The sequence below is a fragment of the Perognathus longimembris genome, chromosome 14, assembly GCF_023159225.1.
Source record: "Perognathus longimembris pacificus isolate PPM17 chromosome 14, ASM2315922v1, whole genome shotgun sequence".
Lineage (NCBI taxonomy): Eukaryota > Metazoa > Chordata > Mammalia > Rodentia > Heteromyidae > Perognathus > Perognathus longimembris.
Genome location: NC_063174.1, coordinates 33,989,999 through 34,134,177, shown reverse-complemented (window position 1 = coordinate 34,134,177; position 144,179 = coordinate 33,989,999). Strand labels below are relative to the sequence as shown.

The 144,179-nt window shown below is 42.8% G+C and overlaps 1 long non-coding RNA gene across 1 annotated transcript; it reads right to left on the bottom strand.

The window, feature by feature from the left end:
- Window positions 1–36,869: 36,869 nt before the first annotated feature.
- LOC125363320 lies at window positions 36,870–74,741 on the bottom strand. Its single transcript, XR_007213213.1, has 6 exons — window positions 74,703–74,741; window positions 68,408–68,573; window positions 67,261–67,467; window positions 64,731–64,733; window positions 51,353–51,565; window positions 36,870–36,936 (listed from the first exon to the last, which is right to left on the bottom strand). It is a non-coding gene; the product is annotated as an uncharacterized LOC125363320 (long non-coding RNA).
- Window positions 74,742–144,179: the final 69,438 nt, after the last annotated feature.

Below are 144,179 nucleotides of genomic sequence, written 5' to 3'. Positions count from 1 at the left end.
ACATCACTGGCCATAAAAGAAATGCAAATCAAAACAACATTGAGATTCCATCTCACCCCAGTAAGAATGTCCTATATCAAGAAAACCAACAATAACAAATGTTGGAGGGGATGTGACCAAAAGGGAACCCTACTTCATTGTTGGTGGGAATGTAAACTGGTTCAGCCACTCTGGAAAGCGGTATGGAGATTCCTCAGAAGGCTAAACATAGAGCTACCCTATGACCCAGCAGCCCCACTTTTGGGCATCTACCCAAAAGACCACCAATAAGAACACACTAAAGCCACCAGTATAACAATGTTCATCGCCTCACAATTTGTCATAGCTAGAATATGGAACCAACCCAGATGCCCCTCAGTAGACGAATGGATCAGGAAAATGTGGTATATATACACAATAGAATTTTATGCCTCTATCAGAAAGAATGACATTGCCCTATTCGTAAGGAAATGGAAGGTCTTGAAAAAAATTATACTAAGTGAAGTGAGCCAGACCCAAAGAAACATGGACTCTATGGTCTCCCTCATAGGGAATAATAGCACAGGTTTAGGCTAGTCACAGCAGAGGATCACAACAGCCCAATAGTCCTTATGAACACATAAGATGATGCTAAATGAAATGAACTCCATGTTATGGAAACCACTGTCATATCACTGTTGCAATTACTTTCCACATGCCCTGTGAAACCGTAGCTTCTATTATTGATGATCCTCTTGTATCCCCTTCCTATGGTTGTACCTGTACTGTCTGTGTATCTTATCTGAGTACATTGGAAACCGTGTATACTTATATTAGAACTAGGAAATAGAAAGGGAATACCAAAATCAAGAGACACAGGGTAAAATAAGACAAACTATTACAAAAGCAATACTTGCAAAACTGTTTGGTATAAATGAACTGAACAACTCATGGTGGGGAAAGGGAAAGGGGGAGGGGGAGGGGGGAATGAGGGAGGAGGTAACAAACAGTACAAGAAATGTATCCAATGCCTAATGTATGAAAGTGTAACCTCTCTGTACCTCAGTTTGACAATAAAATTTAACAACAACAGAAAAAAAGGCCATTTGACTTGGTAACTAAAATGTGGCTCAAAAAAAGCCCAAGTAGAGACAGTATTGGCAAATGACCACACCAGAACTGCATGCTGTTGAGTCTCAGCTGTTCCCACATGGTGGAGATTTTCTCCTCCCCATTCCCCACCTCCTCATACTGGCAAAGGGAATGACTGCTGCCACCTGTTAAGCAACCTCCTTCCTGTGAGCATTGTAGTGAATCTTGGCACCTTTCAGGCCAACACAGGACTAAAATGTGTTAGGGAAGAAAAACAAAGTTGCTAATATCCTGTATGTGACCTTCTTTCTTATTTATTGTGTCAGTCCTGGGCACAAAACTCAGAGACCAACTCAGGGCCTGGGCACTGTTCCTGAGCTTTTTTGCTCAAAGATAGTGCTCTACCACTTGAGCCATAGTCCCACTTCTGAATTTCTGGTGATTAACCAGACTTTCATGCCTGGACTAACTTCAAACCTCAGTCCTCAGATCTCAGCCTTCTGAATAGCTATGATTATAAGTCTGAGCCCCTGGCGCCAGGCCTAGATGGGACTATTTAAGGATGGAATCATTGCAAAGACTAGCCAGCCAAAGAACCAGAGTTCTCAGGCCCCAGTCTTCATATGAAGGTCTTAGACTTCCCTCTTTTCCTCTTGGTCTGCATTATCTTAGAGTAGGACAAGTCCCAACCTCCACTGATTTAACTGCTAGGTCAGTCTAGTCCAGGCCCAAGCCAGCTTCCCATCTTCTCTTGTCTCTAAAGGTACATAGTAGATACATGTGCTTTTGGGTGGGGTCAGAGAGAATGATCTCTTACAACCTTTCTCCCTGTCTCAGCAATTCAAGAGCACCAACCAATGAGTAATATTAACTTTACTTGAGTAAGTTGATTGATGGCTTCCTGTTAATTCAGCTGATGACAGGAGAACCCAGGCTTTGAAGCCAGCCTTGAATTTGAGGTTCAGGCTGCTTCTACCTGGGTTTAATGGCTAGCAAAAGAGTTGGTGCACTACTTCTTCACTGTGACAGTTGCTCAAAGACAGCCACATAAGAGAGAATTTCAGAGGTTTGAGGTGAGGGCCTCACGATAGGCCAGCTACTCTAATGAGCTTCTCCCCCTTTGCACCTCACCCCACTTTTCCTCCACAGCTTCCAAACTGCATGATCTCCTGGCTGGTGGCCCCCACTATACCCTCTGCAAAGGGACTTCACCGTCATGTCACTACAAAGTTCATAGACAGAGACGATTTTCAAGAGTGTCTCCCTGCCTCTCATACAATGGCTTCCGGACTCCCCACCACAATGTCTATGAAGAAATAAACTTCTCTTTTGAAGAATGGTGGAACTCTGGCTTCCTCCCTTTTAAATTTAAATACATGCAGGCCCTGGGGGTTAGAGTACTATTCTGAATTCTCCTAGACTTCCTTCCTCCTCAAGTTTGGTTTGCTTTTTTGTTTGTTGTTTGTTGAAGCTTTTGTTGTTATTGTTATTTGCAATACTGAGGATTTGAACCCAGAGCCTGTGCATGCTAGGCAAGCTCTCTACTACTCCAGATACTCCTCTAACCCTTTTGTTTTAGAGATGGAGTTCTCCCTAACTTTTCCAGGCTAACCTCAAAGTCATTATCCTCCCGCTCCATTTTTCAAGTAGCTGAGATTACAGGCATGCATCCCCCACATCCCATAGAATTTTTTTCTGGACACATAGAAATTATCCATATTTATGGTGTACTTTATGGGTTTATGTATATGTTGCATAATATTCAAATCAAAGTAAAATTCTCTTATTTCCTTAAGCATTTCCTTGTGGTTAAAAGCATACAAAGTGTTTTCTTCTACTCTTTTGAAATATACAGAATATTATCATTATCTACAGTTACCCACTGTGCAATAGAACACCAGAACCTATGTCTCCTACCTGATTGTAACCAAGCTTTCCTCCTCCTCCCAGCCCCAGGTAATCACTGTTCTACTCTCAATTTCTTTCAGATCTTGTACATGAATGAGATCAAGTAGTATTTGGCTTTTCAGTGCCTGACTTCTTTCATTGAACATAATGTCCTAGATTTTCACCCTACAGGCCAAGTTTGCTCTTCTCCTCTGCAGAACTAGAAGTTTACTAACCATCATCATGCTTTCATATCTTTCACTCCATCTGCATAAATTGCCTTGTGGCAGAAAGCATTATCTCTAATCCACTAGAGACACACAGATGATCTGAATTGTTCTGGGATTGGCCCAAGGTTGCTGAATATATAAGTCCACCAGTTGAGGATTGGACTTGTGCCCTCTGACTCTAAAGTCTGTGGATAACAAATCTAAGTCTGGGGGCTGACTGGGGTGGCTTGACTCCCTGTCTCACCCTCTTTAGGGAGCGCCAGATATCAATAGAAAAAGAGGGAAGAAAATATACTGGCACTTTAGCACAATGCCTTTAAACTTCTTTTTTTTTTTTGACCGTGTTCCATAGTATAAAAAAAAATCACATTTTATATTTTGACCCAGTTTGTACATCATAGAAATATGTATGTGTAACTGGACCAAGAGCTTTACTAGGAGTGAAGTACTCTGATATATTTTGTTCTACTCCATTGCACCTTATTTCTTCCTTTTTACTGATGGTTTTGACCCACAAAATTGGTTTTATTACCCACAATTGAAAAATGCTGGCTTAAAGCATAAACTCCACATTGAGAGACAGCTTTCATACCTCTTGCCTATAAAGTGACAACTGGTACAGTGCCGAACACATAGTATATGTTCCGCAAATACTTGCTGAGCTTCTGAACTTTTAAGAACCAATAACCCACTAGTTAAACAATTTATTTTGGAAACTCTTCAGTTTGCTTTATGTGGAAAAGACCATTCTTATTCCAAATCCCAGCAAACAAATCAGTCACATACACTGAACTAGCTGAATTCTGGTTTCAATTTAGATTTGAAATTTAAAACAAAATAAATGCAAATACATCTCATTTAATAAGCATGGATTGGATGTTTGTTCTGTATCATTCATTGTCCTAGGAGCGAAACACAGAACAAATGAGACCGAGTCCTTGCTGCCAAGCAGCTGAAATATGGTGGGCATCTAAGAAGTGGAGCCAGAGGGCTTCAGGAAACAAAGATGGCTTCCTTGGAGCCACTTCAAGCCAGTACTCAAAGAATAGTAGACAGATGGGAAAAGTAAATGGAGAAAGGTATTTCAGACAAAGGAACTAGTATATGACAGGTTGACAAGTTATAGCAGTCACAACTGAATGTCTACCCTACAACTAATCCTCATGTTTTTGGCTGGCAGTGCTTCAAGTATAAATGTCTAATTCAAAAAACACAAAATGGTAAGGAATTATTCCTATTATTGTTACTATTATTGTATTTGATGGTGACTATGTTGCCAGGCTGGCAATCCTCCTTCAAACAATCCTCAAATGATCCTCCTTCATCAATCTACCAAGTAGCTGAGATTACAGGTGTATGCCAGCGTGTCTGATTTAAGGAATATTTTTCTCTTTATAAATTTTATGTAAGAAATACAGAAGTAATGTTGTTCCAGGGTTGGTGAATTCAGTGGCCCAGGATATCATTAAGGGACCATGCCTTGCCTTTTTTTCATTCCCGTACTAGGACTTGAACTCAGGGACTCATACTCTTGCTTGGCTTTTTTTTTTTTTTTTTTTTTTGGCCAGTCCTGGGCCTTGGACTCAGGGCCTGAGCACTGTCCCTGGCTTCTTCCCGCTCAAGGCTAGCACTCTGCCACTTGAGCCACAGCGCCACTTCTGGCCGTTTTCTGTATACGTGGTGCTGGGGAATCGAACCTAGGGCCTCGTGTATCCGAGGCAGGCACTCTTGCTGCTAGGCTATATCCCCAGCCCCTTGCTTGGCTTTTTTGTTCAAGGCTAGCTCCACCAGTTGAGCCACACTTCCACTTCCATGAACCATGTGTATTCTACCTTTCCCCTTGCCCACCACTGCAACTCGATCAGTTTTCCTTAGTCTCCTCTTTATGCTTGCACGATGGAGATGGAAACTCAGGCTATGTCCTTAGCTGGGAATTGTGGTATATATCTATAATCCTAGCACAAGGTGGCTGTGGCAGAAGGATCATGAGTTCAAGATCAGTGTGGAATACCCACTAAGTTTATGTCTCAAAAAAGAAAAAAAAACAACTATGTTCTTATAGCACAACATCTCAAGTCCAGAGAATTTTGTCTCCCTTTAAAGACTTAGAGAATTCCTGTCTTCAAAGTTCCTATTTATATTACATTGTTCAAACTTAATACATGACCCATTTCCAGAACAATGACTGTCCAGAGCCCAGAATTTCCGTGATTGGCCAAATTAATCAAGATCCCTTGGGCTGATCCCTCTGTTCTAGGCCACCTAGAGTAAAGAATGATAAAACGTAGTAAAAACTTAAGATGGGTCTGGAGGGTAGGATAGGGTCAGAAAAGACAAAAAATGGTCTCTGAATAAGTCAGGAGTTTGGTTGCTGCTGCTTTTGTTTTGTTTCGGTGGTCCTGGAATTTGAATTCAGGATCTTGTACTTGGTAGGCAAGCACTTCATCACTTGAGCCATCCTGCCAGCTGTTTTTGCTTTTCAGTTATTTATCAGATAAAGCCTTTGTTTTCTTGCTGGTACTAGCCCATGATCCTCCTTTTTACACCTCCAGCAAAGCTGAGACTACAAGCATGCACCACCTTGCCACATGGTTGAGATGGGCTCTAGCTAATTTTTGCTTGGGCTGGCCTCAAATTGCAACCCTCTCAAACTCTACCTGCAGAGTAACTGGGATTACAGAAATGAGCCACTGCACTTGACACTGTGTTTTTCTATTGGCACTCACTAAGATATGAACTCAGGGCCACCTACTTGCTAGGCAAACACTTTACCACTTAAACTATGCTCCTAGCCCTGCATCACTGAGTGCTTACACACAATACAAAATCCTATTTGTTGTCAAACAAATTTCAGCTCTCTCCTTAATCCTTCTCCAGTTATTCTAGCCAGAAGTAACCACTCCCTCCTATAAATTAAAAATCTTGAATCAGGCCAAATCTTTAGTCACTCCTAATTTCCTTCTTTAAGCTAACTCTTCACCCTGTATCTTATCTGTCCAATCTGTGGAATACAACTTCTTCCTACCACCCTCAATCCTATCACTCAGGACCAAGCCAGCTTCACCCTGAATTCTTGTAAGAACCTCTTTCCCCTTGCTCTCAGGCATCTCTTACCTTTTAGAGTCTGTTCTCACAAAGTGATCCTTCTAAGATCTTTCTAGTCAGGTGACTGCACTGTTCCCAAATAAAATCACAAAGTCCTGACCAAGGCCTGCAGGTCCCTCTGTGGTCTCCCTTGCCACCACTCTGACTTCATCTCATACTCACCACCCCCCAGTCATACTGGCCTTCTTTAGGACCTCCCCCCCCACATCAAGCTCACTTCCTTCATTGACTCTCGTGCTAGGGAAATTCTTCTAGATACCCAGATGACTTGCTTCTTCTTTAGACCTTGACATAAAGGCCACCTTGCCAGAGAGGTCCTCTCTGATAGTCCATCAAATAAATAGACAGACAGGCAGACAGAGATAGATAGATAGATAGATAGATAGATAGATAGATAGATAGATACCCTCCTTCAACCTTGTCACTCTAGCCTACTTAATCTGCTTCACTTCCCTTCAAAGCACTCGTTACAAGTTGATGTGTTATATATTTAGTTCTTTAAACTCTTGTCTTGTTTCATTAGGACCTAAGCGTCATGAAGCCTCAGTACTTATACCAAACAAAATTGCAGCCTGTCGTGGGTGCTCAGTATATATTTGTTCATCGGACTGCCTCCTCCTTTAACTTTTGTCATCTGCCTGGTTCATCTGGTGAGGGCTCATGAGGTTATCTCTGCATGCGCACACATCCTGTCTCTACAAGGGAACATAAGCTTCTTAAAGGCCACGGTGAGTCTTACTGCACAGAATAAAGACAGCACAGAAGCTTTTGTTGTTGACATTTAGAGAGAAGAGACACTGGGGCAGCAACAGCTGCAGTCAGCTTACCTAACCTGTGTTTGGCAAGACCCTGAGAAATTCAAGTGCAGGGCAGGAGTTGGAGAGAGTGTGTGGTTTAGACCAGAGGCAGTGTTTGAGCTAGAGGAGGGCTGCAACCCCCAGACATTAAAGGAGATTACAGGGCACCTTTGCTGTCCCCTTCCCCCCAGTTTTCCCTAGAACTGGCATTTCCAACTTTGTTTACTACCCTGTAGTTCTTTGCCACTAAATAAGGCCTTGCTCACATGAATTGGTGGCAAAGGTCACTCCTTCACTACACAGAAGCACAGCAAAGACAGGGTGGCTAAGGTCCTGTGGAGTTGCTGTTCAAATTTTGGAAGGAAACTCTGAAATACTCCTAGACCTGCCTCTCCCAGAGGAAACTCAAAAGCACACTCTGGGGGACCCTGGAGGCCATGAGTCCCAAGGAGACCGCTCCTCTGGGTCCTGCTCTCACCACGCCATTCCCACTCACGCTAGCAGCATGGCCACTTCCGATGACAATAACCTTACACTTGCCAGCGGAGAGACAAATGAGGAGACATCGAAGACAGTGCTTTAAACAGAAGAAGAAAAAAAGACATTATTGAACGTGTGTGAAGCCACAAAGGGCAATGCCAAGAATAACTGTGATGCCTAAAAGAGCCCCAGGTAGAAGAGGAGGCCGTTGCTGGGGTGGTGTGAGGACAGAGCATGCACCCCACAAAGGGAGGCCACAGGACAGGAGTTATTTTAAGTAACTTTAGAAAGACTTGTTTTAGCATTCCACAGGAAATGAAAAGCAGATGGGTTGGTTTGGAACTTGTTGACACAGTGTTATCACCCCCCCCCCCCGCCCCACCCGAGGCTTCCTGCACAGTTATAGGCTGGGGAGAAGAGGTGTTTTAGATAAATACTGTCATAGTATCCACTCAGAAAGTGCAAGACCCGAGTCAGACATATTTAAGTTCATGAGCTCTCATTTTCCCTGCATAGTACATGGCTGGCTAGAATGATCAGCTACTTGGAGGGGTGTGTGTGTGTGTGTGTGTGTGTGTGTGTGTGTGTGTGTGTGTGTGTGTGTGTACAGATGTGCTGATACTGTTTTTATTGTTTCTCTATCCCCTTTCTTCCTTTTCCCCCCCTCCCCTCCCTCCCTTCCCTTCTTACCTAGGATCTAGGCCCCACTCACAAGGATTCTAATATTAATTAATCTAATGTAAGACTGAGGCATTGTTTAAAGATTTCCAGTGCTGACAGCATAGCCCAGTGGTAGAACACTTGCATATATAGGTTCTGGGGTTGATTTGAAGCACCACAAGAGAGGAGGAAGAGAAGGAGAGGGAAGAGGAGAGGGACAGGCATGGACAGGGATAGGGAAGGCAAGAACTATTGATGTCTTTTTCTCTTACCTGTTGTCATCATTTTAATTTGCCTTAATAATTTTAATTTGCCTTAATATCCTTGAGGTAGTTTAGGACCACCGAAGATCATAAAAACCTGCATTTAGAGAAAAGGGCTAAAATATTGCTTGAGAGAAACTATTAAAAAGAATCTATTCAAATTCAGGCAATTACCCTTTTTTGGAAATGTATTCAGAAAATAGTGGTTAGAAAAGACCTTTGATAAGTTGCTGCTACAAGGCTACAAAAGTAATGGGTTTGGGGACTGGGAATATGGCCTCGTCATAGAGTACTAGGTTTGATTCCTCAGCACCACATAAACAGAAGAAGCCACAAGTGGTTGAGTGCTAGCCTTGAGCAAAAAGAAGCCCGGGACAGTGCTCAGGGCCTGAGTTCAACCCCCACGACTGGCAAAAGAAAAGGAATGGGTTTGTTGTTGTTGTTTGGGGTGCTGGCAGCAGAAACCAGAGCCTTGTGCATGCTTAGCACTGAGCTATATCGTCACCCCTAAAAGTGAAAATATTTAACAGTTATGAAGGCATTATCACCTGCCAAATACTCTTTCAAGTATTTTCATTTTAAATTCATTGAATTCCCATGCCAGCACCTTCATATCTGGGGATATTACCACCCCTCATTTAACAAATAAGGAAAGAGAGGTCTTAGGAGAAATTTGTCCAAAATCACAGAATAAGTGGGAGAGCTGGCCTTTCAGACTTCGGTGTGTATCTGGATTACCTGTCAACTATTCAAAATGTAAGTGAGCAGTATCCACCCAGAGCAATTGTATTTGGATTTCCTGGGGTGGGTCTTTAGCCAAATTATTTTTAACATATTCTACAAGGAATCAAGTGTTAGCCAAGATATAACACTATTGTGGGGATCTAAAATGAGAGGTCTGGAATTAGATTGTCCTAGATTCAAAATCTTCCCTTCACTTACAAATGGAATCTTTGAACAAGAAATCCCTCCTTGGTGCTCAGGCCCTGAGTCCAAGGCCCAGGACTGGCCAAAAAAAAAGAAATCCCTCCTCCCAATCTTTCATTTCCTCATCTGTAAATGATCTATACTATTCTTCATCTGTAAACAATCTATACGAAAGATTATTCTGAGGGCTACAGGGGTCAAGACGTTCAGCACAAAGGCAAGAACACTGCAAATACAAAAGGACACTTCACTAGGTCTTTCCTTCAGCAATCAACACCACACTCATCACTGCAGCCTACAGTCTAGACATAGCCTGGCCTGCCCAGGGCAGATGGGTTTGTCACAGCTAGAAGGCCAAGAAGAAGGCAAGTGCTTAGCTTCCAAGCTTCAACATGAGATCAATGAACGAGTGCTAGCTAGATGGACATTTGGGTGCAAAGAAACTCTTTCAGCCTAACCAATTGGGACAAATAAAACTGGCCTGCAAGAACTCCTCCCCTTGGGTGCATGCATATTACCAGCCTCCCATACTGTAGTAGAGCTATCTGGACCAGAGGGATGTGTGGTCTCCAAGAAAAGTCTCAACCCCTTGTCATATTCTCAGGGTGAATTCCTTCAGCAAAGAGGAATTCTAGTTGGAAAGAAGAATCCCAGATAGGTGTGAGAGTCTACCTGAAGGATGTGGTGTCTTCCTCTAGTCCTGGAAGGACAGCTGAACCTCACAGATGTGCTCCTGCCACAGTGACTTGGGATCAACAGAGCGGAGATAGGTGATTAAGGAAGAGCAGTCAGTGACAGACTCGTTCCCTGCGGCCTCGGAGACACCAGAACAGCAGATGAACCATATTCATACCCTAAGAAAGGCTCAGAAGTTGGCTCGAAGGAGAGCTGACTGCTCAAAGGAACCAAGCCATGGAAGAATGAGAGTGATGGCAGAACCAGGAAGAAGACACTTTCTCTCCCCTCCCGAGGCCACTTGAAATAAATGGTAAGTGGACATATTAAAGGAGAAAAAAAAGCACAAATATTAATATGCCCTGGGAAATTGGGAGAATGATTTGCAATCACCTCTTAAGGTTCAGATGTTTATATACCCCTTCCCATAAGGGACTGGGAAATGGGGAGAATATTGGCAATTCTGTAGGTCAGTAAATGATTTTAAGGGGAATTCAGTGATCCGGAGGAACCAAAAATAGCTTGTGACAAAATATGTCTAGGTAGGTGTGGCAACATTCCTCAGTTTTCCTTCCTGTTTTATGATTTTAGGATTCCCTGGTCAGTGAGATTTCAAGGAGGAGGCCCAAAGCAATTGTATTTCTTTTGGAGGAGTTTCCTTCAGTCAGATAAATAAGTGAACTTCAAACAATGTCTCTTTCTGTGCTTGGGGAGAAACAAAGTGGGGTTGGAGAGACTTAGACATTGTTTCATGTCAAAGAGCCGCATTCTGGGTTAGCATTCTGGGTTACCAGTTTCCTCAGCCCCATCAGCAGCACAGGCTAGGCAGCTACTTTGGAGAGGGACATGCGACCGACCGACCATGCTGGATTCTTGGATGCCAGTGATGAGGGACACTGTGATCAAAGACAAGGGGGAGTTGTTGCTTGTCTCAGGAGTTGCCAATACAGAGCCCATCGGCCCCACTTCTTTCTCTCCTCCCACACAAGTTCCATCTAAAGACCGCTAGGAAGAAAGTCAGCATGAGTTCATATCTTTAAAGGTACTATTTGTTCTGCATTACACAGAATGGGAGTTTGAGATTAAGTGTGTGTGTGTGTGTGTGTGTGTGTGTGTGTGTGTGTCCTGTTTTAGAAAAATTAAAGATGTATTTCTACATAACTGAAACTTTCTTGTAAAATTATTCCAAATTATTAAAAATCTCATTTTCCTAAACTTTAACAATATGTCCAATGTGGATCTGTAAAAGTAGCAAATCAATATAACATTGACGTTATCAGCAGATACCTTAGAAATGGCATCATGTTTACATGGGGAGCTTTGTTTGAGTGACATGTCAGCATTTTTTTAAATATATGCTAACAATAGGAAGGGAGCCCAGTGCCATTGCAGCTCTGTCACAGAGAGAGGCTCCATGTCTGTTGGAAGGGGCTGGTTTCCAGGTCTGAGTAGTGTCCTTGCAGCCAAATACTGAGCTCTTAGTTCTGTGAGGCCTGGATGGATGCTCCTAAGATGCTAAGCCCATTTTCCTGGCATTCCATATTCACCAAGTAATGCCCAAGTGGGTTTTCTAAACACCTAAAACAGTGTGCTATAGACAGTAGCCACAAGGACTCTGGCGCTCGTGTGTCCAGCCCTCAAATCCACACAGTGGCATTCAAATTCATTACTAAATTTATGGAGAGTGATCAATGGAAGCTTCTTATGTATGGTGCCAGGATTAGCAAATAAAGAAAAAAAATCTTGCATGGGACGTACTTATACTAAAAGAAGAATTCATGTTTATGTAAACTATTGGATAAATACTTTCAACTAGCTACTCCATTTGTTTCTGGTACTGGGATTGAGCCCAGAGCCTCATATATGCTGGGCAAGCATCCTTCTAATGAGCTGTATCTCCTGCTTGGTGGTATGGGTGGGGAGTTGGTTTTTTGTTATTGTTATTGTTTGTTTTTTGTTTCACTTTGTGCTGGTCAACTGTATTACAGCCTTCTTTCTGTCAGGTGGAGTAACAAGTGGAGAGCTTGCATGTGAATGCAAGTTCTGATTCCAAGACCACTGTTATTACTTTCCATCTTTACCAACATAAAGCTAACAGTGAAGATTCGTATAAGTAAGTAGCCCAAGATTAGGTTAAGCTGTCTTCCCTCCTTTTCCTCTTCTCTCTGGCCCTCCAATCTTCTTCTCCCTCCTCTCTCCTTGTTCCTAATAGTTTTGATTCATTCAAGCCCTTGTCATTACACACAAAGTAAATAAACTCCTTTATTAAGTTGTCCATGATTTTAGCACCCGTTAATTCTAAGACCAAATTTACAGTTTGTACAATAAGTGCATAAAGTCAAAAGCTACTTTTCCTGAGAGGTTGGGCACTGGGATTTGAACTCTGGGCCTCACTCTTCTCACTCTTCTTGCTGGGCAAGCACACTATTGCTGAGTCATCCCTCTAGCCTTTAAATGCCGCTTCTTGATGCTGTACAGACAGTAATCAGCATTATCAGCATCATCTACTGAACTGTATGATTCATTGCTTCCCTGAATTTGCTAATTAAATAGGAATTCTTACTACATTGATACAAAAAGAGTTCCTCTATTCCTTGCCTTGACTCTTACCTTGTACTCATTTTTGACTCAGTGGCAGCTCTGGGCTTTACCTTCCATTGCACCTGGGATTCGCAGATCAACTTCAGATCATCTTAGAGAAAACTCAGTTACTAGATCTCTGGAGTGACACTTCTTTTGTGCCTGGGGGAAATGAAAGCTGGAGGATCACCACAGACTAACTAGAGACACAGGTTTGCCCTATGATCCACTTGTAAGAGGCAACTACAGGATGCTTTGTTGGGCCCTGTGAATTAACTGAAAATCTCCCAACTTTGTAGCTGTACCCTTTGATTTGCATTATTCTCTGTTGCCATACCTTGGGTTCCGGGAAAGAAAAAATTGACTTCCCTTTGTGGAAGGCAAATTGCCCCTCAAACAGGCAACACCTTCTCCTTATCATCTTAAAAAGAACAGCTAAGGGCTGGGGATATGGCCTAGTGGCAAGAGTGCTTGCCTCCTACACATGAGGCCCTGGGTTCAATTCCCCAGCACCACATATACAGAAAACGGCCAGAAGCGGCGCTGTGGCTCAAGTGGCAGAGTGCTAGCCTTGAGTAAAAAGAAGCCAGGGACAGTGCTCAGGTCCTGAGTCCAAGCCCCAGGACTGGCCAAAAAAAAAAAAAAAAAAAAAAGAAAAGAAAAAAAAAGAACAGCTAAAAACTCAGGAGACCACCTTGTTCTTGTTTTGTACTCCTTATAAACTCCTTAGAAACTTTTCCAAGGATAAAGACTGAGCTACTGGTCAACCATGACATATTTGTGACCTGAGACTATTTTAACCATGCTTACGTTTCTCGCCCCCTGTCCCCACCCCAATTCTCCCTACTTAACCTGAATCCAATGTCTATACCCTGGAAAAAAGCTGAAGTACTGAAGTGCTGTCTTTCCACAGCTGCCATGTAATAAATCTCTTTTCTCGGCCCTTCACCATGTCTCTTTATTTGGCATATAGGGGTGTATGGCTGGACTTAACCTGAGATTACCAGACTTTGGGCCTGGGATTTAAAAATCTGTTTTCACAATGACTATGCTCTTTTTTCCAAGCGAGCTCTTTTTTAGTAGTAACATATCATAGCTTGTCTGTATCTTATACTTGACTGTAGCTTCCCTTTGTCTTCTTCTGAAAAGGTTTCTGCACACAAAGAAATAATATTGATTCTTTATTCCCTGTCAAGTTCATGCTACTTGACTCCAGCCATCATCAAGTACCTTCATTCTAGACATAAAATGTAATATTTTGCTAAGAAACTAAAAAGGCGCTGTGGTAAAGTATGATTTAAGTCATTCTCCCAGAATTCTGGGTTTAATTCACTGCTGGCATTTCTGAAGTAGTTTAAGGCGAACATCTAAGACAAATGAGTCATCTCACTCTTTCTATTTCCCATTATTTTCAAACTTAAACATTTCAAAAGTAAGGATTAATATATCCTGCTGGTGCTTGCATCAGGCAAGTCATTCTGTAAAATGTATTGGGAAATTAATGGACTTCCATTTGGAGAGAAGTAAACTACAATAGATAATATATATATATATGGTTGTTTATATATAGACACACAGTATTGGAAGCTGAAGAATAGTTGAATAGTTCTAAGTCAGGCTTATTATTAGGTGAAAAAAAAAAAACAACAACAACCAACTAGCCAAGCATCATTTGCTTTTTCTCAAGCTGTCAGCTGGAAGCAGAGAAAAGTAAATGCTAATTGAGGGGTATTTTAAGGAACTAAAAAGATGCTACACTTGTTACCAAATCTAATCTCCTTCCATGGTAGTGAGACCTGCATTCAGAATCTAGACTCCCAGGGGATGGTGAGAGGAGTCTGGCTACCACTGTGGTTAGGGTCCTGTGGTTTGGTGAGAGAGAAGCATGTAAGAAACCTCCTCATATTAATCATCATGTAAGTTGGGGGACAGAGACTGATATAAGTAGCAAGGGGAACTTCTAGCAGAGTCAGGGCCATTAGAGCTCTAGAAAGGGAAGGCTCCTTCTATAGTGGGCACTTGACAGCAGATGTACAATTCAGTTATCAGCCTAAGTGTTCAACTTCCCCCTGTCCAAAACACAGACATAACCTCTTAGATATGGCACAAAACCACATGAGAAACATCCAAGGATGGGGATGTAATTCGGCATAGCATTTGATTAACATGTGCTAAGATGCTAGGACCAATCTCTAGCACTGCTAAAAGCAAAAAGGGGAGAGGGCTGGGGGAAGGAGGAAGAAGAGGAGAAAGAAGAGGAAAGAGGGAGGAGGGGGAGAAAGGAAGAAGAGGAGATGACAACTTCAGAGGGCAACGTATGGAGAAATAAATCCTACCTTTCATGAGAACAGCAATGGAACAGCCAACCTACTTCACCTACTTCTGTATCAGTGTGCTCTTTATCCTCATACCATATATGATACTTTGATAGCTAACACTAGCAAAACACCTAATAGTTTGTAAAGTACTCTTAGATACATGTTATTACTAGGCCCACTGCATATAAATTTTATCAAGATGTGCACTGGGGGCTGGGCACCAGTGGCTTCTCAGGAAGCTGAGTCTGGAGTATGCTGGTTCAAGACCAGCCCAAGTAGAAAAATCCATGAGGCTGTCTTCAAAATAACCAGCAAAAAGCAGGACTGGAGGTGTGACTCTTGTGGTAGAGCATCAGCTGTGAGCAAGCAAAAACTGAGCAAGCTTGAGGCCTTGGCCAAAAATTAAAAATTAAAAAAAAAGAAGAAAGGAAGGAAAGGAAAGGGGGAAGAGGGAAAGAGGAAAGGGGAAGGAAAGGAGAAAAATTCAGGACAATTTGTATTATGCGAATGTGTACAAGAAAAGTATATGCATAGCCACATACCTTTGTAGCCAGGTGTGTATTTGTTTATATGTATTTAGTATTTATTTGTGCTGCCAGGGCTGGAACCCAGGGCCTTATACATGCTAGGCAAGTGCCCTACCACTCTGATGGTTTTATCTATATACAAGTACATATACAAATATGTATGTATATGCATTCAAATGTTTGTGTACAATGTATACATACAATTTCAGAAGAATATTATATTTTCTTTTTTGATACTGAGGAGTGAACTTAGCTAAGCATGCATTCTATCACTGAGTTATATCCCAATCCCCAGTCACTATTCTTTCTTTAATTTTTGCATATTTATATTTCTATACACAGTATGCATATAAATAGTCTAGACTAGCCTCAACCTTGCATTTCAGATCCTTAGTCTCACAAATGCTGGGATACAAGAATTTGCCACATGTCTGGCAATTGTATAAAATGTGTTGTAACTAAGTTTTAGTTACAATTGTTTTAGTTACATTTAGTTACATTTCTTTTTCACACTCCCACTTAAAGGAAGAGAGGTATTTATTATGTAACACTTGTAACCCAAGCACTCAAGAGGGCTGATCTGAACAGAGAAACTATATCTCAAAGGTGCAAACCAAAGTAGAAACAAAATTATCCAAGTCTTAAGCCAGCTAAAGTTAGGGAGGTAGTTGGGTAGTGTAGTGGGAAAAGGAAGAAATTTCAATCAACTATTTCTGAGTTCTGAATCTCAGCACTGCTTACTTACTCCCCTTTCACATCCATTCTCCTCCCCTTTCTTCTTCTTTCCCTCTCCTTTCCACCTCTCCTTCTCCCTCTCCCTCCATGTGTAGAGGTCTGTCTCTGTGGCTGCCCCTCCCCCTATAGACAGGTTCTCATCACTTACTGCTTCCAGGGTGTTTCTGGGCTTCCGTTTCCTTCTCTGATAAATGTAATCAATAGTACTCACGCCATATGATTATTGTTATATACATCTCAAGTGACAATCTATAGAACCCTCATCTCTATGGTTCCAAAACCTGTGATTCTCACAAAGGCTTAAAGCTATGTACACATGATGTATCATATAAAATGATGTTTATCAAAATGAACTACAAGAAATGAAAACAAGAGGTTTTTGTTATCTTGATTTTTTTTCTCTCTTCTGTTGCTGTTTTTTTTTTTTTTTCTGTGCCCTTTATCTTGTATGTAAGTTTATCTGTTTGGGGGAGGGCAAGTGGGGGATACAGAAGTGGAGGGACAAGGATGAACAAATACATCAGTGGTACTCACTATAAGCTATGTTGAAAATGAACTATACAACTTGTGGGGGAGGAACGTCAGGAGAGGGAAATGGGTAAACTGAGGGAAGAGGTGACATTGTTCAAAAGGAAATGTACTCATTACCTGACTTGTATAACAGTAGCCCCTCTATACATCACCTTCATAATAACAACAACAAAAGCAACCTGTGATTCTCTCCCTGAGTTATGCAGTATCTCAGTATGAAGGTCTCCTCTCCCTTCTTCCCCTTCCCCCTTCCCCTCCTTCTCCATATTTCTTCCTCTCCTTCCCTCTCCCCCTCTCTCTTTCTCCTCCCCTTCCTTCTCCCTCTCACTTCCCTTCTCCCTCTCCATTCTCCTCCACTTTCTTCTTTCCCTCTCCCTTTACCCCTCTCTTTCCCTCTCTTTCTCTCTCTTCCTTCATGTGAAGGGGTCTGTCTCTGGGCCTGCCCACCCCCATAGGTAGGTTCTCATCACTTTTCCTGAAGTCCATACCTTAAGTCCTCTTCTACTAAAGTGTGTTCCTCCAGTGAGACCTCCTAACTGCATTGTCACAGCTAGCCTGGATTCCCCGCCACCCCCCCCCCCCCAACTTGGTCCTAGGACTTGAACCTGCTCAGGGCCAGGGTGCTGTCCTTGAGCCTCTTTGTGCTCAAAGCTAGACTCTACCACAGTGCTATTTTCTGCCTTTTCTGAGTAGTTTATTGGAGATAAGAGTGTCAAGGACTTTCCTGCCTGGGTTGGCTTTGAACCATAATCCTCAGATCACAGCCTTCTGAGTAGCTGGGATTACAGGCATGAGCCACCCATGCCCAGGTGGATTTCTTTTTTTCTTTCACATAGTCTAGTATGCTCTCTAACTTCCAAACCCGATAGGTACTTGAAAAAAATCTATGGTCAAGTGCTGTTAGAAACCTTAAGGTGAGGTGAAAGGCAAATTAGGAGCAAGAATGACAAGGTGGTAAAAAAAAAAAAAAAAACAAACAGGAACCACATCTGATTGTTGGCAGGGCCCTTGGGGACAGAATAAACCAAGGTCAGCCGAACCTGGGTGCAGAAAAGACCTCTGGCCTTTTTACTCAGCAATATGCCAAGGGAACAATCTAGAACATGATGATTGTGGCAGAGGAAGCTGCTATAGTCCCCCCAGAGCTCTCAATCACCCTCCTCCTTCCTCTCTTCTCCAGCCTCCCCATCAAAAGCAGTTATTAAACAGCCTAATTATTAAACAAGACAGGTGGAAGAGAAAGGTGGGAAATTGGAGGGTGGAATTGAGCTTTTTAGAAAGCCAGAAAAATGATTCTGCGTGTAACACCTCATTTGGAGAACAAAGTGAATGTTCCTGATCCAGCCAGGTGCATTGTTAAACCTGTAGGGGAGAGATAGGAAAACAGGCCATTATTTTTCTCTCACTCACAAATACTGGGAGCTCAAAGCTCAACTGCCAAGTCTCTAGAATAAATCCTATGGATTTATTCTCACAACAAGGCCAGGGAACTGACAGAATCACAAGCAAAAATAATATCTGCTCAATGTTTGGAATATTCTGAGCATGAAGACATTTTATTAGCAAATCGACTAGAATATAAGACACTTGAGTAAGAAAGAAATTGTACTCTCCTTGTTTTTGAATCCTAGGATGGAATCCCCAATCTAGCAGAGAGATTCTCAATAATGTTTATGAGACCAAAATTAAAGGCTGGAGCTGAGTCTTATATACCTTTGTATTCCCCTCCATGCTCAGCACTAAGTGAATGAATGACTGTGGACATCAGTGAATGAGAGATGCAGTATTACACGTGCCTTCCAAGGGAAGCATATGCCTTACTTTGCAGTATGGTGTGGTTTCCCCAATTATTCAAGAAATCTGTGTTCTCTTCTTCATTTCCTCTTGATTTTGTCTTCCTAAAAGACAGAGCTATAGCTAAACTAATCTGTCTGATTAAAAGAGGCAGTTCTGCTGGCTTAAAAGAGCCAAATGGTCCCAGAATTCTAGCAATGTCTTGACATTTCCTTTTTCCTACATGAGCACAGGTAGACTTCTGAAATTGTAGCAGGAGCTGGACTAATTTACTTACACTTTTCTTGACCTACTGCCTTCCCTCCTTCTCATTCTGCTTGGGCTCTCTGCTTTGTCTTGCCCCCAGGTAAGTTTGACTCCTTTGTTCAGGAGCTCCCAGCTTCTGCCAGTCCAGGAAAGCTATCTTTCAATTTAGAACATTTGCATAGAAAGTACATCTGGAAGACTGAGAGTGGAAGGCTGAGGGTGTAGCTGGCAACCTAGTTAGTTTGTGAGAAACTCTAGATTTTTATCCCCAGCACTGAAAACAAACAAACAAAAGTCATTCACAATATATGAAGTGCAGAGTGTGTATGCATGGGAACTAAGGTAGAAGCAGAGAGAGGCAAGAAGCACCTCATACAAGTCCTAAGTGTAGGGATGCTGGGAGCCAGTATTGACCGGCCTTCCTTCGTTCCTTCGTTCCTTCCTTTGTTCCTTCCTTCCTTCCTTCCTTCCTCCCTCCCTCCCTTCCTTCCCTCCTCCTCCTCCTCCTCCTCCTCCTCCTCCTCCTCCTCCTCCTCCTCCTCCTCCTCCTCCTCCTCCTCCTCCTCCTCCTCCTCCTCCTCCTCCTTTTGCAAGTTCTGGGGCTTGAACTCAGGGCCTGAGCACTGTCCCTGGCTTCTTTTTGCTCAAGGCTAGCACTCTACCACTTGAGCCACAGTGCCACTTCCAGCCTTTTCTGTTTATGTGGTGCTGAGGAATTGAACCCAGGGCTTCATACATGCTAGGCAAGCACTCTACCACTAAGCCACATCTACCCAGCTTCTGAGATTTCTTTCACACTCAAAAATAGAGACATGTTGGACATGGATGGCTCATGCCTATAATACTAGCTACTCAGGAGACAGAAATCGTGGTTTGAAATGGCAAAGAAACCCAATAGATTCTTGTCTATAATTAACCAGTAAGATAGTAGAAGTGGAGAGTGGCTTAAATGATATATCACCAGTCTTGGGCAGAAAAAGCTACGGGAGAGTTTGAGGCTCCTTAGTTCAAGCCTCAGTACTGGCATCAAAAAAGGAACAAGGGGAAAGGGAAAAGAGGAAGGGGGAAGGGAGGAGAAGAGGGGAGGGGAGGGAAGGGAAGGGAAGAGAGCAGGTCACTGAAGGGGCTTTGTTGGGGAGCCTGGTGTGCTCTCTTCATAAGTACATAAAAGCTGCCTACTCAGAGCTGAGAAATGGAACCCTAGAGAGGTTAGAAGACTTCCAGATCATCCCCCCAGGCTGAGCTGGGTGCTTTTCTCATGGGACCTCTCACAATGTGATGCAATAATTAGCTTTTCCAGTGTAATTTTCTGTATGCTCACCAACAGCTGAAACTGTTTTTCATCTTTGTGATTCTCAAAGATAAAGCCTTCCAAAAATGCCTGCTGAATGAATGACTTGCCCAAGATCACCCAACTAATAATCTGTGGCAGTCCTGGGACCGAGTCAATACCTTTGTCTCTCAGGGCCCATATTCCTGCTATTCTACCTGGATATTTCAGGGCAAAAGTGAGCTCATCAAACATCTGACAGGCTGCTGAACAATACAAGTCTGAAAAACAAAACAAAAATATGTAGCCCTATGTGGAGGCTCAAGCTTCTAATGCTAGAAGGCAGAGATGAGGGAATCTCCATTTAAGCCCAACACATGCAAAAGGAAATTTGGAAGACTTCCTTAACCAAGGGCTGAACACAATGGTGGGTCTTGTAATCCCAGTGACATGGTGAAGTAGGAGGACTGAAGGCCAGGCCAGCCTCTCACATGGAAAATAACCAATAGTAAAGGGGCTGGAGGCATAGCTCAAGTGGGTAGAGCTCCTGCCTGATAGGAAGCCCTGAGTTCAGGCTGGGGATATAATTCATTGGAAGAGTTTGGGAGAAAGGTGCTTAGAAATGTGTGAAGTTCTGGGTATGATTCCCAGCAAATGGGGGTGGTGAGGGATGGGAGGTGGGGGGAAAGGGGACCAAAAACCTTTGGTCTCTTCTTTTGCTGTTGTTAGGAATTCTAGGCAGTCAGTCAGAACCGAGCAAGGGTTACAGCTGCATTCCCTGGTGAACTGAGGAGGATGGATCACATTTCCAGGGAGGAAGGCTTTGCTTGTGATTATGAAGGTTTCAAATCTCCAAGATGGCCTGCCAGGTGTGAACAGCAGTTTGAGGTAATCTGATGGATAAAAAAACTGCCTACTTCTGTCCAGGACACATAAATTTGTTGTGCATACTGTGATTTAAGTGTCTTTATATATGTATGTGTGTGTTGCTGTGAATGGTGTGACAAACTGCAGGCCTTCAACATGCTAAAAACATGCTCACTGAACTATATCCTTCATCCTGTGTTTTTAACTTTGTGTGTGTGTGTGTGTGTGTGTGTGTGTGTGTGTGTGTGTGTGTGTGTGTGTTGGTACTGAGGAGTAAACACAGGGCCTTGTGCCCTTGCTTAGCTTTTTCCACTCAAGGCTGGCATCCTATCACTTGAGCCATTCCTCCTTCCATCTTTTTGCTGGCTAATTAGGGATTAGAGTCTCTCAGATTTGACTCCCTGGGCTGGCTTCAAACCACTATTTTTAGATCTCAGCCCCATTAGTAGTTAGGATTACAGGCCTAAACCACCAGTGTTCAGCTTTAAAAGTACTCTCTAAGCTTGCTGTCAAAAAAAAAGAAAAAAACCCCAAAACACAACATAGAACTATATAAAATACAACACCTTCTCTATCCTGCTCTCTTCAGAGAAAACCACTGTAGACAATTTGATGCATAGTTTTAATACAAAAGTCAAGGCATTGGTAAACATTCATTTGTTCCTTGTTTCATCTTGAATCATAGATGCCTCTTTGTATTTGTTAGCATGTGTAGCAGACATTATCATGCCCTGCTCCTATCCCCTTGTGAACCTTATTTCCATACATAGCAGCCTGACTTTCAGTGCCACCACCTCTACCATGCTAGATGCCTCCCTCCTGCTACTGAAACCAATTTGCCTAGGAATGGTTGTGGAAACATTTGGATATTAATGTGCCTTTAGCCAATGACTCGAGGCATAGGAATATAACTACCGGAGCAATCTGATTCTTGGCTAAGATGATCCTGAGACACATACTTTGTGCTGCTTTCAGCTTCCCTTAAAGTTTAAACACTTAGTTATCTCTACTTTATGGTTTAATCACAAACAATTTCTTGGCTGTCTACTCTTCCAGGTATAATTTCCCTGCTCACCAACATATATTTCCCAAATGTGCTTCCTGAATTTGAACTTGGTCACAGGGTCTGCTACCAAGGAGAACATAAAGTAAGATGGCAATGGATAGGCTCTGGTTTCATCATTTTCTGTTAATGGCCATGTAGGTTGTTTGTGGAGGGTTTTATTGGATTCTTTTGTTTTTTTTTTGTTTTTTTTTTTTGTTTGTTTCATGTTTGGGTGCTAGCAACTGAACCTAGGTCCTCACACATACTAATAAGCACATGATTTATCCCAGAGCTATATCTCCAAACCCCATGTTTTTCAATAGAAATAAGAGTGCAAAACATCTTTATACATGTTGCTTAAATGCCTGCATGTATTACTCAGTTATCAATGCTAAGTCAAAGGGAAGTCATGTATATTTAGTACATATGCCAAACAGATGTATTAATAATATCCTTATCAACAATTTAATGGAATGTACTTTAACCCATCCCTTATTTTTTGTCAACACAGATACATGTAAAATTTTTGTGATCAGTTAGAAAAAACATAGATACTCTATAGAGTTGTACAATCACATTTTAAGTTTTAGCTCTTTGATGAATTAAGATAAACATTGTAGCATTTCAGGTAGTTATCAGTTGATAGGGAGAGAACTCATATAAAACACACCCAGTGTAGAAATTAGGTCTAGATTTAATTAGTTGACATTATAAAATTTTATCAGCACTGGATGACTACACAGAACAAAGGTAGATGTGGCTCAGAAGATCAGGCCTCAGGAAGGAACACACCAGGCTCACTTAGGGGCCCAGCCAAATGTGGAAAAGCTGGTCTTGCTAAGCTTAACTGCCCTGCATTCAGGAGTTTTGTGACCTTTCAATAAACCTGCTAGACACAAAAGCCATATTTCTAAGGGGTTGTCACCCACTTAGTGTTCTCTAGGTTCTAGAAACAAATAAAACAAGGCCAAGTATCACTCAATAGGACTTTTGCTTATATGTTTGCATTTCCTACTAGGCACCAGTGGCTTTTATCTGTAAACCTAGCTATTTAGGAGGCATAAGATCTGAGGATCTCAGTTCAAAGCCAGCCTGGCCAGGACTATCCATGAGACTCTTACCTCCAATTAACCAGCAAAAAGCCAGAAGGGAAGCTGTGGCTCAAGTAGTAGACAAAGCTAAGGATCAGTGCACAGGCCTTTTAATGCTTTTTTAAAGCTTTTAGATCTTCTTTCTTATTCTTCATTTGTTTATTTATTTAGAAACAGGGCAGGTCTGCTAAAACTCATGGATTCAAGTGATCTGCCTGCTTCAGCCTCCTAAATAGCTGAGCCTGTAGTCATATACCGCTATGACTGGCTCTAAATTTTAGATCTTTAAACCACTGAATTTTTGTGTGTGTGGATTATGGGAAAAAAAGAGATATTTCTAGAGAATTTTATCATTTTTGCTGCTACTGTAAAAGAAATATGTTTCCCCTTGCATTGAGTAGTTATAGATACATACTTACACTGAAGTGACAATTTCTTCAATTTATTTATCTCCCACTATCTCATCTCAACAGGGACCATACCTTTATGTTGAAGGAAGCTGCTCACACTGTAGTCATTAAACATTATCTCTTTTGGCCTTTGTTTCTTCATATGTTAAATGGGGAATTTGGATTAAACATATTCTGTCTTCCTGCATTAATAATGGGAAAGGTTAAAATAACTTCCTTTCTGGCCAAAAGGGAGTTCAGTTTCTAAAGGAAGAAAACTGAATCTTGTATCTCTAGTTGCTAAAGGACATTGAGCTTCTTTACATTTGAAAATGATACTAAGGGTGGAGAACATTGGCATCCCTTGCTCTTGATTTCAATAGCTTGGCTATATTTAGCTAGGTCTAGCATCCTTGGGAACAGGACACTTGCAGTACACAGATAAAAGCTGGTAACTAGCCATTCAGCACTTACTGACTTAGTGTGAAATCATGCACTTCTTTTCAAGGGTAACCGAACCTGTCTCAAAAAGCAAACAACAGGGCTAGGGATATGGCCTAGCGGCAAGAGTGCTTGCCTTGTATACATGAGGCCCTGGGCTCAATTCCCCAGCACCACATATACAGAAAACGGCCAGAAGTGGCACTGTGGCTCAAGTGGCAGAGTGCTAGCCTTGAGAAAAAAAAAAAAGAAGCCAGGGACAGTGCTCAGGCCCTGAGTCCAAGCCCCAGGACTGGCCAAAAAAAAAAAAGCAAACAACAATAACAACAAAACTCCAGCATTTTATTATGTTATACCCATATACCTTACAGGCTGTTAATTAACACTTAATGTCTCTAAAGGATCTATACTCTTCAGAACTGAATAGAACCTCAAAGATGCGAAGCCAAACTCTAGGCCACAAAAATCTAAACCTAAGACTGTTGCCACTGTAACATCAACTTCACTTCACATGAACACCAGAGGGCTGCTTAATTAGCAAATAGTAAAATGACTTGTGTTGGAGATGAATGCATTGGCTGGGAATGTTTATAGGAATTCTCATCTGTGCCCAAACAGTCCAGCAGCTCATACCCTTCAGGGTAGCCTGAGTCACAGATTCAGTCTAGTCCATGTAGCCATCTACAAATAATCTTATCCCCTCTTTTCAATTAGATCAGAATCTGGTTTAATCCTGTCAGGCTCTTGTAGTGGGACTAACAGTACTACAATCTGGAAGTGGTGATGAGGGTAAACAGTGTTTCAAAATGTCATCAAGAGAAGCTGGGCAGTAGTGGCTCATACTTGTTATCCTGGCCACTCAGGAGGCTGATCTGAGGGTCCTGATTGAAGCCAGCCAAGGCAGAAAAGTCCATGAGACTCCTACTTCCAATTAACCAGCAAAAAGCCAGAAGTAGAGGTATGCCTTAGGTGATAGTGTCAACCTTGAGCAAAAAGCTAAACAAGAGTGCCAGACCCTGAGTTGAAGCCCCAGTACTTGCACAAAATAATAATAACAACAGTAATAACATCAACAGTAAAAATGGTCAGAAATATCCTTGATTTCTATTGACAACCAATTCACAAGTTTTGCTACAACTGCTGTAGTAGATTGCCCATATCAAGGAATACTGAATGTCATTCAGAGCTTTGTACAAATATTTTTTTCCTTAAAGAACAGAGTCTCTAAATTTTTTTCATTAACCTAATGGTAAAGAACACCTAAGCCTAGCCTACTGAATGTGTGACACTAAAGAAGCCATTTCAAAGGGCCTTACTGGCTGACATTCCTCAGCACTAGAGTGCTGGCCTGGCATGTGCAAGGCCTTGGGTTCAGTTCTCAGTAGCACAGGACATTATAGTTAATGGTGCTCATCACTGAAATATGAATGTCCTGGCCCAAGGAGCCTCATCTGAGAATGCCAGAGCAGAGTATCGAGCACAGTATTTCCCCAACTCTGTTGCTTGTGCCCAGGGTCCCCACAAAGCCTTTGCAAAGTAAGCCCATGTTCTCTTCAAGCATACAGGCAGGTCTGAGGGGAGGGGGCTGGGCAGGCATCCTTTCTCAGTAAATCCAATATTTCCCAAGGAAACAAAACAGACTGTATCAGATGCCACTCACTCTACCACTTTCCCTTCCAGCTACTGTACCCCTACTGTTCCAGCTACATTTACATAATTAAATGAGCCATTACATTAGGGTTTTTTTCCCCCAGAGCTATATAACCAGCTGTCCTAAAGCAAAGCTCAAGTCAGACTCACTTTTAGACTCTTAAATCTGGGTTTATTGCTGATTTTTTTTTTCTGTATGTGTCTTCTGTTCTGTTTAAAAAGATTTCAAAGGTATTTTGGAGCAAAACTCCGACTCCGTCCAAGCTTCCTGTGATTCCCTCTCCAAGCAGTTCCTCCAGCACAGAGCCCAGCCCCGCCATGCTTGCTGTGCTGAGAGACCCCTTCTCTTCTAGTAGCAACCACCCCTCACTGCCGCAGCCTTCACTAGAGTCAGTAGGAAGCTGCTAGGTAGGAGCCCTACCTAGCGGGTAGTTAGCAGAGACTAGGACCAGAGAACAGGAAAACCAGAAGAATGGCTGTTCTCTGCTTCCAGATCTCTTTGTCCTTTCTGTTGCCAAGCCAGGAAGGGATTTAGTACTGTGTGAGGAGCCTGTCTGGGACACCTTAGCCAGAAGGTGAGAAGGTACACATGCTTATGTTTGCCTAGTCTGCATCACTGTGCAGGAAGCAGGGGAAGGTGTGAGGAGCTGGGAGACAGGAAGTGGTATAGAGGCAGCTGCTGGGAAATGGAGCGAGGAGCTGGGTTAGGGCCCATCCTCCACCATCACCAGGCATTCGCTTCACCATGTTGAGGGTGGCAGTGACAGATCAGGAAAAGGCAGCCAAGCGGGCCTGCCCTTCCGCCCTCCCCACTGCCCCTCTCCTCCCCATGGACAACAAACACCCCATGGACTCTGCTACAGGTTGCTTGTTGCTTGATCCATTCCTACTTGGGCTGACGGATGGGATTCATGACCTAAATGCAGCATCGAAAGTAATAAGGAGTGGGAACTCACTGCAGAAAATGCCGCCCCCCCCCATCTTCTAGATCAACCAACTTAATACCCTTTATAGTGCCTGACTCAATTCCTTGACCATCCTTGATTATTAGTTCAGGAGAGACTACTAATAGACATTCTCCCTGAATCTCAACATGGTCATTCTTCCACAGGCCGCTAGCCCCAAGCATTAAGGTGTTAGCTGCCTGTCCTAGGTGTTGTAGGGAGCAGAGCTGATTCCATCTTGATTAGGGAAACATGGTAGGAAATGTTGGGGGAAGTAGATTAGGTCAACCTGACCCCAAAATTCTGTTTCTGTAAATGGGTTGCTTAACTTGTTTGTTGCATGCTCTACCCCCTGCATCAAGCCCCTATATCTGTGCTACGCTTTTACCTTTATAAACCCCAATTTGAGGACAACTCGAGGTCATGGTGGCAGCTTCGGAGTCTGCCCTGTGTCCCTGGCCAGTCAGACCGCTTTTCACTGTCGCAGCTCAGCTCCCGAGTCTGTGCTGCGTCCCTGGCCGGGCAGTTCACTTTATGCTTCCCCAATAAATTCATCTTTTTGCTTGAGACAGTCTCTGAGTGATGGACTCTTGGGGGGACGTGGAGCGCTCCCCCCATCCTGTAACATTTCAGAACCATGGGTTCAAAACACAGCAGCATGATGAATTGGAACAATTTAAATTCAGCAGTGGATTCGTTTTTCATGGCTTCTACTGTTGCAGCTAACATATAGGCACCAAAGCAGACCAGGAAGAGTCTGGGCCTTGTGTGATTGGTATGTGGTCATATCCTAGAGATCCTTCTAGAATTAGCTAGGTGTTACTCATGGGCTCATGGTAGAAAAAGCTGTGAGGGTCTTGGCATTGCCTCAGGTTCTAGCCTACCCATAAGAGGACAGGAAGGAGGGATTTATAAAGAACTTGTTATAATAGAGGAGTCAGCTACCAGGGTGAGTTTTGGCAGCCCCCAAGGGGAGGGGCCAGGAACTGGGAAAGCTTTATGGTGAATTTTAAAAGGAGAAGCTGCAAGCATGCTCAACTTGGAGGCTCTTTGGCATGAGAAAGCTGAAGGTGGGTTAACTAGGAGCAGGGTACCCCACATGATTGGTTTGGGAGCACATTTGGCTTTCTCTAGTTGGAAGAAAGGACAAATTTTAGGGAAGCTGGCAGTTACTGACCAATTTCTGATAGCTTATGGAGGAAGTTGTGGTCAGAGTTCAGTTTTCATACATGGTCTGGCCATTCTCTAGATAACTAGTTTCTTTAGAGAGGCAACATTTGGCCATCCTGGTCAGTCTAAAAATAACCTGCTGAGGCTGGGAATGTATCTTAGTGGTAGACTGTTTGCCTAGCATGCATAAAGCCCTGGGTTTGATTCCTCAGAACCACATAAAGAGAAAAGGCTGGAAGTGGCACTGTGGCTCAAGTAGTAGAGTGCTAGCCTTGAGCAAAAGAAGCTCAGGGACAGTGCGCATGCACTGAGTTCAAACCCCAAGACTGGAAGGGAAAAAGAAATTTAAGGAACAAGAAAGCATGATGGTATTTGAAAATTTTCTAAGTGTGATACAATATGACATCCTTGATTCAAGTCATGCATACAGTATGATTGCCTGCATAGCAGAGGTCTGTGAGGGTCTTCCTGACATTTAACTTTCAGGTAAGAAGCTCCTATGCTCATTGCATCCACAGACAGCCCGACAGTCTCTTTGGAAATTTTGAAAAATTTTGAGAGATGTGGGGAATCACTCTGGCAATGAGCTCCTGTTTCCCAGGATTGTCCAAATTCTAGAATATAGGTTCATCCTCTCTCCTGTGTTGCCTCCAACTTGTACCAGGAAGATCCAGTTGCAGAGTTCAACCCTTCATTTTGACAATAACTCACTCACCCAACCTTTTGTGTGGAGTACCAGCCAAACATATATGAAAATGAATATGATCTCTTTCATTGTCTCTTTCTTTTGGTTCCCCTTTCCCCGCCCCCAGTTCCCATCTCTTACCATGCTCTCAGCCTTCAAATGCCTTTCTTCCCTTTCCATTCTCAGTCTTCACCTCTAGAGGGAAAATAATTCCTCCCAGAAGATAATATTGGCACAAAATAATGCAAGTGGTTAATGTGTTTTCAGTGCCTTCTACAAACTCTCTTCTAAACTTGTTGAAGGACTCCGATAACACTTTAAAATTACTCATTATTGGGCTGGAAGAGTAGATCAGTGGTAGTACACTTAGTTGGCATATATGAGAGGCCCCAGCCTTGCAACAACAAATAACTCATTATATTATATTTTGCAAAGTTACACTTTGAGATGGCAGCCTCTTTTCCTCCCAGGCTGTGTTGGGTGAATGAGGGAGGGACTAGGCCAGCAGGCTTTTCTCCTTAGTAACATGGGTTGTTTGAATATTAGAGATAGGGTGCATACAACTCTCAGCACAGCCCCAGCATTGTGGTAACACTTTGTCGTTCTATCACCAGGTCTCAAAAGGGCCTCCCCCAAGTCTTCTGAGTTTCCAAGCTTTATTCATATTTGCATATCAGATGCCAGCTCTGCAGATAACGCCTTCATTACTAGTTTCTGTGCTACTTTTCTCCCATCTGTTCTAAAAGGCTAGAACTTTCCACATTTGCTTTTTACTAAATTGTCTCCATCAGTGTTCGTTCCTAGTGTTTATCAGAGAAGACCTTCATTTTGTCATCTCCATATTAAGTTTCTGTTGATCTTCTCTGAAAGATTCACAACAATTAATCCTTTGAATTTTTATAGCCTAATTTTCCTCTTTTAAAAGTGTCACGGGTTTGAGCTGGAGTCAAGCCATCTTTGGCTGGCAGTCAGGTAGGTCTGGTATGTTCTGCAGGGGGCTGGTGGAGGGGTCTGCCAGGGACTACTCACACGAAGGAATGAGGAGCCACCCGGAAGGACTTTTCCTAAGAGAAAAGGAAACTGGCAGGCACAATCATTGCTGATAAAAAAAAATGTCCTTGACTTCTGTGAGGAGGAGTGGCTTTGAATAACAGCTGCGATATGCCTCTGTTCCCTATGCAGCACCCTGTGAATGTGATTAACTATGAATCACATGGGATAAGACAGGTGGCTTAAACGATGGAGAGCTGAAGTAAGCACAGCCAGGCCAGGCAAACATTCTATGGGGCACTGCGAGTGTGCAAGCAGTACCTGGAGACAGGCAGAAACAAGAGCATCAGAATGCCCCTCAATTTACAGAGCCTTCCTGATTCAGCAGGCAATCTCTTCCTAGGAGGCTCAGTGAGGTGGCCGAGTGGACAGTCCCAGATGATGTCAGTGGGCTGTGGTGGATGTCTCTAATGCCTAAAGCTTCAGGAAGTAGCCCTCAAGGCTGTTGACTCAGTGTTGACAAAACTAGCTTCAAAGCAGTAAACAATTATTTCTATTAGCTTGAGACATAAACACCTACAATGGTGGGCCCTGAAAAAATGTACTCAAAAGCTTAGTAGCAGACAATACTACAAGAAATGAGAACAGAGGCCAGATTGGTAGAAAAGCTGAAAGAAATATAGGCATTGGTAGTGAAGAAGACGTACTCTTCCTAACAAATGAACACACCTAAGGCTGACCTGAAGACTTGCAAAATTTTCTTGAGTGGAGCTCAGATGAATGATCAAGTTTCTAAGGTACTGCTGCTGCTGCTGCTTACTCCTCCTCCTCCTCCTCCTCCTCCTCCTCCTCCTCCTCCTCCTCCTCCTCCTCCTCCTCCTCCACCTTCTCTTTTTTCTTCTTCTGGCTTGAACTCAGGGTCTTGAGCTCTTGTTTGGATTTTTTTCCTTAAGGCTACCACACTATCACTTAAGCCAGAGTGCCACTTTGGGCTTTTTGCTGGTTAATTGGAGAGAAGAATCTCACTGATTGGTCTACTTGGGCTGTCTTTGAACTTTGATTCTCAGATCTCAGCCTCCTGAGTAGTTGGAATTACAGGCATAAACCATGAGCACCTGATTCTAGGGATTTTTTTTAATAGAGGCTAATGTCATAAGTAGTTGCAATGTAGTGAGTGGTTGATATCAATTATGATATTTAATTATCATAACCCAAGAGGTAAGTAATAATAGCTTCATTTTAGCATTTTAGCAATGAAGAAGTAGTCAAAAGAGCAAGTAATTACAAATGGTCACATGGCTTGCAAAGTTCTAACTTGGGTCTTTTTTTATTCTAAAGTTGGTACTCCACCACTACACAGTAGTATCTCCAAAGAGCACCAGGATTTAGTCAGCAAATTCATGTAATAAACATATATGCCATGCTTACTACATCCCAAGCATTACTCTAGATACTCTGTATAGCAGTGAAAAAAATAAACAAAAGCTCTGCTCATATTACGTTTCAAGACAGGATGTTATGGAAATTACAGTCCTGCTGTGGTTTCTAGGCTAGGCTGACCTTGGACACATGGATTACATAAAGAAACTTGCATAATTCTGACGCTTGAGATAACTTGGACTCCTACTCAGCCATGCTTGGGGCCAGCTGCCAATGTCTCCCCCACCACTTGTCTATACATAATCTACTCCATTACATTGATTTGGGAGAAAAATGCAATTTCACTTAACTTCTGTTCCTGAAGAACTGCTGGAGAGCAGTTAAGGACAGATGAACCAAGATGTCTCACCCAAGAACAGAAATAGAGGACACAATACTTCTGAAGATTGCTGATGCCTGTGCAATATGTGTTGCATTTAGAAACAACATCTACCCATAAAGCGTATACACAATCAAGCTCTCCTCCACATTCCTTTGAACAGATGGGATACCAAGATAGGCAGGTTCATAGCATTGTGAATGTATTTATACAATTGACACCATGGGAATGCATATTGGCAAGGTGGGCAGGAAAAAGTCAAACTACCACTGTTGGAGTGTTCTAATCTTCATAAAGGAGGTACAGGGTACATGGGATCATGACTTGACTCCGATTTTATCTATGTCTATGACATAGTGCTTAAGAGTAGAAATTTAATTACTTGAGTCCTTGTTGTGCCTCTCATTAGCTGTGGGACCTTGAATAAGTGATTTCATTTCTTTTTGCCTCACTTTCCTTACCTATAAATCATGGGTCATGATCCAAAGAATAATGTTATCTGTTTACCAAATCCCATTGCCTGTCTCCTCTTTCAGGAAAGAAAGGAAGAGAATATATCCCATAATATCTTTCACTATGGCCAGCTTTTAGCAAATTGGGGCTTGGTAGAAGTGATAAAAAACCACACACATTCTTGGTTCTCATAAATATCCTATCGTTTTCTTTCCAGCCTATAGCCAATATGAAAGCCACGTGATGAGAAAGTAACAATCCAAGATGGTGACATCTCCATCAGCCTGCATCCCTAAGAGACTATAAGGAGCTGAATACCTACCCTCACTCCATTTCCCAAGGACATATGGATTGAGAGAAATAAATGCTTATTGGATCAAGCCACTGAGGTTTAGAAACTCACCATTACCACAGCTTAACCTCACCTCTCCAGGGGATTCAGTCATATCAACCACCAGCACAACGGGCCTCCGTATTGAGTCTCAAATGCCTTGAATTTGTGATTTTTGCTCACATCCTAGAGTATAGAGACTTCTTCCACCTTCTTTTTTTAAATAGCACCAGAACTTGAACTCAGAGCTTCACACATGCTTGGCTTACTTTCTGGTGGCTGTTGTTCTACCTCTTAAACCATGCCTCCACCCAGCACTTTGCTGAATTGGAGATGAAATAGCTCAGACTTTTCTGCCCCAGCTGGCTTCAAACTTCAATCCTCTAGATCTCAGCTTCCTGGATAGCTAGACTGCAGGAATGAGCCACTAGCACTCAGCAAGCCTTTAAACATCTTAAGAACCACGGTTTGTTTATTGATTTATTGACTGATTGCTGGTCTCAGGCCTTGGGCACTGTCCCTCAACTTCTTTTGCTCAAGGCCAGCACTCTACCACTTGAACTGTAGCTCTACTTCCAGCTTTTTTGGTAGTTTATTAGAGATAATGGACTTTCATGCCTGGGCTGGCTTTAAACTGGGATCCTCAGATCTCAGCCTTCTGAGTAACTAGGATTACAAGTGTGAGCTACTGGCACCCAGCTCATGTATAATAGTGTGTGTGTGTGTGTGTGTGTGTGTGTGTGTGTGTGTGTGTGTGTGTGCTGGTCCTGGGGCTTGAATTCAGGGCTTTGGCACTGTCCCTGAGCTTCTGTGGCTCAAAGCTAGCATTCTACCACTTGAACCACAGCCCTTATTTTTAAAGGAAAGATGAAGCATTTCTCCTTCCTTAAGTGGAATCTCAGCAGAAAGTCTCACTATTGTTTTTCCAAATGCCATACTCATTAATTCTACAATACCCTGAAACATCAAGTTTCCTTATGTCTTGTTAGTCTGTATAGTTACGGCTTCAGCCTTCATGAAGTTTAAAGCCTACTTAAAATACTAGCATTCCCTCTTTTCAGAATCTTGTACTTAGTAATATGAGACCTCATTATGGGGACCAAAGTTGTTGTTTTTTAAATCACTCCAGTAAGATTAGTGGCAAAGTCTCTTATTTATTTGCTTGTTTCTATGATTGTCCTAAGGCTTGAACTTGTGGCCATTTTCAGATCTCAGCCTCCCGAGTAGCTAGAATTACAGGCATGAGGCACCAGCTCCTGGCTTAGATTGTTCTTTAAGTCCTCATAGGGCCTAATGCTAGGTTAGATCTCAAATAAATGGCCTAATCAAACTTACTGAATTAAATTTCTAGGCAACATATTAAAGCCCAGGTTTGCCACATTCTTGACTCCTTCCTCTCTCAGAAGGTCTGTGGGTAAAGCAAGGGCACAAGAAATATTTGCCAACTCCCCTACCCTGGATGAATAAGGGCAGTTTTCAAATATTCACTGGGAAGCCATGTGTGCTGTGGGTTAGGTTGTTAGGAATGGGTATAAGAATTGAGGAGCTGGCACAACATCTAGTTCTACTTCTTAACACATCACTTAGTAAATATAGTTAACTTTTTATCATTGGCATGATGTATGTCTTACTTTCACAAAAAAGCCATAAAGTTCTCTGAAGACAGCAACTCTGTTTTCTACAGATCAAATATTGAGTTTCTTTATTTAAACAAGATCCAGTGATAAGATCTTGTGTTTATATATTTAAAATTTAGAGTGTTTTCCTCATTTATTATCTGCCTTGTTCTTTATAATCATCAAAGTTCCAAACACCTGGCTCAGGACTCATTCCATCATCAAGTTGAAAAGTTGAAGAAGCTCTTTTGGGGAATTTTCTTTTGGTTTCCTGCAAACCCAGCTACAGCCTCCCTCACTTGAATTCTAGTTCTGAACACAGCTCAGCACCCATTGGTAAGAGCTGGCAACTTCCAAGAGTGCTAGTCATCTTGGCTAGTGGTGTTTACGAGGGGAGAGGCAGCTTCCTGTGTCCTTAGCTACAGTGGCAGCAGATTTGTTTACACAATCAAGCTCCACCTTGGGACCAGCAGGAAATGGTCCCTGACTGAGAACTCTTTTATTCAGAGTATCATCTAAGTCCCAAGTCTCCAGAATTTAAGGATTTCTTCTACTTTCTCCAGTTGGCCTGGACTGAGGCCCAAGTCCTGGAACCAAACCAGTTACCAGGCTTAACAGGAAGCTATCAAGTATTGCTGGGAGGTATGGGGTTGTGGGGCAGGGATTTGGACGTGACTCAGACTTTCTGGGCGCTGAAGGTCAGAACCAGACTGTTCTCAGGGCAAGAGAAGGAAAGAGACACGTCCTTCTGTGGGGGAAACCCCAAGCTGTTTATATTTACATTCTCCAACCAGGCCTCCCTCTCCTTTCACCAGCTCAGTTTGCCTGGGACCCTGTGGGGTTGGAAGATAGGAAACTTGTTTGCAAGTCAGGAAAGTCCTGGGCCAAAGGTCTTCTCTAAGGCTCTGTCCCCAGCCCTTCCCCAAAGTCTCCATATGATATCACCAACTCTACAACATCCGCCAGCCTTTGGTACAGAGTTTCACAATAGATTCTCCTGAGCACCAGACCAGCACTGGAACCATCAGGCAGTATTGCCAAATGCACACACAGCCTTAAACCCCACAGCCTCTAAACCACTGACTCCCCATCTCACTCCTCCTGCCCTCGTCTTTCTGCTCTCCAGCATTTCTGTGCCTGTCAGTGTCTCATCATTGGCCCAATTGTTCAAGAATTACCTCTTCATATTCACTCATTGCCTACATAGTGCCAGTTCTGTCTGAGATGCTGAGGACCCAGCGGTGAAAAAAGGTCAATGTTTTCATGAAGGTTTCATTCAAGAGATGGAAAATAAATAGTTGATTGGGTGTGAAGTACTACAGAGAAAAGCCAAGCAGAGTGCTAGGGGTAGGAGTTGCAGTAAGTGGTAAGGAGTCCAGGGAAATCTTTCTGATGCAATACACAGGTTTGAGGAAGTCAGTGATGCACCAAGGTCCATTGGAGTTTAGTTTCTGGAGGAGAAGACACAGCAAATACAAGAAGCAGAGCAGGCTGATGAAATCTAGGACAAAATGGAGTATAGGGTGGGAGAGCCCCTGAAGAGTCCTGTAGACGGTAGCTTTTTTGTGTGTCAGTATTGGGGCTTGAACTTAATGCTAGGGTGTTGTCTCTTAGCTTTTTCACTTAAGGCTGGCCTTTACCACTTGAGCCTCACCTCTACTTCCTGCTCTTTGCTGGTTACTTAGAGATAAGAGTTTCTTGGTTTTGAAGGCCTGGGCTATCTTAGAACTATAACCTTCAGATGTCAGTCTCCTGAGTAGCTAGAATTACAGGCATGGGCCACCTGATGCCTGGCTTGAAAGCACTTTGTTCCAATTCCTTTATCTTCTATTCTTTTGCCCTGTAGGGTCTCTGCTTTCCATTTCTGTGGGCTCTACCTTTGAAGATGCTTATTGCAACTCATTTGAGCTATTATCCTGGCCTCCTGAGTGGTCTCTTCGCCTCTTGTTTCTCCATACTCTAATCTTGCTCTAATCTCCTTGAAGTGCAGCTCTGAGCATCATCTTCATCAGATCATTAGCATACATTTGTGTAGCTGGGAATGGACTTGCGTGTAGAAAGGAGGAAGACCTGCTCCAAGAATGGGTTCCCACAGCTTCCCAGCATGTCCTTATCAGAAATAGATAGAGCTGTCAAAAATATGTTGTCAAACATGTCAAGAGTTCTGTTTTTGTGCCACAATGTAAAAATTGCAAGGGTTTTATTTTTGTCAAAATAAAAATAAATAGATGCATTAGTCACAACCCCTTCAGTTGCCATTAACAGAAACAGAAACCTAAGTCAAGCTGTCTTCAAAAAGGTAACATGGGGGTTCAAGGAGAGGGGTAGATGAATGAAGAGAGGAAGAGGAGGGGGAACACAGTCATAATATTCACTGCATATCCTACAAAATTAAGAAAGTTGAGGGGAAGAGTTGGGAGGGATAGGGAATAACGATGAAAGTGGTGACATCAATCAAGATGAATTCAACTCCTGTGTACAACTACTGAAAGGTAATTAAACAATTATATATCTCTCTGTAAAAGGTAATGTGTTCACTCAGGTAAATACAAATTCTACCTCTTCAGAAATGACTGGTAGACTGCAACCCCAAATTGGTTTGACTCACTAGCAGACTCTGTCCATGAAGTGGCCAAGATGGCCAGCAGGATTTGATCCTGACCCTCTACCCTGATGAAATTATCTAATTCTAGTAACCTCCTAAAAGACCCTCTAAACACAACAATCACACCGTGTGTGTGTGTGTGTGTGTGTGTGTGTGTGTGTGTGTGTGTATACCAGTCCAGTCCAGGGGCTTGAACTCAGGGCCTACGCACTGTCCCTGAGCTTTTGTACTCAAGGCTAATGTTCTGCCACTTGAGCCACAGCTCCACTTTCAGCATTTTGGTGTATCTTGGAGATAAGTGTCACACAAACTTTCCTGCCTGGTCTGGCTTCAAACTGCAATCCTCAGATCTCAGCCTCCTGAGTAGTTACTGGTACCCAGCCTTACTGTTCTTTTGAGACAGTGTTTCATGAAGTTCCCCAGGCTGGCCTCAAACTACCAAGCTTTCTTGCTTCACCCTCTTGCATTTGAGATTATAGATGTACACCTCCATGCCTAGCTTTTCACCTTCTTCATACCTCACAATGGGGACTAAACACCAAGGCATAAATCCTTGAGGGACATACTAAAAACCACACCCAAACAAAAGCATTCCCAAAGGATCACTGTCAATGAGGATGGCGAAAGGAGGGTGAGCAGGTCGAAACAATGACTAGTTGCTTGGGACATAGTTTGGTGAGCTGTACTAGTACTCATGCTATACCTAGAATCAATGATTTCAATGACAATTTTGCTCTGACATTTTAAATGGTCTCTATTGCTACTACCATCTTGTCAGTCAGTTCTTCTTTTCTCTGAGTCTACTGCAGTTTCTTGACATAGCACCTGGAGATGAAAAGGGCATTTGTCACCAAAAGCTGGCTTTCAGAAAGTTTCTGTGACATATTTATGGTTATGGACACAATGGTATGACCTTCAAAAACTATAAATAGTTACCTATGGAGACGTCATATCCATCCACACTTAGGACTAGTCCCATTTTCCATATGGGGAAAATGAGGCCAAGATATGATGACTCTTGACTACTGTTTCAGGTAAGAAATGCATAGAGGATGTGGGACTGGAATTGGATCTTTCTGACTCCTAAAGCCTGTTTTAAAAAATGTGTAGTGTTCTCTTCCATCAAAGGGAGTAGAAAATCTACTCATATAAATCTACCCATAGCTCTCCAATCACTTGAAAATCACCAGCCTCCAGGACTGCCCTCTGGATAAGTAGCTCACTAGATTTCACCTTGTATGTGTTCTTTTAAGGGGCAGAGAACAGGATAAGAGTCATCAGCCTGTAATGGAACACTCGTACAGGAAGAGGAAGTGGTAGAGCTCAGGCCTCCTTCCAGCAGACAGACACTGCCTACCTTCAGAAACAAGTTGTTGTGGTTGGAACAGCATCCAAGTAAAAATAAGCAGGCCATCTCAGTTACTTAGAGGCAGGCCTGATTTCCCAGGGATCCAAGGGATTTCTCACCAGGTCAGGTTTACTGGAAAAATCCTAGCCATGTCAGACTCCCTCTGTAGTCCCTGAACCAAGCCTAGAGGGCTCAGACCTAGTTCTGGGGCCTGATGGAGCACTGCCTCCACTGTGCCCCTCTCCGGGCAGGTCATCACCCTCAGAAGACATTCCCAATCCCCATTTCATTCCAGTGCAGGGGCTTCTACTTGTACTTACACCTTGACCCTGATAGGTCTGAATAAGGATACAGTTCTCATGATGGTGAGCCTGGCCAAACTTCTTAAAGCCAAGTCTAAGGAAACACAGATGGCCAGAAAGTCCTTCTTCTAGGAGATGCCCAGGGGGCCGTGAGTCCTGTGTGGACTGGAGTATCCTGAGGGTGCCAGGTGCTAAAGCTCCTGGAGACCATGAGAAGGAAGCAAATGAGCTGACTCAAAGGAATGGGCCAGCCAGGTGGCTGCAGGCGGCTCAGAGCTCAGAGCTCACCTCGGCTGAGCTAGACCATATCACTAGAGGAGGAAGCAGCTTATGACAAAGTTGGGAGGCAAACCTCAAAAAGAATAGTTACCAAGGAACTGTTACCAAGGTCCAAGGGGAGCTCTTGTCTAAAGGTACCCAGGGTAGAGCATTAGTAAGAAGGAGGGAGAGCTTGCCTTACTCAGGCAGACTTTATCCTTTGGTGCTGGGGATGGAAGCTGGAGCCTCAACTTATGCCAGGCAAGAGTTCTATCCCTCGAGCCATGCCCCTAGCCCTCAGCTACCTGTCTTCAAAGACCAAATAGTAACAATGACAAAACCTTCCTTTTTTTCCCAAGAAGTAAGCTCTGTGACAAACCTATGAAGATTTTAGGATCCCAGGATCCTTCTAGCTTTTGTAACCTCCCATCTTTCAATGTGCTCTTCTTCCTCATGGTCTAAAATGCCTAATGAATAAACAGATCTCCTATCTGTATTCCAAATGACTTGATGGAAAAGTGAAGAAGGGCATCTCTGTGTGCATTAGCTTATGTTGGCTGCTTTAACAAAGCACCACAGAGCAGCTCACCAGAAATGTATCATCTTGCAGTTCTTGCAATTGCAGAGGCTAGAAATCTGGTAGAGTCGGTGCCTTCTGATAGCTGTGATGATATACCTGTGTACCCTGGCTCCCCTCTTGCTTCCTATAGTCTTAGAGATTCCTTACTTTGTAAAAGCACAACCCCAATCTCTGCTTTCATTTCAAATGGTGACTTCCTTCTCTATGTGCGTGTCCACATTTCCCCTCTTTATAAGGATATTATTGATATCTAATCAGGGCCCAGCCTAATCACCCCAGATCAGCTATTTATATCGGCAAAGACTTACTTCCAATAAGCCCCCATTCTGAAGTTCTAGGATTCCTGTATGACTTTGAAGGAGACACAATTTTGTCTATCACACCCTCTCATAAACAGACATAGGAGTCTCTTACTCTTGTTTATTTCTATTTCTTTGGCCAAATCCTAGTCTTGTGGTCACACCTAGCTGCAAGAGATGATAAGGAAGGTAGACTTCAGCCAAGCATATGGGCACCCCTACAAACCCTTCTCTATTTTTCTTTTGTAGTACTAGGAACTGAACTCAGTCACTCTACTGTGGGACACACCCGGAAGTCAACCAGCTGGCCCCGCCTCCTGGGGCCACATGTGGCTAAGATGGTGCCTAATAATGAACCCAGAGGCAGTTCTGTGGGCTGTGACACCCCGGCTCTTCCACCCTTACACCCCTCCCCTTCCTGCCGATCTTTGACCTGATTGGCTCCTGTGCCCTACTTAGCTGTGTGTACTTCCTCAATAAATGAGATCTTGCACCGACTTGACTCCCAGATGAGTCTGATTGTCCTTTGGTTAGGGAGGACTGGGTGCAGGTGGTCTGTCAGCCCTTTCCTTTCTTGGCCTGTCCAGTCCGGGTGTGCCTTTCCCATCTCTCCTGAGGTCGGGGGAGTATGGGAGGCTAAAAACCCCGACACTTTACCACTTACACCATGCCTCCATTGTTGCATTGATTCTTTTCAAGGTAGGGTCTCTCTTTATTTTCCAGACCAGCCTGGGCTGCCCATTGTACTTCCCTGTAACAGGTATGTACACTATGTCCTGCCATTGGCAGAGATAGAGTCTTAAACTTCTTTTCCCTCAGATGGTCTCAGATACTGATCCTTTAGTGTCTGCCTCCCAAGTAGCTAGGATTACAGGCAAGAGCCACCATTCCTGGCACAAAAATCCCTTTATTGGATACTAAAAAGGGCTGGTGGCTCACACCGTCATCCTAGATACTCAGGTTAAGATCTGAGGATTGTGGTTCAAAGCCAGTCTGGCCAGAAAAATTTATGAGACTCTTGCCTCCAGTTAACTAGCAGAAAACCAGAAGTGGGGTTGTGCCCACGTGGTAGAGTGTCAAACTTGAGAGAAAAAGCCCAATCCCGGAGTTCAAGGTCCTGCACATACACACAAAAAGGAGGAGAAAATGGACATCTTGTCAATAATGGCAATCTGCCATGGAATGCAGCCTTCAGGACATTTGTCTGTGGTGAATATATGTCTATGAACTTCAGTAGACACTTGAGTGTTGTATTCTTCAGGTCAGATAGCTGCATCTCATAGAATAAGATCTGGTTACCGCCCCCCTGGGACTTCATGATTTTATCACTTAATGGTCAGAAAAGGTCTTAGCTTAAGACTTAGGGCTCCTTACTTACTCAGAACTCCTCTAAGATCACGTCACTAATTATGGATTTAAAACTTGTATTCACTCTTTTTGAATATAAGTTTCAATTGTCAGATCTGCTCCTGCCTGCAAGGCACGCATTATTAGCTTTATTTTTTATAGATGAAGAACTTGAAGTATAGAGTGTGCAGGTAGTTTGTTTAGCTCTAAAATTCAAATCATTTCTCTTGTGCTTTGTCTCTTGGTGATAGCAAAAATACCTTGGGATGCTTTCTCCATGATAGGTACTCAACCATAGTCCTATCTAAGTGTTGGAAGTCCTTGAGAGTTGTGGATTGGACTGGGTGAGGCTTTTGCTCAGGCAAATCCTACACAGAGAGAGAGAGAGAGAAAGAGAAAGACAAAGAGAGAGAGAGAGAGAGAGAGAGAGAGAAGAGCAAGCATCTCCTATGGAAGATGGACCCCAGTCAGGTTCATCCTCACAAGACACTGTAATAGTTTCCTAGAGTTTCTGTAACAAATTACCACAAATGTGATGATAGTCTTAATCTCCTATGAGTTTGCTATACTAAAATACTACAGGCTAGGTACTTTGTAAATAAAAGAGGTTTATTTAGCTCACTTTCCTGGAAGTCCCAGTATATGGCACTAGCATCAATTTATGGTGAGAGTCTCATGATAGAGAGCATCATATGGCAATGACACCTGTTAGAAAGTGAAACTACATGATAGAAGAGGCAGTCAGGAAGCAATCATGAAAAACAGATTCACTTATTCATAACACACTATGGTATGGTATAGTATGGTATGGTATGGTATGATAACCAATTCAGCCTTTCCAAGAGTAGTATCCAGGAACTCATCACCTCTCTTAAAGACCACATTACCTTAACACCAGCACATTGAAGACCAAGTCTACAACACACAAGTATTTGGGGGAACAAACTATATCTAAACCGTGACCCTAACAGTTGTAGAAACCAAAAGTCCCAAACTAAGGTGTCAGCAAGGCCACATTCCCTCTAAAGACACTGGTGACAACCTTTCCTTGCCTTCCTCAGCTATTGGTAGCCAGAATATTATCATTGCCCTAGTCTCTGCCTCCATCTTTACATGGACTTCTCTATGCCTGAGTCTTTTCCTATTCTGTCTCATAAGGACTCTTATCATTGTGTTTAGGACTCATCCAGAGAATCCAGAACTTTTCCCCCATGATCCTCAAATTAATTATACACCTTTTCCCAAGTAGGTCATATTCACAGGTTCCCAGATGTGATCATATGTAGCATCCCCAGCCCGGCTGTGCTAGGGCATTGGGGTAGGTTGCCAAGAGACAGAAATGAATACTTGGAGGCAGTGAACAAGATTTAAAGGGAAGATTACATGGGAAAGAATGGAGCAATGCCACCTTCTGCAGTACTGTTAGGGTCTAGTGGCAATGAGTTGGACTGGTGGCACCTTTACCCTTCATGTCCCTTGCCAAAGAGTTACTCTTGAAGTCCAATGACAGCAGTCTAGACCTAGAGCACCTTTCTTCTCCTCAGAGCTCCTTATCACTCTGGATTTCTTCAAGGAGAGGAGTTTATAGGTTAGATTATAGATAAGCCATGACATTGTTAGTTTATCTTGTTTTGTCCGGTATGGCCAACATTCCATGGGCTAGCTGACTTAGCTGTGTGCAGAAGGCAGGTTCTCCTCTAGATAATACCAGTTTTCCCAAGTTCAGTGCGCATTACTTGAAGTCAGCATCCCTCCCATCTTCCCTTGACTTGGGAAGAGTCTTGAGAACAGAAAGAAAATTTTAAGGATTTTCTGTTGATACTATTTTTCTAAGAGGTCATATATAGTATCTTTTATGGACCATAGTTCAACCCATTATACTTTCTGTATTAATCAGATTTTCTCATTGCTATAATCAAACACCTGAGAGGTCAAGTTAAGTGAGGATTTCTTTTGTCTCCCAATTTCAGAGGGTTCAGCCCATGGTTTGGTGGTCCTATGTGCCTGGGCAGGACATCACGGCCTCAGGAATACATGGAGGAAGAGCCTGTTCACCTCATGGAGGAGAAGTTGAGGGGTAGAGAAACAAAGGGACCAGGGACAAGACATGTCCTCAGTGACCTACTTCCTCTGAGTAGGCCTTACCTCCTAAAGTTTCTGGAAGTTCTCAAAATAGTGCCACCAGCTGAGGGCCATGAGTTCAACACATGAACCTCTCAGAGACATTTCATACTTAAACTGTAATACCCTCCATTCCACGGCAGCAAAAATTTCCAGGAGAAAAAAACATGGTCATCCTATCCAATTTTGATTAGCATGGCATCACCCGAGGCCACAGTTAAAACTGCCAAAACAGAATGGAAATGGGATAGAACCAGAATGGAAACACAATGGAACCAGTTGTTTATGGCTTGTTCAATTCTACAGAACCTCTGAAGGCTTCTGCTAGGCATGAGTATCATGGCTCAAGTTGGGTATGTGTTATGTCATTTGGTGGTGGTAGAGGTGGTAATGATGGTAGTGGTGGTGGTTTTTAGTGCAACAATAAACTATGCTGCCATGTTACATGTTTTCTGTGCACTTTAGAGAAGTTCCCTGGGAAATAAATTTTAAATTTAGAAGCAAAGTCAGGAGAGGCCCAGGCAAATGGAGAGATAAGAGACAGGTTTCCAAAATGATAAAGCCATGAGTTCCATGGTCTTGCCTCTTTTTAAAAATAATTAAAATGACTTTAAGTCGTTACATATAAAGGGACAACCTTGTTTCATAAAGTGCAAGGTCCTAGCCCAGAGGAGCGGTAGAAAGCTCCTGATGCCAAACTTCAGAAATTGGAGGGATAAAAACTGTTTCAGTTCTATAACTATTGCCATTTTCTTCAACTATTTTAAATCCAGTTTCAGTGTTTACTAAGATGAGAACATACTGGGCACCATCTGACAACCATGTAGGTGCTATTATTTTTTTCACTTTCCAGATGAGATGCTAACATTCTAAAGGTTAAGGGACTTGCCCAAGATCACAGAGCCCTAAATGTCTAACCCATACTCTGCATCATGGCTTAAGAGAGAAGTATCTATTTCTCCTTGCAGTCTGAGGGGCAGAGAAGGAAGCTGGCCCCACCTCTTCTGCCCATTTGAAAGCTGATGGCTGGTGGAGACCAGTGCTCAGCACTCCTGTCAGTGTGCAGTATAAGAGGAAGAAAGGACCTAATTCAAGTCTGCAGCATGCCCAAAGCCTCCATAGCCATCACTGCTGTTTCCCCGAGTGCCCCCAGGATCCAAAAGATATATTTTCCTCACATTTATGAGGCACAATACCCTACACCCATGAGCATGGAGTCAATTTCTCCATACACACAGCTCAAGCAACTGGAAGGCATCCCTGATCTAATTTATGAGAGACCAGCATGTGCAATCAATAGGTGCTCACAGGTCATTAAAGAAGAGAAACATGGCCCAGGTGGCCCTGTTTACTAACAGGGAAATCAGCAGCTTCTAGCACGTGGCATAGGCTTTACATTCTCTTTCTTTTTAGCCCTGAGCCTGAAGACAAGGCTCCTTGTATAGTTATCATGGAGGGTGGGGGATGGGGGTCTGAAGCCTTTGTAGACTGAGGCCCCAGAAACAAGAGTTTCCAGATGGGTGTTGGGACTTGGTGAGTGGGGTGGGTAATAGGAGGTTAAACCAAATGAATCATAAAGAAACTGGCAACTGCTACTGGGCCCCCTGTGGAGGAGCGGGCTTAGGTTAGCCTGGCAGTCTCTGGAGATGTTGTTACATTCACTTCTCCAGAAACCTATTTCCAGAAGTAGCCACTGACACCTCTGCCTCCTCCTCCTCCTCTTTTACCCCCTCCCCCTCCTCCTTCTCCTCCTTCTTTCTTCTATGTGTGTTCTGGTACTGGCACTTGAATTTACACTCTTAACTTGTCTTTATCCACTTTTGGCTGGCACTCTATCATTTGAGTCACACCTCTAGTCTAGCATTTTGCTGGCTAGAGATAGTCTTGAGGACTTTTCTGCCAAGGTGACCCTCCATTCGTCAGATCTCAGCCTGAGTAGCTAGTATTACAAGCTTGAGCCATGAGTGCCTGACTAGTTTTTAGTTTTAGTGGGGTTTTTTTCTTCTTAACAGGTGGGGGCAGAGGACATTTGGATATAAAAATAAAACAATAACAGCAGTGCGTTATTTGGGCAACTTGGAAAGAGGTACTTCCCTCCCCTGTACCTTCTGGAGAGCAGAGGATATTGCAGTGGGTTTCAAACTCTTTAGTTCCAGGATCCCTTTTACTTTTGAAATATACAAAGGCTCTATCTTCTAGTGGAAATTTTAAGATAGCTATTAATTGTATAACAACAATAATGAACCCATTACATGCTAACATAAGTAATATATTCCTATTTGAAAAACATTAAATTGCATCTTTGCAATTAAATAAAATATGTATATTAATAGAAGAATTAGGCTTTCATATTTGCTTCTGCATCCAGCATATTGTAATATGTTGTTTTAGTTAAAATATGTGAATGTGGCTCTACAAAGATACATAGCCAGGAAAAGGAATAGTGTACAATAGTCTCTTTAAAATTATTGGGGATATTCTTTTTAAATAACATAGCATAACTTAGCAGGTGCTTTAAATGTTAGTTGCAATGTGGAACTCAAAGCCTGATTCACAAACATCTTACACTCTGTCCATTGGTCTCTAGAATGCCTTTTGGGTGGGCACTGGGATTGATCCCAAGGCTTCTAGGCAAACCCCATCACTGAACTACAGTAGCCCCAGCTTCATCATTCACTGAGAATGGACCTTTTATCCATATGCTGTTTTGTAAAAACAATGTGCTGGTCATTATAAAATCTTTGTTTATTGAGATATATAAGAATTCCAAATGTTGACACATTTTATATACCAGGTTTGGAAAAAGCTATGCTGCATTCATTCTTACCATCCAAAGTTGGTTATTTTTGAAGAAAAAAAGAGCCTGTATTCATAATTTATAAGGTCTGAAGTTTTAATTTTCAGACTTTGGAAGCTCAAACTTTATCATTGGCAACAAATAGTATCATTGGTTCTCCTTGAAGTGACAGGCTCCCTTTGTTCATTTTTGAGAAAAGATCTGCCAAATACCCAGTCTAAAAAAACAGTCTTTGTTATTCATCTTCCGAGCCAAAAAAAAAAAAAAAAAGTTCAAGATAGAAAGTGGCTCACTCAATTGGCAACTCAAATAACCACCAGAGCATTTTTCTGTGCTTTTCTATGATAACCATCATCTTTCGCAATACAGTAAGAGACTTTATGCAAACTTCCCCTTTTATTACCGACTATTTTGAGAAGTCTCAATATTTGATATAACTAATCATTTTTCCTGCTTCGGCAAGGGCATTCTTGGGAGGAAGTGTTTCTCCTGTAAGGATGTGGGATACTGATAGTTCAACTGACTCCAGCCTTGATACATGCCAAGGTGCCAGGAGTTTCCCATCATTGCTTTTGTTGCATCAGGGTGACTAACACAGTGGGAAAACACCCTGGCAGGAACTCTCCCTGCCTGTGTACTACCCTTTGTAAATAATTGGTGGTGGGATGGGAGCAAATAACTAAATGCAGAGATGCCTTATCCCAGTTTTGCCCAGATGACTATGATCTTCTTCACGTCATTTCATATCTTGACTTCCTTACATGTAACATAATCTGGGTAGATTATATGCTCTCTGACATCTCTTGTTACCAGAGGAGCACTATAGGACATAGGACAGTCTTTATCATCAACTTACTCTTATTGTCCCATTTGCTTCTAATGCTTTGCCTTTTCTGGTGTGGTGTTGAGAAGGTATGTGAACACATGTTCTCTCCCTGTCCTTGTTTGTAGTGGTATAGGGATTTGGCATCAAGGCCTCTCACTTGCCAAGATGGTACCATACAACTTGAGCCATAACTACAATCCTTATGGGTAGTTATTTTTCTGAGTCTTGTGTTTTTCCCTGGGAAGAGGCAGCATCAAGCCAAGGCTCCTCTGTACTTAAAATTACAAATGTGAACCACTAGACTTGGCTTGTTCGGTGGGATGGGGAGGCTGGGAGAGGGAGTCTCATAAACATTTTTCCCAAGCTGACCTCAAACCACAATCCTGATCACTGAGTAGCTGGGATGGTAGATGTGAGTCACTATGCCAAACCCACAAGTTTCTTCTTATCCCTTTACAAAAGGAAGGGCATCTAGCTCTCTTATAGATTCCATTGAGTTATCTAGGTAAAGTGGAAAGAGGCACCTCCTTCCAGTCTCTTTTTAGAAGGCTGTATTGTGGAGGAATACTCCATCTCTGCTGTCCAGGGAGGAAGCCTGGACAAGGTAAGTTATTTGAACACTTGTCCCAAGTGGTTCAGGCTGGGGCACTGTCAGCTAGTGGGGAAGGAGAGGCTCTAAGTTGTAAAATTCAAGACAGGAAAATAAGGGGGCTGGGAATATGGCCTAGTGGCAAGAGTGCTTGCCTTGTATACATGAAGCCCAGGGTTCAATTCCCCAGCACCACACATACAGAAAACAGCCAGAAGTGGCGCTGTGGCTCAAGTGGTAGCCTTGAGTAAAAAGAAGCCAGGGACAGTGCCAGGCCCTGAGTCCAAGGCCCAGGACTGGCAAAAAAAAAAAAAAAAGGAAAATAAGGACTTATTTTATAGAAATAATATATATTTATTTTTTATTTTATAATGTATTTTTTTCATGAAAAATAACAAAGATCAGGCTGGATCATTTGCTGAGGGAACCACATTTCTGTGGTAAAGATTTCCATTTGTCTACTGATGGAAAGAAGCCGGGGTTGTGCTTCACCTCCTTGACCACCATGGGTAGACCAGAATTGACCTCTTGCTCCTGCAGCGGCTAAGAGTAAATGTCACACTAATTGCTTGTAGCTTTTGAGAGGTTCAAAAAGGGCTGGACAGGGATTATGATCCTAAAGAAGTAGTAATCTGCCTGAGGAAAGGACTGAGGCCTCTGACTAGGGAAATATGACTACAGACAAAAGGACATTTACATAACATATCACATACAAGACAAACACAGAGGCAGATTTCTCCCTTCATGACTTATATAAAAAAGAGACAAAACTTAAGGCACAACTTCTTTCCCCCACTTCTGTAACGCTTTAGAGTAAATAATTGAATTCTTTAATGTAAGAGCTGGATCAGACATCCTGGCGTATCCCCATAATCCTGAAAACTTAGGAGGTAGGGGAATAGGAGGATCTCATTTAGAGGCTAGCCCAGGAAAAGTTAACTGGACCCTGTATCACAAACAAGCTGGGTGGGGTGGTACATACCTGAAATCCCAGCTACTGGGTAGATGGAAGTCAGAGGATCATAGTCTGAGGCTGGCCCAAGCCAAGTTAGCTTAAGACTATCTGAAAATAACAAACTGAAAGGCAAAAGGCACAGATCAAGTGGAAAAGCATTTGCCGAGCTGCATGAGGCTGTGAGTTTAGTCTCCAGTATTCAAAAGAAAATGGGGATGGGGTCGTAAACTGCCACCAAACCTTCTTATGCATTTGGTCTATAGAAAATGGATTGTCAGAGGTGCTTAAGCCTAACAGTTAACCAAACAATCCGCTGAGAAGATGCTGTACTGACTCTGTGAAAGGCACTAACACACCTGATATGCCAGATACTCCACTAACAGAGATACTCTCCAGCTCTTCTGTGCCACAAATCCAGCTGACTGCTCCCTGAGGGCAGTGCTACTTATGCCCCAGTCTCAACCATCCATGCACATGCAATTGATGAATCAATTCCATTATTTTGAAAAACCTGTGAAATATGAATGCAAAACAAAACAACAACAACAAAAAGAGAGCTTTTGTTCCTGTGAGAACTGGAGTGGTAAGCTCTAGAAAGGCTCCTAAGGGCAAGTCACACACACAAAATGGCCTTCGAATTTGGTGTGGAAAAGAAATATGGAAATGACCAGGGAGAAAAGATAATAAGGACTTTAGGGTAATTTTGGATTCAGGTTGCTTTGTGTCTTTAAATTCTCATTCTGTCGTGAGGGTGGTGTGTAGGAGAGAAGAGAGGAGAAAACAAGACAAAGAAAACCCACCAATCAGGTGCCTGTCACTCATGACTGTAATCCTAGCTACTAGGAGGCTGAGATCTGAAGATAGAGGTTCAAAGGCAGCCCAGGCAGACAAATTCAAAAGACTATCCTCTTAACTAGCAAAACACCAGAATTGGAGCCATGGCTCAAATGGTAGTGGGCCAGCAATGAGTGAAAAAGCCAAACCCAGCCAGAGCACCAAGTCCTGAGTTCGAGCACCAAGTTCTAGTACCAGGACCAAAAAGAAAGAAACAGAAAACCCACAGATGATCCCAAGATGCTGTAAAGTTCATGAGTCTGGAGGCTGTGCTATTGGCTGAAGTATCACTTAGCACCTAGAATATATCTGAAACAGAGTGGAACTCAATAAATATTTGTAGAATAAATTAATTGCGAAGATAGTTGAGGCAAGATACATAAAGCAGAACTCTAATTAATAGATGTCTTATCCAAGAAAATGTCCTGCTCTTACACCAAATGTAGTGTCTAGCCAGGTACAGTATCTCATGCCTGTAATCTAAGCCACACAAAAGGCCATAGGTAGAAGAATCAGCAGTACCTTGGACAAAAAGAGAGACCCTATAAAAAAAAAAAAAAAAAAGCCCCCTTCTTAGCAAGCACGGAGCCCTGAGTTCAAACCTTACTACTCTGAGTTTAAAAAGTATAACCAAATATATTTTGAGTTTAAAAGTTTCAGATATGTTATCATTTTTCATGGTCCTGCCTCCCCCCAGAAAATGCAATTAACCAATGGGCCATCTACTGCTCCGCTCCTACTGAGCAGGAGGGCTTTGCCTGGATTGAGAAGCAGAAAGCACTTTGCTTACCCATGATTGGTTGCAAGAGGAAAAACAGATCTACCCAGATCATAAGACTTTAAAGCAGACTTTCTAGAGTGTAATTAGAACAGTCTACCAGAGTCCAGGACGGAAACTTGAGGAGGCAGATTGCATCTCTAAAGACTGATCCAAAAAACACAGGCAGTCGGAAGCAGCAGCTATGGCTTTTAAATTCCATTGAGCCAGTAAAATACTGTGACAACCTGTGCTCACAGTAAACACCTCCCCGCTACTGACTACTAGGGGGTTGCGAAGGTGTTAGGATTAGGAATATCTACACACGCACACGTAGCTGTATATATTTACATATACTCACATACATATGTGTGTATATACATATATTCTCTCTCTCTCTCCCTCCCTCCCTCCCTCCCTCCTTGTCCAGAATGAGATGAGTAGCCTCTGCCTGACTATGGGACCAGAACTGATAGGGCCAAGCACTATGGATGGAAACTTGAAGCTATGAGGCAAGATAAATCCTTCTTCTTTCAATTGTTTATAGAAGGTATTTTTGTCACGATGACAAAAAAATAACTACACACACACAGAGATAGACTAGCACAAGTGTTTAGGTGATGGTTGCTATCTAAAACATCACAATGTATCACAATTACCCTGTCCCAGAATCCTCTCCTTCTCCCTCTCCATCTCACCCCTTCCCCCCACTCCTTCTTGCACTGGCTCTTTTCATTTCTTATTGAGCACATGTCTAAAACTACCATAATCCCAGGGAACACACGTCTCCATTAGAATCATACGCACCATCACAGCACAGGCTTGAAATATGAGCATTCCATTTCTCGTGTTTATAGAGTTTTATTCCTAGATCTTAGAAAGAAATCAACATGCAAAGCTCAATCTTCTTCTAAGCTGCCTCTATGGACTTCAGGGTTCTTCCCTCGTCAAATCTCAGCTCCCTGAGAGCATTCCTGTCTTGAGCAATACAATAGGAATCTGTGGAATTGTGTTGATTTAACTTCTGAGTGTGGCAGGGAGGCCAGCCTGGCTTCCCCTGAGTTACTGTTTATAGAGGCAGACCAGAGAGCAGGTATATCATCACAGCTCTTGGTCTTTCAAGTCTACACCTTGGAAGAGTTGTAGGAATTTGAAATGGACTTGTCCCTAGCTATTTATCTCCAATTAATTACTCAAAGAACACAAACTTAGTCACCCTTGAAAAAATGAGACTGCCATGCTAATCTCATCACCTGGGCCTACTTTCCAGGATAATCAGATCCCTTTTCTTGCAGTCTGAGAGTGGTGATATTTTTGGGTATTGTAGTGGTTTTGATTAAACTGCCTTTCCTTTTGCAGATTCAAACAAAATTAGTAAAGAGAGAGAGAGCCCCCTTTATACAACAAATGCTTGGGGTGGTAGAGGACATAATTTGTTTTGTTTAGTTGTTTATGGCTTGGGTTTTTCTTTTGGTGTTTGGGTTTGTTTGTTTTTTTGTTTGTTTTGGTGGTACTGAGGGTTAAATTCAAGGCCTGTGCTTGCTAGCAGGTGTTCTACCACTTGAGCAGAGGATAAGGAGGACACACACACACAATGCTTCATTTTGTTGCTATACTGGGGTTTGAACCCAGGACCTTGCACACATTAGACAAGTGGTGTACCACTTGACCTATGTTCATCAGCTCTTTTTGGGGCATTGGGTTTTTGTGTTTTTCAGTTTTCTATTGTTGTTTTTGGTGTGTGTGTGTGTGTGTGTGTGTGTGTGTGTGTGTGTGTGTGTGTGTGTGTGTGGTGTCTGTCTTCCCTACCCACATCCAGCTATGTTCAGCCCTTGCACCTGTTTCCATGTCACTAACAACACCTGCTAATATTGAAAATAGTTTAGGGACTTTCCACCTATGAAAATCAATTCCTGGGGCTGGGGATATGGCCTAGTGGCAAGAGTGCTTGCCTCATATACATGAGACCCTGGGTTCAATTCCCCAGCACCACATATACAGAAAACGGCCAGAAGTGGCGCTGTGGCTCAAGTGGCAGAGTGCTAGCCTTGAGCAAAAAGAAGCCAGGGACAGTGCTCAGGCCCTGAGTCCAAGCCCCAGGACTGGCCAAAAAAAAAGAAAAAAGAAAATCAATTCCTGTAAAAATATGACCAAGAAATTTGAAGGAGAGATGGCAGTTTCAAAATTCTGTAAGCCAGCAATGGAGATTTATTTTGAAAGGCACTTACTTGCCCTCATTTGCTCTGAACCCCAATCCTAGCAGTAAACGTGCACAGATGACGAAGCCTCTCAGTGGCAATGAGGAAGGACCTTACTATCCAAGTAGGAGACTGGGGTCATGTTCATGCAGCATAGAAAAAACACTTTCTGTATATGTGCCACACAATGATCCCACAGAATTTATATGCTGATGTCTTAATCTCCGGCCCCTTGGAATATAACTGAACATGGAAAGAAGATCATTAAAGAGAGGACTAAGTTGAAAATGAAAGCCAGCGGTTGGTAGCTCATGCCTGTAATCCAAGGTATTCAAAACACTGAGATCTGAAGATCCATGTTCAAAGCCAGTCAGGGCAGGATAGTCTGTGAGACTCCTATCTCCACCACCAGAAAACCAGAAGTGGTGCTGTGGCTCAAAGTAGTAGAGCACTAGCCTTGAGTGAAAGAGGTCAGGGATGCAAGCACCAAGTTGTTCAAGTCCCCCAACCAACAGGAGAGAGAGAGAGAGAGAGAGAGAGAGAGAGAGAGAGAGCACAATATCTTTTGGATGGGCTCTAACTCAGTATGACTGGTGTCCTTAAAAACAAAAAAGAAGAAATATGACCCAGAGAAAGAGGAAGACACCGGATGTGTGTGGAGACTGTGTGAGGAAAGCAGACCTGCTAAGACCCAGAGCTTAGGCTTCTAGCTGCTACTGCTGTGAGCATGAACCTTTCTGTTATTTAATCACTGGCCTAGCTAGTGTAATGGGGTCCCCCCAAGGGAGGAGACCACAATGTAATGGGGCCCGGGGGGGGGTGGGAATCCCCCATCTCTCCAAGAGTCCACCACTCAAGAGACAAGTCTCAAGTAAAAAGATGGATTTATTGGGGAAGTAAAAAGTATACTGACTGGCCAGGGTCACAGCCCAAACTTGGTAGCTGGGACCGCAACTGTAAAAAGCAGGCTAGCCAGCCCCACTTTTGGGCATCTACCCAAAAGATTACAAACAAGAACACACTAAAGCCACCAGCACAACAATGTTCATCGTAGCACAATTTGTCATAGCTAAAATATGGAACTAACTCAGATGCCCCTCAGTAGACGAATGGATCAGGAAAATGTGGTACATATACACAATGGAATTTTATGCCTCTATCAGAAAGAATGACATTGCCCCATTCATAAGGAAATGGAAGAACTTGGAAAAAATTATACTAAGTGAAGTGAGCCAGACCCAAAGAAACATGGACTCTATGGTTTCCCTCATAGGGAATAATTAGCACAGGTTTAGGCTAGTCACAGCAGAGGATCACAAGAGCCCAATAGCTATACCCTTATGAACACATAAGATGATGCTAAGTGAAATAAACTCCATTTTATGAAAATGAGTGTTATATCACTGTTGTAATTACTTTCAACATGCCATGTGAAACCATAGCTTCTTTTGTTGATGATCTTCTTGTATTCCCTTCCTGTGGTTGTACTCACGCTATCACTGTATCTCATCTGAGTACCCTGGATACTGTATATACTGGTATTAGAACTAGGGAAGTGAAAGGGAATATCAAAGTCCAGAGACAAAGGATAAAAAGACAAATGACGGGCTGGGGATATAGCCTAGTGGCAAGAGTGCCTGCCTCGGATACACGAGGCCCTAGGTTCGATTCCCCAGCACCACATATACAGAAAACGGCCAGAAGCGGCGCTGTGGCTCAAGTGGCAGAGTGCTAGCCTTGAGCGGGAAAAAGCCAGGGACAGTGCTCAGGCCCTGAGTCCAAGGCCCAGGACTGGCCAAAAAAAAAAAAAAAAAGACAAATGACTCCAAAAGCAACACTTGCAAAACCATTTGGTGTAAACCAACTGAACAACTCATGGGGGGAGAGGGCAAGGGGGAGGAGGGAGTGAGGGGGGAGGAGGTAACAAATAATACAAGAAATGTACCCATGGCCTTACATATGAAACTGTAACCTCTCTGTACATCACTTTGACAATAAATAAGTTTGTGTTTTTTTAAAAAACATTGGGCCAGGGCCCCAGCTCAGACTTGGGATCAGGGACTGTGAAACCTGGACCACACTCGGGTCAGGTTATAAAGGAAAACACCTGGTCAAGCTTGCCACATGCATGTGGCCAATGGAGTTACAGTCTGTCTCATAGCAACTGTTTGAACCAACCTATCATTCTAGTTAGAATTGGCACACAGATTAGGCGGGGCTCACATGATGCAGGCGGATACGCCTACACACCGGAGGGCACAAGTTTAACCTTGAACGTTCCACTACTCAGGTGGTCAAGCAGTTTATACAATCTTATCACAGAGAAGGGGAATGTCCTTGGATGGGCGGGGCGGGGGAGATCTTAGTGAAGATGGAGTCAGCTTCTGCTCTCTTTAATCTGAGATGGAGTCAATCTGACACCCCTCAACAGCCAAAAATGATGCTGGTCAGATCTGACCTCCATATTAAAGCTAGGGCGTTTTGTTATTGAAGCCCTAACAAACTAATCCAGCACTTACTACAAAATTCTTCATCATAGTATGAGCACAAAAAATTTGTTTGTGCAATGCACACCTACTGAGCTTAATATAATTGGGATTTCATAATAAATCAAAACTGATGATAATGTAAGAGATCAGGTTTTGCTGAAGGAAAGCCTTTGGCAAGACTTTTGTCTCTGGAAATTATATGCTCCTTGACACCTGGAGCTAAATTTTCTTACCTGGGAAAATGATTCTTTCAAATGTTTCAGACTTTTCAGGCCCATAACTTCTCCTTTTCACATTCCTCCACTATCTTAATTATCTCTCTGTACACACCTCATCATTGCCCTCCCCCCACCCCTGTAAGATCACAACAATCCTCTTGCCCTCTGGTCAGCCAACCCTGATATCCACATTTGGCTCCACTTTTAAAAAGAAGGAGGAGGGGGAGGAGGAAAAGGAGAAGGAGGGACAGGAGGAGGAGGGAGAGGAGAAGGGGGAGGAGGACAGGGAGGAGGAGCTGGGGGAAGAGGAAGAAGAAGGAGGAGGAGGAGGAGGAGGAGAAGGAGAAGGAGAAGGTGAAGAAGAAGAAGAAGAAGAAGAAGAAGAAGAAGAAGAAGAAGAAGAAGAAGAAGAAGAAGAAGAAGAAGAAGAAGAAGAGGACGAAAAGGAGGAGGAGGAGGAGGAGAAGGAGAAGAAGAAGGTGGCTTTTGTGCTTTCCTTTGTTTTTCTAAGTCTTTAAGCAGACTACCTTAACCAACATTTGAGAACAAGTTTTAAAACCTGTTTGTGAAGGCCAAAATTTCGATTTGACCTTGCATCAGTCAGGAAACATGAGTTTGGAAAACTCAGCCAGCAGTCCTGAAGTATCAGCATGTGTTTCTACTATGAGAAAACACATTGCCAGACTTGGCAGCAATTCTGGTCTGTACCCGGCAAAAACTGACAAGGACCACAGGTCTGAGGGGCAGTCTTTCCTCCTGCTCTAGCCCAGAGAAGCTCCTGCCTAGGTCTGTAGTAGCCTGTCCCCCATCAGGAGGTGAGGCATAGGACATGGCTCCAGGAGGCCTGGAGGAAGTTGACTTGCTCTGAAGCTGAATTGTAAGAGTTTCATTTCCTGAGCAGTAAGATAAGAGGATTAGATCAGATCAGTCACTTTCAATTTCTTTTAACTGTAAGAAAGAACTTTGTCATTTAAGTGCATGAAAATAGAACAATGAAACCTGTTCAGTGTTTTAGGAAAGGGGTGGGAGTTAAGGGAATTATAGAGAGTGAGATTGATTGGAATACCCTGGAAACTGATTGGAAATGTCACAATAAAATCCTCCCGTATAAAGTGTGTTAATTTTTTTTTCTTTTTGATAGTTGTAGGGCTTGAGCTTGAAAGCATAGGTATCAGCCATTCCAGAGGACCATGCGGAGATAATCACAGGCAGGAGAAAAAGGTTCATAAGGAGGTTTATTAGTGGGGCCATGGTTCCGACGGGAGAGGGAGCTACATGGCATCTGCACCCTATCCAGGTGGCAGCTTCTCTCTCGGGGTCTTTATACCTTCAAGCAACTAAGGTGGGAGGTGCTCCGCCTGCCCCTCAGGTATCATCAGCCGAGGGGGCAGAGCTTATGGGGGGGGGGCATTTATAAGCTTACAGTGAGTAGGAGTGGCTCATTAGTGGATCATGGGTGGATCTGGGGGCTAGTGGGAGGAGCTGAGGACCTGAGGCTAGGGAAATGCTAACAGAGCTCAGGGCCTGGGTGCTGCCCTCGAACTCTTTTGCTCAAGGCTAGCCCTCTATCACTTTGAGCTACAGCTCCACTTCCAGTTTTCTGGTGGTTATCTAGAGATAAGAGTTTCATGGATTTTCCTACCTAGTCTGGCTTTGAACCAGGGTTCTCAGATCTGAGCCTCTTGAGTAGCTAGGATTACAGTCATGAGTCACCAGTGCCAGGCAATTTGCTAAATTTTAAATAATTTTTTTAAATTGTTTAAATTTTTTTATCTAAACAAAAATTCACATCATTGTGGCTCTGGACCTGGAAAAATGGGCATGGTCTTATCGTCACCTTACCTGGCCCAGAACCATCTCCTCTACCTGCTCCCCCTTCTTTTCCTCTTCCTTACCACCTCCACCCCCATTCAAGGAATTCCATGGAACCACCCCATGCTAGGCTAGGTGGGGGAGAGTCACAGATTTCATAAACTCTCAGGCCAGTGATGTTCTGGGAAGCATTTAACAATGGGCTCTGGGAGACGGTGCTATTTTGTAGCATTGGCTGACTTTAGTGGGGTAAATACTACCAGCATGGCTAAATTCAAGTTACAGAGTCAGTCATACCATTATATGCAGAGTCGGGCATTCAGTAGTATCTCATATAGTAAAATGGTGAATCAATGTGGTTTTAATATTTATTACCTCTCCATTTAATATAGTTTGACTATCCTTTTATATAATTCGGTATGTGGATAATGGTTGTGTTTAATAATCAGCATGTAAGTCTGAAAATTTAGCAGTTGGTTCTTGTGAGTTGGTATTCAAAATACCACTACTGTAACCTTTTTAGCTCCAACATTCTAAATGTTTATATTAAAGCATAAATATTTGAAGCTAGAAAAGGTGAAGAGGGATAATGTTAGGATTTGGGGAAAAAGGAAAGAAAGAACATGATTTTGGTGTAACATTCAGCATAGAGAAGACAACCTAGCAAACCGTAGGTGGCCAGTCCATTGCTCAGCCCATGTTCAGTAGGTTCTGTACTTGGAGTTATTGTTTCAACCAGTACTGAGGTAGATTTAGTCCCAACCTGGTACCTTCTGTCAACTGGCCTTATACTGGGCAAGGACACCAAATAGGCTGATACCTGTGGCAAAAATTTATCAACAATGTACTCAATGCCTTAATACCTTTCAGAAATACTACAAAAGAGATTTCTGATGACACAGGCTGAATGCCTGTGGGCTCTACCTGACCCTCTAGGCAGCCATGATCACACTGAGTTAGGTAGGTAGGATCTTGCTATTATTGTGCCAAGTCACAAGACGACCACCAAGAAGGCCACCGAGACTCAGACATTCCAAAATGCAAAAGGAAGGCAAGGCTTTATTTAAGCGACTGCATCTCGGGCCTCGTCCTACCCACCGACACAGCGGAGGTTAGGAGGGAGCCCTGAGCTGTGATTACACAGGGCTTATAAAGGCAAAGAACAAAGTTACAACAATTAGGTGTTCAAGCAAGCAAGATTAGAATACAGGTACAAATCTGATTGGCTCAGGGTTCGATTCTAGGGGTGGTCAGAGTTAAGCATTCCCAGCGGTTAGAGTTCTAGACTGACTGGGCCCTAATGGGCTTGTCCTGGGTCTGCTCACAGGGCCTGCTTATCTCAGGTTCACGTGGTAAAGTGGGGTTCACGTGGTAAAATGGGGTGGTAAGATGGGGCCTGACTTCAAAGTCTGGCACTTCATTTCCCCCCCTTTTTTTTTGGTACCTTGGGAGCCAATCATGACTCCATTCTGTCCATTTCAATGGCTTGCATGTCTAGGGGATGATATAGAGATAAGGCATGGGCCAATAGGGCCCAAAGTAGTAACCAAAGGGCCTGTCACCATTTCTCACAAGTACCGTCTCTGGACCTCTGTTTTGCATGCCTCTAGTTTATCCTGCCTCATCTTCCCAAAAACAACTCTGGTCCCTCCGTTTTAAAGGGGGGCTGATGGGTGAAGATCATCCATCTTCTGTAACTTCTTCAGGCTGACTCAGGGGCGTTGACCTTACCTAGCCAGGAACCTATAACCTTAGTCTACTTTACCAAGGGACTGCACACATCAAACTGGACAGGACTCCTGCTCATCACACTCGGGAAGTCGCTTATTCAGGTTCGGGTCCAAGTGATCTGGCACATCCCAGTTGCCTGTGGCCAGATCACATAAGTAAGTCTGGCCACCAGGTTTCTAAGGGGGCTTCCTTAGTTGCTAAAATAAGGGGGTCACCCCACTTTGGAGTGAGCTGCCAAAATAATTGGAAAGGCTGGTGAGGGTTAGCGTCAACATTAGCCAGGGTAGCAAGGAAAGAAGGCAAAAAGAAAATTATAACAATATTCAGTCTAACTTTCTTTTCTTGAGGCAAAGGCGAAGTGGCTGAGTCGGGTGCTTGGAGACCTCCCATGTTCCACCACGGTAGTCTCGTCCAGGTCAAAGGGGTCAGCTGGCCTGGCATGGGAGCATTCCCATGGAGGCGAGCTCCTTTATCCACTCCAAGTCTTCTTGGGAATACTGGGGCACAGGAGGCAAAGCTCATGGCCCTGGGTCTACTAGAGTCAATACCTCTGTTCATATAGAAGCTTGACATTCTCAGCAAACCCAGGTATCCACAGCTGGCAAAAGCCTGCTGTTGCTGTTCCCAGGAACTCTGACTTGTCTGGCTGATTTAGGCACAGGGATTTTCAACACAGTCTCTTTACATGCATCTGACAGCCAACACTTGCCCTCTCTTAATATGAAGCCCAGATAGGTGACTTCAGGCTTACAAATTTGTGCCTTTTAACATTCTAGTTTGTAAAAGCTTTTTCCTAACTGGCTGAGGAACTGATCTCTGATGACCTAAAAAAATTACCTTTGCAGGCCTTTAACAGATCTCAATAATGACACAATCTCAGGTCTACAAGCTTTCTTTCCTAAACAGATGTATCAGCTTAAAATTCTCACTGCCAGTCAGAGCTTTGAGTAGATGCAAGGGGTTGGGATTTTAAACTATCCTCTCATTGACAAACTTACCCTTACTAACCACTATCACAGATGACTGGCAAGTTCCTGCCTAGTAGACAGACATGGGCATTTAGAAAGGCATGCTTACAAACTATTCTTCTAGGACTTCCCGGCTTTGAAACTTTTGAAAGGCCAAACAGGAGTGACTCTAGGATCTGACACCATCTCTGCCATCCAAGCAGCAGCTTACTGTCTCTGGATGCTCCATCACTTTTGTCCCAGGAGGAGTGACTTTCCACTGGACTTGGACTCAGGGCCTGAGCGCTGCCCCCAGCTCTCCAGCTTAAGACTAGCACCCTACCACTTTGAGCTCCACACAACTCCGTTCCCAGCACTCTGCTGGCTGGTTAGAGACAAGTCTCTCACAGGGACCTTTCTCTGCCCCGGCTGGCTTCGAACTGCAGATTTCAGATCAGTGAGTCTTATAAGAGACCACTTTACTCCAATTAAAGGCCAAACAGGGTGGTCCACACAGAAGTAATTTTTAAGCATGCTCTTACCTGGAACTTATTAAGGGCTAGTATTAGATCTTGACAAACTTGCAGGAATCACCTGTGCTTCTCTGTGGGCCTGCTGGAAACTGTTACAAAAACCTATAAAGAAGCTGGAATGGCAATTCAACATTTTGGTAGCCATAATTCTCCTTTTCTCACTTTGCAATAATTATTTAGGACAATTTTACTTCCAAATTTCTTATCTAGAAATTATTCTTGATTTCCAAAGCCTTTTTAACACTAACACAACACTTTAGCTTTTATCTGCATTGGAAAAACTGAAGCTCATAGGCATTCTGAAACCAGGTGCTGCCCTTTGCCTATGGGCTCCTTGTTTCAAAAGAGCCTCCTTTTTTTTTTTTTTTCTTCAGTCCCAGTTACTGCCTGGCATGAAGACCTTTGAACTCAAACGACAATTTTTCCTTAATGCAAGAATTACAATTAGAAATACTTATCCATTCAGCTTTCCAATATATTAGTGAGAAACATTGGCCTGTTTTGCCATTTCTTCCTACATACATAGAGTTAATGAGAGTTTACTTCTATCCCCATTAGTTTAATATATATATATATACATATATATATCCTTTTAAATCCAAATTTCTTACACTTAGCTCCGATTAAGCATTTTTTTAACTTTAGTTCCTCTTTAAAACAATGCAATAATCCTTTAAAGCATTTGGTAATGCCCAAACTTGATGACCATTTGAATTTAAACTTAAACTCACTCAATTTTACATCATACTAACAGTCTTGAACATGTTCACACTCACACATGCACACACACATACATATTCAAAAGATCTTAAAGCGCGCAGAATAAGCATCGGCCGTACATTTTCCAGTGGCAAGAGGTATTTTGTCAATCTTACTCCTGCAACACCCAAATTTTAAGACAAAAACCTTTAACAAATGATTTTAGCATTCTCCAGCCTCATTTTCCAGGGCTTGATAGTTTTAGTAAAACATTTTTGGTCTTAGTAAAACATTTTAGCACACCAAATAATTTTCTGCTTAAGAAGGCTGGGTGGGGGTCCCCCCAGAGTTCTTTTTTACGGACACTCACACTGATTGTGAGTTGTCACCTGTATGTCTCATACAGGTTTGACACAAAAGAGACTGTCAGACTTACAAACACAGACGACAGTGCTGCGCAGTGGGGTCACTCCCCACTGCCTGCGGGTGGCTTGGGCTGGCCCCGTGTCTGCCCCTGTCGGTGGCGGCTGCGGGTCAGGACTCGGGGCCGATGCCTCCGTGCCCTGGGCTGCCGGCGCCAGGACTGGTCGGGACCCTCCAGAGCGTAGGGCACAGCTGAAACATTTTAAGAAAGACTGAACCCAAGCTGGAGTGTCCCTGTCAACTAGTTCCCTCCAGGTGTCTGAGCTATCTCCTTGACCTCCCTCCAGTGAGCAAGGGTCAAATCTAGGGGGCTAGATCGAGGTCCCCAAGATAGAACGTTACCCATAGCTCTGATCAGATGTTTAGTTCAAAAGGCTACAAAAAAACAAACAATACAACACACAGGCCTGAGAATAAGAAAAGCTATGAGTTGGAGATCTCCTAGGTTGGCCCACAAGCCTCCTCCTGCAAGCTAGAAGCAGCAGGAGCAGACCTAAGTTGGCCCACAACCTCCCGCAAGGGTGCAGGAGGAGTGGACCTAAATGGACTCAGGTAAGGGTGGAGAGTCTCCTAGGTTGGCCCACAAGCCTCCTCCTGCAAGCTAAGCAGCAGGAGCATACCTAAGTTGGCCCAACCTCCCACAAGAGTGCAGGAGGAGTGGACCCAAGTGGACTCAGTGTCTGGGGCATCCCCCAGTCTCCCCAGGATTGCCGAGTAAGCGCGTCTGCTTCGACAACCCCTTAAAGAACCCCTTTAAGAAATAATCAAAAGCAAAACAGACAGACAGACAAATTACAGGACAAGACAAGTAAACAAATGAACAGCGCTGTTTCCTTACCTTCGGAGTCTGGGGTCTCAAGGGTCTCTGAGGCGATCCCGGACGAAACTCCAAATGTTGTGCCAAGTCGCGAGACGACCACCAAGAACGCCACTGAGACTCAGATGTTCCGAAATGCAAAAGCAAGGCAAGGCTTTATTCAAGCGAGCTGCAACTCGGGCCACATCCTACCCACCAACATAGCAGAGGTTAGGAGGGAGCCCAAGTTGCAGCTCGCTTGATAAAGCCTTGCCTTGCTTTTGCATTTCGGAACGTCTGAGTCTCAGTGGCCTTCTTGGTGGTCGTCTCGTGAATTGGCACAACAATATGGAGGTCAGACCTGGCCAGCGCCATCATTGGCTGTTGAGGGATATCAGATTGACTCCATCTCAGTTAAAGAAAGCAGAATCGGACTCCATCTTCACTAAGCTCTCCCCTGCCCTTGAGCCTCAAGGTTGGGAGTGTGCCCTGTCTGCTCAGAACCCCAGGAAGTTCCCCTTCACTATGATAAGATTGTGTAAACTGCTTGACCACCTGAGTTGTGGAAGGTTCAAGGTTAAACCTGTGTCCTCCCATGAGTAGGGGTATCTGCCTGCATCATGTGAACCCCGCCAAATCCATGTGCCAATTCTATCTAAAATGATAGGTTGGTTCAAACAGTTACTATGAGACAGACTGTAATTCCATTGGCCACCTGCATGTGACCTGGCATGCTCTGTAAGTGTTGTAATCTCATTGGCCACCTGCATGTGGCAGGCTTGACTATGTAGTATTTGCCTTTATAACCTGACCCCGAGCATGACCCGGGGGCACCGTCCCAGCTCCCGAATCTGGGCTGTGACCCTGGCTGGTCAGTATACTTTTTACTTCCCCAATAAATCCATCTTTTTACTTGAGACTGTCTCTGAGTGGTGGACTCTTGGAGGGATGGGGGATTTCCCCCTCTTCGGACCCCATTACATTGTGGTTCCCTCCCTTGGGGAGACCCCATTACAGTAATATTACACAGACAGAAAAAAAACAAAAAACAAAAAAACAACTCAGGCTCATGCCACATTAGTAACTGTTCAGTTCTGAATGTTGTGTCCTCTCAGAATTTATATGTTGAAATCTTAACCCCAAGGTGATGTTATTTAGGGTGGGCCTTTGAGTCTCCCATTCAAAGGGTGGGTGACTAGCAGAGCTCTCATAATGAAAAAGGGGCTGGAGAGAACCCTTTTACCCCTTTCACTGTAAGGTCCATCCCTTGGAGGCTCCATGTAGATGCCCCCACCTCATTAAGTCTCCACCCAGTTACCTGGGTAACCAGCAGACCTGGAGGCAGTTACCTCCCCTTTCCCTGAGGTCACCTCCTAATCCACCTGGCCACACTCCTTGCCCCTGCCCTTAATAAAGCAGGGCTGGGTGGGGGTCACCCTTCTCTCTCCCTCTCTCCCTTCTCTCTGGCCATGGATCATCTCTACCATAGGCCAGCAGTTCGGTAATAAACTTTCTCTCCTGCCTGAATACCGCGTAGCATTCTCCTTTCCTGGCTACCTACTTTAAAAAACCTAACATATATGGTGCCGTGACTCAGATAGGGCTTAAGAGTCAGGAGAGGCGGAATTCCCCTCTATTTTCCTCCTTTTTCTGGGAGTATCCCCAGTCCTGATGGCCCTTTTTCCTCTAACTGAACTGCTGCAAGACGCCATGTGGGACTTTTCACCAACACCATTGCTGGCCTCCAAGTCCACCTCCACCTCCACACCATTTGTCTACCCTGGTGAGTGAAACTGCTGCTGCTCCGGTTCTCTGCCGCTCCGTCCGCCGCTTCTGCCACTTCTGCCTGCCGCTTCTGCCCAGTAAGCTCATCCACTCACCAGGCGCCTCCCTCCCGTGCTTTTTGGGTTTTGCATCACAGTCACAACCAAGCCGGGACACTGCTAGCACGCATCTTGACAGTGCAATGAGGCCTGCTTGAAATACTCACACAGATACAGTTTTTGCCACTGCAATGGCAAATGGTCAGAAGTCACTTATATTCAGGCTCTATTTCTCTTTTCCTCTCTTTCTCTTCCTTTTTCTCCCTCTCTCTCATCTGCCTGCTTACTTGCTTACTTTATAAAAATTTCAAGTCGTACCATCCTGATAACGTGCCTTGCTCACAAAGCAGCCTCTTTTCACAGACCTCTGATACTGAGGCTTGACCACCAATGTGCTTTGTCAGCAAAGATATCTAAAAGTTCTTTTCTCTAGCATTGACCACGGGTGGATATTGGGTTTAACAGGCACCAGCTCAGGCGCCATTATGCCATGCCACGTGTTCTCTTATTAGTGTGTTTGTGTCCTGCCACCCCCCACTCAACATGGCATCCCACTGGAGTTTGTCAAAATACGGTTTCTCCGTTTTATAATCTGAAAATTGTTGTTTGCTAGCAAAATTGTTTTTCTAACCAACCATGTGGTTTTAAAATATTGGGGAAAAAAAGTTATTTGCTATTGGAATTCTGAAAGAGTCTACTGCGGAAATTCATTTTTGCATGCTGTAAAACCTATGTGCACAGTGTGTATGTCTGTGTAAATGTCATTTGTTAGTATGTCCATCTAGCTATATATCTGTGCTAAAACTCATCACATCTACTGAGTTTTGTCATTGCAGAATTCTGGCAAGTATTTGGTCAGTTCTTGACAAGGTACAGGTAAGCTCTAGTCCCCTTGGTCTCCTTGTTGTTTTAATTGGAAATCAAAAAGGGCTTTTGTGGCAAAGACTCCTTGGATTGCAGTTCGAAGCCAGCCAGGGCTGAAAATCTCTCTCAAACTCCATCTCCCAACTAACCAGCTAAGAGCCAGGCTGGAAGCATGACTGAAGAGACCGATCTCTCAACAGCCAAATGCTGGAAGTGGAGCTGTGGCTCAAGTGGTAGAGTACTAGCCTTGAGCAGAAGTGCTCAGGGACAGTGCCCAGGCCCTGAGTTCAAATCCTGTGAATGCCAACGGGGCCAAGCCATCCCAGCAACAAGCACCTAAACCACTGGGACTCAGCCAGTTCCGGGAACAAGTTGGAGAGGAGTAAGAGGAGAATGATGTCAGATCCTAAATGGAGTCACTTTGTCTCGCCCTTTCAAAATTAATCAGAGCCAGGGGATCAAGAGATAGTAGCTTGTCCATCTAATGTCCATACCTGAGTATAAGAACTGTCCAAGTCATCCAATTTTTAATTTTGTGCCCTAAGCCCTTCCTTTTGACTTAATATTTTTTTTGTCCAGCCCCTGCCTCATGAGACTTCTTCCAGGCTTCATTCAAGGACTGGCATCTACCACCAAGGGACCCTGCTGCTCGCCTTCTCCGGGAGGGGCCACATTTCTGCCTTTTACCCCTAATGCCGATGCCCCTTATCAGCAGGAAGCAGCCAGAGAGAGTCTTCACTCTTTTTCATAACTATTAAAAGGCTGGAATGTAAGGTCCATCCCTTGGAGGCTCCATGTAGTTGCCCCCACCTCATTAAGTCTCCACCCAGTTACCTGGGTAACCAGCAGACCTGGAGGCAGTTACCTCCCCTTTCCCTGAGGTCACATCCTAATCCACCTGGCCACACCCCTTGCCCCTGCCCTTAATAAAGCAGGGCTTGGTGGGGGTCACCCTTCTCTCTCCCTCTCTCCCTTCTCTCTGGCCATGGATCATCTCTACCATAGGCCAGCAGTTCGGTAATAAACTTTCTCTCCTGCCTGAATACCGCGTGGCATTCTCCTTTACCAGCTACCTACTTTAAAAACCTAACATTCACTATGTGAGAACACAGCAAGAAAGTGCCATCTATGAACCAGGAAATGGGGCCTCACTAGGTACATAGCACTGCTGGCACCTTGATCCTGGTCTACCTTGCCTCCAGAACTATAAAAAGCAAAATCCTGTTGTTTATACTCTCTCTGGTCTACATTCCTAAGGTCACAGAGTTCAATGAAGGAAATCAAGACACAATCTCTTGACCACCAGCCTACGATGGTCTCTATGCTCTTAGCTTGTAGCTGTTAGGTTTTTAAAGTAAGTAGCCAGTAAAGGAGAACCCCACAAGGTATTCAGGCAGGAGAAAGTTTATTGCCGAACTGCAGGACTATGGCTGAGATGATGCATGGCTGGAGAGAAGGGGCGACCCCCACCCCTTCTCTCCAGCCACTTTCCCTCCCCTGGCTTCCCTCTCCCGCCAAGTTATAAAGTTCATTTCCAACATAGTTTCTTGTGAATATCACTGTTGCACCGGTTCACCCTTTGTCTTTTGTCTCACCATTTTGTTATTCCCCTTCCCTTCCCCAAATCAGATAAACCTATACAAAAGACACAGGGTACCACAATCAAAAATAGTTACAACGTGATAAACAAAAGGGAAAAAATGAAATAAAAAAGAAATAACATCACACAGATCATTAAAAAGAAACAAAACTCTTGTTTCTATATTTTGGAGTTGGTTTTGATTAGCATTACTTTATATGGGCATGTACATAGTGTAAGATCCGCCCTGGGAGGGCTCCATGCAGATGCTCCCCCACCTCATTGAGTCTCCACCCAGTTAACTTGGGTAACCAGCAGACCTGGGGGCAGTTACTTCCCCTTCCCTGAGGTCACATCCTAATCCACCTGGCCACACCCCCTGCCCCTGTCCTAGATAAGGCAGGGCTGGGTGGGGATGACCCTTTCTCTCCCTGCCTGAATACCGTGTGGCGTTCTCTTTTACCAGCTAAAAACCTAACACATAGTTATTGAGCTATTATGATCCTTTGCTAGGACCATCCTAGACATATACTAATTATTACAAGTGAGGGAAAACATGGAACTATGTTTCTTTGGGTCTGGCTTGCTTCACTTAATATGGTTTTTTTCATGTCTTTCCATTTCCTCATGAATGGGGCAATGTTTTTCTGATGGAAGCATACAATTCATATATATATATATATATGCCATATTTTCTTGATCCATTCTACTGAGGGGTATCTGGGTTAGTTCTATATCATATTTTAGCTATGGTAAATAATGCTGCAGTGAACGTAGTCATGTTGGCAGCTTTAGTGTGGTCTTGTTTGCAATCATTTGGGTAAATGATCAGGAGCAAGATTGTTGGATCATAGGGGAGTTCTACGTTTGGTCTTTTGAGGAACCTCCATCCTGCTTTCCAGGGTGGTTGAACAAGTTTACATTCCCACCAAGTGTAGTAGCATTCCCTTTTAACCACATCCTTGCTAACATCTCTTATTACTTGTCTTTTCGTTAGTGGCCATTCTAACTGAGGTGAGGTAGAATTTCAATGAAGTTTTGATTTGAATTTCTTTCACGGTAAGAGATGTCCATCAAGCTATTTCTACTCCCTCTTCAAGTTGCCTAGTGCCTGCTCAATAAAGCTCAACTTTATTGAAATAATGCACAGATTCAACATATCAATTTATGAGTATAATGCATCATGATCAGAGTCATCTCTTCCATTCTTTTCTCCCATCTCTCCCAACCCCACCATCCCTTCAAGTTACCTGGTTCCATTTTCACATATGTACTGAATATTATGAATTGAAACGTCTTTTTACAACTACTTAAAAACAATTTTAAGAATAGATTTTAAAAAAGAGCATTGACAGAGCAACTCACAAGCCATGCAAATGTAGCTGAGCAGAGAAAAGAGACACTGGGGGCGTGGAGTTTAAAATGAGTGCTTGGAACACAGTAGAATCTTTCATGGAAAGTTTTCTAGACATAGCAACAACTACATCTTTTAAAAAAAGTAAATGCAATTATTTCTTGATACAGATGTAATACATACTTATGACAAACAAAGCAGAAAATATAGGCAAGCAAAGAAAGAAAAAATTGTAAAAAGTACCCACCTACCATCTCACCTACCCGAAGATGCCTTCTGTCAAAACTCTCAACACTTTGACAACCAACATTTGTAGAAGCATTGTGCAGAGCTGAGGCACGTGGTGTGTGTGTGTGTGTGTGTGTGTGTGTGTGTGTGTGTGTGTGAGAGAGAGAGAGAGAGAGAGAGAGAGAGAGAGAAAGAGAGAGAGAGAAGGACAGCAGGAATAGTCCTGGCATTTTAGTCTACAGTCAAAGTAAGTGAAAAGAAACCCATCTGACTGGGAATGCAATTGAGACTGGCATTGATGTTGAGGACTGAGGACAAGGACAATAACATCTCTCAGGCCAGGCAGAGATTCAAAGTGGAGTAGCAGTGCCAGGCAATTTAACTAAGCAGTGACATGATTAAAATAACCATAACAGCAATACAGTTAATACTGAGTGCTTACCATATGTAAGACATTATTGGTAAATACTTTACCATCCATCTTCTGAATTAATCCTTACACTCATGCCCACTTACACTTATCTCCAATGTAAAGAGGATGAGAGCTTTGTCCAGATTCACACAGTAAGTGGGTTCCAATCAGGAGGCCCTGAGGTGTTTATTAAAAATGCAATCTTTGGTCCTAACCTCAAGTACTTGATTCGCAAATCTAGGAGGAAGCATCCTGGTGAAGTTCCATGTCCTCAAGTCTGAGGATGAGGGCTGCTGAACTTGGATAGTGGAAGAGCAAACTGCATGAGTAATAATGGGAGGTCCAGGAGAGCCACACCTCTGGCCAGTCCTCTGGCTGGGTTTTACTGTCCCTCACGTCTTAAACTTTGACCCTGGACTTTCTGCAGGCCCTTTTGTAATGTGACAGAAGGCCACTGTTTTTAGCTAAGTTTCTGTACTAAGCCTGAAGTAAACATCAAAATGAAGTCACTTAGGATAAAGCTCCAGGTCCCCAAATGGAAACTAAGTTCTTACTGACCTTCTGAGAAACCTAGAGAGAGATGATAGCCAAATTTCCCAAATAGGAAAGTTTCAATAGGCATGATTATAAAGTTCCCTCTACTTTAATCCTTACTAATAACAAGGAAGAGAAAAGTAAGAGGCTAGAACTATAACTCAATGGTAGAACCCAGGCTTACTAATTGCCAGGTCCTGAGTTCAATCTCAGCACTAAAGGAAAGAAAAAGTAATCTGATGTTAACCAATCTACTATATATTTTTTTACTATTCTGTCTCCTCATCACTGCCTTGTAAGAAAGCAACTTTAACGGATCTACTTCTATTCTTTTTTCTGCTGTCTTTAGCCTTGTTCCCCTATAAAAATAAACCTCCTCTCCTCAGCCCATTAGGACATGTTTTCTATTTTATGGAATTGAAACCAATGTTTTAGGACAAAAAGCTTTGGTTCCAGGAGTCCCAACTGAACTCAGCTTGGCCATCTGCCCCTACATGAGGCAAGGGAGACCATCAGAGAAAGACTTAAGCACAAGTAGCCAAATTGGGTAGACAAAAGGATGCAGTGACTCCAACACTGCCTCCAGGGTACTGACAAAAATCTTTGGATTAAGCAGAGGAAGAAAGGCATGTGCAATTTGTACTTAGGTAGTCCTGGTCAACAATGTCTTCTGGTTGATAATTATCCCAGGATGAGCTGGGAGTCTCCATAAGAAGATGGCATTGCTTAACTGAGGAGCAGTTTCAGCCTTGGTCACAAGATGTTTTCTCATGATCCTGTCCTTCCTGGAATTCCAAGGTTACTGGAGGCTAGGGGACAGTACAGGGGAGAACCCATGGTTAAGAAATTCTCTTAACAATGCAGAGAGAAGGAGGAGGACAAAACATTTAAGCCAGTGCCCTCCTTCAGAATGAATTCTGCCTGATTCTAGAATCACGACCAAAGCCATTTAACATATTCAAACTATATTTTTTGTACATTTGCCCTTTAACAGAGACTCGCCTGTGGGTAGAGATCACCTGGCACCTTTTGCACTTGGTCCTCTCACCAACTGCTCTTAGATGCTTGAACAGAAGAGAATACCAAAATGGGGTCATTTGTGCTTGGTCAGCAGTTACAGAGAAGAATGGCTGTCGGTGATAATAGTAAAGCCCCTAAGAATAGTCATAGGCATGGGGTCTGGGAGGAGAGCGGAGCCTTCTATCTGAGGTGGGCTTGGAGATGGAGCCTGGACTGTCTGCAGGAAGACTTGGTTGAGCCTGGATCAGAAAGACAAAGGAAAATCGAATCAGGACAGACCCTGGAAGTGGAGAGTACTGAATCAATAGAGCCACTTATGTGGTACTTTTGATGATAATCAGCCAGAAAATTTTCCAGTTTGCCTCTGAAGTCCTAAATATTTTATCAGAATTTATTTACCAAGATAGGCAGCATCCTCCCTTCCCCTCTCCCAGCTCCCCTGCAGACCATTTGGCCAGTAGAATAGCAGGGATCACTGTGTTAGGATCAAGGATACAATGTTAGTAGCACTGATTCTAACTGCTCTCTTCTCTTTTTTAAACTATTCTTTCTAAAACTAGGTAGCCATGGCAGGATTTTTAACTTTGCCAACTCAGTTTCTGAGCCTCTGGGTATGGTAATAACCAAGTAATTTTATAGAGCTAGCCAAATAATGTACTCAGAATCATAATATGCTGAGAGTGGGCTGATGGTACATGTCTGTAATTTCAGATACTTGAGAGGTGGAAGTAGGAGGATCACAGTTCAAGGCCAGACCAAGCAAAAGTCAGTGCAAGACCTTACCTGAAAAACAAGCTCAAAGCAAAAAGGATTAGGGGGTATGCCTCAAATAGTAAAGTGCTTGTCAGCAGGCTCAGGGCTCTGAATTCAATCCCCAGTGCTACAAAACAACAATAAAATTCTTTATGTAGATAAGAACTGGAACATGGATGAAGATTTATTTATTTATTTAGATGCAGAATCTTACTAGCCCAATCTAGAGGCTTGGCTTAGTTGGTAGAGCATGAGCCAAAGCGTCAGGTACCAAATGAATCCAGTCTCTTTTTAAAATGCTGTAAGGGGGGGCTTGGGATATGGCCTAGTGGCAACAGTGCCTGCTTCATATACATGAGGCCCTGGGTTCGATTCCCCAGCACCACATATACAGAAAATGGCCAGAAGTGGCGCTGTGGCTCAAGTGGCAGAGTGCTAGCCTTGAGCAAAAAGAAGCCAGGGACAGTGCTAAGGCCCAGGACTGGGGAAAAAAAAAAAAAAAAAGTGCTGTAAGGGCAACAGATCTGAGCAAGAACTTAGTCCAACATCTGAGGCCCCATTGTTGCCCTTGGGTAGTCATTGTCTGGCCCCACAGCCTGGAGAGAGTAGGAACCAGAAGGTTTAAGAGAATGCAGGTAGAGTATCCAAAATTTTAAAGGGGTATTTGAGATTAATGAGTAGAACTGTAAGACAATGTGGATAGGAGGGCTGAGAATCAAGAGGAGGTCCTGGCAAGTTTCTGGTGAACAGAGGACCAATTCCCTTGCGTTCTCATAGCCTTCAGGCCCTTATCTGTAGGATTAGGGAGTCAGCCTTAATAATCTCAAAGGTCTAGGTGGGAACCCAGTGGAAATCCTAGCTGAATGGACATCTACCACCCAGGTTTATCTCTGTACTGGCAAGCCTATAAATCCAGGGGACCCAATGCTAACCTGGAGGCAGTGGCAGACACAGGCTGCAGGGGAGCTTCACAGCTGTGTCAAGGTGACCATCTCCACTGAGGAGACTGAGGAAGACAAGAGGCTGCTCCAGGCGGGAGGTGGGGGGGGGGGGGGCAAGGGGAATGCTGGAGTCCTTCCTCCAGGGCAGAAGTGACCTCATTTCATTCTTCCCACCCAGTGGTGAGGTTAGTATTTTTAGGAGCCCTTTGCACATGAACACAAGGGACAACCAAGAGAATGTTATGGGAAAGAAAAAAAAAAGTTATTTTTAGGGACATGTAAGATGTGAAAGAGACAACTACCACCCAAAGGCTCTTGGCTGTCAGGCACTTCATGTTAATTGGAAGATTCCCAAGCAATGATCGACCTTTTCTTTTTCTCATCATCATTCCTTAACTGGATGCAATTCAGCAAGGAACAAATCTCATCCTAAGGCCCCTGAGGTACCTGTGACTAGATAAAGCATTTGCTTTATTTTTCCATTGCCTTCTCTTTCCAAACAGGTACTTGTACTCTGCCTTTTTGTTTTCCCTTGCCTTAGGAATTTCTTTTTTTTTTTTTTTCTGGACAGGAAGCAGAAGCTGCTTCAAGATAATAGACCTTCCTGTCTTGGTAAAAGCCTCAGCCCATTGTGATGATTAGATACTCTGGGAGAAGCCGGGAGGGAACAAAAGGAAAGGGGGGGGGGGGCACTTCAAAGACAAGGACAAAGAGAGGACAGCCCTCCAGACCTCCGAAAGGCAGAAAAAGAGAACACAACTCTGATTGTGAGAACAGAGCCTCGGGTAACAGCCAGATTCACACACACACACACACACACACACACACGCACACACACGTGCACACACACGCATACACCCATGCACGCACGCACACGCACACACACACACACACACACACACAGAAAGGCAGTGGGTTTCCAGCCTTGCTGATATCTAGATGCCTCACACTTTTGCCCAGTTGAACACAATCTTTCAGGGGGAAAGGGTAGACCACCAGAAGATTAGTAATCTGCCCACTGAGCAAGTCTGAGGCTCAGAGTTAGATTTGATTTGTTTTTAAAAAATAAGTAATACCAACAAAAGAGGAGAAAATTAATATTGTTGGCTTAGTCAAGTAGTGGCATGAGTCACCATGATAATGTCTAGAAGAATGAATAACACCATTTTCTTGCCACCTTCGCCTGTGAAGATACCATTTACATCTGCTTAACACCAAAATCTTATTAGCTCTAAGCTCCTACCATAGGAAATCCAGTCTCATATTCTGTTGATTAGGATGCTTTAGCTGCAAGTATTAGAAAACCAGGTTCAGACATATAAGTAAATGTATTATCTCCTAAGTAAGAAGTCTAAAAGTGGTGAATTTCAGGTATACTGATTTGTTAAATCCAGGTACCTTTAAGGTCTTTGTTGAGTCTCAGAAAGCAGTGTGATACAGTGGTACTCTGATATGCTGAGCTGAAAAAGTAGTCTTATAACCTTTCCCTCCCCACCCCAACTTCACTCTGAAGCTTCCCTTCTCTAACTTCCAAAGGAAATACAAACCTCTTTCCTGGGACTCTCATAAAATAAATGAGAAAGGTTAACCACTTGAGAAAATCCAGACAGACATTTCAACTATTGTGAGAGGAGCTCAAACACCTTCAGAGACAGAGGGAAACTTGATTCTCATAATAAGATAAACTTGTTCATCATGCAGTTCCAACCCTCACGTTGCTTACCTTGCCTCCCCCGTCCCCCGACTATTCTGTCTCCTACTTTAGTTCCAGAAATTTTCCATTTACCAACCACTCAGCAGTCTTCTGGCCCATTCATTTCCCCACTTCTCTCTCCCAGAAGAAGATAAGATATAAGACTCTGAACCTCATTGTGTTATTAGGTAATCGCTCCTCTGTGACTTTCTCACAAGTACATTAAACAAATGTGTATGCTTTTTCTCCTGTTAATCTGTGTCTTGTCAGTTCATTCCAGAGAACCTCCTGAGGTAAAATAGAAGCTTCCCATCACTCTTATATCATCATGTCTCTGTTGTGATGTGTTCAGGATGTTGATTTTATCTTTAAATTGGCTTTATTTGTGCTATCAAGATGCTTTCAGACACAACATCCAGGGGAAGGAAGGGATGTGTCTGCTTCTTAAAAGCATGGACATTTGTTCAGAAGTCCCCTGAAAATCTCCTTCATGTCTTATTGGCTTGAACTGGGTGTATGCCCAACCTCAACCCTCCACTGGGGCCTGAACCCAGTACTTCAGGACTGCTATGCAAGTGCTGTACTACTGGAGCTACATCCCCAGCCCACACAGTCTGTTCTTAAACTGATCCCTGACAAAGATGTAGAATAATCACAGCTGACTTTAAAGGAAGCTAAAAAGTCAACAACAAAGAAAATTAAGTACTTTGCACCTTCCAAATAAAGTACTTTCCACCTTGCCCACTGTAAAGTCACATGAATGTCTTCTCTTCCCATGGCTGAATTTGATTCTTTCTTTTTTTTAAATTCTCTCTTGAAGACCCGGTACCCACTTAGTCAGAAAAGCTTACCAGTGTATGTAGCATACGTATGAATGCATGTCAAGATCTTTCTCCCAGGTCCATCTCATAATAGGTTCTGTGAATTCCCCTCTCCCGTGCTCATTTCCCCAGTTGTGGAAAGCATACTTGGAAGAGATAGATTTGGCCACAGGCAAAATTATCTCCCTCACCTACACAGTGGGGGCTATTGTCTTAGTCTATTTTCTTTTACTTAATGAAATATCACAGAGTGGGTAGTCGATAAGAAAAAATGATTTATCTGGCTCATAGTTCCAAAACCTAGGAAGTTCAAGAGTGGATATGAGCCCTTGTGCTGGTGGAGGCTGCATAGAGTCACAGGTGATACTAGCTCTAACATGTTAAGAAAGATTGAGTGGACCATTTCTGCTCTCCTTTTCTTTCTTCCTCCTCCTTCTCCTCCCTCTCCATCTTCATTAATGTTGGGAATCAAACCCAGGGCCATGAGCATGCTAGGAAAGTGCTTGACAATGAGCCATACTTTAGCCTTCTTATAAAGTCACAGTCCCATTGAATTAAGAGCTTGCCCTTATGGCCTGCTACCATCAAATTTACTTTGGGGGAGGAAACTGGGGTTGTACCTCAGTGGCAGAACATTACCATGAACAAGGTATAGGGTGTTAGCCAGTAATCCCCCCTCAAAAAAAATAAGAGAAAGGATGAAAAGGGTTCAGATGTAATTATTCCCACAACATTCCCACTCCACACACCTAGTTGGCTCATGCAAAAGACAGATGGATCTTGGAGAATGACAATGGATTATCATAAGCTTAACCAGGTGGTGATTCCGATTGCAGTTGATATACCAGATGTAGTGTCATTACTGGTGTCAATACATTACAGATGTGGCTCATTCTGTGAAATTTCTAGGGGTCTAGTGATGTGAGGCATGTCAAAGATATCTGTTCTAAAGTGAAAGATATGTTTTTGCACCTGGCCTCTCCTGCAGTCATAAAAGAGGTGTAATGTCCACTGGGCCTCTTGGGATTTGCAGGCAATATATTCCTCATTTGAGTATAAAACTCTGTCCATTTACTGAGTGAGTTGCAAAGTTACTAGTTTTCAAGGGAAGGCTCTGAAATGGGCCCATGTTGCTGGGCAAGCTGCTCTGCCACTATGATCATCTGACCCAGTGGTATAACCTATGTGTCAACAGCAGACAGATACTCTCTAGAGCCTCTCACAAGGCCTTGCAGGTAAAATGCAGTACAAGCCTTTAGGATTTGGTAGCAAGGCTCTACCAATATCTGAGGATAACTACTCCCTCTTTGAAAGATGCCTCTTAATATGCTACTGTGACCATAGGCTATCAAGTTACCATGTAACCTGGAACTGCCCATTATTGAGTGAGTGTTCTCTCATCAAGCTCTAAGTAGGGGGTGCATAGTAAATACTTTATCACTAAATGGAAGTAGTGCAGAGGCAATCAGGTCTGAACAGTCCCTAAAGGCATAAATAAATTACATGAAAAAGTAGCCCAAATGACAACAGTACCTAGTCCTGCTGCCCTTGCCTTCTATCTCACAGCTTGCACATGTGACCTTACAGGGCATCCTTTATGATCAGCTGACAGAGAAAGAGAAGATCCAAGCCTGATTTACAGATGGTTCTGCACAATCTTCAGGCACCATATGAGAATGGACAGTTGAGCCAGGCACTGGTGGGTCATACCTATAATCTTAGCTACTCAGAAGGCTGAGATCTGAAGATCATGGTTTGAAGTCAGTCCAGGCAGAAGACTCCATGAATCTCTTACCTCCAATAAACTAGTCCCCCCCCCAAAAAAAGACAGAAGTAGTGTTGTGACTCAAATGATAAGAGCACTTGCCTTGAGCAAAAGAAGTTTAGGGACAGCTACCAGGCCCAGAGTTCAAGCCCCAGGATTGTCAAAAAACATAATAAGAAAGAAAATGGACAGTTGTAGCACTTTGGCCATTTTCCAGGACACCCCTGAATGACATTTGTGAAGGAAAATCTTCCCAGTGGGCAGCACACCCAGAAATGTACAGTTGTTTGCTTTTCTTGAAATGGAAAATAGCCAGGTATGTCATTACATACAGATTGCCTGTGGCTAATGATTTGGCTGTTTGATCAGGGACTTGGAAGGAGGAATTTGACTAGAAGATTGGTGAGCAGGAAACTTGAGGAAGAGGGATATAGCTATACTTCTTTGGACAAGAAAAAGATATATTCACGTGTATGTAAATGCTCACTAAAAGGTGACCTCTGCAGAGAATAATTTTGATGAGTGGTTGAGATGGCCAATTCTGTGGGAACCAATCAGCCTCTTTCCATCCTATCATCTCCTGATGAGTTCATGACCAACATGGCCACATAGCAGAATGGAGATGATGCATGGGCTCAGCAATGCAGACTTCTACCCACCACTGCCAATCTGGCTATGGTCACTGTGAGTGCCTAATATGCCAGAAACAGAGACCATCACCAACTGCTTGATATGGCATCATTCCTCAGAGTGACCAGCCAGCTGCCTAATAGCAAGTTGATTACACTGAACAGATTCCATCATGGAAGGGATAGTTGGAACAAATACTGACTTTGGATATGAATTTGCCTGCCCTACAGACAATGTTTCTCCCTTGAGAAAACTATCATCCATGGAATTAGTGAATAAATTATTTTCTATGTTAGTTTTCCATACAGTATTGCCTTTTATTTGCTTTCCATTTTGTCATACTTTTGTTAGCATATATTAATTATATAAAAGAGTTTCATTGGAATATATGGAATTCACTGATGCTACCATGGACTCACTCAGCTACAGTTTACATCTTCAACATTCCCAAAGGCCTATGTGTTAAAAACTTGATCTCCAATTCCTCAGAAGGCTAAACATAGACCTCCCCTATGACCCAGCAGCCCCACTTTTGGGCATCTACCCAAAAGACCACCAACAAGAACACACTAAAGCCACCAGCAACAATGTTCATCACAGCACAATTTGTCATAGCTAAAATATGAAACCAACCCAGATGTCCCTCAGTAGACAAATGGATCTGGAAAATGTGGTACATATACACAATAAAATTTTATGCCTCTATCAGAAAGAATGACATTGCTTCATTAGTAAGGAAATGGAAGAACTTGTAAAAAATTATAGTAAGTGAAGTGAGCCAGACCCAAAGAAACATGGACTCTATGGTCTCCCTCATAGGAAATAATTAGCACAGGTTTAGGCTAGTCACAGCAGAGGATCACAAGAGCCCAATAGCTATACCCTTATGATCACATAAGATAATGCTAGGTGAAATGAGCTCCAGCTTATGGAAACGATTGTTATATCACTGTTGTAACTACTTTCAATGTGCTATGTGTAACTGTAGCTTCTATTATTGATAATCTTCTTGTATCCCCTTCCTGTGGTTGTACCTGCACTATCTCTGTATCTTATCTGAGTACATTGGAAACCGTGTAAACTGGTATTAGAATTAGGAAATAGAAAGGGAATACTAAAATCGAGAGACACAGGGCAAAAAAGACAAATGACTACAAAAGCAATACTTGCAAAACTGTTTGGTGTAAATGAACTGAACAACTCCTGGGCGGGAGGAAGGGAAAGGGAAAGGGGAGGGGGGAATGAGGGAGGACGTAACAAACAGTAAAAGAAATGTATACAATGCCTAATGTATGAAACTGTAACCTCTCTGTACAACAGTTTGAAACCTTAAGGGAATTGTGCGACTCTAGTCTCTCCTCTTTAGAATCCTGGTGAACACATTGCTCTACCATGACTCTCTGCCATAACATTCTGCCTCGGCAAAGGCCCAAAGCAATGGGGCCTATCAAACTTCCCAACTGTGAGGTGAAATAAATCTTTTCTCTTTTTAAGTTTTCTCACATATTGGCACAAAATACCCACTCTCCTGAAGTAACTGGGTTTTGATAGAAGAATGGTCTTTTGAAGACTCAGTTACAGGACCAGTCAGATGACAAAACCTTGTAGGCCCACAGCAAGGTTCTCCAGAAAGCCATATGGGCTCCAGTACCTGGTGCTTTCTCTTCTGTAGCTGGGATTCACAGGTCCAGAAATTAAGGAGAGAAAATGTGAGTTGTATGACTCACTTAAAGCCCCAATGACCCATGAACAAAATTTTTGCTTCCTGTTCCCTTCATGTTTTATGACTTACAGGACTTCATCCCAAAGCAAAGTCTCCATTGGACTAGACATTATGATTGACACCTAGCCAGTTAGTGCTTCTGAATCAACAGCAAAGAAGGGAGATTGCTGGCTAGGCTGATTGGTTCTAACTATGAAGGGAAAAGGAACTGTTACTCCACAGTGAAGGTAAGAAGGAGGATATATGCAGGAGATTCCCTTGGTCATGGCCTGTATAGTTAATGGAAAACTGCAGCCCAATGCAGCTAGCACTACAGCTACATAGACACCAGGGTTGAAGTTTTAAGTGTTTCACCAGGTGAAGAACCATAAGCTGATGAGTTCAGTGAAGGTAAAGAGAATATATAATGGGCAGTGGGAGAAGTTATAACCATGTGACTACAGAGGAAAAGGTTGTAATGTCATGGGTATTTACTCTTTATTATGTATTATATATAATATGCAAATCTATCTATACGTTAAGGTGAACTTTATTTTCTCCTATGTCATTCTCTCATCCTTTAACAAAGATGCATTGACTTTATATCATCATAGTATTTACACATTGTTAATTTTTCATCACATTATTTAAGTTACAGGATATTAAGGAGAAAGTAAATATCCCTCAGGGACTTTAGCTCCTCTTCTGGGGAAGGGGTTAGTGTAGGTTTTGGTTGTATGCAAGATATTTGTATCACATTATGCAGAATTATAACCTCATTATTGTCTTTATTTGAAGATAAAATATGGCTTAAGGAGATGCACATGGATGTCCAGTTGACCAAGGGTGGACTTCTGATGGCTAATATTCCATGTCAGTTTGTCTGGGCCAGGAGGTGCTCAAATAATTGGTTTAACATTATTCTGGGTGTGGCTTTGAGAGTGTTTGTTTCCAGAGATTCACATTTGAACTAGTTGACTGAGTCCAGCAGATTGTCCCCCCTAATGAGGGTGAGCCTCAACCAATCCACTAAAGAGCTGGATAGAAAGAAAGGCTGAGTAAGGCAGAATTTGCTCTCAGCCCGGGCTGAGCTGGGCATTGGTTTTCCTTGGTTTTGATCTTAAAATTATCTTTATGTCAGCACTTGCTTTATTACCATGAGCCCGCCTCCAAATATCCTTCTAGGACTTTGATGAGAATTTTACTGAGGAACAGGCAGGATTTTTACAAAGATAAGATGATCCAATTTGAAGGAAAGACTTCAGCCCAGATGAGAGATTTTACGAATTATGGAAATGTAGACAGGGTGAGGGCCTTGAATCCCAGGCTAAAAGCTTGGGACCTCTTTCCATAGGTAATAGAGAAATTTGAAAGGATCTAACAAGGGAGTGACAAAGTGACAGCTGAGGAGGAAAGGTGACCAGGCGGAATATTCTTCTATCTGTATACTGTGGGATTTGAACTATATGCCTTCTGAGGTCTCCTCCAAATTTGACGTTCTGTGATTCTTATTTTCCAAACAGAGACATTTAAAAAGGATTCAGATTAGTCTTTTAGCCTATTAAGGCAGAGCAGACATTTCCATACCCTTAGATATGGCAATCAGTGGGTCAGATTGCTGGAGGCAGGGGGTTGAGGGAGAATGTGAGTATCAAATGCCTAGTAGCCTGTGAAGTTAAAGTTTAGGTAAGAGAGCAAACAAGTGCCTTTTGTGTTTCCATAAATAATCAGTGTAGACTATAAAAATTATGAATATATACCACCACCTCAAGTCCCCTCCAACTCTTTTCCTGTCACCAAATGAAGGGACAATTTGTGGTGTGTGCGTGTGTATGTATCATAGGGCACTGTCCCTGAGCTCTTTTGTTCAAAGCTAATATTCTATCACTTTCAGCCACAGCTCTACTTCCAACTTTTGAGAGTTAATTAGAGATTAGGGTCTCATGGAGACTTTTCTGCTGAGGCTGGAGTTAATTTCAGATAACCTTTAGCATCCATTTCCCCCTACTCCTGCTTTCCCTTTCCAGTTTCTCTCCAGTTATATTTAACTGCTGCTTTCACAATCTACACATCTGCTCAGTTCTTGAATGGATGAAATAGAAGATCTACCTTCTATCACTTTCCGGAAACTTCAGATACTATGGATAATCTGCAGTTCACCAGACCCATGCCTTACCTGCCTGCTCTGCATTCTAGGGAAAGGATGGAGCCTCCTTGTCTGGTCTTCCCTTCTACTGCTGGACTGCTGTTCCTGCTTTTATAACCCTTCCCCACCACTGCTGATAGCCTCTCAGAGGGCCCCGAGGCCACCACACAGAATCGGCCCCCACATTCCCAGCTATGAACCTGAAAATAAATTCACTGCAATCTGTCTTGCAAATGGTGCATATGTCCCTTTGCTGACTTAAATCAGTTCTTCCATCCCTTTCCCACTTCATCAGGGCTCTCTAACAATTACTCTCTGTTATTCTTGAAGGTGATTTTCTTTCCTGACACTTAAACTTCTTAAGTCTCTGTCTTTTTCATAAAATAGTCTTAATTTCACTTCTTTCATATTCATAGTCAAGCTAAAGTGTTAGGTCAGCCAATTCTCTCTCCTTATACTCTTCCTGGTCACTCCTCTGTCCTCTGAAATGTGGCTTGTCTCTCAATATGCCAGGAAGAACAACTTCACCAAGGTTACCAATGACTTTCTTCCTGGGTGCCTAAAGTCCTTGGACTCTTTGGTTGCCCTTTGCCATATTCTAAACATCATGGAACTACTTCCCACTGCTCCTCACCTGGCATCTCCCTTTCTCCTGGATGCTTCCTCTCTGTGCCACTGACAAGTCTCTCCAAATATTGATCAAACACCTATGAATTAAGCAATGTACTATGCCCTAAGGTTGTCATAGTGAAAAGGAGACTTCTGTTCTGGCTACAGGGGATTTGACATTCTCCCAATGGTATCAGTCCTATGTGGATGTCAATGGCACCTACCTAACTATGTCACCAGCCCCTATCTTCCCCTCTTGTTTGTCTTCTTGACATCTCTACTTGGCTATCCCACATAGACTTGTCAAGTTTGGCTTGTCCAAAATAAAAATTTCCCCATTACCCTGTCATTTTTTTTCCCTAGACCAGTAACTGAAACCAAAAGCTGTTCTTCATCGGTGTTTACCTGCCGGGCTTAGCTCTACCACTCCATCTGCGTGGAGGGTCTAGGCTTGTCTGCCTCTCCCATGTGGTCATCTCTCGCTCTCTCATGTCCCCTGGCCAGTAAGGATTAATCACGGGAGCGGAGACCCCAGGTAGCCTTGGTCAGCGTGTGGTCGCAGGACCCCCCCATGTCCTTCAACCAAGGAAGACACGGAAGCATGGGAGTCCCAGAGAAGGCCTCAGGGGCGTTCTGGTTTATTCAAGGGAGGGGCTAAGAATTTATCCCCCCAAAGGTGGGCACAGGAGAGGGGCTACTGGATTTTAATGATTGGCTAAAAGGACTGTCCATCTGGTGATGTCACGGAACTTCCTCTATGGGCGGAGACCACAGCCCCCCAAGGACCAGGTTTCTTGGGTCCCCGCCATTACACACGTGGCTGAGCCGAGAGGTGGGGGTTGCTTTGCTTCTCTTCCGGTTGAAGCCAGAAGGTGGGGGGGATGGGCTAAGTGGGCCGTCCTCTCTTAAAGGTGCAGCTGTCCCCAACATCTGCTCCTTTTTGTTTTTGTTTTTTGTTTTGTTTTGTTTTTAAATTAGCAGGAGATGCCGTAAACATATGGCATATAGCGAATGCTGACATAAGACATATATATAGGGCCTCTTCCACGAAGGGAAGGGGTAGGTAAAGTGGCCATCCATTTGGCTCAGTCCAGAGAAGTTGGAGTCCTTAGCCTGTTTCCGTGCCACTCAGAATAAGTGCAGACATCATTCCTCTTTTGGCGGTGAGGTAGAAGGAGGTCTAAATTCCTGGCGACTCTGGTAGTCCACCACTGGTAACTTAAGCACATGTGGTTAGTAAAACATTCTTTTTTTTATAAACATTGAAGCGAAGGTGCTAAACCTTTGCTCTTACTTTTTAAAACATTTTTATCATGAAACATTGAGGTTGAGTGTCAAAACCCTCAGCTCCTATTTCCCTCTAACGGGAACCCCCTAAGATAAGCAGCAGGGGGAGAGGAGAGGAAGAAACATGGTGCAAAATTTCTTTAGTTTTTGTATAAAACTGCAAGCGACATTGCCACAGAGAGATATTGCGCCACGAGAAATGCTCAAGGAAGAGTTTAGAAAGCAAACAGACAGGGAAGGGAAACTGGCTGCTTTTTTACCGCTACCGCTGTTGTATGCAGGCATGCTTTCTATATTCTCTTGGAAGAGCAGAAGAAATCCAGTATGATCCTTGTTTTCCTAGAGAAAGCAAGAAGAGACATTTTTCCAGAGCAAGTGCTCTGGGTTTAGTTTTCCAGTCTGGAAAGGCACATACAATGCTCCAGCCCACACTGATTTGGGATGATTTAAAAAATTTTAAGATATTTCTTAAGATATTTAATATAAGTATAACTATTTTTAATTAATCATGGGGGCTACTCCCCCTCTTTTGTTTTTTTTAAAATTATGACACAGGCGGGCGCCAGGCAGGGAGTATGGGTGAAGGTCTTTTCTTCTGGAGCTACTTCCTGCTGAAAGGGGGCAAGGTGGTCAAGGGCCCCTGGTCAGCCTGGCACCGTCCAGTGTGGCTGGCAAAAGTTCCCATCATTACCACGAGAATAGAATGGCCATCCGGGCCAATGGGTGTCCTGGTCTCCTCTGGCAACCTGCAGCTTGGCACAGCAGTATGGAAAAGATGATGGCCTTGAACCGCAAGTTTCTAGGTGGTGACTTTTAGTGAGGGATGTTACTCTGTTAAAAGAGACTTTTGAAAAGATCAAGCAAAGTATTGACAAGTTCTCAGAGTTAGTTAGCATGAATGACATAAAATATATCCTGGGCATAAGCCAGAAAAGTCGACTGGTTAAGGACATTTAAATCCCCCAGCATATTCTGGTTGGTTGCCGAGTATTTTCTGGCCTTTGTAGGCAGATGCCCTTCTGGTTTAAGCAGAATAAAGGGATTTTTTAAATCACAAAATCCACATGGCTATCTCTGTGGCCACTAACATAACTATGATGTTTTAACCTGGAGTAGCTGTTAGGATAGGACTATTATGAACCCAACTCTAATCTTGGGAGAAGATCGTTAGTAGTGAAACCAGGCAGTTTGGGAACAGACTGTGGTGGCTTTTTGCCAAAGTCCATGCAGCTAATACACACGTTGGACCTGTATCCTAGGAAGCAAAAATGTTAATTTTGGGTCAGGAAAATTTAGGTTAATAGTCACATTTGTATGAAATGATTCTGATCCCTCGATCTTAAGAGTTTATGAGAGCACAGGAGAGAAATGGGAAGGTAAATCTGAATTTATACCAAAGAATTGTCAGGACTAAATGTACACTTGACTTTTAACATACTGGATATAAAGAATAACACACTGGTTTTATATCATTGTACTTATACCACAAGCTGTATATTTGAACCTTCTGGAGTTTTTCTTGGACACATTTGCTTGCATCCGAACATGACCGGTTTGTGTTGAAAACCTATTTTTGTTCTGATTTTAAGTTTTATCAACAGACAGACAGACATACAGACACACAGACAATGTATATGAACTTTGAGCACTCTTAAAATTGCTTTTCTGATTGGCCATTTAAGTTTTCTGGAATTCCAGTGGCAAATGGTTAAATTATTTTGCCCATAATAGAACCACGTGGTTGATAAAAACAAAAGGAAACCTCTCCTCAGTCAACAGAAACACTCACAGACTCACACAGAAGCATGCTGCAGACTCACAGTAGGACTCCGTGATGCCTTTCTCACAGATTGTCCTCAGGGCTGCCAGCCCCCAGGGATTTGGCACGCCCACCAGCAAGGGTGGGGGCAGGAAGAAGATCATCCGGACTTAGCAAGCACTGATAACAAAAATCTAAGATCCTGTCTCTTTTTCCAACAGCCACACAGTCCAATCCAGTAGGTTTGGGGGCGGCTTTGGGGGCGGCGAGAGCGCACAAAGCTCTGTGCCCTGGGACGCTGCCACGCTCAGTGCCGCCCACAGCCACCAGGGTGCGCTCTGGCACTCCAGCCCCAAAATTTTTGCTCTCCTGCCGCGCTACCAGGGGCGAAGCCGCCCGCTCCATGCTCCGGCGCTCGTGCGCCTCCGTGCTCGCCATGTCCCAAAACATTGCTGGGGCCGCAACCTCCCGCGGCGCCTGCCGCCACCTTGTGCCCCGCGTCCCCGGAGGCCATCACGAGGTGCGCGCAGCCACTCACAAGTCGGGACTTTTAAAAGTCCCCGGGGTGGGGGTGGGGAGGGCGCTCCAGACTGCTGCCGCCGCCCCACCTGACACCAGGAGACGCACAAAGCTGCGGGCCGCCCAGGGCTCACGTGCCCATCCTCGCAGCCTGAGTGTCCCAAAAATCCGATCCGGTCTCTTGGAACACGGATCGATTCTGCCACACCGTCTCTTTCGGTGGGGTACCACGCGTCCCGGAGAATTCACTTACTCCAATTTCCTGAGGGCTACCGAGCTCCAGACTTGCTTCTCATTGGCATCCTGCCCCACGTCTTGGTCGCCATTTGCTGGGCTTAGCTCTACCACTCCATCTGCATGGAGGGTCTAGGCTTGTCCGCCTCTCCCATGTGGTCATCTCTCCCTCTCTCGCATCCCCTGGCCAGTAAGGATTAATCACGGGAGCGGAGACCCCAGGTGGCCTTGGTCAGCATGTGGTCGCAGGACCCCCCATGTCCTTCAACCAAGGAAGACACGGAAGCATGGGAGTCCCAGAGAAGGCCTCAGGGGCGTTCTGGTTTATTCAAGGGAGGGGCTAAGAATTTATCCCCCCAAAGGCGGGCACAGGAGAGGGGCTACTGGATTTTAATGATTGGCTAAAAGGACTATCCATCTGGTGATGTCACAGAACTTCCTCTATGGGCAGAGTCCACAGCCCCCCAAGGACCGGGTTCCTTGGGTCCCCGCCATTACACACGTGGCTGAGACGAGAGGTGGGGGTTGCTTTGCTTCTCTTCCGGTTGAAGCCGGAAGGTGGGAGGGGGGGACGGGCTAAGAGGGCCGTCCCCTCTTAAAGGCGCAGCTGTCCCCAACATTTACCCTTAATGCTTTAATTTCTCATAAATCTATTTTGCAGCCAAGTCTTGTAAATTATACCTTCAAATACTTACCCCTGGGATCCAGTCTCTGCTCTCTATGCCTAATGGGATCCACTTTCTGCTCTCTATGATCAATGCTATTGTTCTAAGGCAAAAATTCCCTTTCCCTTATCTCCTAATATGTGTTCCTCTAGTCATGCCCACTGCCATGCCTCCTTATCTGCAATCCAGCCTCACAATGTGCTTGCAGCAATTTACTAATGTTGTTCTAATCACATGATCTCCCTGCTTAAAATTATTTATATTCTTCCAAATAAAAGTCTAACCTTTTAACCTGGTCCAGAGGGCCCTTTCTTACCTGTGTCTCTTCTTTCTTCCTTTCTTCACCCTTCCCATTCCCAGCTCTCCTACTATACTTGACTTTTCTCTTTCAGTGCCCTGGATGACCATACTTGTTCGGACCCCAAACTCCTCACTGTGAAACACCTCCTTGGTCCCAATTCCTATACTCTCACCTGGCTAACTTCTCCTGACTCCAGCCTAAATGGTACTTCTGGAACACACTCCAGAAAAGCTGCTGTTAGGATAATTCCTCTTTGTATTTCAGTGTCAGTTTATATTATTCATCCTATTATGATTGTCTGCTTTCACTTCTTACTTTCTAGATCAGTCATCCATGAGACATCACAGAAAGTCAGTGACAGTTTACTTTACTCATGAGGTGTTATTGCCTTTCTAACCCTTAGAAAATACCAACTCAATAAATATTTGTGCCATGCTTCAGTGGCTCTCACCTGTAATCCTAGCTACTCAGAATGTTCAGATCTGAGGATCACAGTTCAAAGACAGCCCATTCAGGAAAGTCCGTGAGACTCTTACCTCCAATTAACCACTAGACAATGGGAAGTGGCACTGTGGCTCAAGTGGTAGCTAGCCTTGAGCTGAAGAGCTCAGGGACAGCATCCAGGCCCAGAGTTCAAGCCCCATGACGAACATAAATAAATGAATGAATAAATAAATATTTGTGGAATGGATGTATAATTTACTTTCCTACCCCTGCCTTCTTAGTGCAGATATTTCTTATGATTAATGTACCTGAACTTTGTTCAATTTTCTTTTTGCATTTCATTGGTTTCTATTATTTCAGTGATGAGTCTCTGTGAGGATGTTTCTAATCTGCCCCTACACAGTCAACCCTTCAGATGGAAATCTACATTTCCAACATCAAGGTAAGTATTTATACTTCTAGGATTTTTCATTGTCTCAGACAAAGGACATAAAACATAAAGAATATTCAAGGCTATATAATGCATTATCTACAATATTGAAAGATTAGAAATGACTCTAACGCTCATCAAAAGATCATTGGGTAAATAAATCACAATATCAGTGAAGCATCAGGCTTCATCTGTGTAGAAGAAGACAGGTGCCTTTTGTATGATTTTTCTTTTCTTTGAGCCCAAAGTTAATTTATTCATTTGCAGGCCGAGAAATGATGTGTGTGTATAGGTGTGTGTGCCAGCCAAAACTAGACCTTCAGTTCAGGTTCAGGATGTGTAATATGGAGGTCAGATCTGGCCAGCACCATCATTGGCTGTTGAGGGGTGTCAGACTGACTCCATCTCAGATCAGTTAGAGTGAGCAGAAGCTGACTCCATCTTCACTAAGATCTCCCCCACCCTATCCAGGGAGGTTCCCCTTCTCTGTGATAAGATTATGTAAACTGCTTGACCACCTGAGTTGTGTAAGGTTAAACCTGTGCCCTCCCATAAGTAGGTATATCTGCCTGTGTCAGTTTGAGCCCCACCAAATCTGTGCGCCAATTCTAACTAAAATGATTGGTTGGTTCAAACAATTGCTATGAGACAGATTGTAACCGCATTGGCCACCTGCGTGTGACCTGGCATGCTCTGTCAGTGTTGTAACCTCATTGGCCACCTGCATGTGGCAAGCTTGACCATGCGGTATTTGCCTTTACAACCCAACCCTGAGTGTGGCCCGGGGCACGTGGTCCCAGCCCTGGCCGGCCAGCCTGTTTTTTATGGTCGAGGTTTCAGCTCCCAAGTCTGGGCTGTGACCTTGGCTGGTCAGTTAGCTTTTTGCTTCCCCAATAAATCCATCTTTTTATGATCTTTTTGCTTGAGACTGTCTCTGACTGGTGGACTCTTGGAAGGATGGGGGATACCCCCCTTTGAGCCCCATTAGAGATGCAGTCACTTTGTTTTCTCACTCGAGGTTGATGCTCTACCACTTGTGCCATAGCATCATTTCTAACTTTTTAGTGGTTACAGGAGATAAGAATCTCACAACCAGGGTTAGTGGCTTATGCCTGTAATCCTAGCTATTCAAGAGGCTGAGATCTATGAATCATGGTTCAAAGCCAGCCTAGGCAGGAAAGTACGAGAGACTCTCCAATAACTACCAGAAAACCAGAAGTAGTGCTGTGGCTCAAAGTGGTAGAGCACTAACCTTGAGGGAAAAAACCTCAGGGATAGCTCCTACACCTTTAGTTTAAGCCCCACGACTAGTTTAAAAAAAAATAAGACTCACAGGCTTTGCTGCCTAGGCTGGGTTTGAACTGAGATCCTCAGATTTCAGCCTTCTGAGGAGGTAGGATAACAGGTGTGGTGTGAAACACCAGTGTCAAGCTATCAATGCACTTTATAATATATAGTTCAATGACTACATAAGGGACTTTAGAAAATACTAGTTACGATTAGTAAACATATGCAGTTTTCAATGCAAGAAGTTTTTAGAGTATAAACAGAATTTAATCTTCAATCATCCAACATGCACTCATTGACCATCTACATGCCAATTTCTGTTTCATATGCTAGAGATATATGTGCCAAGAACAAGGCATTGCCCTCTCAGAGTTTTCTAAATAGACAACAAGAAAATAAGCAGATTTATAATGAAGAAATGACTCACTATAATACTATGAAGAAATAATTCTGCGATGTGTTAGTTTATGGGGCAGGGAGTAGGGAGGGAGGGGGAAATACTCAGGAAAGCCTTTCAGAAATGGTGACCATTGAGCAGAAACCTGAACACAGTGAAGGTGTCACAGGTCCTAGGAAACTGCTAAATGAGCTGATCCTTCCCTTGGACCTGCAAATGTCCAAAGGGCAACTAAAAGCAGGAAAAACACAGCATCTCTGTCTCATTTTGTCTTCTTTGCTCTGAGCTAGTCTCTCCTGCAGTAACCTTGGAGTAAAGGACAGGGATGACAGTAAACATCTTGAAACAAAAGAACTGAAGCTTCTCCATAGGCAACAAGACATTTTTTTTAAAAATTGTAGTCAGGGGCTGGGGATATGGCCTAGTGGCAAGAGTGCTTACCTCCTATACATGAGGCCCTGGGTTCAATTCCCCAGCACCACATATACAGAAAACGGCCAGAAGTGGTGCTGTGGCTCAAGTGGCAGAGTGCTAGCCTTGAGCAAAAGGAAGCCAGGGACAGTGCTCAGGCCCTGAGTCCAAGGCCCAGGACTGGCCAAAAAAAAAAAAAAAAAAAAAAAAAAAATTGTAGTCAGGCACCTCTTGACCAATCCTGAGATAAAGATCAAGCAAATCATAACTTTGGCATGGAGTGGTAAATCACACATTCCTCTTCCTTCTGTCCTAATTCCTTCTAGATTTATATCTATAGCTAAACATGGGCTAAAATGCTTACTCTCCCTTTTGCTACAAACAGGACAGCCCATTAAGATATCTCCTTGGTCTGTTTTTCACCACTGCTCATCTCTTTTATTGGTGTATTGGGATAAATGGCCAGGTCTAATGTGCTGGAAACCTTGGAATCGGACTTCTGGCCTAGACCTCTGATTACAAGAAGCTGGACTTATATGAATCCTTAGGAGAAGAACATCCCAATCAGAAGACTATCACAAAGCATTGGGTAGTGTCCTGATCTACTGTTTCTAAAAGCAACAAAAAGATCAGAGTAGATAAAGCAAAGGAAACAGGAAAGAATGGTTAAGAAAAGAGCCTGTCACAGAGGGTCCATGTGGGACCCAGTCATGCTGTTAGTGTCCAGTATATTTAGAGCTAAAAATGAGGCTTGGTAAAAGAATTTACTAAGACTGAAGAATAGGAGAAACAAAATTAACTACAAGATTTTGAAATAAGTGGTTTATCTATGTTGCTGTTATTTTCAATGTACCATATGAAACTATGCCTTTTTCTTTTGTCTCTCTTTCCCGTGGCTTTACTCTTGATGTCACAGTAAATGACTTTGATACACTGGGTACCATATATATGTTTACAGGAAATAGGGAAGGGGAACACCACAATGGAGAGACAAAGGGTAAGAAGTGAACCAATGTAACAGCAATAATTACAAGACAATATGCTGTAAACCAACTGTACAACTCAGGGGAGAGTGGGAAGGGAACTGGGGAGGGGAGAAGGTCGGAGAAAAACAGAGGAGAAAACAAGTTTGATAAGAAATGTACTCACTGCCTTACATTTGAAACTGTAATCCCTCTGTACATTACTTTGACAATAAATAAATAAATTTTAAAAAGTTAATTCATGATGCTGCATACGAAGATGGTACTACTGGGGAAGAGTGAAGGCATAGTAACTGAGAGGTATATTGGAAATTAATGGGATGTTGGTAATGTTCTATTTCTCTGATTGGTAGTTGAATAATCTATTAAAAGTTATAATTCAATTGAAAGCTTATTTTAGGAAACATTCTAAAAAGAAGCAATGAAAGTGAATAAGTTAACAAAGGGAGATACAGTCTTCAAACAACAAAATCAGTTTTATTTATTTAAGAATATCTTTATTTTATCTTCATTTAATCCACTGTAATATAGTAGATTCAAGGGAAAACTCAAATAGCATCATTCTATAGAAAGTTCAAGTGCAACAAAATAAACACCAGGAAATGGGTACATGAAAGGGATGGGGTGGGGTCATAAAAAGAAGGGAGAATGAAAAGAAGGGGGCATAGAAAATAGTTAAAAATTCAGTGTATATTCTACAAAATTAAGAAAAGTGAGGGTAGGAACAGGTTGAGAGAGATGGGTAACAATGTAAAAAAGGTTGACACCTATACACTTTCAATGGACTGAAAGTGGGTCATCCCTAAGGTGAAAGTTACAGTTTTTATTGAGGTGTAAGGAGTTTGGAGCATTAAGTCCTTCCCCAGGACCAGCCAGGGGGTTGAATTCAGCCCAGGGAACAGAACTACTGTCCCAAGATGTTTACTGAATTATACTTGACCTAGGCCATGGTTTACTGGCATAATACATCTGATGTTTTAGTTAAGTGTCAAAGTTGAAGACCTGATTCATTGACCCACCCTAGGCTGAATGAAGCCCACCACTAGTCTTTAGAAGGAGAGAGTACTCAAAAAAACCATTTGTAGCCAGGCATTGGTGGCTCATACCTATAATCCTAGTTCTTCAGGAGGATGAGATCTGAGGACTGTGGTTCAAAACCAGCCCAGGCAGGAAAGTCTGTGAGACTCTTATCTTCCAAATAACCACCAGAAAACTAGAAGTGGCATTGTGGCTCAAAGTGGTGGAATGCTAGCCTTGAACAAAAAGAGTTCAGGGACAGCGCCCAGGCCCCAAGATCAAGCCCCACTTCTGGATTGGTGATGGAAGGGACAAACAAACAAAAAAGAATTGGTGACATTCCATGCTAAATTGCAATGTTCTTGATGGGTAACCCATCCTCTACTTTAAGTTTCTTTACATTGCCCTATAGCTCATGGCTAACTGGGCTCTATATATATTCTAAATGTGATGGTTAAATCAGTCCTCAGAGGTGTGTCTATTAAAACATGTAACTGGGGGCTGGGGATATAGCCTAGTGGCAAGAGTGCCTGCCTCGGATACACGAGGCCCTAGGTTCGATTCCCCAGCACCACATATACAGAAAACGGCCAGAAGTGGTGCTGTGGCTCAAGTGGCAGAGTGCTAGCCTTGAGCGGGAAGAAGCCAGGGACAGTGCTCAGGCCCTGAGTCCAAGGCCCAGGACTGGCCAAAAAAAAAAAAACAAACATGTAACTGTCTTATTTTGAAATACTGACAAAAATATACACCGAACTTCTTAGAAATACTTCCAGTGTTTACAGGAGAGTTTCATTTTCAAAACCATACTCTTTTGTTGCATTTTAGTATATTTACAGTATGTATATGTTACTTTGATCCCCAGAAAGATAAACACTTATTTCAAAAATCTGTGCAGAGCCTTTGGTTTATCAATTCTCTTTCAAGAAAAATATTTCCTTTTTTTTTAGGTCTGAGACCAGAACTTAAACTTGGTACCTGCTGTTTTGCTCATTGGCTAGCACTCTGCCAACTAAGCCATACCTCTAACCCTAACTTTTAAAACTTGATTAAGAATGTTGCCAGGCACTGGCTTACACTTGAAATCCTAGCCACTCAGGAGATTGAGACCAAACCATGCTGTACAATATCACCCCAGGTTGAAATGTACTTAAGTTTCAGCTCTATAAAGCCACTGTCCATTTGCCTAACATGACCTCTTCCTCCTTGAGACTGATTTGTGCCTGTTGTCTGTACCACCCCTCTGGCCCTCACTGCATATTATTCCATTATAGAACAACTGTTGTTTATACTTGGCTCACCATGGGCTGTGCTAAGGAAGGAGAGCAGAGAAGAACAATCCTGAACAATAGATAATTCATTCCTTTGTAAATGCATCAGAGGATTTATTCTTCAGCGAACTCACCTTCCTAATTAGCTTTCCTTTCATTAATATTAAAATTAATGAGCAGACAGGTAACAGAGGCAGGAGACCAGAAGAGGCTTATAGAGTAAGGAGTCCCAGGAACCCACATAATGGACAAGAGGAACTGGGCTTCTCCCCTGCAACGCCACCTCCTCTCCCCTGAGTCTATCCCTGTCCTTGTCTGGGGCCCCTTAGCCCTGGCTCCCTCAGGATGGGCTTCATAAGCCTGGTTCTGAGTGTATAGCCCCTCCGGGTACTGCCTGAGGGAGGGAAAATAGCCTCCATGAGTCACACAGGAGCTCCTTCCAGTCAGCCGGGGCCACTCTGCTGAGCAGCCCAGTGGCTGACTTCCACAGAGACCATAACAACACTCCTTCCACCCACCTCCTAGCAGCATCCTCAGGAAAGGCAGGACATCATGAGGCAGAGGCCACAGCCATCCAAAACCAAGTGTCCTAACAGCCCTCACTTTCTGTTACTGACAAGCCTCTGTTACTCAGCACCCTGAAAAGTGGCAGGGCTCCTTACTCACGTGGGGCATTTGAGGGGACTCAGCAACACCCTTCTGACATGGGGATTATATTGACTACTGATAACACTGACATTGATGAAGGTATCTAATACCAATGCAACATTGGCTTTGGTCACCAGGCCTCAAGGAACAAGGGGCAGGCAGACCTCCCTGTGGTAGCAGCTGGGCTACTTTATTAAACAGCAGTGTAGAAATGCTGGCCCCCAAGAACAAAGAGAAAAGAAGGAGCTGGAATTATCTGACCAATTTTTTCCTTCAAAACTCACCAGTGAAATGTTTACCCTTCCTGTCAGCCAGGGTCCTGAAAGAAGCAGATGACATAGTCGGACTGCACACTTTGAATGAAGTTCAGTAAAGGGATTCTTTGGAGGAACGTGGGTGTTGTGCCAAGTCGTGAAACCACCACCAAGAAGACCAACGAGACTCAGACATTCCTAAATGCAAAAGCAAGGCAAGGCTTTATTTAAGCGAGCTGCAACTCGGGCCTCATCCTACCCACTGACACAGCGGAGGTTAGGAGGCAGCCCCGAGCTGTGATTACACAGGGCTTATAAAGGCAAAGAACAAGGTTACAACAATCAGGTGTTCAAGCAAGCAAGATTAGGACACAGGTACAAATCTGATTGGCTCAGGGTTCGATTCTAAAATGGGGTTCACGTGGTAAAATGGGGTTCACGTGGTAAAATGGGGCCTGACTTCAAAGTCTGGCACTTCAGTGGGCAGGGCATAGGGATCCACAAAGGAAAGTACTAAATTCAAGCTGAAATGGAGGCAAAGGGAGTATATACTGGAAGCTAAAGAGGATGAGGCTGGGTGAAGGGACAAGGCAGCTGATAGGAGGGGGTACTCGCCTCCCAGGATGCACTGCTGTCAGGGCTGCCACCTGCCACAAAGCGTAAGGGTTGACATGCCCCTCCCACCAAATACAACACTCACATATGTAACTGTAACCCCTCTGTACATTACCTTGACAATAAAATTAAATTTAAAAAGATACAATACCCAATCCAAAGCTAAGAATCCCATTACTTAAAATGAGTACTCTGCTCACAGTTCTGGAAGCTGGGAAGATCAAGATCAAGATACCATTGGATTTGATGTTTTATCCCTTTTGTGTGACTTTACATGGCTGAAGGACTTGAAGCTTCCACAAGTTTTTATATAATATATGTATAAATTCCTGAAATATAGACTTAGTGTGGTGCCTAGGCTAGTCTCTGGCTACTGGACTCAAATGATCCTCCTTCCTCAGCCTCCAAGGTGCTGGAACTATAGGTATGTATCACTATGCCCAACCACTCAGTCTCCATTATAAGATACTCCAATTCTATTCAGGAGGATGGTGCCCTCGTGATCTAGTTACCTTCTAAAGGCTTCTTAATGCTATCACATTAAGGATTAAGATCAACACATTACTGGGTGCCAGTGGCTCCTGCCTCCTCAGAAGTCTGAAACCTGAGGATCAGATTTATTTATTTATTTATTTTTGTTGTTGTTGTTGCCAATCCTGGGGCATGGACTCAGGGCATGAGCACTGTCCCTGGCTTCTTTTTTCTCAAGGCTAGCACTCTGTCACTTGAGCCACAGCACCACTTCTGGCTTTTTTCTATGTATGTGGTGCTGAGGAATCAAACCCAGGGCTTCATGTATACGAGGTGAGCACTTTACCACTAGGCTATATTTCCAGCCCTGAGGATCAGATTTAAAGCCAGCCCCAGGCAAGAAAGTCAGTGAGACTCTTATCTCCAATGAACCGCCACAAAGCTAGAAGTGGAGCTGTGGTTCGAGTGGCATAGAACAAATGAGGTTTGAGTGAAAGAGCAAAGGGCATTTATAATTTTGGGACTGCACACATGTAAGAGCAGGGATAGAAAGCAAATTCTACTTAATGGTTAGATTTTTGGATTTGCCTTTGAAAATTCTCAGGGGGAGGGAACCTAGTCTTAGAACCAACCTTTTTCCTTTCTCTAAATCCTCTCTCTACCTTTCTTTCCTCTTTCTTTCCTTCTGTCCATTCCATCTCCCCATTTCACAGGTAACCCTTGAAGATGACTTGCTCCGATACTCTTGCAGGACAATGTCAGGCAGCCCCCAGGAGCTAGTACTCAAGTCCCCATCACTCGGCTTCAGCACTGTTTCAGGGCCACAGGCACTTCTTTAGGGAAGAATTCCAATTTCTTTCAAACTCCTTGGAAGGCAGAGTTCACTGCCCAGCTGGCAAAAGTTCTTAAATAGTTACTTTTCCCTGAGCCAAGATGAAGGATCTGGAATACCTTTTCTTTGTTCAGTTCAACAACATTTTAGGTTCTGTGTCTGAGGGAGGAAACCAAAAGTTCTCAGCCTATTAAAAGGAGGGGGGAGGAGGGGATGAGGAGTTTATTTATCTCTTTGCTTACTTGGGGGTTTCACTCAGACTAGCCTGGAACTTACAATTCTCCTGCCTCCGCCTCCCCAGTTCTGGTATTACAGGTGTGCACTACTATGTCTAGGCAAAATCTATTTTTTTTAATGTTAGGCCAGAGCAGGAGATACCAGAGTATATCATATGTGTGGTAAATTACATCATCCTTAAAAAGATAGGACATCAAATGTCATGTCCCTGAAACTCCTTTCTGTCCCCAAGGGAGTCATGGAAAGGGGACTGGGCGCATAGGGTCTTATTTGACATTGGCATAAGGTCTTGTCTGACATCTGTCCTCTAAGACATTGAGGAATCTCATCTCAAATTAACCATGATGGATAGAAAGAGAGAAAGGAAGAGGGTAGAGAGGAAGAAAACAAGGCTAGACCAAGTGAAATGGTTGATTTTAAGACTAGGTTGCCCCACATGTGGGAATTTTCAGAGGCAAAAACCTAAAACAAAAAAATTAATTATAATCCTTAAATATAATTTTCTTTTATCTTGAAGGTCTAGATAAGATTAGCTTTGGCCAAATATACTGAGAACTGGTCACAGAGGCATTATCTACAGCAGTATCTCTCATCAAAATGATTTGTATGTTATACTTTGTGTCTGAAATGTCTGGTAAAGGCCATTGTTAAAGGCTAAGTCCCTAGCTTGACACTATGGGGAGATGGTACTGAAGTGCCAGACACGTGAACCCCATTTTAGAATTAAACCCTGAGCCAATCAGATTGTACCTGTGTCCTAATCTTGCTTGCACACCTGATTGTTGTAACCTTGTTCTTTGCCTTTATAAGCCCTGTGTAATTACAGCTCAGGGCTCCCTCCTAACCTCCACTGTGTCGGTGGGTAGGACGAGGCCTGAGTTGGCAGCTTGTTAAATAAAGCCTTGCCTTGCTTTTGCATTTCGGAGTGTCTGAATCTCGGTGGTCTTCTTGGGGGTGGTCTTGCGACTTGGCACAACATTTGGGGGCTCGTCCGGGATAGCCCCAGAGACCCCGAGACCCCAGACTCCGAAGCCTTTTGGACTAAACATCTGATCAGAGCTATGGGTAACGTTCTATCTTGGGGACCTCCATCTAGCCCCCTAGATTTGACTCTAGCTCACTGGAAGGAGATCAAGGAGATAGCTCAGAACCGAGGTGTGGCCCTTAAGGAGGAAAAGTGGATTACCCTGTGCAAGTCAGAATGGCCCACCCTTGAGAGAGCTAATTGGCCACCTGAGGGAAGCTTTGACATTATTAAGATCAGTACCTTACAAAGCCTAATCGAAGCCCCTCATTCAGGCTATATAGACCAGATTCCTTATATAGACACCTGGAGGGAACTAGTTGACAGGGACACTCCAGCTTGGGTTCGGCCTTTCTTACCAACTCCCTCCTCCACTCCTTCCCCTACCCCAATATTCACTCAAAAAACACGGGGTGACAAGAGAGAACCTAAGAGGGGAGAGAAGAAATTATAACCACCTGTCCTCCAGGGAGGAAGCACAGAGGAGGAAATGCTTCCCCCTCCATACACCCCACCCCAGTTAACTCTCCAAGAGGAGGACTCTGAGGAAGATGTTTCAGCTGTGCCCTCCGCCCTGGAGGGCCCTGCTCAATCAACTCGCCGGCGCCAAAGAATTACATCTCTTCATAAATCTGCTGCCCTTCCCCTACGCCCTATAAGTCCTGTGGATGCGGACGGTCGACAACAATTCCAATACTGGCCATTTGCTACTAGTGATCTTTACAATTGCCGTGCCCAAAATGCCCCATTTTCTGAGAAACCTCGGGACTTAATTCGCTAGTTTGAAACTATACTTTTCACTCACCAGCCCACTTGGGATGATTGTAGCCAGCTTTTACAGGTACTTTTCACCAATGAGGAGAGAGGTCGTATCCAAGAAGCGGCCCGGAGACTTATCCCTGGCCCCAACGGAGCACCCATCACGGATCCTGCCTTGATTGATACCTATTTTCCCCAGACCCGACCAGCATGGGACTAAATATGGCTGAAGGTAGGGAGCGACTCCTTGTCTATCGCCAGGCTCTGCTGGCAGGTCTCAAGGCGGCGGCTCGCCGACCTACCAATATGGCCAAAGTTTATGATATCAGATAGGGAGAAAGTGAAAGTCCGGCAGCATACCTTGAGCGTCTTAGGGAAGCCTTTAGTCAATACACCCCATATGATCTTGAGACCCAGGAATCTGCTCAGATGATTATGTTTGCCTACGTAAATCAAGCCGCACCGGACATAAAGCGGAAATTGCAGGCTCTAGACAGGCTTGGGGAAAAATCTATTAGGGATCTAGTAACAGTGGCGGAAAAGGTTTATAATAAGAGAGAAACAAGAGAACGAAGACAGGAAAGGAGTCTGGCTAGGATTTTGGAACAACAACAGAAGGAACTCAGGGAAATCCTGACCTCTATACAGGCAGGAAACTTTAGACAGTCCTCCTCTCCAAGTAAGGAGCAAAAGCCCAAACCCCAACCAAGGATGGGGAAGAATCAATGTGCTTATTGCAAGAAGGAGGGGCATTGGATCAAAAACTTCCCAGAGCTAGCCCAGAAAAAGGAGGAAAAACATAAAGTAGGATCAAGAGTGTTGTCAACCTTAGAGATGGCTGAGGACAGTGACTGAGGGAGTCGGGGTTCAGATCCCCTCCCTGAGCCCAGGATAACATTAAAAGTGGAGGGGAATCCAGTCATGTTCATGGTAGATACGGGAGCAGAAAATTCAGTATTACTATCCCCGAGAGGGCCGATGTCCACTAAAACAACATGGGTCCAAGGAGCAACGGGCACTAAACCCTATAAATGGACTACTCGAAGAACAGTGGACTTGGGAGCAGGCCAGGTATGGATGAGCAATGCCCGCATGGTCCATTACCAAACGTTGTTACTTAACCCAGCACATATCAGCTTCTGTGTACCAACAGCATTAAACCCAGCAACTCTGCTGCCGGATCCGGATCTGGAAGCGCCCCTGCATGATTGTGAGCAGATCCTGGCCCAAACACATAGCCTCCAGCCAGACTTGCTGGATTTACCGCTATCACATGCCGAGCACACCTGGTTCACTGATGGCAGCAGCTTCATTCGAGATGGAAAAAGGTATGCGGGTGCGGCGGTTACTACGGACACTGAGATATTGTGGGCAGAGGCACTCCCTCAGGGGACTTCTGCACTAAGAGCAGAACTAGTGGCACTAACAAAAGCTTTACAGATGGGAAAAGGAATGAGACTAAATATCTATACGGACAGCTGGTACGCTTTTGCCACTGTACACATCCATGGAGCCATTTACCAAGAAAGGGGGCTACTGACAGCTGAAGGAAAGGCCATTAGAAACAGACAGGAGATTTTAAGCCTCATCCGGGCCCTATGGGAACCAGCAAAGATTGCCATTATGCATTGCCCGAGTCATCAAAAGGGACTTGATTCGGTGACTAGAGGGAATAATCTGGCCGACCAGGAAGCTAATGAAGCAGCCCTCCAGCCCAGAGCAGAAGTATTGACTCTAGTAGACCCAGGACCACGAGCTTTGCCTCCTGTGCCCCAGTATTCCCAAGAAGACTTGGAGTGGATAAAGAAAATTCCCATGACCCACAAAACCCCGAACAGAGAAGGAAACAATGACTGGTGGAAAACTGGTGAAGGGAAACTTATCTTGCCACAAAGGCTGGGTAAGGGGATCCTTAAAAGAATCCACCGAGCTTCTCACATGGGAACCCGAAGAATGCAGGACTTGCTCCGACATTCCAAAGTGAAAATTAGACAAGGAGATCAACTTATTGAAGATATTGTTAAAAATTGCAAGGCCTGTCAGCTCACCAATGCCCCCAATCAACAAGTTACTAAAGGAGCTCGCCTCCGTGTCGATAGGCCAGGCGTATATTAGGAAGTAGATTTCACAGAAATCAAACCTGAAAAATTTGGATACAAATATTTGCTAGTTTTTGTAGACACCTTTTCAGGATGGGTGGAAGCCTATCCAACAAATCATGAGACTGTGAATATAGTGACTAAGAAGATCCTGGAAGAAATCCTACCCAGGTATGGCTTCCCATCCACCATTGGGTCGGACAATGGACCGGCTTTCGTCTCAAAAGTAAGTCAGGGAATAGCCGCTGCACTGGGGACAGATTGGAAATTGCATTGTGCTTATAGACCCCAGAGTTCAGGACAGGTAGAGAGAATGAATCGGACTCTAAAAGAGACCTTAATTAAATTGGCTTAGAGACTGGCGCAGACTGGGTGTCACTCCTTCCTTTTGCTCTACTTAGGGTAAGAAATTCTCCCTATCAACTTGGCTTTACTCCTTTTGAAATAATGTACGGGTACCCCCTGCCCATTATCCCTAGCCTTCAGACTGAATTGCTTGCTGATTTGGATAATACTGAATTTTTGTGTAAACTTGATTATTTGCAGCTCGTACACAAGAAAATGTGGCCCCAACTTAAGGCATTATATGATTCTGCTTCTGTCCCTACCCCCCATTTATTCAGGCCAGGAGATTGGGTGTTCGTCCAGAGGCATAACCCCAAATCCTTAGAACCACGATGGAAGGGACCCTACATGGTGCTACTGACTACTCCCACCGCCCTTAAGGTAGATGGCGTCACCACTTGGGTCCATTGCTCCCACGCCAGGCCAGCTGAACCTTTTGCCCTGGACGATGACTACTGTAGAGGATGGGAGGTCTCCAAGCACCCAACTCAGCCGCTTCGCCTTCGCCTCAAGAAAATAAAGTTAGACTGAACATTGTTATAATTTTCTTTTTGCCTTCTTTCCTTACTACCCTGGCTAGTGTTGATGTTATTTTGGCAGCTCACTCCAAAGTGAGGTGACCCCCTTATTTTAGGTAGTTTTGGGCTTGCTCAGGAATACGGGTATAGCCACCTGACCCTTAGAGCACAGTTGAGAAGTTTATGTATTATTTTGTTGCTTACATTTGGATACTAAACACTATACAGCTAATGGTAAGTCTGTATAGCTGAAAGTTAATTTTCAGTTTGCAGTAATCCTGCAGTCCCTTGGAAAAGTAGACTAAGGTTATAGGTTCCTGGCTAGGTAAGGTCTACGCCCCTGAGTCAGCCTGAAGAAGTTACAGAAGATGATCTTCACCCATCAGCCCCCCTTTAAAATCAAGGGACCAGAGTTGTTTTTGGGAAGATGAGGCAGGATAAACTAGAGACATGCAAACCAGAGGTACAGAGACTATTCTTGTAAGAAATTGTGACAAGCCTTTTGGTTACTACATTGGGCCCTACTGGCTCATGCCTTACCTCTATGTCATCCCCTAGACATGCAAGCCATTGAAATGGACAGAATGGAGCCATGATTGGCTCCCAAGGTACCAAAAAGAAAAAAGGGGAAATGAAGTGCCAGACACGTGAACCCCATTTTAGAATTAAACCCTGAGCCAATCAGATTGTACCTGTGTCCTAATCTTGCTTGCACACCTGATTGTTGTAACCTTGTTCTTTGCCTTTATAAGCCCTGTGTAATTACAGCTCGGGGCTCCCTCCTAACCTCTGCTGTGTCAGTGGGTAGGACAAGGCCCGAGTTGGCAGCTCGTTAAATAAAGCCTTGCCTTGCTTTTGCATTTCGGAGTGTCTGAATCTCGGTGGTCTTCTTGGGGGTGGTCTTGCGACTTGGCACAACAGTACCACTTTTAAGAGGTTTGACCTAGTGAGAGGTCTTAGAGGTCATTGGAAACTTGCAGGCAAAGAGGACTGTGGGCTGTTGATCTGTCTCTTGCTTCTTGGCTGCCATAGGGTCACAGAGTTCCACTATACTCTCTACCTTGATGTGCATCCAAAAGCAACAGGACCAACCAATGATGGACTTAACCCTTTAGAACCGTAAGCCATGGCTGGTACATGCCTATAATACTATTTGGGAAGCTGAAGCAAGAGGATGGCTGGTTTGAAGCCAGCCTGAGCTACACAGACTGAACCAAAAACAACACACAGAAACAAATGAAGGAAGCCATGCATCAGTGGCTCGTGCCTGTAATCCCAGCTACTCAGGAAACAGATCTGAGAATCAAGGTTTGAAGCCACCCTGGTCAGGAAAATCTGGGACTAACCATCCAAACACCCACCATCCAAAAGCCAGAAATGAAACTGTGGCCTAAGTGGTAGAGGGCCAGCTCTGAATTGAAAAAGCCAAGGGATGGTGCCTATGCTCTGAATTCAAGCCCCCAGTACTGGGCCCTCCCCCCTCCCCCTAAAAAAAAGAAAAGAAATAAGTAGAGGAAGAGGGAATTTTACATTAATGCAAATAAACCCAACAAGCCTGTTATTGGCTCTCAGTTCCAATAGTTCTTTGTTATAATCTCATTTTAGATGATGGAATATATACCCTGGGATCCACAGAAGTAAGGAGGGGGATGGTTGCTGCAAGCTTGGAGGAAGGAGGAGGAACCTCTCTGCTTGCAGTTCCTGTGAACCTCACCCCAACAAGACTTCTTCACCCTGGCAGGAGCAGTTCCATCCCCCAGCAACAGCTGAACAAGTCTTACAGTTTTTCCAACACTTACAAAACCAGTCTCATCACACCACGGCTGGCACACCAGCACAGCCAGCTGGCACCCCCTCCTCAGAGCTGCAGTTCAGAGTTTCTCACCACAAGGGCATCTTCTGAACTGTCAGAGACCGGCCTCCACCAAGGAGTGCCTCTGCCTCACAGGTCTGGCTTTCAACTCCACAAGCTTCTCATACAGTTCTTAAATCTTAACCATTTGAACCCCTTCCTCTTATTCCTTCAGCTCCTAGGGTGGTAGCTCCCTCTCCAGTTGAGAACTTACAGTAGCAGTGTATTCATCAGACTTTTTATCACTGTGACAAAATACCTGACATGAACAACTTAAGTGGGGAGGCTACTTACTTTGACTCATGATTACAGAGGTTTCCGTCCATCACAGCAGGGAGGATAGGAAAGAGCAGAGTGGTTCATACCATGACAGCCAGGAAGGTTGGAGCCAAAGAGGGAGAGAAGTAGAGAAAGAGATGCCTTGCCTCCTCCTCCTCTCCCTTTATTCCATTCAGGCCCCAGCCTATAGAGTGTCGCAGAGCCACATTCAGGGTAGGTTTCTACCTTAATGCCCCCATCTAGCTAAACCTCTCTGAAACACTCCAAACACACCCAGAAGTATGCTTTACTGATCAACTAAGTGCTTCTTAACCCAATCAAGATGACAATTAAGATTAAACATTACAAGCAGTTTTTAAAGTATCTTTATTGGGAAACAAATACATACACAAATATATCAAATGTTACTCATATATGGTATTTACAGGTGTATGGATAGACATAGAAAAATTATGTTAAGTGATGTAAGTCAGGCTCAAAAGCAAATGACACTTTTTCTCTCATATGTGGAAGTGAGATCTAAAATATAAACATATGTGGAAGCACATACAGGGTTACATTAATATATTCATAAGCAAATTGGACTAAATGATTATATACTCAGGGGAGGAGTCCAATGGTATAACTCCTCTGAACAACTAATGAATTGTTTAACAAAATGAGTATCAACAAGCTAAAACATAGAGGGTGAGTGAGGGCACGCAAATGGAAGGAGGAAGGGTGAGCAAATACAGTCATTAAAATGTGTATATATATATATATATATTTATATATATTTCTTAGATCTTTGGGGAGAATCTTCAACACTTTTCAGGTGGTCTATGAGGTTAAAAATATTTTCTTGCTGGTGGCCGGCGGCTCATATCTGTAATTCTAGCTACTCAGGCAGCTGAGATCTGAGGATTAAAGTTTGAAACCAGCCTAAGCAAACAAATCCAAGAGACTTGTGGCTTATATGGTAGAGTGTTAGCCTTGAGTGAAAAAGCCAAGAGCCCAAAGCCCCAAGTTCAGATCAGTACTAGCACATACACACACATACATGCACACTATTTTTTCATAATAATAAGATGTATTTTTCTTTTTAATTGTCTTGATATTTTCCAAACTTGGGTACAAAAGTAATGGTGAGCAAACCTGCTGGTGTGTGTGTGTGTGTGTGTGTGTGTGTGTCTGTGTCTGTGTCTGTGTCTGTGTATATGCCTGTGTCTGTGTCCATGTCTGTGTGAGTGAATTCTGGGGGCTTGAACTCAAGTCCTGGGTGATGTCCCTGAGCTTTTTTGCTCAGGGCTAATGAGCACTCTACTACTTGAGCCACAGCACCATTTCCAACTTTTTGGTGATTGGCTTGAGGTGAGAGTTTCACTGACTTTCTTGCCCAGGCTAGCTTTGAACCATGAACCTCAGATCTCAATCTCCTGAGTAGCTAGGATTACAGGTGTGAGCCACTGGCACCTGGCTGATCTGCCAGTATTTTAGCATGAGAAAGATGGTTACTGCACCAGTCATTCTTGGGTTGGATGGGGGACAGAACATAAGGCCACCTGCATGTTAGACAAATGCTCTGCCACTGTGCTACACCCCCAGCCCAATTAGTGTTATTTTTCTTATTACCATTCATTTTCAGGAAAAAAATAACTCAGTTACACACAAGAATACCCTGATGGAACAATAAAAATGTAACTGTATTAAATTCTACTTGTTACGTGGCTATTCTTATGATTAAGCAGGAAGTACATCTATGCTGTAAAATAGGATGCTGTGTCTCGAAGCCACACTTTGATAGTTGTTTTAACTGTTATTTTCACTGGCCTAGTTTTTCAGTGAACACCAGTTTTAAGTGGAAGAACAAACTGACAGAAAAAAAATATGGTTATTCAGACTTAGGCATTTAGCAGACATTTTCTCAAAAAATGAACAAAGTGAGTCTACTACTCCAAGGAAGACAACTGATAAGAATTTGTTGCCAATGAGAAAATCTGAGCTTTCAAGCAAAAACTAGAAACTTAGAAAATATGCATCTACTATTCAAAGCCTAACAGTCTCAAGGGTTTCCTCAAAAAAAATTGGTGGTGATACTAACAAGTGTGAAATGTGTCAACATTTGGAATGTTATGGATGTTTTCTAATGATCCATGCATGCAACTACAAAACCATACAAGAGTAAAAGGTTCACACAGAGTACAAGATAAGCCAGGGGTGGTGGTATATATACCTGTAAACCTAGTCACTTAGGAGGTTGAGGCAAAAAAATCGTAAGTCTAAGACTAGCCTAGGCTATGCAGCAAGATTCATCCTCAAAAATCAAAAGCAAAAAAGTACAAGATAATTTAAATAACTTTATGTCAGAGGTTAACAAAATTATTTTAGCCATAGTATAAAATTTCTACATTACAAACCATCTTTAGGAAACTGTCACTGGTTGACATGTTGGGTAATATCAAAAGGAAAGTCATAATTGTCTGAAAGGTCCATTAAAAGTATTCCTCTATTTTCTCGATATAGTTAGGAGGCTATATTTCCTTCATATACTTCAACTAAAACAACACACAACAATAGATTTGAATATAGAAACACATTTGAATATTCAACTGTCGTCTGATAAGCCAGGCATTAAAGAGATGTACAAAATAGTTCAATAATATTACTATTCTCATTGAGTTTTTATATTGTTGTTTCTCATTTTTATGTATTTATTTTTTACTTACTTTATTGTTGTTTTAGAGGTGATATGCAGCAGGGTTAGCTTTACATACATCAGGCATTAAGTAAATTTCCTTTCACATAGTGTCATCTCTCCCATTCTCTCCCTGCCCCAGTTGCATAGTTCACTTTCATTAATGACCAGTGCAGCCACTGTGCTCCAGTACTCTGCTCCACTCTTCCTCCATTTTTCCTGATTCTGTGCCCTTCCCCACTCTCCCACAGATGTGTACATGAATACTCCATGTATACTGCAAAGAATACAGAGTCATCAAAAAAGAAAAGAAAAGAAAAATAATTAAGACAAAAGTCCTTTACTTCCATATCTTTTTTTTTTTTGCCACTCCTGGGCCTTGGACTCAGGGCCTGAGCACTGTCCTTGGCTTCTTTTTACTCAAGGCTAGCACTCTGCCACTTGAGCCACAGTGCCACTTCTGGGCCATTTTCCATATATGTGGTGCTAGGAAATTGAACCCAGGGTTTCATGTATACGAGGCAAGCACTTTTGCCACTAGGCCATATTCCCAGCCCTGCTTTCATATCTTTGGAATTCATTTCAGTATGTATATTATTTTCTATACATTTGAAGAGGGGCTTGGGTATTGCACCTTTGTGACTCTCTTTTACTCTCACTGTATGTGGGTCTCTAGAATTTTGTGTAATTTGTCATAACCCAGTGTATTTTAAGTCTATCAGGGAGAACATGGGCCTTTGTCTCTCTGATCTTGGCTTACCTCACTTAACATGATTTGTTCTAGTTCCATCCATTTCCCTGTAAATGACATTATTTTATCCTTTCTAATGGCTGTGTAAAATTCCATTGTATATAGGTACCACATGTTTTGGATCCACTCATCTACTGTGGGACATCTGTGTTGCTTCCATATCTTGGCTATTGTGAATAGTGCAGCAGTGAACGTGGATGTGCAGGTGTCTTTATCATATCCTGGCTTGGGATGCTCGGGGTAAATGCCCAGGGGCTGGGTTGCAGGGAAAGTCTACTTTGAAGTTTTTGAGGAATCTCCAGACTACTACTGTCCAGAATGGTTGTACTAGTTTACATTCCCACCAGCAGTGCATTAGGGCTCCTTTTTCCTCACATCTTTGCCAGTATTTGTTGTTATCAGAATTCAAGATGCTGGCCAGTCTAACTGGGGTAGGATGCTATCTCAGGGTTGTTTTGATTTGCATTTCCTTTAGGACCAGGGATGATGAGCATTTCCTCATGTGTTTCTTTGTCACTCCTACTTCTTCTGAGGGGTCTCTTCTTAACTCCCTTTCCCACTTAGTAATTGTATATTAAGTTAGGGAGGGCTTAGTTTCTTGAACTCCTTGTATATAAAATGGAATGCGAAGAAACGAGTTACTGGATATTAGACCTTTGTTTGATGTGTTGCTGGTAACGATCTTTTCCCAATTGGTTGGCTGTCTTTTTAGCTCAGTAACTATGTTCTTAGCTGTGCAGAAAGTTTTTATTTTAATGTAATCCTGTTTCTCATTTTTAAAAAATGTTAAGTGTCAGGCATAGTGGTGCATGTTTATAATTCCAGCATTCAATAGGCTAAGGCAAGAACATCTCAAGTTACAGGCCAACCTGAACAACACTGATATGCAATGGATTTGATGTTTATTTTCAAAATGAGTTTTAAAAATAAATATTGACAAATTTTCTTACATTTACTTTTTCAGATTGATGACAAATACCAAGAGATTTAACCTACACAGAAATTTTTAGAGCTCTTCAGTGAGAAGTATAAAAGGCTCCTGAAAGTAAGAAGCTCAAAAATATGGCTTCTAGCTGGGAACTGGTGGCTTACACCTGTAATCCTGAGTAGGAGGCTGAAATCTAGGATCACACAGGGCTTTGTGTTCAAGCCCCAGTACCAGTACAACAAAAGAAAAAGAAATTGAAAAGCCTTTCACCTACTGTTTATTTTAATATTCTTTATTCCTTCTGTTTTGTTATAGTATTGTCTGATTATGATTATACTATTATATAATTATTAAAATAAATATTATTATATATTATTTATAATTAGAATGTAAATATATAACTATAATCAGGTTATATTATTATATGTATGTCAGATTGTAATGTCTCATGGATCACTGAAATTCTGTTTATTTCTATCCTTTTGTTTCTGGGATAGGGATGTAGCTCAGTGGTAGAGAACTTGCCTAATATAGAATGTAAAAAGACTGAGCTTATTCTTTTCTCTTTATGAACTCCCTTGAGTAATAGCTATTGCTCCTTCTTTAAGTTCTTCATAGTAATTTATTATTTCTTAATATTCAAGAGTTCCATTTGGTTCTTTTTTAATAGTTTCTACTTCTTTACTATGCTTATGTTTTCCTTTAATTTCTTGAGTATGTTAATCATATTTGTTTTAATGTCATTACGTGCTAATTATAACATCTCTTCCATATCTTGGCTTTTTTCCTTATCAAAAAGAACCTTTAAGTAGGTCCTGAGGCTGGAAGCATGTCTCAAGCAGTAGAGCACCAGGTGAGCAATCAAGATGAAAGACCAAGAGGCCCTGAGTTCAAACCCTAGTACTTCCCCAAAAATCAAGTAGATGCTGGACATTGTGACATTCTTTCCTATAAATTACCATGATACTTTTAGGCCTGTTTTCAAGCTTTGTTAGTGCAGGCCTAGCACCTTTGCTTTATAGATATTTAAGTTTCACTTCTAATGCCCAGATTTTTCTGGAATCTCTACTGAATGCTCTGAGCATTCAGTGAACATCGATTGTTACTGGTTAGACCTTTAAAAATAAACTCAAAACCCCTCAAGGCTGTGTATAAGCTTCTTTGTTCAGTTGATAGCTCTAGTGCTTGCTTATCCTTTCCCCCATAATAGCTTTCTGTGTGGTTGCTTGGAGCTGTACCTTATGACCCTGGGCATATTTGGCCTAGTGTTCAGCCCAATACTCCCACAGAAGTTTCTTTCTTTTTTTTAGAGGCTATGTACAAAACACTTAATTTTATTTTTTTTCAGGACTTAGGAAGCGTTGGCCTTTAGAAAAAAATAGATAATACAGAAATAAATGTAATAAACAAAGAATAAAATTTGGATATTTCACACAACAACAATCAATAGTGAACAAAGATCTATGTGATGCCTTTATTCTATACCATGTTATTTATATATACAATTATTTTATTAACCAATTATTAGCAATGTAGGCAGTATAAAGTGTAAAGATACAAAATTATAACAAATTTGTTAGGGTGACTATAATCTAGTTTTCTCAAATGAAGTGACCACTACAACTTCTTCTATTCATGTTCATATTCTTCTTTAGAATTATTTTTTTTTACCTATTTCAAATTTTTTTTATTTATAGGCACTGAAATTTGAATTTTCCATTACAAACTATTAGTCTTCTTTTGAATTTTAAATGGCCAATTTTAAAAAGTTAAAAACCAACTTATTTATGGACCATACAAGAATAGGTGAAAAGGGTGAACAAATACAATCATGCTATTCGGTATACACTATGTGGAAAATGAACTATGTAACTTGTGGGCAGGGACTGGAGGAGGAAACTGGGAGAAAGTAAAGGAAAGAGTGAAATTGTCCTAAAGAGAAATATACCCATTACCTGACTTATGAAATGGTAACCCCTCTGTACAACTTCTTCTTTTTTTTTTTTTTTTTGCCAGTCCTGGCGCTTGGACTCAGGGCCTGAGCACTGTCCCTGGCTTCTTCCCGCTCAAGGCTAGCACTCTGCCACCTGAGCCACAGCACCCCTTCTAGCCGTTTTCCATATATGTGGTGCTGGGGAATCGAACCGAGAGCTTCAGTGTAGGAGGCAAGCGCTCTTGCCACTAGGCCATATTCCCAGCCCCCTCTGTACAACTTCTTAATAATAATAATAAAATTATATTTTAAAAATAGGTGGCTCATGAACTGAGCCATAGTTTTCCAACTGCGGTTTTTATAAAGACTCTTACACATAGAGGGTACTGATGGCTCATCCCCATAATCCTGATTGGAAGACTGAGATTAAGAGGATCATGGTCCAATGCCAGCCTGGACAGAAAAGTCCACAACATTCCTGAGCATGGTGATCACATCTATCATCCCAACTATGACAGCAAGTCTAAACTAGGGAGATCAGGAGCCAGCCACACAACTGCAAGAAAGCAAGACTCTATCTAAAAAATAACCAGTGCAAAACAGAGCTGGATATGCGGCTCACAGGTAAAGCACCCATCTGACAAGTACTGAAAAAAAAAAAGCGGGGGGGGGGGGGGGACGACGGCTAGGGCTGGGAATATGGCCTAGTGGCTAGAGAGCTTGCCTCCTATACATGAAGCCCTGGGTTCGATTCCCCAGTACCACATAAAAAGAAAATGGCCAGAAGTGGAGCTGCCCACAGAAGTTTCTGGAGAGGGTAGGTTTCTTCCTCCTTATACTCTTCCCAATCACCTCAGTCCCTCCTGACCTCCGTCTCCTCACCTCAGCAAGACAGCTATGTTTTACTGCCTGGACTCTGCTCTGGAATTTGCTTCTAGGCAGAAATCTCGGGCAATCTAGAGAATCTGTCATCTGTCTCCTTTCAGTAAATGTCTGAAATGTGTGGAAACAATTGTTCCACATGCTTTGTCTAGTTTGCTAGATGTCTACCATGAACGGTATCTGCCCACTGTTTTTTGGATCACTAGACTTTACACATAGACCTTCTGTATTCTTGCAGGTCCTCCTAACTCTCCTCCACATGATGGAAGTGAAAATGATGCTTAAAACCCAGTGTATTGGATCTCAGACATCACTAGATCCTGCTAGACTGTGAGCCCTGCTTCCTCATTTTTCTCCTTCCTCCCTCTCTTTCTTTCTATGCAGGTAGTAAACTCTGGGGCTGGGTGCTGTCTTTGAGCTTTGACATGCAAGGCTGCCACTCTACCACTTGAGCCATTTCCAGATTTTTGATGATTAGAGATAACAGTCTCAGGGACTTTCCTGCTCCAGCTAGCTAAAAACTGTGATCCTCAGATCTTAGCTTTCTGCCTAACTAGAATTATAACTGTGAGTTACAGCACCCATTTCCTGTTCCCTCCTGAAACAGCCTCTGAGTTGTTTTGAGGGTTGATCTCAAATGCCAATGCTAAGAGACATGTTACCTTCCAGACATCTCCCCAAAACACACACACACACACACACACACACACACACACACACACACACAAGGTTCCATAATATTTTAAAATAAAAAGCCCTGGATTGTCATTGGTAGGTGCAAATTAGCAGAGAAAAAAAATAGAAGAAACTCTAAAAATGTTAGCAGTCATTATCTCAAAAAAAAAAAAAACCTCAGAATTGTGCTTGGGTTTTTGGTCTATTGGTTTGGGGTTTGGGGCTTCTTTGTTTGTTTGTTTGTTTGAGGGTGCATTTGTTTCTCTATTTTATTTTTTTTTTGCCAGTCCTGGGGCTTGAACTCAGGGCCTGAGCACTGTCCCTGGTTCCTTTTTGCTCAAAGCTAGTACTCTACCACTTGAGCCACAGTGCCACTTCCGGCTTTTTTTATATATGTGGTGCTGAGGAATCGAACCCAGGGCTTCATGAATATAAGGCAAGTACTTTACCACTAGGCCATATTCCCAGCCCATTTCTCTAATCTTTTAAACAATGAACATGTGCTACCTTTATGATTAGAAAAAAAAGGATGCCCTATATTTGTGTGCCCCTCCCATTTGGTGACATTTCACTCTGCCTCAGTACAAACACAGGCCAAGTGTGTAACCAATGCCTAAAGATAGGAGCTCCCCTGGGTGGTGAGCCCATTCTGTACCCTGTCCTCAGAAGACCAAACCTCCTTTCCATCCTCTTCCCAAGCAACATTATTGAAAGAGTTTCTTTGTTCTCCAAACAAATGATAACAGTACAGAAAAATATATCTTTCTTGGAAGCTTTTCCAGAAGATTCTGATAAAACTTAATCCCCTAGGGGAGTGTCAGTTAAGGAGGAACAAGCGCTGGGTGGGGTGGGACCCCAGTAGCCTCAGGGCATTGGTGTTTGGTGACACCTTCGTGCTCCAAGGCACTCAAAGCTGTTAGATTCTCCATCCCTATAGTGTGTGTGTGTGTGTGTGTGTGTGTGTGTGTGTGTGTGTGTGTGTATGCCCATGTCAGTACTAGGGCTGAACCTGGGGTCTGGTCACTGTCCTTGGGCTTTTTGCACTTGAACCACAGCCCCACTTCCAGGTTTTGAGTGGTTAACTGGAGTTAAAGACCCTCTAGGACTTTTCCTGCCCCAGACTAGCTTCAAACCTCAATCCCCAAATCTGTTTCCTTTGTAGCTGGGATTAGCCACTGGTATGCCTGTACTTTCTCTTTAAAAACAAAAACCAAACCAAACCAAACAAAATGTTCCTCTGTATCTAGACTGGGAACTCCAGAGACATTAGCATATTCTGGCCAGCAGCCTGATGGGTAATAGATAATAGGTTATCCAGGAAATAATTAGACGCCTGCCCCCTTACAGAACAGTTGTCAGACACTGACCCCTGTCATTCAGGATACAATAGAAACTTCTTTCACTTTCAAGGATTGGGGAAACGCCTGGCCTCCCTGCTATTTTGCACTGACAACTAGTACTGGCCTTCTACTAGGGCCCGATCATTGTGGTCCTCAGCTTCCAGGGAGGCCCAGCAGTGACTCTCCCAGGAGCCCCTGGGACCAGCAAGAAGGAGGGAATCCATGAATCAGGCCTCTTGTTGCAGCTAGGGAGTCAGTCTGTGCCAGCTTTCTTTCTCCCAGTGTTCTGGTTCTTTCCTTCCTTATCCATATTCCTGTCCCTGTGCTGCTCCTTCAGCAGGTTTTACTGTCTGCTTTCTGATTGGACATAGTCCCCTACACCCACCCCCAACACACATTCTTTTTGCTAGATTAGTCAGTAGGAGCAAGAATCTGAAATATACTTAAGGACTCTCATGTGCAATCGATAGTTTCTTTGTTGCTGTCAATAATAGCTTTCTTCCGCATGGCTCATAGAGGCTCTTATCCCCACCCCCACTGGCTGCCCTCAAGGCCTGCATACCCTATCCTGCTGCAGGACAAGAACTCCAAGGGTCAGAGCACACACTCAGGCAAGAGTAGCAGAAAGTTGCTGCTGCATGAGAATGACATGAATGTGGACTTAAGGCAAACGGACTGTGTAAGGTGGGACCCCACAACTTCCAGCTACACAGTCATCTCCCATGGGGCTAGTGCACTCTAGAGTGTAGACTCTCTTCCCAGAAATGCCTACCAAACACACTTTAGTTGTTTGGTTTGGATCTACTTATAAAGAGCAGAATGTCCTCTTTGAATTGCAAATACTTACTTAGAGCTGTCTTTAGAATTTACATAATCAAGTTGGGGATATAGGTCATGTTTGGCATGTGAAAGGCCCTGGGTTCAAATCCTAGGCCCTTAAAAGAAAGGTAGAAAAATGTGGATAATCCACACCCCCTTTAAGTATCCATAGTCATAGCAGTCCCATATACTTCTACACAATGTGCCCAGTAGTTTTTACAAAGCACAAAAATATGCATATATTATCTCACTCCATCCCCATAGGAAACCAGAGAGGTGAATGAGCATCCTCCATAGCAATTCCAGAGTTTTCCATGCTTCTACAAGGGATTACAAACAGTATGGTGATTTCAATTGAACTGATTCTAAGCCCTGGAGGGAAGTTTGTGGCAGCTCACTTTTATTAGAACAGACCCTGTAAGGCCTAAAAAAGTTCCTTTTGGTCACTGTACTCATGCTTGAAAGCTTTCAGAATATTGTTACTTTTAAAATAAAGCAATGAGGTTATTACCTTAAGCATGTTTTTTCCTCAATGTATACACCTAATGATATGCTAAAATAGAATTCTGCCAAGATCAGAAAACAACAGAGATCCTACTCCAAAATGTGGCGCCTGCGAAGACTAGTGTCATTTTGGAATAGGATCTCTGTTGTTTTCAAGGTGATAAATGGCTTGAGTTTGACGATACAGAGAGAGAACTAAGTTTTTGGTATCCTGTGGGAAAGGGCCATAAGGCTGTACTCCACAGCTTAGGGATAGGGAAGAAGCTTCCATTTCTTCACTAGGAGAGCTTAATATACATCCTGGTACCTTAGCAAACACAAAGCACAGGTGTCTGATACCCACCTGGAAAGTGCAAAGTTCAAGTAGGCTCTGGCTTTGTGGAGTAGAAGGCAGGTCAAAGGGAGGAGGTGATGGCATCTTGCACTCCCCAAGTTTGTCCCATAAGAGGGTGTGTGAACATGTGGGTAGATGTGGGCTATAGCCCCCAAAAGGACTGAGCGTCTTAGATTTGTTTAAAGAGTGCTGTGTAAAAAGACAGGCAGATTCTCTCAAAGAGAAGCTCAAGATATTCCTGGAATCATAGAGGCTGCGGAAGGAGTAAATGAGTAGCTGGATCAGAGAATACCTGTCCTGAAAAACCAATTATAAGGAAGAGATTCTCTGTGGGAAGGAAGATGGCCACAAAGAGACTATAAGCATTAGATCTCAATATCTGCCAAGTTCAGAGAGAAAGGATGTTGATAATCGTGCCAAGGCCCATAAAATAAGAACTTCCCTGGTCTAATCTCCTCATTTCTGGAAGTCAGAGGCACTGGTTAGTTAAATGGGGAAAGAGAAAGATGATAAGCAATAGATCATGTAGCCTTTTTTCTTTCTCCCAGGCCTCTTTCTCTACCTTTCAAGAATTCTGAGATGAAGCCTGGCACTTGTGGCTCAAGCTTGTAATCCAGCTACTCAGTAGGCTGAGATCTAAGCATCACAGGTCAGAGCCAGCCCAGGGAAGGAAAGTCTGTGAGCCTCTTACATCCACTAAACTACCAAAAAGCTGCAAGTAGAACTGTGATTCAAGTGGTAGAACACTAGCCTTAAGGAAAAAGAAGCTCAAGGACAGCACCCAGAGCTGGGTGCTTCATTTTTTTAAAAAGAGGTTTATTTAATTCTCAGTTTTTGGAAACTTAAAGCCCAAACAGTGCTAGCTCTGGCAAGGGTTCCCTTTACTACATGACACATGGGAAGTGTGCAGACAAGAGACAGATCACATGGGAGACAGAAAGTCAGAGTGGGGAGGGGCTAGTCTTGGAACCTCTCACTAGCCCCATCTTTTTGTATTTTTTTTTCCTTGACCAGTTGAGAAAATTGAACCCCAGAGCCTGAAATACCAGATGCTAGCCAAGCACCCTACCACTGACCTACATCCCCAGCCTTGGCCTTACCTCTTAAAGTCCGCTCAGCATCACCACATTGTGGACCAAGTTCTAGTTCTAAGAAGGTTCAGGGTATACACTCAAGCCATATTTAAATAATAGCAAGAAGCAAATAATTACTAAATTTATTCTGTGTAGTTTAGAGTGACTGGAAGATTATTGGTATTACTAATTGTGACCAGATAGTTATGAAACCTGTTCTAAATTTCATCTGGGGCAGAGGAAGGTCTCAGTTTCTTAAACAGATGCAAAAAAAAAGACAGTGGGAAAATCGCTTTTTTATTACACTGCATGAATCGTGTTCATTGATCATGGTGAACATCCATATTTCTAACACTGAGCAAGCTATTAATCCCCAGGGAAAGAATCAACTGTGTTCAGAATCCCAGAAGACTTTGCTAGAAAGGTAAGACCAACTGTACAAAAAAGTTAGTGCCCACACTCAACATGAGGCCATGGTCAAGAGGTCTCCATTGCTCTATACTCAATCAGAACAGGATCTTGACATTGGAAATTATAAGAATAGCTGCTGCTCTCGTTGCTACATGATGGAGGGGAGGAGGCTGCTACTGCCTTATCATTGGGAACCCCAAACTTGGCTGCAATCCTCTAAGTATGCCCCACTGAGACTGCCCAATGATGGCTCTATCAAAAGCTTGAATCCTCTTTGCTTGGAGAGATTTGGGTAATGGCTACAAATACTGCAGTAAAAAAAAAAAAAATGTTTGGGGGAGACCTTCTCTCTAAGCCAACTCTTCTGTACTTGGCTTTGTGATGGTGGAGCTGAGATCCTGCCAACCACATTTCTGCTTTGCCAGCTGGCTCCATATTAGGCTCTCCCAAGGACAGTCCTGAGAATGACAAGCATGGTCAGAGCAAAAAAGGGGCCCATTCCTTCCTGCCTGTTTCCTGGGGGGGGGGGGGGGGGGCGGGGTTCTGTCTCTATGGGTAGTATGGCACTTTCTTGTGGCAACAGTTGAATGCAGTTTGAAGTTTTCCCAAGGCTTGCAATATCAGCCTCATCAGGCTCCCCTCTAAGGAAATTCTGGTCCCAAAGGACCCCTCTGCAGCTCAGAGACACTATCCCAGCCAAGCAGCACCTCCTCCTCAAGTCTTGGTTTTAAGTTTTAATAATTTCTGTCCCTGATCATGCCCCAGTGTCTTCATTATGCCTTTTCAGTTACCTGGTGAGCCACCGCATTCTTAGTTGATGCAGCTTTCTTCTCCTTTTTTCCTTTCTTCCTTCCTTCCTTTCTCTCTTTTTCTTTTCCTTTTTTGTGCTAGTACTGGGGCTTGAACTTAGGTCCTTACACTCTCAATCAACATTTTGCTCATAGCAGAAGCTCTAACACTTGAGCCATGTCTCCATTTTCTGCTTTTTGCTAAAGAAAATGGAGATAAGTCTCTCGGATTTGTCTGCTAAATCTATCCTCAGAGCTCAGCCTTCTGAGTAACTAGGATTACAAGTATGTGCCCTCAGAGTCTGGCAGTTGATGTACCTTCTATTGCTCTCTTGGTTCAATTACATACACATAAAAATAAAGATTAAAAAGAACAGAAAAAAAATGAAAAGTTAATTCCATAGAGAGTTGTTGTTTTTTTTCTCTAGGGCTGGACATTGAATCCAAGGCTTTGGTCATGATACACAAGCTACTCTGAGCTACAACTCCATCACAAAGTAGTTTGTTAACCTTTTGTTGAGTAATGGAGCTCTGAGAAAAACAAATGAAACAATGAACTTCTCTCCAGGAAGTATAAGTTCTTAATGGTACATCACACCTCCACCTCCTGTACACAATGTTACAAGGTAATGGGGACAAATGGACACCCAGTGCTAGGCCATAATTCCTTTGGTAGAATGTAGGCTAGATTGAGTCTCCATTATGGGGAAATTTTTCTATTTGGTGTTCAGAAGCTACTGTTGCTTAAGCCTACTGAAAGTTGAACAAAAGGTCTGTCAATACTGGGTTGCCAAGGAGCTATCCTAGATTTCCAGACTCCCTGAATTTGAGATAAATATCTTGACTGTGGACCTGCCAACCATCCTGGAATTGTAACTGCTCTTACATCTGAAGCCTTAAAAATGTATCTTTTCCTGCAAGGATTACTTTACTCATAGAGACCCAGCCAAGAAGAATGAGGCAGAGCCCTGTTTTCTGGGCTCTCCTCCCTACAGGCCCCTGGCTGCCTGGGCCAGATCCCAACCTTCTCTCTGTCCTTCAGAGCTACCTACAGTGTAGTCCTTCTAGCAAGAGAAGCACATCGCCATCTCCCGACTAGAACAATTATTGCATGCTACTTTTCACAGAGCAATTCCTGGTGTCCAGGATGGAAGTAAGTACAAGACTTTTCCTGTACTGTGAGCTAGTAATCTGGATATATTTTATAGGAGATTACACCCAAGCATGGGCAGGAAGAACAAAGCGTTTGAGAAAAGACATTACTTCTAGGCATCAGCTTTTCGATCTCAAAGGGCAAGGCTGCCATTCAAGCACTGAGGAGGCTATGGCAGGTTTTCTTTTCTCCATTCAACCACCCTGTTGAGCATCCCACATTAAAAGACAGTTCCCCTACATGCTACACAGTAAACAGTCACCTCATTTTGCTACAGAATGGTGATGCATTAATTTATTTCATGGCTGAATATTCAATCATTGCTCAAGATGGAGAAGAATGTTCTCATCTACTAATTCCAAAAGGCTTTGCTATTTCATTCATTCACTCAACAAATTTTTGTTGCACTCAACTCTGGAATACACACTTTTGAGGTTAGGAATACAGCAATGAAAAAAAGATAGATAAACCCTTTTCTCATGGAGCAACTTCTCTATGGAAGATAGATGACATGAAGTGTCAGAGGAAAGAGATAAGATTTGTTGATATGTTTGTTTTGTGCTGGTATTAGAGCTTTAACTCAGGGTGTAAAGCTCTTGCTCAGCTTTTTTTTTTCACTCAAGGCTGGTGCTCTACCACTTGGGCCTCCACTTCTCTCTCAGATTCGTCTACTTGGACTGACTTTGAACTTTGATCATCAAATCTTAGCCTTCTGAGTAGGTAGGATTGCAGGAGGGATCTACTGGTGCTGGATATTTGGTTTATTTTTTAAGACAAGAGAAATTATAGCATGTTTACTGATGAAGATGACTGAGTAAAGAGGGGGAAATGATGATATGGGAGAGTGGAAAGGGAAGTGGTATGATACCCTTCAGTGGATGAGAATCAGAACCCAAACGGGGAGGATGAGTCAGGTACTTACACTTACTGAACAGCTGCCAGGTGTCAGACCCTGGAGTAGGTGCTGAAAGAATCACTTTCTAGTTAGGAAAGAAGACAGTAAAAAGGCAGATAGAGTAGGTGTGGTAATCATGGATTGGGATTTATGCTAAGAGAGTGGTCATGGGGATCATCTTTGAAATGTACTCTTTACAGTGGTGGTTGTGTTTGTTTTCTTTTTGCTTGGTTTTGTGGTTCTGAGGTTTGAACTCAGGAACTTACACTTGCTAGATAGATAGGAGCAGTATCAGTTGAGCTATTCCTGTTTTTTCAGCAGTTATTTTTTAGACAAGTTCCACATTTTAGCCTGAAACCAGCCTCTCTACTCCTCTTTAATATAGTACTAGAATTCCTAGCCACAGCAATAAGGCAAAAGGCAAATATAAAGGGGATCCAGACAGGGAAAGATGAAGTAAAATTCTCTCTCTTTGCCGGTGACATGATCCTCTATTTAAAGAACCCCATAGACTCTAGAGCTAATCCCAAACTTTGGCAAAGTGCCACCAATTCTTAGGAAAATAATTTGGGGTTTTCTAGAGAGGAGAGACTAGACAGTACAAAACCACAAATTCGACCTGCTGATCATAGCTTGGGACACAATGTTCTGCAAGCTTTTACTTGGGGAATGTGAACCTAGGAAAAGGGCAGGGAGGATAACAGGGAGAAAAAAGAGCCAATAAAGAGCTGTGTTGTTCAGTTAGCCACACCCACACCTTACAGTGTGTCAGTCTTGTGGTACAAGATGTCTTTGCACCAATGAGAGAACAAAGAAAAAGAACAGTATTCATCCATTGCTCCACATATTCATAAAGTCTATGTCCCCCACAGTGTGTGAGTGCCAAGCAGGCAACCATGATGTTCCCACCCATGATTATCCCAGAGGCAGAAAGCAGGGTTGCACAAACCTGGGTAAGTCATAGGAACTGGCTGGTGCCCACAGAACTGTAGCCAGGTAGAATAAGAGATGTATGAGCCCTAAACCTCTGAAGTGACTCATAAGCAGTGTCTTACACATACATGGTGAGGAAGGACTATTGTCTCCCTTTAGTATTTAACATCACATCTTTTTAGGCTTTTCTTGTTGATCCATGTGTGTAACAGAGTCCTGTTGCCAATACTTTCATGAAATTTGGGCCCTAGAAGTAAAAGGGACCCCCAAAAAGCCACATGGACCTCCTCCTTCTGCCTGTCAGTTTCTGGGCAAATTTTCTCTAATTCAACAAAGGAGTCTTAAACACTATCCAGCTATTCTAAGTCTTCATCAAATGTTGCCTTTATTCCTATTAAACTCAGGTCTGGAGTTAGAAGGGGAGTGAGGACTGGAGAAGCCAATTGTCCAATTTTATCCCAAGTTGACCAAAGACCTTGGATTTAAGGTTCTTTTTTTTTAAGTTTTTATTACAAAACTGATGTACAGAGAGGTTACAGTTTCATACGTTAGGCATTGGATACATTTCTTGTACTGTTTGTTACCTTGTCCCTCGGATTTAAGGTTCTGATACATTTCTAAATAAGGTTTTGCTAGAAGCCTCAGAATCACGTGACAACAAGAGGCAATGTTCTGCATTAGTCTAGCCTAGTATTATGCTCCTCCTCTATCATATACCAGGACCCTTTAACAAATGAGAGTAGTCCATGCATTTCTTAACCTCTCAAATCTTTTAACCCTGACTAATACCAGCTAGCAGAAAGTATTACTTCTGGAAATTCCACCCTTCCACCTCACCCCCACCATATCCTATTGGAGGGTTGATCTGCCCAGAACTTCTGTTTGCATAGGAAATGCAAAAATGAACTTTCTAGAGGGCAAGAGGAAGCCTGGCTCCTTGGCCTAACTCTGAAGATGTTTGCAAACATCACCCAAGGCATTCTGGGATTACATTGGGGTTGGTTTGTTGTTTTGTTTTAACTCATACAGTACTAGGAGGTCCCTTTGGGAAACTGTTGCTGAGTACAGTCAAGGTTTCTAAATCTGCCTCTGTGGAATTCTCAAAAGATTGTTTCTCCATTCTATTGCTTCTTTAGTCTACCTCAAGTTTAAGACTCAACACTGCATTCTTTCCTACTCTAATACCAGCTCTTCAAAGGTGCTGTTGGAAGAGGCCTCATTGCAAGTGGAGGCCCTGAAGAAATCAGGGGAACGTTCTCTTACCTCAGGCACTAAAACTAGCTGGCTATGTCACCTCATTGTCTATCCTCCATGGGCTTCTGCACCTCCTCCCCCTGCCTCTCAGTTTCTGGGTAAGAGACAAAGAGCATCCAAAGAGAATAGCACACACTTGAGAAATACCAGCAGGTACTTAAGAGAGCAGCCTCCACATTTGGGCCAAAACACTTTTCCTGGAAGAAGTTGGAACTCAAGACTGACTTCAATTCTTTCATTCTTAATGTGACTGGTTGTTCTTGACCTGCATGTGGCTGTCCTGGCACTGTTTTTACAATGATATATTCTGGATGTGTTCCTCATTCTGTGGTCCTTTCATGGCCCTGGAGCCTCTCTCTAATCTTCCCACCATATATCTCTGTGTTAATCTTTCCTTGTAGCAGTGGGTCAGAGGACAGAACAGAAAGTGGGAGGAACAGTGATGATTCTAATAATCTGCTTCCCGGACAGGTGAATATTAAAAACCAATGTGCAAAAGTGATTTAGGCCGACACCCGCCCCAAAGGCAAGCAACAGAGCAGCAATCTGACAATTTTCTCTCACCATTCCCCATAACAACAGTGATAGCAGTGTCGGAACTTTATCAAATGTTTTCTGTGTGCCAGGTACTATGAGAGGGGCTTTATAAAAATAATCTCATTTCATCTTTACTTTTCCATATAGGTAATATTTTTAGGTAGTTCTACAACTAGTTTAACATCGTTTTCATACTAATATTACTACTAGTAGTTGTAGTAGTAGTACTATTACTATTATTAAGTTCTTTTATTGGTCACCATTATTAAGCACTATTATTATCCCCAACTATAGATGAAGAGATGAAGATCCATAGACATGGATTACTTTCCCATATTGATAGTAACTGGTGGATCTAAATGTAAACCCAGAAACCAACTCCAGAGCTCTCACATAGGACCAGCCCTGTATTTGCCTTTAGTATTTCTAGGATCAATGACACATAAAGGCAAGAACATTTCTAGGAGATGCATTTACTCATCTTTCTTCCTCTCTTCTTCTTGAACTAAGAAAGACTACTTTACATTTTATCTTCTTTCTTGGACTTCTCACCCCTCCAGCCCCCACAGGGAGCCTATCCCCTGAATCTCCACAACCCTCACCCTGTGTGCCACTGTTTTGCCATTTCTTTACCCCAGGACTCAGGTCATCACACCAGTCAAAATGGAATGTCTTGTCTCTCCAGCTGTACATACCTTATTTCTGCAGACAGGACAAATACTTAGTGAATTGGATTGATGGCTTCTCCTCCTGGTCCTTCCTGTTAGCATGTCCTCTGGAAGGCCCTAGAAGGCCTTGTTACAGACTTTGATCTTAAAGGCTTGCCCCTTCTTCCTCCCCTGCTGTCCATATTTTCCTTTTCTTTACCTGGCAGAAGGAAATCTGGCAGCTTCCCATAACTTTCTTGATGGGCAGTCTGGCTCTCTGCTGTCTAGAGAGGTCACTGAAGCCTGGTCCCAGACAATTCCTGGCCCACTCCCAGGTCCCTCATCTGGGCAGAGAAGTGACTCCCCTCATATGCTGCCCTAGAAGGTCAATGTGAAATCCAGAGAATGACTGACTCCCAGCATGGCTGTGTCTACTGTCCTGACCCCCTCAGAGCTTTCCCATCAACTCACCTCCAAGGAAGAATCAATCTACCTGGTAATTGTTCTCTTGGGGAGCCTTGGAACTGATTGATGGGTCTAGTTGTTTTATTATTAGCCAGTGTAAGTTAAGTAAGTCAAATCGATAAACTTTATACAGCTCCAGAGATTGCTCCAGAGGTGAGACCCAGTAGCTCTCACTTCAATAGATTGAGACCTCTGCCTAAATAAAAAAGCAATAGTTACCTGGAGAAACAGCTTGATTTCTTTTTGAGAGACTCTCTTAGTGCCCTTGAGCCTGTCATGACTTAAATCAATAACCTTAACAGCTTCCCTTAAGCAGAAAACAATTGCTTTTGGAGTGTCTCCATGCAACTAGAAACCTCTTGGTCTCCCAAGCATGTGACAGTTTTGCATGTCCTCAATGAACCTGTGAAGTTCAATCAAAAGCTTTGTCTGGGCCATCTTAGACACCAGGTGCTCCCTGGCAATCTGGATCTCTCCCTGCCCTTTTATCTTATCCATTGGCTCCAAGTCATTCAAGACTCCCTGGGGTTTTGCATGAACACTCTGGCTAATGAGAAGTCTTCCTTGTCATTCTGAGGGATAAAATTGGTGTATGGCCCATTTGTGCATTTTCATGAATGCCTAAGAAGCATTCTTGAGTGAAAATGATGTCAGTAGCAATGGTAGGATCGATATAATATAGTGGTAAGGATTTCAACCCCGGAAGGGGGATCCATTGTGGGTCATTTTCAAGTGACTTCTCAAAGAAAGTCATAGCCTGCTATGGTAGCCTATGTCTGTAATCCTAGATACTTGGAAGGCTGAAATTGGTAGCTTAAAGACAGCTCAGTCAAAAAGTCTGAGGAAGCTAGGTGTGATAGTACATTCCAGCTATATGTGAAGTATAAATAAGATTATGGCCCAGGCTGGTCCATACAAAAAAGTGACAAGTTGGGGCTGGGAATGTGGCTTAATGGTAGAGTGCTTGCCTAACATGCATGAAGCCTTGGGTTCTATTCCTCAGTACCACATAAACAGGAAAAGCTGGAAGTGGCACTGTGGCTCAAGTGGTAGAGCACTATCCTTGAGCACAGAGAGGCTCAGGGACAGAGCCCAGGCCCTGAGTTCAAGCCACGGGACTGGCAAAAAAAAAAATCTGGGAAAAAATAAGACCTTGTTCAAAAAATTGACTAAAGCAAAATGAGGATGTAACTCAAGTGGCAGAATACTCACCTAGCAAGTCTACGGCCCTTGGCTTCAAGCCTCAGTACAAAGAAAAAAGAAAGAGAGAGAAGGAAGAACGGAAGGAAGGAAGGAAGGAAGGAAGGAAGGAAGGAAGGAAAGAAGGAAGGAAGGAAGGAAACAGAAAGAAAGAGAGATGACAGAAAGAAACAGAAAAAGAAATTAAGTCACTGTCTCTCTGTACCTAGGGCTGGCCACAATAAGGCTCCGGCTCCCTGTCTGTTGGGTTTAGGGATCACTCTCTGTCTCAACTCTGGCCCTTCCTTGATACAGTTTGACTTGGTCTCCCCATGCTGCAAGGAATAAGCACAATGGAGCCAGGAGTGAAATGGTCCAGGTCAGGACCAAGAGCTAGGAGAAGAGCAGAGTCTTATTCATCCTCAAAGTCAGGGCTATTGGGCCAGTGAAAATCCCCAGGTACCCATCCAGGAAGGTGGCTAGAAAGGCCCCCATAATATGTTTGATCTCAGATTGGTCAAGACTCATCATTGCTTGAGCACAGCTTCATCCTTACAAATACCAGAATTTCCAAAGTTGCTCCAAAGCCCCTTCTCAGCTGCCAAGATAGGCTCAGATCAGACCACTAGGTGCTCGGGATGAGTTCTCAAAACTGCTTCTATATTGAATGAAACTTTAAGTGAAGTACAGAAGGAAACCCCTTCCCATGTGGCACCTATACTGAATAGTATCAGGAACTCCTGCCACAGGGACCTTACCTGCCAGATACTACCAATTTTGAAAAACTGAGTCAGGACAAGGCTTCAAATCTGAGTCCTTAAAACTCAGCCTCCTGAGTAGCTAGGGTTACAGGTGTGTGACAGGAGTGCCAAGCTAGATTGTTATGTTTTCATTGTATCAGGGCTTAAAAACTGGGACAAGCATAGATACAAATTGGTCTTTCACAGCAATGAGTAACATTACAGTTGCTATCATCAAGGCTTAGCCTCTACAGATGTGTCAATAACTTTGTCAGAGTTGATCTTAACAAATTTATGTTCAGTAGGTTTGTGGATCATCTTTACTCACTCATATCTCCACAATCAAAAATGTTCCTGCTAAAATAACTTTGGCAGAAAATACATTGTTAATTTCTCTGGAGGTTTTGCTTCTATCCAAGTCAGAGAAAGTGACAGTGGCAAAAATATTGACACTACTGGACCTGATGAGAATATACAACCCTCCTGTGCATGAAAAAAAGCAATCAAGGCATTTACGCATTGCTCCTCTGAGTTTGCAGTGTTCACATGAAACACCACAACTGAAACAAATTCAGATTCTGTTTAGTAGGGTTACAATCATGCAGGGGCATTGTTTGCTCTGAATCTACTGTTTAAATAGGGACTCTTGTTCCCTCTGGGTTTGAAACTGAGGGGTCACAAATCATTAGATTCTAAATCTAGAAACAAAGGCTTGTGGGTGAAATCAGTGGAACTAGAGGTTAATTCTCCAAATTAACCTCTGTGTAGAATGCAATATTCGCCTACAGAGAAGTTATTTAAATGTGTTGATATAGAGATTGTTATACTTGCCAACAGCTATAACAACTACTTAAGAACCTAGACTCACAAAAGATTTTTTTTCAAGAAGGAGTATTTTCATCAGAATTCCAAGCACATGGTGATAACAATGATTTTTAAAAGTAGACTAAGAGCTGGGTAGAACACTATTATAATCTCAGCCCACAGGAGGCTGAAGCAGGAAAATCATGAGCTCAAGATCAGCCTAGGATATGTAGCAAGACTCTAAAAAGCAACAACAACAACAAAAAAAAAAAAACAAAAAACGGAACAAAAGCCAGCCTCTGGTGGTGGCTTATGCCTATAATCCTAGCTACTCAGGAGGCTGAGACCTAAGGCTCAAGATTCAAAGCCAGCCCAGGCCAGGAAAATCTGTGAGAGACTCATCTCCAATTAACCAGCAAAAAGCCAGAAGAGAAGATGTGGCTCCAGAGGTAGAACACTAGCCTTGAGTGAAAAAAGCAAGATCAGCATAAGGCCCAGTGTTGATATTTACACACACACACACACACACACGCACGCACACACACACACACACACACCACTCATATAGTATTGATCCTAGGGCTTAACTCAGGGCCTAAGTGCCATCCCTGAGCTTTTTTGTTCAAGGCTAGTGCTCTACACTTGAGCCATAGCACCATTCTAAACTGTTTGATAGTTAATTACAGATAAAAATCTCACAGACTTTCAAACTATGATCCTCAGATCCCAACCTCCTGAGTAGCTAGGATTATAGGCATGAGCCATTGGCATCCAGCTTAAAGATAATTTTAAAGTCTTTATGTATTAAAAAAAGAGAGAGAGAGAACAAAGGGGGAGGGAAGGGTTGGAAATGAGAGAGACGGTAACAAGTTAAACAAGCAATGTACTCACTGTCTTACATATGAAACTGTAACCCCTCTGTACTTCACTTTGACAATAAAGAAAAAAATAAAGATATTAAAAATTTTTAAGAGAGAACAAGAAAAAAAGGAACCTGAATTGTATTTTTATTGTTGTTTCAGAATTTGTAACAGATGATGTATGAGAGATGCACTGGCTTTCGTATTTGGACAGAGAAGACCCAGGACTCACCCCCGACTCCTGGTCTTAAATAAGGAGAAGGAAGAGCAACTTCTGTAGGCTACTGGTAAGCTCAGGAGTCTGGCCTCCTCCTTCCAGCAAGCATTCTAGAACAATTCACAAAGTAGAGACGTATTGAAGGACTATTTTGTTTGGCTTTTATTTTATTGTAAAGGAGATGTACAGAGAGGTTACAGTTATATAGGTCAGGTAATGAGTACATTTCTTTTTTGATCAGTGTCATCTTTTCTCTCATTTTCTCCCCGTTTTTCCCTTCCAACCCCTTCCCCCACAAATTGTATAGTTAATTTTCAACTAAGTGTCTATTGAATATCACTACTGCATTTGTTCACCCTTTCTAAGCTATCCCTTACCCTCCTCAAAAGAAATCAACTTACATACAAAAGGTACAGAAATAAAAAAAAAAAAAACAGCAACGGGGTGCGAGGGCAAAATAATGTTAAAATACAAACCAAATCTTCAAGTAAAACCTTCAATGTCTTATGCAGACTGTAAGGTTACAGTCTAACAGTCCCCACCATTCCCCATTTTACCTTATCTAGCATGACCTGAGTTATCTGCCTGGTCCATGGAAGCACTGTGTTAGTGATGATTTCCAGGGGGGGTCCAGTTAGAAACCCACCTGTTTCCAGTTCTGTCACTTTTTAGGACTTGTTCTCTTTTCTGCCTTCATTGGCCACAGATCACCAGCCTTTTCCTAGCCTCTCAGCCTCACTGCTTCACAATTCCCCTTTTCCTGTTTAACCTGATAGTTTTCCTCCCCTTCTATCTCACCATTTCAACACCGCCACTTAAGGTCTCTTATTGAGCATGTCAGACAATGTTGACACTTTGAGTCTTCAGCTTCTTCTGTGACACCCAGGGAGGCAAGAAAGGAGGCAGAAAGCACATGTTCACATCCCCAGGGCCTAGGCAGGGCATCTTGGTTCTGCCTAGCAGGCAGGGAAGCAGAGGGGCAAAACTATTTCTAAGCCTTAGACACACATGTGGTGCCATATCCAACACACACTTAATATCAAGCAAAACACACTCCTAAACAATAAAATAAAACCTTGCACTAGTTGACATATACAAATAGCACACCTTGGGGTGAGTATCCACTTTTTTTTAAATTTAATTCATTTATTAATTGAACACAAATTTTTTTGACAAGGTGTTGTGCAAAAAGGGTACAGTTACATAGTAGGGCAGTGTGTACATTTCTTGTGATATCTTACGCCCTGTTTTTCTTTCCCTTCTCTAGGTCAGGTAGACATATATACAATATACAATGTATCAAGAACATATACAGTAGCCACATGGCCAAGCCCAAGAAAATTCACCTAAGGCTTTAAATGTAATGTCGATATTAGACAATATGTCGACAGTAGTCTTGTTGTGCCAAGTCGCGAGACCACCACCAAGAAGACCACCGAGACTAAGACATTCCAAAATGCAATAGCAAGGCAAGACTTTATTCAAGCAGGGCCGCGGCCCGGGCCTTGTCCTACCCACCGACACAGCAGAGGTTAGGAGGCAGCCCCCAGCTCTGATTACACAGAGCTTATAAAGGCCAAAGACAAAGTTACAGCAATCAGGTGTTTAAGCAAGCAAGATTATGGGTACAAATCTGATTGGCTCAGGGCTTGAGGCATTCTAGGGGCGGTTCGAGTTAAGCATTCCCAGTCGTTAGAGTTCTCAACCGGCTGGGAACTAATAAGCTTGTCCTGGGTTTGCTCACAGGGCCTGCTCATCTCAGGTTTACGTGGTAAAGTGGGGTTCACATGGTAAAGTGGGGCCTGACTTCAAAGTCTGGCTCTTCATTTCCCCCCTTCAGTCTTACATGAACGTACATACATAGCTTTTGAGCTATTGTATTCCACTGAGAGGTCAATTTTTTACCTTTATATGTTGAGTAGTTTGGTTTTAGTTACATACTGTTGGGTTGCTGCCCCAATCCTGTGGAAAATACCATTTGACAAGAAGTTTTGGGTTTCACAGACCTGGTCTCTACTGTCTCTCCGTCTCCCTTTCTTAACAGTCATATATCAGAGAGATCATGCCCCTTTGTTTTCTGTGTTCTAGGCTTGTCTCACTCAACATTATTTGTTCAAGTTCTGACCATTTCCCTGCGAATAACAATATTTCACCATTCCTAATCGCTATGTAGTATTCCATTGTGTATAGGTACCATATTTTTTGGATCCATTCATCTGTGGAGGGGCATCTGGGTTGTTTCCATATTTTGGCTATTGTGAATTGTGCTGCGATAAACATGGAAGTACAAATGTCTTTTTGATATCTTGGGACTTGCTGTTTAGGATAGATGCCTAGGAGTGGTATGGCTGGGTCATAGGGTAGGTCTATATTGAGCTTTTTGAGAAAGCTCTGTACTGTTCTCCAAAGTGGTTGTACTAATTTGCACTCCCACCAACAATGGAGAAGGGTTCCTCTTTCCCCGCGCCTCCTCCAGCATTTGTTGTTGCCTGAGTTCAGAGTATAGGCCATTCTAACTGGGGTGAGGTGGTATCTCAGGGTTGTTTTTATTTGCATTTCCTTTACTACCAGGGATGTTGAACATTTCCTCATGTGTTTCTTTGCCATTTTTATTTCTTCTCTTCTGAAGTCTCTCTTTAGCTCCTTTGCCCATTTCCTAATTGGTTTATTGGGCTTGGAGGGGCTTAGTTTTTTGCGTTCTCTGTAGATGACAGATATTAGTCCTTTGTCTGTTGCTGTGCTGGTAAAGATCCTTTCCCATATGGTTGGCTGTCTTTCTGTTTTGGTGGCTATATCCTTAGCTGTGCAGAAACTTTTTAATTTGTAGTAGTCCCATTTGTCAAGTCTCTCCCCTATTTGTTGTGCCCCTGGGACTCTATTCAGGAAGTTCCTTCCTGTGCCTATAAGTTCTAGCGTCTTTCCTACTCTGTCCATCAGTAGTTTCAAGGATTCAGGTCTGATATTGAGGTCCTTGATCCATTTAGAGTTGATCTTGGTGCATGGTGATAGGCTTGGGTGTACTTTGAGTTTTCTGCATATGGCTGCCCAGTTCTCCCAGCACCAGTAGTTGAAGAGGCTATGTTTTTTCCATTGTATGTCTTTAGCTCCTTTGTCGAATATCAGCTGGCTGTAAGAGTGTGGTTTTATTTCTGGATCTTCAATCCTAATTCATTGGTCTTCCAATCTGTTTTTATACCAATACCAGGCTGTTTTTCTTATGATGGCCCTGTAGTAGAGCTTGAAGTCTGGTATTGTGATACCTCCTGCACTGCTTTTTTTTGCCTAGAATTGCTTTGGCTATTCTAGGTCTTTTGCTGTTCCATATGAATTTATGGATTGGTTTCTCTATTTCAGTAAAGAATGTGACTGGGATTTTGATAGGGATTGCATTGAATTTGTATAACAATTTGGGCAATATGGCCATTTTCACTATATTGATTCTGCCTACCCATGAGCATGGGAGGTCTTTCCATCTCCTTGTGTCTTCTTTGATTTCCCTTATTAGATTTTTATAGTTCTCATTAAATAGGTCCGTCACGTCCTTGGATAAGTTGATCCCTAGATATTTTATTCTTTTTTTGGCTACTGTAAATGGAATTGTTTCCATAATTTCCTTTTCTGTTTGTACATTGCTGGTGTACAGAAAAGCTGCTGACTTTTGTGTATTGATTTTGTATCCTGCTACTTTGCCAAAAATGGTTTATTAGGTGTAGGAGTTTGGGGACTGAGTTTTTTGGGTCCTTCAGATATAAGATCATGTCATCTGCGAATAGGGATAATTTGATTTCTTCCTTGCCGATGTGGATCCCTTTGATGTCCTCCTCTTGCCTTATTGCTATGGCTAGGGATTCCAGCACTATGTTGAATAGAAGTGGGGAGAGTGGGCATCCTTGTCTTGTTCCTGAGTTTAGGGGGAGTGATTTAAGTTTCTCTCCATTTAATATGATGTTAGCAGTTGGTCTGTTGTATATGGCTTTTATTGTTTTGAGGAATGTTCCATCTATTCCTGTTCTCTCCAGCCCTTTTAATAAGTATGGATGTTGTATTTTGTCAAAGGCTTTTTGGGCATCGACTGAGATAACAATGTGATTCTTGATTTTAGTTCTGTTGATGTGGTGAATTACGTTGATTGATTTACGGATGTTGAACCATCCTTGTGACTGTGGGATGAAGCCTACTTGGTCATGATGTATAATTTTCTTGATCAGTTTCTGGATCCTGTTAGCTAATATTTTATTGAGGAGCTTTGTGTCTGTGTTCATTAGTGATATTGGTCTGTAGTTCTCTTTTTTTGTTGGGTCTTTGCCTGGTTTGGGAATGAGTATGATATTAGCTTCATAGAATGAGTTTGGGATTTCTCCCTCTGTTTCTATTTCGCGGAAGAGTTTGAGGAGTATTGGTATTAGCTCCTCACTAAAGGTTTTATAGAATTCGTTGGTGAATCCATCTGGGCCTGGGCTTTCCTTTGTTGGGAGGTTCTTGAGTACCCCCTGTATCTCACTGTAAGTTATTGGTTTATTTAGTTTATTTATTTCTTCTTGGTTCAGTTTGGGCAGTTTATACTTCTCTAAGAATTGATCCATTTCTGTAAAATTATTGTTTTTAACTGAGTAGAGGTTCTGGAAATAGCTCCTTATGATTGTTTGAATATTGTGTGTACTTGTTGTAATTTTTCCGGTGCAGTCCCTGATTTTACGTATATGAGTCTCTTCTCTTCTTTTTTTTGTAAGTCTTGCGAGGGGTCTGTCAATTTTATTTATTTTCTCAAAAAAACCAGCTTTTAGTCTGATTTATTTGTTGAATGGTCTTTCTATTTTCAATCAGATTTATCTCTTCTTTAATCTTTGTGATCTCTCTCCTCCTAGTCATTTTAGATTCGATCATTTCTTGTTTCTCCAGTTGTTTTAGTTTCATAGTGAGGTTATTCACCTACTCTGCTTCTATTCTTTTAATGTGAGTGCTGAGGGCAATGATCTTGCCCCTCAGTACTGCCTTAGCTGTGTCCCATAGGTTTCTTTGTGATGTATTTTCTTTGTAATTGTGGCTTATGAATTCGTTGATTTCATCTTTAATTTGGTCTGTGGCCCAAGTGTTGGATAGCAGCATGGGGTTTAGCCTCCAAGAATGTGTATAGCCTCTGTGGTAACCATTGTTATTGAGGGTTACCTTTAATCCACTGTGATCAGATATAATACATGGGATAACGTCAATACTTTTGTATTTGCTGAGGTTCTTTGTGTGGGCTATGACATGGTCTATTTTGGAGTATGATCCATGGGCTGCTGAGAAGAAGGTGTATTGGGTCTCTGTAGGGTGGAAGATTCTGTATAGATCTGTCAGATCCATTTGGGATATGGTGTTACTTAGGTCCTCAGCTCCCTTGCTGATCCTCTGGGTGTTGGATCTGTCTCTTGGAGAGAGTGGGGTATTAATGTCTCCCACTATAATTGTGTTTGCGTCTATCTTGTTCTGTAGTTCTGTGAGAATTTGCTTGACATATGTAGGGCCTCTTTTGTTCGGTGAGTATACATTTATCACCGTGATGTCTTGATTCTAGATTTTTCCTTGTATTAAAATGTAGTGTCCTTCTTTGTCTTTTTGAGTTGATTTTAATGAAAAGTCCAGCTTGTCTGAGATCAGGATGGCTACACCTGCCATTTTGGTAGGTGCATTTGCTTGGAAGATCTTGCTCCATCCTTTCATTCAGAGCCTGTTTTTGTCCCTTGCTGTAAGGTGGGTCTCTTGTAGACAACAGATGCCAACTTTTTGTTTGCGGATCCATTCTGCCAGTCTGCTCCTCTTAATTGGAGAGTTTATACCATTTATATTCAAAGAGATCAAGGATAAGAGTGTTTTTTTTCTCCTTCCATTTTCTTGTTGGGCTGTTTTTTCCTTTTTTTTTTTTTTTTTTTTCTTGTCTTTAGTGAGCTGCTCTTTCTATTGGGCTCTGGCTATTGTAGTTTCTTTCTGTTTCTGTCTGTGTGTCCTGTACGATTTCTGTTGGGTGGGATTCCCCTCTTAGAATTCGCTGTAGGGCTGGTTTTTTATTCACATACTCCTTTGCTATGGAAAGATCTGGCTTTCCCTTCGAATGTGAACTCCAATTTCGCTAAATAATCCTAGGTTGCATATTGTTGAACTGTAGAACTTGGATGGTGTTCTTCCACTCACTTCGTGCTTGGTAGGTTTGTGTGGAGAGGACTGCTGTTATTCGAATCCTCTTCCCATTGTAATAAATTTCTTTCTTTGCTTTGGCTGCATTCAGAATTTGCTCTTTATTCTTTTTGGGGGTTTTTTTGTTTTGTTTTGTTTTGTTTTGTTTTGTTTTGGCCAGTCCTGGGGCTTGGACTCATGGCCTGAGCACTGTCCCTGGCTTCTTTTTGCTCAAGGCTAGCACTCTGCCACTTGAGCCACAGCGCCACTTCTGTCTGTTTTCTGTATATGTGGTGCTGGGGAATCGAACCCAGGGCCTCATGTATATGAGGCAGGCACTCTTGCCACTAGGCCATATCCTCAGCCCCTGCTCTTTATTCTTGAGATCTGAAGTCTTGAATATTATGTGCCTTGGGGTGACTTTTCTGGGGTCTGGCCTGCCAGGTGTCCTATAGGCTTTGGTTACCTGGATGGGGTCCCTTGTGAGATTGGGGAAGTTTTCTGCAATAACTTTATTGAAAATATGATGAAGCCCTCTGTTCTGGTATTCGGCTCCTTCTTCTATTCCAATTATGCGCAGATTATATCTCTTGTCTTTGTCCACTAGTTCCTGGATTAGTCTGCCCTGAAGCTTCACCGTTTCTTGGAGTGTGGTAATTTTCTGGTCTTGTTGGTTGCTTCATCGTCCAAGAGAGAGATTCTGGATTCCATATGGTCAATTCTTTGTGCTGTGGATTCAATTGCGGAGTTTATGGATGTCAGAGAGCTATTTATGGTTGTCAGATCAGCTCTGATCGTGGAAATTTCTTCCTTTAAAGAGTTGTATTTTAAATCTATTTTTTCATGCATTTCACTTCTCAGGATGTTAAGATCTTCTTTAACGGAGGTTTGCATTGTATCCATTTTTGCTTCCATTTCTTTCTTGGCTTCCTGGATGTCCTTCAAGACTTCCACTCTAAACTCCTGGAATTGTTTTCTGATTTCGTTTCTGACGCTTACCATCATTTCTGTTAACATGGCCTCATTTGCTTTTTTATTCTCCATCTCCTCTTCAATAGTTCTGCTTTTTGGAGCTGGTGAGTTGGCTTGCCCTTTGATGAACTGTGTTATATTTCTTTGTGATTTGCGCATCTGGAGATCTGTGGGTAGCTTCCCTGGTTTGGCTTTGTGCTGGTTCCCGCTGGTCCGTCAGTAGGAGCCTTGTGTCCTGGTGTCCTGGCTCTGGGTTTGGGTTTGGCTGTTGGACCTTGCTTCCCAATGGGTGAGTGTGACCTTCTCAGTTGTTGCTGAGGTGGTCACTCTCCCTGCACTTGGGGGCCAGTAGGTTCTGTGTCTTTCTCTGCGGGACAGTGTCCTGCCACTGTGTTGTGCTGACCCTAGAGTGCCCCTGTTGGGGATTTGCTGGTCGCTGATTCAGTGTGGTGTGGAGGCTTTTCTCTTCTTTGGTTCTTTTTTCCACTCTGTATCTTGGTCAGAAGAGCTCACCTCTCAGGCAATTCGCCTTCCTGTGTGGACCGCTCTAGGGCCAGTGTTGTTGAGGGGCGGCCCACCCACTTGTGCGAAATGCGCCAAACTGAGTGGGCACGGGCCAATGGAGAGCTCTACCCTCCTTTGTAGGCGTGCCTACCAGAGTGGGCGCTGTCGCCGGGGGGCTCCGCCCACCTGTGCGCTGTGCGCCCACTACAACGGGCCCTGCTGCTGCTGCAGCCCCGTCCACCTGAGCGGAATATGCCTACCAGAAAGAGCCCCAGGTTGTTGGGTTGTGCTTGCACCCTCCCGCGAGTCCACTATGGGGGGGCGGTATGTGTGGGGCCCAGTGGGATCAACTGTCCAGGCACGGGTTAGCGCCCTCAGACTGCGCCTCCACTGCAAGGGGGGCACGTGATCAGGCCCAGGTGTCCCTGCTGTGCTGGTATTGCCCACCAGCGCCTGTGATTTTAGTTGTAAAAGTCAGCGAGTTCCAGGCGCCTTGGGTGCAGCTTGCACTGCCGGCCGTCCCCGGGCCCCTGTTGGGAAGGGGGCGGGGCCGGTGCGGCCAGTTCAGCCTCCTGGGCGGCCTTGGGGCTGCTTCGCCCTTCCCCTGCTAAAGTCCTGTGACTTCCCAGAGCCTGATGGGGCCTTCCTGCCTGATTTGGGGGTTCTTTGTTCCCTCGGGGTGGGGAGGGGGAGGGAGGGAGATCTAGCTTCTTTGTAGGGTTTGGGTCTCTGATAGCTGGTCTCCCGTTGGGGGAGGGGGTAGTGGGGGACTCACTGGTCCTGGATTGTGTGTGTGTCCCGCGCCGCCGTTGGTCCTTCGGGGGTGGAGTTCTGTGGTGTGGCCAAAGGTCGTGGTGGCGTCCCCGGCTCTCCCCTTCTGCACTGCTGGGTTCCCCAGCAGCTTACATCCGTTCCCGGTGTGGACCCGAACTTCCCGTCACTGCCGTCGCCGTGTCTTGGTCTGCACTCTCCCTGGTGTTCGTGGAGTTCTGCTGTCTGGACTCTGTGCTTCCAGTGTGGGTTTTCAGCAGTCGGTCTGCTGATAACCGGGTCCCCTTTCCCAGCCTGGCCCTGTTTGGGCCAGGGTCAGCTGGTTGGGGGAGGGTGCCCTGGAGATTCTCCAGCTCTGTGTAGGTTTTTGGCTCTTCTTTTTTGCTCCTTTTTGTTTCCTGCGTTTCTCCACTGCTTCTGGCTGCTGGTTTTGCTGGGGTTTTTTTTTTTTTTTGGCCAGTCTTGTGGCTTGAACTCAGGGCCTGAGCACTGTCCCTGGCTTCTTTTGCTCAAGGCTAGCACTCGACCACTTGAGTCACAGCGCCACTTCTGGACTTTTCTATATATGTGGTGCTGAGGAATCGAACCCAGGGCTTCATGTATACAAGGCAAGCACTCTACCGCTAGGCCATATTCCCAGCCCTTTGCTGGGTTCTTGATGGGGTGTTGGGTGCTGGAGTTCCCAGCTCGCTATTCAGTTGGAACGAGTTGGGGTGCTTCCCTACTGTGGCGGCGCCATCTTCCTCCTCCCATTTATCCACTTCTGGCATTTGGCTGGTTAACTGGAGACAAGAATCTCACAGGCTGCCTGCCTGTGCTGCCTTTGAATGGTGATCCTCAGATCTCAGCCTTCTGAGGAGGTTGGATCACAGGCATGATCTACTGGTACGCAGCAAAAAGTCCTATTAATACATTATTCCAAAATGTGGTTTGTTTGGATTTCAAACCCAAGATAAAAGTCTTGTCTGTATTTAGTTTTGTATAAATTCTGTTCCTTTTAAAAAGTATTATTTTCTGTTTACAACGCAATGCACTTTTTTAATATTGATGTCCAAGTAGGTGCTTCAGTTGATGTGGGTTTGATGTGAATGTGCTTCTTTTACAATCCCCCCCAAATAAATTGATGGTGCATCATACCAATTTATGGTGCCTTAGAATCTAGGAAACACAGTAATAATAATCAATAATCAGTAGACCCAATGTGTCAGCCTCCATGTCCATGTCTTATCCTCAAAGTCACAACGCTCTAGGAGAAGAGTTCTATTGCAGGGGCAGCCAGCTGTGTGGTTCAACAACACATGAGTGTGACGTGCACATAAACACAACCACTCTGGAGTTCTGCTCTGAGTCATCCCCCTTCCTGGTTGCACATGAGTAGTCTGCACTCCTCACTTTCTCTATAGTCTCAGTTTCTCCCACCCAGTTTCTTCTCCCAGCAGCTCATGGAGGTGAAAGAGGAACAAACTGTATAGGCCTTGAAATAGGTCTGCTGAGAAGGGCCAGGACAGTAACTCTAATGATACCTGTACCATAAAACTAACACACACTAGTTTTCATGATCCTAAACGTGACTGGCTTCATACTTCTTTAAATACATTTCAGTTATACTCTAAACATTTCCTTTTTCCTAACCCTATACCTAAGTGGAACACTAGTAACCCTAGCCCAATGTATAACTAAATCCTAAAATTAAAAATGAATATTTTGTTTCATCTAAATCCTAACTCTTCCTCCAATTGTCATTCTAAATTTAGCTTTCAGTTTCACTCTAAACTTTACTCTTATTCTAATTCTCACCCTAACTCTTGACAGAACCCTAACCTGAAACCTAATCCCAAAGAGACCCTATACCTAATAGTAACAAAAAATACTTTAGCTTTCATTCATCCTAACCTTAATTCCACTTGTTCTTCATAAAATAAGTTGTACTTGTGCCCAAATTTTACACTTTTTTATCCCTAACTCTAACCCCAACTGGAAAACTAACCCTAATGGTAAACTAATCTCAGAAAGTAATAAACATGCGACGTTTCATGCATCCTAACTTTGACTGAACTCATACACCTTTATATAAGTTGCTGTTATAGCTTAAATGCTTCTATTTTATTATTCCTAACTCTAAGCAAAACATTAATATTAATCCTAGCCCAAATAATATCTGAAACAGAACAATAATGTTAATCCTAGCACTAATAATACTTGAATCCTAAGTTAATATGAATGAATTTTACCTAAATTCTTCTACTTCACTTGTAATTCTAAAATTTACTTTCAGTTTTACCATAAGTATTACTTTTATTTCTGACTGTAACCTTAACTCCTATCAGAACCTTAACCCTAATCCCAATTATAAATCCCAAGTAATAGTCATAAAAATACTCTAGTTTTCATGAGTCCTAACTTCAACTTTCCTCATACTTCATAGAATACACTGCAGTTTTGCCCTAAACCTTACTCATTTTCTGACCCAAACCTTAACCCTACAGAATACTTCCACAAATCTTTTACACTAATAATACCAAATCTTAACAGTAAGAAAGATGCTCTAGTTTATTCTACCTTTCCCTGGACTTGTAGTTCCTAAAATAAGTTCCAGTTTGACCCCAACCTAATCTATTTCTCACCCTGAGACTAAAGCTTAGGAACTCTTAGTCTAATCTTATACCTATATTAACCCAGCATGCTAATAGTTAGAATAACACTCTAGTTTTCATTCATTCTTACATTTATTGTACTTGTAAATACCTAGTCCATTTCTAACCATAAGCCTAAACCCATCCCTAACTGGAATTCTTATCTTAATCATATCCCTGCACTAACCCAGGATCCAGATAGATAAGAAAATACTCTAGTATTCATTCATTATTACATTTATTTATTTATAATTTTGAGTATGTAATGTGCTTTTTACCCTAAACTTTACACTTTCTTAGTCATAACCCTATTCACAACTGAAAAACTAATGCTTACCCTAATCCTAATGATACCTAAAAGCTAAAAGTAACATGAGCACCCTGGATCTTTTGCATCCTATCTTTGAATAGGCTCCTACTTCTTCAAGTAAGTGGCAGTTATATCCCAAATGTTCCCCTTTTCCTAACTGCAAACATAACTCTACCTGGATCAATAACACTAACCCTAACTAACCTGACTCCTAAAATTTATGTGATTGTTCTGTTTGACATACATTCTAACTTTTCCTCTGTTTTTCATTCTAAAATTAAGCTTCATTTTCACTCGAAACATTGCTTTTCCTAACCCTGGTCAGAACCCGAATTCTAAACCTAAATCTTATACCACAGTCCTAATTCATCCTACCTTTAACTTCACTTGTCCATCATAATGTAAATTGTAATCTGACCCTAAACTTTACCCATATTTTCACTTTAACCCTAACCCTAAAAAACTACTAATGGTAAGCCTATTGTATCAAATTATATCTGAAACGTAACATGGATCCTTAACCAGAATTCTGGAGTCAGGAAAATACTCTAGTTCTCATTCTTACTCATATTGTACTTGTAATTTTTAACATATGTTTCTGTTACCGTAAACTTACCCTTTCCTAACCCCAAATCTAATCCCAAAAGGGAAATGAAACTTAACCCTAAGCCTAACTTTAAGCCGCATCCTAAAAGGAAGACAAATATAGTAGATCTCATGCAACCTCACTGGGCTCCACCCATACTTCTTCGATAAGTTGCATTCATAACCTCAATGTTTCCTTTCCCCTAACCATAACAGTAACACCAGTTTTACCCAATTATACCCAAATCCTAAAATTAACATAAATGCTCTATTTTACATCAATTTGAACTCATATTCCACTTGTAAATCCATAATTTACTTTCAGTTTCACGCAAACCCTTACCCTTTTCCTAACTCCAACCCTAACCCTGGCCAGAACCCTAACACTAATTATACCCCACACCTTGTAGTAACAAAGAAATACTGTAATTTTCATTCATCCAAACTTTAACTTCCCTCGTCTATCATAAAATACATTGAATTTTGTCCTAAACCTTATTAATTTCTTGGCCTTCACCCAAACCTTACAGAATCCTTCAACAAAATTTGTACACTAATAATGTCCAATTCTAGCAATAAGAAAGATTGTACTTTTCCTGATCATGTGATTTCTAAAATAAGTTTAACTTTGAATCCAAACATATGCCGTTTCTAACACTAACCCTAAATGCAGCCCTAACTGGAACTCTTACCCTCATCTTTAACCAGAATACTAACAGATAGGAAAATAATCTAGGTTTCATTCATTCTTACTCATATTGTACTTGTAACTTTTAATATATACTGTGCTTTTATGGTATATCTTACTGTTTCCAAACACGAACCTCAACAGGAAAATGAATCTTTACCATAATCCTAATTATAAACTGCAACCTAAAAGTAACACAAACACACTAGTTTTCATGCATCCTCGATCTGATTCCATCCATAATTCTTAAATAACCTGCATTCATAGACTAAATGTTTCCTTTCATCTAACCCTAACCCTAACAGGAACACTAAAGATAGCCCAATTTTGACAAATTATGCCCTAATCCTAAAATTAATGTGAATGCTCTATTTTACCTCAATTCTAACTCATATTCCACTTGTAGTTCCATAATTTGTTTTGAGTTACACCGAAACACTTTTTCCCTAAATCCAACCCTAACCCCAGCCAGAAACCTAACCCTAACTCTAATCCTATTTATATCCCACACGTAATATTTTAAAAAATACTCCAGTTATCATTCATGCTAACTTCAACTTTCCTCTTCTATCATAAAATATGTTTAGTTTTGCCCTAAACCTACTCTTTTCTTGATTCTAACCATACAGGATCCTTCAACAAAACTTTTACACTAATAATGCCGGAATCCTCTAGTTCACATTGATTCTCACTTTTACTGGACAGCTAGTTGGTAAAATCAAATTTACTTTGACCTAAAACCTAAGCCATTTCTAACCCTAAACAAAAAATAATCCCTAACCAGCATTCTAACTCTAATCTTCTCTAATTCACCAGGAATCCTAACAGAGAATTATTCTAGTTTTCATTCACTCTATTTCTTGTACTTGGAATTCTCAAGCAAGTAAGCAGTGTTATCCTACCCTTATCCTTTCCTAATCCTATTATTAACCCAACCCTAAGTGGAAAATTCATCCCTACCCTAACCATTATAATACCCATCCTAAAATTAACACTGACACTAACTTGGTCTCAATACACACTTGGAAAAGAAGTTGCAGTCCAACCCTAAATATTTCATTTTATCCAAACTCTAACCCTAATAGGACCCAAATCATGAGTCTAGTCTTAACTGAACCTGAATCCTAAAAATCAGAGTGCTCTAATTGAGGTCCTTTTTTTTTTTTTTTGCCAGTCCTGGGCTTGAACTCAGGGCCTTGAGCACTGCCACAGTGCCACTTCTGGCTGTTTTCTATATATGTGGTACTGGGGAATCGACCCCAGGGCTTCATGTATACGAGGCAAGCACTCTTGCCACTAGGCCATATTCCCAGCCCCCATCCTAATTTTGATTCCACTTCTAAGCCCAAAGTTTCCTTTCATTTTCAATGTAACATTTACCCTTTCCCACACTCCAACCCTAACCCTGTCAAAACCCTTACTCTAGCCCTAATCCTAGTTATACTTCACAACTCCTAGGAACAAAAAACACTCTAGTTTTCACTCATCTTAGTTTTAGCTCCACTTCTTTTTTTTTTGAAAAATATGTCGCCCTTTGGACCTAAACCGTACTCCTTTCTTGAACCCTAACCCTACAGAATCCTTCAACAAAACCTTTACACTTAATAAGGCCTAATCCTAACAATAAGAAAGGTCCTCAAGTTTTTATTGATCGTCCCTTTTCCTGCACTTGTAGTTCCTGAAATAAGTTTCAGTTTGAGTCCAAACCTAACCCATTTCTAACCCTAAACCTTAACACAACCCTAACTGCAACTCTTTCCCTTATCCTTAACCAGAATCCTGACAGTTGGGAAAATATTCTAGTTTTCATTCATTCTTACATTTGTTCTACTTGTAATTTTTAACATACAATGCATTTTTTGGCACACAACTTACCCTTTCTCAATCATAAAAACCTTACTCTTTCTTTCTTTCTTTTTTTGCCAGTCCTGGGGCTTGAACTCAGGTCCTGAGCACTATCCCTGGCTTCTTTTTGCTCAAGGCTAGCACTCTACCTCTTGAGCCACAGCACCACTTTCGGCTTTTTCTGTTTATGTGGTACTGAGGAATAGGACCCAGGGCTTTGTGCATGCTAGGAAAGCACTCTATCACTAAGCCACATTCCCAGCCCCTATTGATAGTTATTTTGAAAATGGTCTTGAAGACTTTTCTGCCTGAGCTTCTATGTAGATAGAATCTTGAAGACTTTTTGCTATGAACTGCAATCCTCAAAATCTCAGCCTCTTGAGAAGCTAGAGCCACCAGAGTCTGGCTAACCTACCTATTATTTTAGTAAAATATATATCTTAGAAATCAAATGTTGTATAAAACAATGAACAAAGATATAACCACCTTTTTCCAGTTTCACATTTCATGACATTTATTCAAACTTTCTATACCCTCTTTGTACCAGTGTCTTTCTCTCATGGTTTTCCAGAATACATTGCCTTTCTTTCTGTTTCAAAGATCTCAACTACAGCATCTCTACAAAATATATTTCCTTTTACTAGAAATTTTGTTCTAAACCACAGGAGTTAGTTCTACCTAAAATAATTCAGTTCTTTTAAATACAGTAGTAAATCATACCAGGTATAGTTTTCATAGGCCAAGATAACCATTTACAATTTTTAATTTGTATTTCTAATAAGCATTACATGAACATGGTACAAGATTCCAAAAGAAAATAGTCTTTCATTGATCTACAAGTTTTCTTCTTTATAGAATATACTTAATCTACCTCTGGCTAATGGATTGAGTCTTTTATTTTTGAAATGGCTTGGAGAGTAACTGAGAGAGAAAAAATTATCAAGATTCACTTCAAGTCATAAGCACTATTTTGACAGCTCTATGAGTACCTCTCTCATCTCCCAGTATGGTTACAAGTTCCCTCTGTGGTTTGAGAACAGCCTCCCCTCTAGAACTCATGCTGTTCTTTAGCTCTAGCTGAAACCCTTAGTGACAGAATTGCTAGAGCAGAGGCAAAAAGACAATCTTACACCTGCCCTTGCTTGCCTCTGACTGAGCTCCAGATGCCCATGGGCTGCCAGGAGCAAGAGCACAACCCAAAGGCCATACTTTTAATGAGGCAAGACATTTGATCAGCAGGCATAGGCACAAGCTAATGTTCCCAGAGTTGTTGTTTTTTTTGTTTGTGTTTTGGGTTTGTTTGTTTTTTTGCCAGTTCTGGGGCTTGAACTCAGGGCCTGAGCACTGTCCTTGGCTTCTTTTTGCTCAAGGCTAGCACTCTACAACTTGAGCCACAATGCCACTTCTGGCTTTTTTCTACATACATGGTGCTGAGGAATCAAACCCAGGGCTTCATGTATATGAGGCGAGTACTTTACCACTAAGCCATATTCCCAGCCCCTGTTCCCAGAGTTTCTTCAGACTAACATCTCACTCCTTTGATATACTCTTAGGAGATAAGTCAAGATCTCCAAGGAGTCACTAGTTGAAGATAAGCCAATACTGACAAAGGAAGAGGAATGGAACTGGAATAGCCAAGGATAATAACAGTGACATCCAGAATCAGACTAGCCCAACAGACAGATGGATCCTTGCCTAGGTACAATGAAGAACACTGACAGTTGATACTTGAGGTCTAAAGGATTCACAAAAGGGAAACAGAATACCTTGCTCAATTGCCTAATACCATAAGGATCTATTCAGTTGGTTTTTCAGAAGTCATATGAACCCAGTAGAGTGATAAACTTCTTCTGGTTGACTGGTAATTCAGTTCAGAATAAAGTTAGTGCCAAGAAGATATTAAAAAGAAGTTGGCTTCTGCCTACTACTAGTGTGCTAGTAATATTTAACAATAGAATTTCCAATGTGTGTGATGTATGGTAGAAGGAGGGGCTGATATTAGTGGCACTTGACAATTTCCCTGTTGTAAACACTTCCACCATGTTCACTCTCAGGCTATCAACATGACATCAGTGAATACAGAATTGTAAAGACATGCCCATGAGACAGTATTTCCACTGTACCAATACTAATTGTCATAAATGAATGCACGATAATAGATAATAGGAAAAGGTAGTTGGGTTGATTGCCAATTTGTTGAGAAATACCTAGGAGATTAGTAAGGCACATCTCTAGGTAGATCTGCAAAGGCATTACCAGGAAAGAGTCAGTTAGGAGGAACACTCATCCTGAGTGCAGATGGCATCATTCCATAAGCGGGGGACGTAGGTGCAATAAAAGGGAGGGATAGAGAAGCTGGATGCCAGTGGCTCACACCTATAAGCCCAGCTGAAATCTAAAAATTGGATCGCAATTTGAAGCCAACCAAGGCAGGTGTGTCTGTGAGACACTTATCTCTAAGCATCAAAAAAGCTGGAAGTGGAGCTATGGCTCCAGTGATAGAGTGCTAGTGCTAGCCTTGAGCACAAAAGCTTGGGGGACCAGAGGAGGAATTAGTACCCAGACCCCAAATTCAAGCCCCAGGATCAGAATTTAAAAAAAAAAAAAAAAAAAAAAGACCTAGGGACCATGCCCAAACAATGAGTTCAAGCCCCAGTACTGGCACAAAAGGGGGAGGGTGTAAGAAAGAAAGTCCACTAGCCCATTGGTGTGAACAATTTCCTCTCTCTCTCCCTCTCTCTGTCTCTCTCTGTCTCTCTGTCTCTCTCTGTCTCTCTCTCTCTTTCTCTCTCTCTCCGTCTCTTTCTTCTCCCAGCTTCCTTTGTCTCTTTCTGCTTCCTGGATACCTGAGATAACCTGTTAAGCTCTGGCATACTTTCCCTGCCATGATATCATGAGCCAAAATAAATCCTCCCTCCCTTAATTTGTTTTACTCAGGTACTTTGTTTCAGCAATGGGAACAAAAATAGAATGTAGTAGTTAAATGAATAGGATGTGATGTTTTACTAATTATTACTTTTTTTTTTGCTGGTCATAGTACTTGAACGCAGGGCCGAGGTGCTGTCCCTAAGCTCTTTCACTCAAGGCTAGTGCTCTAGCCCTTTGAGCCACTGTACCACTCCTGGAGAAAAGAGTCTCATGGACTTTTCTGCCTGGGCTGGCTTTGAACCATGATCCTCAGATCTCAGCCATCTGAGTAGCTAGGATTACAGATGTGAGCCACTAGCACCTAGACAATTATTGCATTTTTAATATAATTTATTTAATCACGTTTATATACTTTAAATGTTGTAGTACTAGAATTTGAATTCAAGGCCTCTCATTTGGTAAGCTAAGCAAGCATTCTACCAACTGAGTCACTCTTCCAGTCCCACCTGCCAGAATTTAATTTTTAATAATGGTACTTAACTGCTTAAAAAACTGGCTTTAAAAAATTCTGAAAATTTAATAGCCAGCTTCCATGAGCCACCACAAAGCAACACAACACTGTGCCTTTTACCCTCCCTGTGACTGACAGGTGCTGCTCTGCAGTCCACCACAGAGCCAGCAGGGCAACCTTAAGCAAAGCAGAAAGAACCATGTGGAATTTGGTGTAGGCTCTATTTCTCTGATGACCCAACTCTGCTTTAAAATTTGTTTTCACTATGAAACATGGCAAAAGTGCAAATAAATATACAAAATTATATAGGAGAATTTGAGAGCTACCCAGTTTAATAAGTCTACATATTAACATGAAGCTTACCATGCCCCTACACATCTACTATTCTAGTATCATGTGAATGGTTGTGTGTGTGTGCGCGCGTATGTGTGTGTGTGTGTGTGTGGCTACAACTACACATTCAAACCACTATAAGCTGAAAATGCTGTTTTCAAATTGTACCTATAATAGACATGTGTTGTTCCCCTTGTCATTATTCTTCAAACAATACAACATAACATTTATTTACATAGATTCACATTGAACAAAGTAATGTAAGTGATCTATGTTTGTTTAAAGTATTCACGGGTATGTGTTTATTTAATATAAAAATAGTATGGTATTTTATAAAATAAAAACAAAGGACTTAGGCATCCTTGAATGTGGGGATTTGGGTGTCCTCAAGAGATCCTAGAATCAATCTACTTTGTATCTTTAGGAATGATTGGATGTGTTTAATGTCATTTTCAATCTCAATAGTAGGACCACAGAACTCAGAGTCCACCTTGCTTTGATAAAAATTTCTTTTTTTTCAGGTATTGGTGGCTCATAACTACTCAGGAGGCTGAGATCTGAGGCTAACAGTTTGAAATTAGCCAGAGCAGAAATATCTGTATGAATCTTATCTCTAATTAACCAGAAAAGAAGCTACCGCCTTGAATGGAAAAGCAAGAGTATAATACCTTGAGTATAAGCCCCTCTATTGGCAAACATACAAAAGAATGTTATTAATTTTTAAATGGGTTTGATTCTGAAGAAAGCAGCTCATCTAAAATGGTATTAGAGGTGAAATTGGCCCCTTTGTTTCTAGCTTATGGAGAATCAGGAGAGGCTGAGTGACTGATTTGCCTGGTCCAACATAAATGCTAATGGGCAAAGGGGAGAGGGGTTATTTAGACTTCCAGTTGAAGGTCTATATTCATCTCACTGGAAACAGCATTAGTAGTAGACCAAATACATCACTAAAGATCCCACCTTCTGCTTTCTCATTGACACTATGAAAACATCTTCTTCACTGAATTCTGTACTAGCAATAACTTCTGTCCAAGAGGTAAGAGTTTACATTGTATTTCTATTTTGCCCCTTTTTAAAAATGACAAATATCGACAAACATCAGGCTGGAAAGATGTTATTTACGAAGGTGGTTGTAAGGTAAAAATTACAAGATGGAGATTTGTGATTCTTTATTGAACTTGATTATAAAAGTTTTTATCGAGCACTGTCAAACTCACAAGCTGGGGAGAAACTTCAGATTTATAACTTGGTCCTAAATGGGCAACAGTATATATAAAATCTTGGAATTTAATATCAGCTTTGAAAATGTTAAATTGAGAGTTCGAGCAGTTTTCACTTTATGAACTAGCACATTGCAGAATGAAAGAGCTCTATTGATTTCTGACAGAAAAGGCTGTCTCTAAAATGGATTTGAGTCTTTTCCTATCCCATTTCATTCTAAAAGCACAGTCTAAGTGATGTCCTCTTCATTTCCCCTAGTGCCTGAGACTTAATTGGAGAAGAAAGCAAAGAGCTTGATAGAGAAGGACTTCTCCTTGAGAGCCTGCCGGGGTCACCACAGGTGTGGAGCACAGAGATAAAGAAACCTACTGAACCACAAGAAGTTCACATGGTGAGAACTTTTCTCCCCAAAAGTTCAAAGTCAATTCAAAGCCCTTTTCTTAGAGTGTCAGCACAAAGGATGTCCTTGGTGCCACTCCATAATGATTCCCGCCCAATGCACCATCTTGCAAGCCTTTCTGGGAATGCCAGAGTCTCAACTCCAAGGATGTGACATTATGAGCAGTGAAGGGATGACAGAAGGTTCCATTATCCCTGGTCTAGAAAACAGCAAACATCAGTTTGGGAACATATTTCGCCATGCAGAAACTCCCTTTTGGCACTAGTTATTTAAGTCAGGGATCAGATAACCAGGGAAACCCTATGGCTCAAGGTTCAGATCCATTGAGGTTTGTGTCAAGACTCTAAATTTGGGGGGGGGGGGGGAGAGGGATTCCCAAGAAGTCTTAAGTGTGTCCTCTATCTTCTATGGCCAATGCATGTTTTAAAGGGAAGCTGTAAGCTGGGCACTGGGTACCTAATCCTGAGGGATTCCCAAGAAGTCTTAAGTGTGTCCTCTATCTTCTATGGCCAATGCATGTTTTAAAGGGAAGCTGTAAGCTGGGCACTGGGCACCTAATCCTGTATACTCAGGAGGCTGAGATCTGAGGATCTCAGATCTAGCCCAGGCAGGAAAGTCTGTGAGACTCTGATCTCCAATTAACTACCAAAAATCCAGAAGTGGAGCTGTGGTTCAAGTGGTAGACTGCTAGTCTTGTGTACAAAAGCTCAAGGACAGTGTCTGGGCCTTGGGTTCAAGCCCTAGAACCAGTGCCAAAAAAAAATGGAGGAGGAAGAGCAGGAGGAGGAGGAGGAGGAGGAGGAGGAGGGA